General features: G+C 40.2%; 1 protein-coding gene across 4 annotated transcripts; it reads right to left on the bottom strand.

Moving 5' to 3' along the window:
• Window positions 1-8,339: 8,339 nt before the first annotated feature.
• Window positions 8,340-84,273, bottom strand: PAK3 (p21 (RAC1) activated kinase 3; the record flags this gene model as incomplete). 4 transcript variants are annotated; one of them, XM_084258317.1, is made up of 16 exons in its annotated part: window positions 8,340-8,429; window positions 11,252-11,389; window positions 27,076-27,272; window positions 27,747-27,846; window positions 29,182-29,299; window positions 30,954-31,066; window positions 31,387-31,435; window positions 45,881-45,944; window positions 53,019-53,184; window positions 54,311-54,442; window positions 58,401-58,438; window positions 60,119-60,272; window positions 61,426-61,470; window positions 63,020-63,082; window positions 65,754-65,854; window positions 84,099-84,273. In XM_084258317.1, 16 exons carry the CDS (start codon window positions 84,271-84,273, stop codon window positions 8,340-8,342), a joined length of 1,743 nt encoding a protein of 580 aa, XP_084114443.1. The 4 variants fall into 4 exon arrangements, with proteins under 4 accessions (XP_084114443.1, XP_084114444.1, XP_084114445.1 ...); XM_084258318.1 differs by lacking the exon at window positions 61,426-61,470; XM_084258319.1 differs by lacking the exon at window positions 63,020-63,082.
• Between the last annotated feature and the right edge of the window lie 39,890 nt (window positions 84,274-124,163).

The raw sequence follows: 124,163 nt of genomic DNA, 5'->3' as shown, positions 1-124,163 counted from the left end.
AAACAGGTTGAAAGGACGTGAGGCTAAGAATGGGAGAGGCAATAACGTTCATTTATTCACATGAGCAGAAAACTTGACTAAAGTCTAACAACTGGGATTCTCACTTGCTCATTCACATGTACAGAAAATGCCTCTTTTTCTTTCAACATAGATTGAGAGAAATAATGCTTACCTGTAAATACAGTGAACTAGTGAGCTAGTATTTGGTAAGATGTATAATCCATTCATAGAGAATACAGTACGACTGTGTATCCACTTACACAAAGGTAGCAAATTATATGCATATATTCTAGAAGGAGAGCCCAATATTGGTGGAGCAAATCTCCAGTTTTCTAAATTTCTGAGTCTTGAGGGCTCAATTTCTGTCAAACTCGACTGCAAAAGGTGCATCTATCAACTTTCAGTGAATTTTTCCTGTCAGTCTCATTTGGAGGTGGTTTTTAAGGAAAAAACAATTTTTATCAGAAATATCTGCAGTGCTGGCCTGACCTATAGCAAGAGCTCAATAAAAATTTCTTTGAATGGAAGATTGAATGAATTCACGTTCTCAGTAGTGTGGGTTTGCAATCTCTGAACTGTGTCCCTTGATACCAGATATGATAAAAACTAAACATTATGCAGATGCCTTAATTCATCCAGAATTTTCTAAGTGGAAAGATGAGCAAAACCAAATGATTATTGGGACAATTGTTGAAATTCAAACATCATGAATAGTAATTGTATTAATCTTCAATTTCCTGATTTGTTTGGTAACTGTACTATGGTTATGTGTAACATTCTTGTTCACAGGAATTACAGTGAAATTTTAACAAAGGGAATTAGTATAAACTTATTTTCATATGGTTTAGAAAAATGTGTATACTAATGTATATGTACCTATATATGTATATGCCTAGGTATATGTGTGTGCATACACACACACAAGAGGTGGGAGGGAGAAGGAAATGGAGGCCACTCAAATAAACAGTCCTTTTCTCATTGGTAAAGTTTTTAAAGGAGAAGAACACTATTGAGCTAAATGAGAGTATAGACATTATGGGGGTTTGGGGGGAAAAGCAAGATATCAATGCAGTAATTTTGTCTATCATTTTGGTGGATGTTTCTGGGGGTTGTAGAGTTCTGTTTGGGTCCTAGTGTGTCTTCTTCCTATTTGTTCTAGTAAATGAGGTTATTATTCAAATTGGAAGCCATTACAGAAAAATATTCAGATCATTTTAGAGCAACTTCTTTCCCCAAATCTTTGTGGATCGTTGGGGTGGGGGGACTACAAAGAATGAAGAGGGCTCTGTCATTGATATTTTATATTTTTTATCTCTATACCCACTTTCCTATCCTGGTTCATCGAGTTTTTTATTCTTACATATGTCATCTCAAAGTACCTTCATCAGAACAGCTTCATCTTTCCCTTTGATAGTTGTCTCCCCTTTCATATTAAATGCACCCACATAGTATTTCTCCTTTGTAGTATTCATTTTGTAATATCTTTCTTACTCTTCAAATAATAACTCAATCATCAGCTCCAGGAACACTGTCTGGCACTTTGTAATTATCATTCAATAAATATTTACTGAATGGATAGATGTATGAATTAAAATCAGAAATTATCAAAAATAATTTATTACATATGATTCATTTTGCCAGTTTTCTTTCATCTACCTGTTGGGTCTATCAGGCTTTTGCCATACGTTGCATCTATACGTACACCTCTCTGAACTAGTACATGTAAAACCAGATGGGGACTGTGAGTCTGAGTTAACTCGGACTCTACCACTAGTGGCAGAAACTTCAGGACATTTGCTATATTGCTCACAAGGCTGGGCTTCCCCTGCCTCAATACTAATGGATAGTGAAACACTCCAACCTATTTAGCAGGTAAAATGTCCTATACCAAGGGGTGGGAAAGTGACAGAAGAGAGAAGCACCGACTCATTGATGTTTGTCATTTTTATTTGCAATACTTTAGGTCCAAGTTTCAAACTGCAATATTTTTACACTCAAGACACAGTCATGCACAATCCATATTTCAATTTTCTATTGCTTCAACCACAATTTAAAATAACAATATTGGAAACAAAAGTTTTTAAATATCAGATGCTGAGGTCAGAAGGATGGAACCATACCATCAGCAGGTCTGCAAAAAAAAAATAACTTACTTAAAAATCAAACAAACAAAAAGACCATAAATACCTTTAATCCAAAGTTACAGAATTTCACTACACATGGGTTTACAGAGAACACATTTTAACAAAAGTAATGCACAGCCAAATGAGATACAGTTCTGAGAAACATGAAAATGTAGATACTCCTCAACCTGTTTTGTCTGGATATTATGAGTATGATCCCAGTAGACATCAGTACCCTGTGCTCTGCTCCTTTTGGCTGATGTACTGAGATTTTAAAATAACCCACTAATGGTTATCGGCTTCTGTGAAAGGTCTTATCATGACTAATGAATACAGTATATGCGGGTCCATAAAGCCTACCAACACAAGCACACACACTGAACTTGAATTTCACACTCAGGGCTGGTTGGCACTCTGCTGTAAGCAGGACAGTGGGACCATCCACTAACTTCTGGTTTACCCTCTTCCCAGAAGCATACTCATATACTGGCCAATCACTGTGGGAGTTGTCATCAGAAATGCTGTCTCAGCTTCCCAACAAGCAGATTTGCCAACACTCCTTAATGCTCATAGCATGCAATTACTTTTTCATTTCTCTCTCTGCAACCTCCAAGTGCTCAGGTTCACACTTAGTCATCCCAACCATTAAAATGCATGGGTTCTGCCATCTTGTGCCATTTACAAAGGAAATGCTATAAAGCCAGTGCTGCTTTATAGGAAAGGAGAGGCCCGAGTATAGCTCTATTTTAGCAAGTATAACAGTGCATTTCTGTCCTAGTAGCAAATACTGGCCACAGCTTAATGAAAACCAGACTTTACATACAGAGTATATGGAAAATGAAAACTGGGAACACTCAACAGAAAAAGGACATTAAAACAGAAACAAAACAACTGTGAAGGAATTGGAAGGCTGCCACAAGTCTGATGAACATTCCCAAGTATTATTAACTTCATTTGCTTGAGTTTTTTTCCCATCGTTTTACATAGTTCTATTATTTAACTGCAAAATAAAGAGACCCAGGCTTAACCATGTGATATTTGCCATCACTTTAACAGGTCGTCTCTGTAAGGCAACCTAGATTATCACAATGTTAGGGCTTTTGGAAAGATTTTGGAGATCTAGTCCAATACCCTTATTTTACAGCCAGGAAAAGGTTAAGTGACTTGCCCAAGGTCACACAGTGAGTTAGTAAGAGAGCCTGTATTCGAATTGCGGTCTCTGTACTCCTAGGCTAGTATTCCTTCCACTAGAACTGAGTGATTCTCTATAATTGCTGCTGATGTCCTCTTAAGTACTAAATTAGGTGAACATGGTAACTGCCTTACAGCTGACATTTTTGCATAGCACTCACCTGATGGCAGTTTCCAAAGGAGACTGATGGCACTAACCAGCTTCTATAATTTGATCTTGCAAGTTTGAGCATATTAAGTGGCAGTAAATGCTACATGTTATAGAATACTTGTATACAGAGGTGTGCACGTGGAGGGGATATCTCAGTTCCCGCATTTGCAGATTCGGTTAGATATTGTTTACTATTAAACTGACAGTCCCAGTGCATGAGGAGTTGGGGTATATTCATTTGGTCACTTAAAGGAGTGTGGGATCATAAAAGGAGCGAAAAGATTCTATCAGAAATAAATCTTGTATGAAAAACTTTCTAAGGAAAAAATATTTCCATTATTTCCAAGGTCCCATTTATTTCCTTCCCAATCCACATGCAAATATATGTTCAGAATTGTATGTTAAGTCCACTCAAAATCCCAGGCCTATTAATGTCAATTTACAAATGCTGAATTTCAGTCCTCTGGCTCAGAGACTGGGAGAAGCTTGCATCACTGGTCATGCCTTTGTTTAACTGAATATTAACTGCAAGTAGCTAAGAAAAAGACCATGAGATTCAACTGGGGATGTCAGGTTAAGGCTCCCAGAAGCATGTTGAGAATGGCCAATGAAAAGTGTTCTCTAGGTATAGGGTCTGCTTTTGTTGAAACTGAGTAACACCTGAGACTACTACCTCATTATAAAAGTCCTCACCTAAACTTACTTTGGTGAGTTAGAAGGAAATTCGTTTCATTTAGTAGTCTCCCTTTTCTTTTTAAAGATGACAACTACTGCATACAACCTATAATCAGGCCATACAAAAAGCACACAGAGGCCATCCCAAGCCAAAGCTGGCAGGACTGTGACTGAATGTCAACAGGTAAAGGCAGTTCTAGATATTTTTTCTAATGTTTTCATAGTCAACTTTTAATTGCAAGTCATAACTTCTACTGAAATCAATGGGGCTTGACTACTGGTTTTTAAAAAAAGAATCCTAGTTGAATGACGTAATATCCCATTGGACAAGGAAATGGTGGGAGCTGGGGATTTTATCCTTCTATTTTCCAATATTCAACCTGAACATCTGCTAAAATGATCCAGAAAGGTGATACTTGAGACAGTTATTATCAAGGGGGTTAGCCAAATGTCACCCCTTCAATGTAAAGCAACTGAAATAGAAACCTTGATGCCATATCAAATTGGAGGGCAGCCAGTTTTCAAGCAGAAGTATGTATTTGGCATTCTAACAGTGATATCTCCTTAGATTTAACTTGTAGATAACAGTCCCCTAAGAAAGCACGTGCCATACCCGAGCGTGTGCCAACCTCAGCACCCAGGCAAATATAAAGCCTATGGAATAATTGTAACTAGCAAATATCTGTGCCCTGCATGCTCTGGGCTCCAGCCAGAAGGCATCTGCTTCTGACATCTTTTCTATGTTTCTATAGTCCCCTCTCTGATGTGTATTTCTTATAAAGCAATATCAAAAATCAAAGGAAATTTTAAAGAGAAAAATTTGCATAATCCCACCACCCTAACACAACTGATTTCAATTATCTGTGTTCCCAGTCTTTGTCCATATGCACACTTATTTTTACATAATTTTAATCTCTGTTATTTAAGTGATTTTATAGAGTCTCTCTGAGAACTGGCAGCCTCATTAGAAAGAAACAACCCATTGAGCAAAGGGATATAATTATTTACACGATCTTTGAGCTGAAGAAATATCCTTTATAGACAAACATCTCAAACTATCAAAACAGTTATACAGACGACAGGAAGCAATTTCATATTTCTTTTTCTTTTAGCAATGGAATGTGCTTCACAGGGGAGGGGTAGATAGGGGGATAAGGTGGTTAAACTTAAACACCAGGGTGCAATTCACAAGCCCGAAAGAAATCTGAATAACACAATTAAAGAATAAATACTTGAGTTAAATCTTCTTACATGACTTGGCCATCCAGTAGCCAAAATGGGACATGGACACAGAAATATTTACAATGACACATAGACAAGATCAGCAAGAACGAAGTCATTACCCAACACGGTGAGTGACTTGAGGGGATTGTCATCCCAAAATCCTCATGGGATGATGACAACGCACCAGATTCTTGCTACAACATTAATGTTCTTTTCTTTCTTAAATAAATAATCTCTACTGTGCTTCTCACCCTTCCCTGACATTCCCACTGCCCTATTCCTCTCTCAGGACATTTTGGAATCAACATTCGATGATGTACCCTCATTATCTCAGGGCACACAAGCAACTTTAAAGATCTGGATAGACTCATCTATGTCAAGATGAGCTAAAATAAAATCCAGGGGAAAGTGAATATAGACCATTAACTACCTGGAGTCCAAGCTGTTCAAGTGTACCAAATGTGAATCCTTGAGCATCATTTTGGCAAGAGAAACAGCTTCTCTCTAATACTTATTAGAAATATAATAACTCTCCAACATGGGGAAGGGTCTTTAGAAGCTGCTCCCATTAAAACATTTACATAGACATAAATTCGGAAGGATATATCATAAATTCTTGGTACAAAAGCAGTGTGGTGAAGAAGTACCTGGCTCGTCTTATTAATATGCTGAACTGAAAAAAGAACAGCCATTTCTCTGCCTACAGTGATCCCAAGGATCACTGCTCCAGGTCTCCCCTCTTCAAAAAAAGGCATATAAGGGATGCTAATTGACAAGTAGGGTTTCCCAACCAGGTTTATGGGTTCTCTCTACTGGCAGGGCATAGTTATCGATGTATCGAGTTCTACTCGCATCCCAGGTATTTCATTGAATTCCCTGGCACTATGAGTGGGGGGGGGGGGAAACTTTAATGAAATAAAAATTAAGGCCTCTCTCTTTCTCACTAGAACAATGTGGCATTAAGTTTCAGGCCCAGCCACCTTTTTGCAAAGTATAGCATAGTATGCTCCAAATTAATATCACCGTTTGATTTTTCTTTTACCTTTGTTTTATCCACTGTGGATATTTTCGAGGGGGAGAGGCATGTCAACCCCCTCCAATATTTTGTAGTCAAAGAAAACAGTAAAATAGGAAATCCACCAGTGGTATAATCTAAACATAAATGTGTACTATATGGTTAGTAGGAACTCTAAAGAAAGTGTTTTCATCTTAAGAAATGGATGGATGGTTGGATGGATAGATGTACCTTGACAGAGAATGAGAGAGGCCCCATGTCTTTGATCTCTTTCCCCCTCTTGCTGAATGTAGATAGGTTCTATTCAGATTTTTGACATAGTACAAATCAAGAAGACTTCTACAGCAGAAACTACTAGCTTTTCAAAGGCTTAGAGAAACAACTTTGTAGGATTTCTAAGACTGACAATGCGCTCAAAAGAGAAGCATATCCTTTTCTACATAGACACCCTCCGGATATTTTTCTACTCTCAGAAGATTCAGGAAGTGCCAACTGTTGGATTTTTAGTAAATAGATAAATGGTGAAATAATAGGTTTTCTTATTTTTCCCAAGCCACAAAAGGAATTCAGTTGAACTGTTATTTCTTGGGATATGTGATTGCAAATTCAAATTTATTTTCACTGGAGAATTTCAATATCCTTATGAACATATTTTTGAAACTCAAAAGTCCAAGGGACGAAATATGAACACACCCTATCCTGAAACAGAATTTGGTTATACACACATGGAAAATGGGGACAAGCAATTATAGCCAAATGCTGATTGGGATGGAGTTTTCTTCTCTGCCCTTCGATTCTTTACAGTCTACTGTTTATAGTATCTCTGCTCTCCGGAACTTTGATTTTGATTTTTAAAATGTTATAAACAGTTAAATCATTTTATCATAATAGTGGCTAATGGGTTCATTTCCTCCTGATGTATGTATATATGGCCCGCAAGCACAAGAGAAGAGTAGAGTAGGTATTTTTACCTTTATTTACTGTCCAAGGATTGAAGTCTGGCACACTTGATTTTCCTTTTGACTCTCAGAGAAAGACCTATCTTTAAATATGGTTTCTCCTATTAGGATTTCCTAGGTTCAGGACCTGGACTCACCGAATAGGAGTATTACAGTTTTGGTGTGTCCTTCTATAGGTGTCGTGAAGTTGAACAAGTTGGTTTATATAAATGATAAATCAAGTACATCTTAAGCATCATCGTGAAAATGTGACAGGACTTCTCCATTTGAGCTTTATTTAGATATGCAATTTTTAAAAGCCCTTCCTGAACACACATATTCCTCTCTGCTTTTGGAAAATGTCTTAAAAGAAACGTTTTCCAATACAAATGCAGAAAAACAGGTACACAAACCAAGCCACCACTATAGAAGAAGAATAAAAAATTGCAACTCTATTAGGGCATGGACTTCCACATGTTCACACAGTACTTGCTCTGGGTTTTTTTGTTGGTTTTTGTTTTTTGTTGTTTTTTTTTTTTTTTTTGCTTTTTTTTTTAAAAAAAAAGTTTTGACATCTTTTTTTCTGGACATCTAATGACAATGCAAGTGAAAAACATCACATTGGGTAAGGAGTTTTGAAGGAGGTTCGAATGCAATAGGGACTACTCTAACTTAAAAACAAACACGACACTATGAAGAGGGAGTGTGCATCTTTGAGAAACCTTGTTCTTCAAAGTGTATGCACAGAATGAGGGGATTCACTACTGGCTCTTTCGCTTCACGGTGGAAGTGACCACTGTGTGGTCACTTCGACATTGCTGCCCTGTTTGGGCTGCGATTCAGGCTTACAAATAAATTACATAATCTGAGGGAGTAGGAAAAAGGCTTATAAGAAGTTTCTATTCATTTGAAAGTTAAAGAACCCCCCCACCCCATTTAACTGTCTCTTCTTCCATCTTTCCTGTAGCAGTTTTATTTCAGTCTTACTCAGGAGGGAGATGGCTGGGGTAAGGCGTGCAGTCCTAGCGGCTGCTGTTCTTAATTGCTTCCTTTGCGGCGATAATCAGAGGAGTCAGGCTGGAGAGAGGCTTAGCTAATTTTAAAAATGGATGCTGCAAAAGAAAAAAAAATAGTTACTAAAATTCTTTGCTCAAACAAGCATATTACTCTACATTATCATGCAGTCTTTTTTTCATTATTGTAGTTTCAGCATCCAATTAAACATCATTTTATTTAAAATGGTACCAGCTTTTGGCCCTCAGATGTTTTTGTCCTTCATTGTCATGGAATCCTCAGGAAGCTGACTAGCAGAGCTAGAAACTCAGAGTAGGGGTGTTATAAATTATCGCTGTGTTTGCAACAGCTTGACTTGCTGATTTTCTTAAACCAATGAATTGATGTGTTGTGGCCCTACCTGCTAAACCCAGTAGCTATGCCTCAACCAGTTTTCTTCTGGTCCCTCTGCAGTACTTAAACCCAATGAACATTCCTTCCCTTTTGGTAATGTTTTCCCCTTGTATGGCCTGGGACATTCTACTATCTCGGGTCTCTTCCCTGCGCATGCTCACTGACTACTTGCCCTCTATCTTCCCTCGTTTCACTTCCTCTTATGCTCTCCCACATATCAGAAGTCACTTCTTATCATCATTTTTTAATTTAATTCCTTTAAGAGCTCATATCCTTTCAAGGTTTCAACCTTTAATCAGTTATATGGGAATGACAACCAAATCTGTATTATGTGACTTGATTTCGTCCTTGAATTCTGAGCCCATTTCTTCGATCAATAGCCTGTTGGATAATTCCTCTAGAATGTTCTTTTGTCATCTTGAATTCCCCACTTGAAAGCATGTGTTGAAGTCTCCCAAAAGGTGACTTTTGAGTGATGTATGCCTCAGGGACTTTGGAGACAGAACACCTAGGTTCAATCCTGTCTTCTAAAATTACAGTGGTTAAATGAGGGAGAGGGCAGTTTCATGTAAGCTACATAGATAGCCATTGTGTTATCCTCTACCACTTTTGCTTTTACTATTACCGTTGGTTTACTGCTGTAAGGCACTTAGGTCTTCTTCTCTTATGTAATCAGCTACCAAGTTCATTCTTCTCATTTCCTCTTATAGCTAATTTCTTGCATCCCCTATTTCAACTCTAATACACTTAATCCTGAACTATAACAATAACTCCACCTTGATCGCAAAGTTTCTATTTTTGTCTGTTGCTAATTTGTAGTGCATACCACCAGCTTAATCTTCCTAAACAAAGCTTTTGTCACGTGTGACCCTCAGATATCTTTAGGGTTTCCCCACTGCCTACAGCTTCAGCTCCTTAGCATGGGACTCTAGGCACTCTAAGGTCTTAGCTCCTGTGGCTTCCTTACTTGAATTCTTGACTTCAGCTGCACTTCACATTTGCTGGTTACTTGAACTTTGTGTGCGTGCCTTTTGGACGTACTTTCTAACACTTCCATCTGAAATTCCTTCCCCCCCTTTCAGCTCAAACTATCTAAACCCATTCTGTCCTTCAAGGCACAGCAAAACTCGCTCCTGTTTGCAGAGATTTTCAGATCGCCATAGCCCATGGAAGTATTTCTCTAACCATGGCATTTATTGTTTGCACAGCCACTTGGTTTGGGTCTCTAAAAAGTCTTGCATTATTTTTTTAAAGATTTATTTATTTATGCATACAAGAACTGGGGTACAGGCCAGATGTGCAGAGGGTGAGAGGATTCACCAGAGATAGAGTGGGGAGCAGAACAGGCAGACGGACTGAAATACACTTGCTGAGGGGAGCAGTGGGAGAGACAGGAGAGGTCTGCTGCGCCATATGGGCTTCTCCCTGGCTGGCTGGGGCATTGAACTCGTGCTGCAGAGGCTGCGGACCGCTTCATAGTGCCGTGCTTAAACCCTTGCGCCACCAGTGAGGCCCAACCTTGCAGTATTTTTTGATATACCTAAGGAGATTGTGAAGTTCTGGAATTGTGAAGTTCTGGAAAGTAGAAATCATACCTTTAACATATCTGTATTACTCATGACACACCTTGCAAACAGAGGTTACTCAATAAATATCAATTGATGGATAGAAAATTGACTTAGGCCACACAGAAAGGTGTACAAATACCCAAGCTTTGCAGTAGTGTGAATGTCATGTATCTCCTTTCCAATGCAATGATAGGCTAGAATCCAGAATGGAGCTGTATGGACTTAATGTGATATGCAGGTTATCACTTATGTGTGTAAAATGAAAAGATGCAACAAACTATCCAGCTAAGCTCAAGCACAATTTGGCATCAGTGAACTGACTGGTTCAGATACAGGTATTGTTGGTGAAGGAATAAATTAGATAATTGATTCAGTGATCTGTTAACTGTGTAGCAACTATATAAAGAATTGGGTACATGGTAGGCACTAATTATGTTCATATATACTAAATCCTGAGAGCCATGAAAAGGACAAATAGTTACAGAGGCACTCACCACCGGATGGTACTCACCCAGGCAGACAGGTGCTTGCCAATTGGCATCACAAGCAAAGGGGCTTTGACCAGTAAAGCATTAAAGCAGCAAATGCAAAATTGCATAGTTATGTAGAGAACTACCTCCGGCCAAGAGCACCTGCATACAACATCCAGGGGCACAAGTAACGTTTAGACAAAACAGCAACACCAGAGGGTCACGTTGTTTCTTTTCCTTGCAAAATAAGACTCCAGGAAGAACAAAGGAGATTTATAGATTAAACTGCCAACTTCTCAGAAGAAAGGTAACATGCCAGTCAATCACGTATTGGATGAATGCCTACATTCATGTGCCTGTGGTCTAAAATAAAATGGTTTTAGCCTTGCTTGAACTAAACATCTCTTGACATAGCTCTTACTGTCACACATTGAGATGGAAAGGCTCTCTATAATGACTCTCTTTGTAATTGTCCTATTTTATTTTCACCTGCAAAAGCTCCTTGGCAGATCCTCGCCTATCCACGTCCATTTCAAGACAGCGATTTAAAAAGTCACGGAATACAGCTGACAGTCTCTCGGGATTCTGGAGCTCTGGGGTTCCATTAGTGGCTATCAAGTATAATGCCTATAGAAAAAAATTAGAAAAATATATTCAGCACATATATATTAGATCACAAATGGGCACAGAAGGAAATCAAAATCTTCTGGTTTATAATCTGGATCTTAAAATTCCATTTTAGAGAATGACACTGATATATATTTCAAAGCTTCTATAACATTTATAAATTATTACTCTTGGAAGCAATTGAGGTGCCAGTGAGGTGCCTCACCCCAAAAAAATCAGAAATAAGGTGGTTTTCTCTGAGACAGATCTATATGTAAAGTTTCATATGTAATAAATGTCTAAAAAACTAGAAAATTAAACCAAGGGACTGACTGCGAATCTGTGACTCTTAAGAGTCAGGAACACAAACATACAATCATGTTGGCTTGAGAATAACATACATAAGGTGCAATTGCAAAGGTGGCTGTAATTTACTAAGTGTTTGCCTTGTTTGAAGAATATTTGTGAGCAGACCTGGATGAATAGAGCACATCACAGAATTAGAGCAGTACAAAGACCCAGAACTTGCACGGCTTGGGTGACTGGCAACCTGGGGGCCCAAGGACTCGAGCACTTTTGTCCTATGGCAAATGTACCCCTGTAGATTTTAATCAACTTTTCCATCAGTATTGTCCTGGAACCTGACAATTACATATCCTACTGCAATATAATAAGTTGCCGATATACCTCTGAGATCTCTGTTGGATAAAGCTACAGCTGAGAGACATGAACTCATGGTGTGCTGACAGAATCAAGGGCCCTAGTTTTCAAAACAGACTCAGGGCCATGATTAACTCAAAAAGGTAAACCCGTCTTTCAGGAGCTGTTGACAGCCCCAAAACTGATCATTTCTCATGCCGCCCCGAAGCAAACAACTCTAGAGCATTAAGTATATATGAGGCATCCTAGCAGACATCAGAGACCCAAAGATGGATAAGACAATGTCCTGACTTCAAAGAACATACAATTTAGTGAAGTAGAATAATTTATAGATAACTACACTACAGAGAGACAAGAGCTATTAGAGGACTGAAAGAAAATACAAGGATGAAAAAAATTTACACCAGAGCACAGAGAATGTGTCACTGAGGAGTTTAGCATTTGTATATATTTTTTTAAAGATTTATTTATATAAGCATTGGGTACAGCCAGAAGCACGGGAGGGTGCGAGAATTCACCAGAATCAGAGCAGGGAACAGAATAGGCAGACTGGCGAAGTACACTGCTGAGGGGAGCAGCAGGAGAGGTCTGCGCGCCATGTGGGACCCTCGCCTGGCAGCCGGGGATCAAACTGGCACTGCAGAGGCTGCAGACAGCTTCACAACCCAGTGCTCAATCACTGCACCACCGGGGAGGCCCACATTTGTATATGGTTTTGAAGGATAAGTAGGAGTTTGCCTGCAGGTACTGTCACCAGGATTATACCTGACATGCAACCAACCCCCTAACATTATGAAGATATGTCCCCTGCTTGCTTGAGTTTTATAGCAAATTATCATCCCCTTTCTCCAGCAAGGCTCCTAATATAATTATTAAATGCATTTCTATCAAAGTCTTTTTCCAGGCTAGGGAGGACATCTTTCCACCCCCCCCCCCAGATATACTTTAGGACATGTTAGGAAGGACTATTTAACCCAGGGGTGGTCACCTATATATAACAAGCGCCATCATCACTAACAGCGCTTGTTAAAACCCAAATTGCTTGGTCATTCCCCTGTCCCCACTTCTGATTCAGCGAATTCTGGGGAAGAGTGTGAGAATTTGCATTCTAACAAGTTTCCTATTGATGCTAAAGCTGCAGGTTCCAGGACTAGATTTTAAGGATTGGTTTAATTGAGTCAATCAATTCAGCAATGGGCTAAACTAGAGGTTTCCAGACCTATCTGCATATTAGAATCACCTTGGGGAGATTTATAAGCTTCCCTACATCCAGCTCTTATGCCCAGACCAATTAAGTAAAAATCTCTGGGGGTGGAACCCAGTCATCAGTATTTTTTGAGTTCTCCAAGTGATGCTGATTTGAGCCAAGACCTTGGGCCCTCCCTGGACTTAGTAAATCTGAAAAATTCCATCGTAAGTACTCCAAATGTGAGAGCCACAGAATCCCTCTGAGGGGAATTTGTTTGCATAGAAACGGGTGAGAATTATAATGCCATATGTTCCTATAGACGCCAGTGAAACTCCCTCCTCCAGTGCATTAAAAAAATCCCACATGTCAATAAACCCCTCTCCAAACAAACACCCTCCTCTCCCCAACCCCTTATTCCTTTCCAGTTTTCAATTCCTTTATGGCTGAAGAGCAAATGCAGGTGGCTGCTCTCAGGACTTAAAAGCTAAAATACACTTTCCAACTCGACTGAAAGCAGATAGTATGGGAAAGGAAGGCACAAACTGTTCTTTGGAAATCATCCATGGAGCTGAAATCAAGCAGTGCACAATCATGCAGATATGTTCACCGAAGTTCACACTGTTTTCATTTGTCTAGTGATTAGTACTTGAAGCACCTTTCCTCACAAACCATCTTTGTTCCCTCATTAAAAGAAAACTGGTTACTGCAAATGACATTCGCTGTCTCCCCTTCCAACACTCATTTTCTAGTGGCCACAATTCTGCCAAACTGTTATTTTTTACTTCATTCATTTGTCCTGCAGCCAAGCCCAGTCCTACACAAACACATGTTTCCCTTGCTTCACTGTCCTGGGTCTGTGTGCGTGCTACACTGTTTCGTTTCCTGTCCCCATTCTTAGGTGAGTACATTCTACTGCACATAAAGAAATACATAGCTTCTCTACTCAAGCCATTCTTGCCTCCTTTTAATCCATGCCCAGTTACCTCAGCAAATGCAAGGCCCTCTTTCCATTCCATTTATGAACCCCCAAATGACCTTCATCATAGTTGTTAAGCCTGAATAGTGCTCGTGCAGCAAAGGAGAAGAAAACCCTGCAATTTGAGGGAAAATCAGAAGTAATAAGAAGGTAGCGTTTTGAGCACTTTAAAGAGTGCGTATGTCCAATGCCAAATTTTGACAGAAGTCCAGCTGTGGTTTCTGTATTGTGGTTTTGTTTGGGTGGGAAGGATGGTGGATATTTTTGTTGATAACCAAACATACAACTCCTGTCAGACTGATTTGTGCTGATCTAACACACATGCAACACTCTTTTACTCAACCCTATATCATAAATTTGTTTTGATGTTTTAAAAACATCTTCATAAATATCATTTTAAGGACTCCGTAATAGTTCATCATGAGGATGGTAGTACAGGTAATGTCACTGGATTGATTTAAAAACAAAACACCTGTTAAGAGAAAGGCTGAAAGGAAACATACCATCATGTCAACCACAGTTCCCTCTGGGTGGTAGGATTATTGGTGACTAAATTTTTGAAATGTATTTTCCAAATTTTCTACATTGCTTTTATTATTTTTTAAAAGCCCTCTAAAACATTTACTCATGCCATTTGCAGCAACATGGATGGAGCTGGAAGGGATCATGCTCAGTGAAATATGGCAGAAGGAAGAAGAAAAATATGGGATAGTTTCACTTATAGGGGGTATATAGGGAAACTGAACAAAGGGTTAGAGAAAAAAGATAAAGCTAGCAGCAAATTATAGATCTGAGGCATCTGGAAGTGGGGGGAGGGAGAAGGGTCAAAATAGGGGAGAGAAAAGCACAAGGACTCATGGTGATGGTTCATGGGTGAGGTGAGGTGGTGACGGTAGATTTAAGGGGATTGCACCTGTGCGGAGAAATCAAGTATTATACAAAAATGAACAATGATATAAGAAAATACAAAAAATATATACTATTTTTAAAAATTTTTAAATATTTTTATATAATTCTTACATCATTTTTCATTTTTGCACAATGTATGCATTTTCATTTTGGTTATATTCCCCATACAATTGTACCCCCCCTTATTTTGATCCTAATCCTTCCTCTCCCCACCTCCCCTATAGTGTAAACTATTAAAAATAAATTTAATTAGCTGTGGCATCTATTGATAATTTAGACAAAATCATCTATTTTTTTTGTATTCCTAGGATTAAACCTGCTTTTCATCAAATACTACCCCAACAGTATTATTTTCAACTAATTTCCATTGCAAAAATCCACACTTGCAGTTAAACTGTGGGCTGAACTGGCCTGGGAATCTATTCTCTATGCATAATGCCACTTCTAAGAGAAAAGCACTCTGAGTTCCAAATAATTAACTTAAAATGAACTTTTGGGGGCACATCCTATGTGTAAGCAGGGCACTATCTTTGTAAAAAGAAAATTGCTGTCCACTGCTCTGCTAATGAGAGACAAATGGAAGAAAATACAACAATCACAGCAAAGAGGGTTTTTACTAAAAAGCTAAGTCTCAGATATGAAGAAAGATTGAGGAAAATAAATCCAGGCATGGAGAATCATTTTGGTTTTATCTGATTTAGTGAACTCAAAGAAAATGAGCTATTAGAAATTAGACTAGATATTTCTTCTATAGTTGTTTCTTAAGAAACCATGAAATCATATTTGAGTTTTTCTCTGTCCTCATCCTGCAACCTTCCCCTCCCCCCACCCTGCTTTATCAGACTACTGGCCTCTGTTACTGCAACCTTTAGAAATGTCTTTCACACCCATTCACTTCTCTCCATCCCCACTGTCTCTTAGGGTTCCATTTCTCTTAGACTGTTAAAATTGCCTCCTAATTGGATCTCCTTACTCAAGTCTTTTCATTCTTCAGTAAATCCTCCTTACTTAACAGTCTCATGAGAGATCTCATTATGTTATCCACTTTTCTGCTTTGAAAATTATTCTTTGCTCCCAATGGCCCACACATGTGGTTTCAAACTGTATTGCCCAAACTCTCCCCAAGAGCAGCTAAGTGGGAAATGTGAGACTGATGTAGAGATTTGACCCTGCACCGCCCGCCCCCCAACTCTTTCAATCAGAAAGCTGATGTTCTCAATTTATTTATCCTTCTAAGCAATGTTTTCCTTAGAACCAAGGAATCATCGGAGTTCTTTGAAAACTACTGGTCCACAGGACATAGAAAGTATCATTAGCATGGCACAGGACATAGAAAATATCATTAGCGGGCCTCCCCTGGTGGCGCAGCGGTTGAGCACTGGGCTGTGAAGCTGCCTGCAGCCTCTACAGTGCTGGTTCGATCCCCGGTCGCCAGAGAGGGTCCCACATGGCACGATAGACCTCTCCTGCCGCCTGCTGCTCCCCTCAGCAGTGTATTTCGTCAGTCTGCCTGCTCTGTTCCCCGCTCTGGCTCTGGTGAATTCTCTCACCCTCCTGTGCTTCTGACTGTACCCAGTGCTTGTATAAATAAATAAATAAATAAATCTTAAAAAAGAAAAAATATCATTAGCATGGCACCTTTCCAATCCTCACCTGTTCCTCCTCACCCTAGAGCCCTTCCTTCCCCACCCCCCACATAGGTCCACACATTGGCCAAAGCTCACATACTATTCACGCCATTCCCACAATATGAAATGCTCATTCATATCTCCCTAAATGCTATGCTCCCTTCCTTTAAGTGCTTGGTGAACTTCTAGTTGCCTTTTAAGCTGTAGGTCAAATTGGACATCCTCTTTTTTTTCCATCTGTCCCAAATAGATATGATGATCAACCACCTTGATTTTCTTGGAACCATCTTGGGTCTTAGTAGGGAAGGTTCTGCAACCCTCAGTACCAAGAAAACTGGGATAGTGTGAGACCCTGCAGATAGAGTTAACTATATCCCTCTTTGGGTTAAGACAGCCCTATTCTTGTCTACTTTCCCTTGTGTTGTGAGTCATTGTTACTGGTTTATAGATCTGCCTTCTTGGACTGTAAAGGTTGAAACTGTCATGATAACCTCTGAATTTTATGGCGATTATGTCAAAATGGGTGCTTCACTGATGTTGCTGAAGGAACTGAGAGCCAAAATGTATAAATATATTTAACTGAGCTGGGACTATAACAGCCTTTGATATACAAAATATTAAAGCTCAGAACCTAAAGAGGACAACCGGGTAATGAAAACAAGCACCTTTTCTCAGTTGAACAGGTATGGCATGTGGTCACTTCTGACTCCGCACTCCTCAGTGCTGAGAAGGAAGAGCCTCCACGAGCAATCTGTGTAAGGGGATGCCACCACCGGGAGGGACGCCTGGAAACAGATGGCCACGGTATGGTAATCTGCTGCAGGCAACCCCAGAGGGCAAAGGCAGAGAACAAGTGCTCTCTGGAAGGTGAATCGTCATTCAGAAACTTAATCCTCTTTGGCTGATCTTGACTAGAGAAGGTGCTCTTTTTTTTTTAACTGAATATATGTAAATATTTGTTTTCTCACATTATGTTTATTGAGGTAAAGTAGGTTCCCATCTTTGTATCTGTTCCGGGGTTATAGGTTCAAACCTCTACAAATGTGTACTTTCACACCCTGTCCACCACCAGTGCCCCCTCAATCCCCCACTATGTTTTCTTGGGCCCCTTCCCTCCCCGACTCCCACCCCACCACCATCCCAGGCTGGTTGCAAAAGGATGAACTCCTGCCCGTTTGTGACAACATGGATGGAAATAGAGAGAATAATACTAGGTGGTGAAATGAGTCAAAAGGAGAAAGACAAATACCGAATGGTCTCATTTACATGTGAGCACAGAGAAACAAAACAGTCAGTCAAACCCAAACCAGTAATAAACTCTTAACATCTGACTGTGAAACAGAAGGTGCTGTTGATTAATCTTCTGCTAGCTACATCATTAAATAAGGTCTGTTTAAATTCCTAAAATGAGGCAATATAGGCCTTGTGACCTACTGACCTTACTGATGTTAGTAAGACAACCTTTGACAAAAAAATGGTAGCTTTCTTTGTGGTTATACACATTACCTGGAAGTTTCTGATGCTCTGGAGTTCTTAATAACTGTAAATCTCTTGGCAATAACACACAAACATTGTCGTCTTCACTAACCCTGAGGTGAAACTAAATTTACCTAAGTACTCAGAGAAAACTACTTTACCCAGTTGAAGGAATAATTCAATTTATTTTATTGGCAATTTCCTCAGTTAAAAAAGATCAAAGCAGTCATCTTAGAAGTTACCACATTTTTCCAAAGAGGTCCCAAAGCAATCCATATGTACCCAATAAATTTTCATTCAGGCAGTTTTGCAACAGGACTAACCATTTAATTAAAAAGTTTGAGTTTGTGACTTCAGTTCATTATAACAGTTTATAAAGTTTAGGTTAAGATGTTAGAAAACAAACCAGGGAACTGACATGGAAATGTGTTAGTTACCACAAGAGGCCTGGCACTTTACAAAGAGGAAAAGGCATGATACAAACTTATCTTTCTAAATTGAGCATCTGGGATTCAAAACACATTTTCTCAAGGAAATCATGTTGTATATGATGAGCAAGCCCCCAACAAACCCACAGAAATCTATTTAACATACACTGAACCTGAACTATATACGAGGGATATTCATCTATATCTCAATATTTAAATTAACATTATGTTCATGGGAAGTACTAAGTTAACATGCACTAAATGATGATGATGATTAGCTCACAATTGACAAATGAAGAAACTGAGGCCTGTGGGGTTGATACAGGAACTTATCCAGCATCCCATAAGTAGCAATGAGGCAGTCAATATTTAAATCCAGGTAGTGTGAGTCCAGAGTCCATGCACCTGGCCAGTGCCCAGCACCACCTTGCTGTCTTCCAGTCTCTGCTGTAGGAGAGCAGGGGCAGCAAGGGCTCTTGAGAAAATGAGGCAGATGGATCATGAGCAACTAACTCCACCTTTGCCTCCAGAGGAGATGGATGCTCTCCAGGTCAACCATTCCCCACTTGCTCAGAAATGGGGAACAATGGGCAGAAACCCAGTTAGAGAAGTTGCATGCTGTTATTCCGCAGTGTCCATATTGAATCTATGTTGAGCATTTATAAGCAAGTTGTACTCTATTGCATGCAACCTACTGCTGTCCTGGTTCCTTTCTCATTTTGGAATTTTCAACTAACTTTGAGTGTTTTATGAGAGATTTGGCAACAAGGGACTTGACACCTTATGACTTAGTTTACTCATGGCCTGGGGTTTCAGAGGTTAAAGGTCAGAGTGTATTGTTGCCTCTGATGTGTTTATGGAGTTCATTAAAGGCCCTGACATTTCTTTCTTTCTAAGAAGACAGTAAATGGAGCCAGACCTGCCCCCAAATTACTATAACTAACATTATGTTCCATATTTTGACTTACACAACCCAGCAGTCCAGTGTGATAACTGAATAAGCAATATGGTCTGATTTACTCCCTACTTGTGTTGCATAGTAGTTCTCTAACTTACGGGGGGTGGGGGGAACTTTGTTGCTGTTGTTTAATCCTTAAAAAGTCATTTAAAAGGAGCCTATTATAGATCTATCCCCTTCTAGGTTAATGGTAAAAGGTAATTAGGTACCACTGACTGATTAGGTGTTGGCCTAGCTTTACAGTGCTCCTTTCAAGCATAAATGACTGGCCACTGCCAGAAAATAAATACCAGATGACTCTGACAATGCATGCACTCATTCTAATCTCTCAGGATTAATAGTGCTTGTCAAGACACATGGAACAGGCAACATGTGCTCAGGAAGGAGCTCTGGGCAGCCCAAGCAGCACCCTAGGATTAGAACCACAGGGGATTTGGAAGTAGGTACAGGGTAGGAAAGAGACAGAAAAGAAAGGAAAGTAAAATGGAGCAGGAGGAAGTGGAGAAAAGCTATGAGAATCAGAGGGAACAGCAATACTCGGGGGAAAGACGGGCCAAAGGACAATGCAGAGAGAATGTGGCTGGTGGAATGAAGAGCAAGAAATATGAAGATAAAGTTTAGGAAACCAGGGATGCTAGGAGGACCTGGATTCTGTTCTGTCACTGCCCCATTTCTTTTGGTTCTTTTCACCCAAAATTTCTCAAACGTTGTCTATATTCAGTATAACCAACTCCATCACCTCCTATTTTGTTTGCACCCCACACCTAATTTCTAATTCTAATGTACCTTCAGCACACATTTGCCCACATCTCATTTCAGAATATTAGAGAAGGAAAGACTAACTCCCTGATTGTTTGAGACGTTTCCAAATGACCATTTTAGGATCAAACAGCTGAATTGTGATATGATCTGTGAAACAGGCATTAGCGCTCACATAAACTGGTTTCAATTTCTAGTTTATATGGAGTTCAGCTGAACAGCTCTATAGACAACATATAATTCTTCCTGTCACACCCCTAAGTGTAGACCACGTGTCCTTGCAGCTTTATCACCACAGTGTCCTTGCCTGGCTTCTCCCAGAGAGTCATGTCAGAGCGGGATCACCCAGTCCCACAGAATCTATTTCACACATGAAGGCTATTGCCTACCTGCAGCCTAAGAACACAGAATTGGAATAAGAGACCCTTGAGTTTCCCTTTTAAGTCAACTTAATCTCAGGTGCATGTCCAATGCAGATAAAGAATTAATGAGAAACTGTTGTGGTGGAATCAAGAGTCCTGTGACTTCCCCTCGAAGCCCAAGGAACTCTGGAATTCCAGGGTCTGGTGGTGTCCACTAGTAACAAATGATTTTGGCAAATTCCACTTATTTGAAGCAAAATGGAAAAAGAGATACAGAGAGGAGTAATTTGTCTTATACAAGGTGATGAAGTTACAGACTAGCAGATCAGGAAATAGAATTTACTTCTCAATTTACATAATACATACATTTGGAAGATACATCAGAAAGCAACTTGTATAGACACCCTAGAAAATTCCCCTCACATGCATTGGCCACTCTTAGATGAGAAGTGCTGATGAATTTTGCCTCTAAGCATGGGGAAGTTCTTTATCAGAAAAAAAAAAAAAAAGAAGAAAGGGAGGAAGGAGGGAGTGATGGAAGGAAGGAAGAAGTAGGCTACAACAAAAAAGGTTAGTCCTTCTCCAGAATGTTAAAATGTTGGCTCTTGCCAGCTCCTTTGGCTGTCTTCTGTGTTATAACTCACTAGTTCGAGCTAAAATTGCTTTAATCAAGTTATCTTTCTCTGCTTCGAGGCTTCTATCACACATCCAAGAGTATCATTTTATCAGAATACAAAGGGTCTTATAAGGTTGCAACCAGGTTGAAAAAGGTATATTTCAAAATGGTGAAAAAATGATGTGTACTTGTCAAGAAGATCCCAATTTTCTTGGTGGTCATTTTTCATTGGCAAAAACACATTCAAAAAGCCACAGAATAAAACACGTGAATGGCTATTTCAATGGGCAAATGTCCATCCCACTCTGTGATTTTCTATTTAGAAGGAACTTTGATTTCCAGGGACTTAAGTACCTAGGTCTGGTACCTATTAGGACAATAGACATGCATTCTTGGCTAATTCCCAGGCCATGCTTCAAGGACACTGAGGAATGACATGATAATGGTAGGATAAGGGAGAGTCTTGGCAGGTCCCTGGTTACCACATTTTAAATCTTTCTTTTTCCTCTTCTTCACCTGGTCAGAGGCTCTTAGATTTTAGTATGCTGTGGAATCAATTTCTTCTTTGGCTGTCTTCTGTGTTATAACTCACTAGTTCAAGCTGTCTGCTTCTGAATTACAATCTAAATGAGAATTGCAGCTTTCCTATGGCTAAGTCCCATTTTCCTATGCTAAATTCCTGACAACCAATGATTCTTAAGAACTGTCTATCTTTTGACAGGCAGTATTTTTTTCTTATTAAAAAGAAACCCTGTTACTTGTTCTATAATTATTTTAGTTACATTTATCCCAACTCAGCCCTGCTTTTAGGCATAGGTTTGCCCTCAGAGTAGCAGGAGTGTCAACAAACCATCAATAAGCCTTGTTGTTCCATCGTGGCTTATGGAAAAAAGAAGGGAAGGCTCCCAGCTCTTCCTAAAATACATTCAAAACAATATTGACTGAGTGCTAGCAAAGTATGCTTGCTTCTCTGGCGCTCAGGAAGTTTATGTCTGACTTTAATTCCAAATGAGCACGCGCCATCAAATCCAGACATTCCAATCCACAGCACAGGTTCCAGTGGTTGGAGAGAACTAGAAGCACTTTGGCCCCTGGATGGTTTTTTTTTTTTTTTGAAAGTTGCTAGAGATTCTCCTCTTCTGCCTAATTCCCTTCCACAGCTACATAAGCTCATCAGAATTTCCCTGGTTCTGTAATAAAAAAGTAAGAATAACTAACAATTGTGTAGTGCTTTAAGTGCAGAGAACGGGGAAGTAGGAAGCCTCCTACTATAGAGAACAGGTCTGATGGATATTTCTGCCCTCCCTTCTCCCAGGTCATACAGGTAATGTGCTCCTCATCATAAGTACTCACACTGATGGCTTTATTATCACCAATGTGTGCCAGGTACTCAGGACATATGATGAACTCGATTTCTAGAGGAAGCAAAACTGAAAAAGGAAATGGTGTCTCGTGGAAGTGGATGCAGAATTAATGTCATTTCTTGTTGTTGTTGATTTTTAACTGGACTGGTAAATCAGAGAACGCCATAGAGTGCATCAGGATTTCAACAGACCTGACAGTTATTCATGATATTTTAAAAGGTGGAATGGTGAAGTGTGGGCAGAATGATAGTGTTCTCTTTTCTGGTTGAACAACCATGCTGAAAGAGGACTGATGAAGAATTGTTTGCTGGTCTGGACTGGGTTCTGTAAAGGGTTTGTATTTGGTTAATCCTCAATGTGGGAACCTGGCATCATTGGTTCTTAAGCTCCATGGTGATTCCAGTGCACAAGAAGGAGAAACACTGGTAAAGAAACTGTGGTGCCCATAATATGACACTACATCCTTTTCATCACTTAGAAGTCTTTTGCTGATACTAACAGGCTTCCAAAGAGCCAATAGTTTCACAGATGCTTAAAGCAAGGGCAGAAAGAGTACACTTACAGTTCAATCCAACTGCTATAAAGGTTCAGGAAATCATACATAAGAAAGGGTTCTAGGGGCCTCCCCAGTGGCACAGTGGTTGAGTGCTGGGTTGCAAAGCTGCCCGCAGCCTCTGCAGCACCGGTTTGATCCCTGGCCACCCGGCGAGGTTCCCACATGGTGCGCAGACCTCTCCTGCCGCCCGCTGCTCCCCTCAGCAGTGTACTTCATCAGTCTGTCTGTTCTGCTCTCCACTCTGGCTCTGGTGAATTCTCTCACACTCCCGTGCTTCTGACTGTACCCAGTGCTTGTATAAATAAATAAATAAATCTTAAAAAAAAAAAAGGGTTCTATCCACAGGGTGCAGTGAGACCTCAACTGGATGTTGCTGAGACATTTCACAAATACCAAATTCCAGCAAGACTCATTGACAAGAAAAGCTCCATTATGTGTGAATGCAAAGTTAATAAAAAGCATCTCTGGATGCTGAGAAGAAATAAGCCAAAGATCTGTTTTATGGAAATGATTGTGCCTCCTTATTTAGAATCAGGTCATTATAATCACAGGTTTTAAAAAATATGTCTTCAATTAACAAAAACTGGTGAGATGAGCAGAGCACCAACATTTGATTTGCATATCCACAGGGAAAGTTCTATATTAACCCAAGTCACTTTGGCAAACAGAACAAGGCACTTTATTATTGGAGGCTTTGAAAAATATGTCCGTGGGTCACAGAACAACATGTTCAAGGCCAATTATGTTGAGTGTAAAGACTTCAGGCAGTGGGGGATGGTAAGAAGCTTGTCTCCTCTCTGTCTCTGGAAGGGTACCAACCTCATAACATCAGTACAGTTAATAGCTCTCTGACCTTCATGAGGCATTTTATGAGCAAGTTACGTTCATTAGTACTAAGCAATTTACATTTTAAAAATCCCAACCACTGTATAAGTAGAGAAAAAGTCGCTAATTCTTTGCACCAAGGATGTTAAAAAGGCAACATTCATAGACAGTTTGCTCAGTTGTAACCGACACAACAAAGACACAAAGCCACAGTTAAATGCAAACAACCTTCAAATGTATAGTCCCAGACTTTCACTTTTCCTGTTCATGGAAATGTATACTGAACTGTCAGAATGCTCCACTTCTTGCATGGACAGGATGTAGCCAAAATAAAGGGGAAATACTGGGGTAAAGTGGGGAGTGCCATCTCCCTCCCTAAAGGGGAAAAGGCACTCTAAGGATTCTTCTTTCCTTATCCCTTCTCACTTTCTATTCATATATAACCGCATGTGTGTGTTTGTGAATTTCCTACAATAAGCTAGACACTCCACTAGGTGATTTACATGCACTTTTTCGTTCATTTAGTTTTCACAATAACCCTATAAGATAGATATTATCCCCGTGGCATACAAAGAAAACAGACTTACAAATGTTTTGCATGACTTGCTGAAGGTTACAGAGCTTATATACAGGTTATGGAGCCAGGACGCACCTAGGTCAACATGGGCGGGATGTTGTCACATCACCATGCTATTCTCTAGCACTGTCTTCCTTCCACTTTCTTTCTTCCTCAAAGCCTAAAGTGGTGGACAGGTGGTAGTATTGGAAGGATTTTTAAAGAAGGGAGGGCTAACCTAGTTCTCTTTTATACCTTTCCTGAAGCTCAGTGATTTTCTATTTTCCCATACATGGTCCCGTCACCAGGGTCCAAGAAAACACAAGCTTTTTCTCTCCCAGTTCCCCATGGTGTCAGAGATTATATATTTCAAGCCCCAAATAAGGACATAAGAAACCTGAGATATGGTGCTTTCTTTAAGAAAACAAGAGAAACTAAAAAAGTACTCATGGCATCCAGCAACTCTGAGAGGCTGAGAAGAAAGCTGGCCTCGCTACAGACTTGTTGACTAATTCCTTGGAGGCTGGTCACACACAGAGAGTAATGAGCAAAGTTAGAGCAAATCTTATCAGTGGAATTCAACAGGGTGGTCTTTCCAATAAGTCTTTTTGTTATAGTCATAATGTAGGTTTCCTGAATTTGGTGGTTTGTTAATCTGCAAGTATTTGTTTAGATATATGGCTATGGGTTACAAGAGACAAGTTGTTAATTCTGAGTTCTAATCCCAGGCTAGAAGATGCCTATGAAGATTAAAACCTGTTTCCTTTTCTCCAACAACAGCCTAGCTAAAGAGCGATCAATTATAATTGGGAAACTGAAGAAGGTAATAAATGCATTACTGAGACCCGTTGCTTTACAGAGCCAGTTGTTTAATCCTTAAATTTTGCAGGTTGTAAATTACTCATTAGAAGGCAGAAAGCAAAATAGCCATAATCCATTTTGTGCCTCCAAACTCCGAAGACCTGCAGGAGGAAATCCATGGAAACAAGAGGCTTAATGTGTTTTTTCACTGTTATTTCTTAATGGGCAAAGGTGGTTAAATAATAAGGACAAGCCCATGTAATTACCCTGATGTGCTGGTCCACAGGTCAGGGGTAGGCTTGATTGAATTCGTGGAGGGCTGACCCACAAATGGTGGGAAAATGCCCCTTCTCTTCCACTCAGCCCTGTAAGCAGCTAATCAATGTACATATCTCACTTCCAGAGTGTTTCATGAGACCAGAGCAATAGCCCATAGCATTCATTAGGGCATTCATTCCTATCACTTGTTTTGTAATCAGTGCAGGGATTAAGACAAGAGGCCAAGAATCCGAGGGGAGTTAGGAGGGGGAGAGGATGACGCTGTCTTCTCCATGCACAGAGACTGCAGCTCCCAATTACAAAATGTTCAACTTCAAAAACAACAGACAATTAGCTTGGAGGCTCCTTTACATATATGTAGAAAACCACATATATTTGGTTTGAATATATACTTTATAAGCTTAACATGTAACTACTTTACCATGTATTAAGGACAATGTTTTTTGTATATCAAGGGTAAAATTCAATCTTAGATTTAGTGCTAATGATATGCAAGATATTTCTGGCACTGGCACTCTGCATGAGTTTTAAGAGTAGAATTTAAATTTCTACATGTTTTCTTTTTTCAAAAATGTGATGCCCTATATATACACAACAAGGCTCCTGGCTCACCCTTAAGCTACAGAAAGTGAAAGGACTGAGCTTGTATTTCTTTCACACTCCTTTGCCTCTCCCTCTCATGATCAACAGGCAATCTCTGAATAAAGATGGTGGCATTATGCCATGAAATGGAGCTCTTCTCTTTGTGGAGGTAACCAGATGGTATAAGGATCTAACTTGTGATTCTGCAGTAGCAAACTCAGTTACCAACACAAACTAGTTCCAATCATTTTCTGCTTGACAGTCTAATTAAGTTTGTGATTTCACCAGGCTGGCACTGTGTCTATCTTATGTTCCATTCAATAGCCACCAAAATGTTGTTGTTCAATAAATCATTACTGATAATGAAACAAAATCTAATTTACAAAAATTATAGCTGTTCTGGAAAGACATTTATTTACTTTGTTAAAGTTATTACAAATCAAGTGTTTCCTAGATAGATCATTTAACCATGGCATTTATAAAAATGCACGTTTCTCCCTGCAGCTTGTTGTTTTTTTTTTTAAGCTACATTTTTTTAAGCAGCAGAAAATTACACAACAGAATTTTAAAGTCACTTGCCATTAGAAATACTGATATCAGAGCACTTGAGAAAGCTTTTAAGACATATTAAGATAAACTGAATATAAGTCAAAGGAACTTTGAAAATTTTAACTGGGGAGTTTTGATGTCACTTGTACCAGGGAAGAGCCCATTCTGGCCATTCTTAGCAGAGGGCTTTTCTCTTTCCTGGGGATGAAGTACCTGAGTTTTCTTTTGACTTACCCTGAGTGGATTTTCATTAAGGTAAGGGGGTTCACCTTCCACCATTTCGATTGCCATAATTCCCAGTGACCAGATATCAACCTTCGGGCCGTAGGCTTTTCTCGTCACCACCTCAGGTGCCATCCAGTAAGGCGTCCCCACCATAGTGCTTCGTTTACTTTGCTCAGGGGTGATTTGGGCACAGAAGCCAAAATCAGCTACAGAGAAGAAAAGTGAGTTAAAATCCTCTTTTGTAAATTTTTCATTTACAAAAGCTCACATGCAGACACAGCTGTTTCGCCCTAACTGCCCATCTCATATGCTCTGGTTAACGGATGGCCCAGCTGGTCCTATTTTCGAAAGGCTCTGAAACAACTGATATGATGTCATTTTGACCGAACCTTCATCTGGTTCCCTCCTCATTATGGTCCCTGCCAACTTACAGGATTTTTCAGTTTCCTAATTAGGTGCATATCATCCAGCAGTCAGAGGTCACTAGAAATTCTGAAATATTAAATCCAAAAAATTTGGTCACGAACTACAGGATCACAGAGTTAGAAACATTCTTTACTTCAGACTGGGCTCTAAATACTTTCAAATCAATCACTTTCAATCATTATATTGTCAAGACAGTGGAAGAAGAGAATATCCCCAATACTCCCTCAAAACACCCTCTGAATCAAAATACGTACTCAATTTAACAGAGCCATCCATCCCAAGGAGAATATTGTCACTCTTTATGTCTCTATGGATCACTTGGTTTGAGTGCAAGAAATCCAAAGCTTGCAGGCACTATTTAAGCAGAAAAAAAGAAAGAAGTTCTAGTTATATCGCAAAGAATCTTAAAAAAATTTTGGTTTCTCTTCTAGATAAATTTTGGGCAAGTTATATCATCGCGTATTGGCAAGTGAAATAGATTACTAAATGTTGTAACACCATTTAGAAATCACATCATCATTTATGTCAATGATACTCCATTATACATATGAAGGCTCCCCAGTCAGATGAGGACATGAAAAGTTGCAAGTAGCACTGGATCTTTCACACAGGCTGACTAACCATTCGTATAATCATACTTTGTCCAAGTTAGCTGGAGGCTATGGATCAGTTTCTTCTTACGCAGATGTAGTAAGTTTCTGTGCGTATGGTATGATTTGATTTAGTAGGTCTGGAGTGGGATGCAGGAATATGCATTTAAAACAAGCTATTTCTGATGAACAGCCAGGTCTGGCAACCCCTTTCAGGCTATGAAGTAACAATAGGTATTTGTTTGGCAACGGCTTTGTATGGTGATGCTATAAAATGGATACCACAGACTTAGGCTCAAATATTCCCCTGAATATTATGTTTGATTTATTGTGTGAATATAAAATACTTGTGTTTGTGAAGATATGTGTGTTTGGGGAAGAGGAAATGGGAATGAGAGGATAGTTAAGGAAGGAGGAAATTTAAGTGAATAATTTAAGATGAAAAACAAGGAAAGATGATCTGGTGTTGTTTCCCTATCATTGGTTTTCAAGTGTCTGTGGGTCAGAGTTCCTGCTTCCTGTCTATAGAAAACCTCAACCACAATAAGCGGAGTAGGTGGTAATGCCCCAACCACAATAAGCGGAGACTCTAGTGAGCAATGCATTAATACTGCAAGTAATTAATATAATAAAATATCTTTAGTTTGGCTTGACACTGTTATTGGAAAAGAGGCAGAAACACAGACTCACTGCAGGGTTACAAAGGATGTCTGCATCGTTCTACTGAATAATGATGTGGCCTGTACTTCACATGGCTCACGTTGCACATGCAGGACAAAAGAACTCTCACATAAAACAAAGAAGTCCCACTGTTTTCCAGGTTTACAGAGACAACAGCATGCAGGCTTAAACATGGTCTCCTGTGAATAGCATGAGAGACTGGGAAAGACCCATGGAAAGGCAACAAAAATAAAGCACTGGGGAGGAAAGTTCAAGGGCATGCTATTAGCTTAGGATTTAAATTGGAGTTAGGGTCTCCAACGTTTTTTCAAAAGAAAAGATGAACTATTGTAACTGATATTAACATTCTGAATAATCAGAGCTTTTTAAAATCTGCCAAGTTTAGTGTTCAGATTCATTAGAAACACGAATTTCTTACCTCTCTGCAGACAGCTGCTATCTGTCCTTCATCCATACAGGTCTCTGTGACCACATCAGTCAAAGAACCACCAGCCAAGTATTCCATGACTACCCACAGTTCATCACCCACTAAGTAGCTAAACAAATAAAGAGAAAGATTTTGATTCAGGCCTAAGGAAGTGGGGAGTCCATTTATCCCGGTTACGAAGGCAAACTGCTATTAGTGTCTGCATTTGGCCATATCACATAAGAGGAAAATGTCAGTGATGGTTATAACAGGATATTTCCTTAGCATTAGTAGAGATATGAATGGAAAATCAAAGGATCATCATAGATGACTGTGTACCATGGAGGAAGGAAAACAGCATGAAGGCTTCTGTTGATTGACGACTGTCAGTCATTCCATTGTAAAGCTAGTTTCAATGAACAGGGTTATTGGAGAGCTTTTTTTTTTTTTTGACTAGCTCATGCCATCATCTTGACTTTGTGGACTGAACTGGTACACAGTGTCTGTATTTACAGGCTATTTATGAACATTTTGCATTACTTTCAATTCTACTGAATTAATTTCTAAAATATTTTCAAACAGTCACTGAATCAAAGAGACTCATGTTTACAATAGAATTAATGTGCTGAAATCTCAGTTCTGAGAGAAGTTAATTGTACCATGGCCATTATCTCCAAGTAGCTATTGAGGGACATAACCCAAGTGATCAAATTGGGGAGGACGGTCACCAGAGTCCTAAAATTCAGGCAAATTCAAATCACATAGGACAATTAGAAAGTAGTAGTATTATCAGGTCTTCCTTTCCCCCTGTTCAGCAAGAGACGGGGATTATAGCAAATGGAATGATCTCTGTGATTCCACCCTGCTCTAACACCCATAACAATGTGAAGCAAGACTTTTATGTCCAGTTGTGCTTAAACTGCAGTGTCTATAACTGGGACATTTATTTAAAATGAAAATCCACAGACTCCACCTTACTTGTAGTTACAGAGAGCAGCCTAGAAATCTTGTAATTACAAAATTATAAGAGCAGACAGATCCCAGTTCACTCCATTGCACTCCATTGTAGTTCACTCTATGGCACTTTATGAAACATTAAGTTCAATTGTAAAATCCAACCCTCCTTCCCTCAGCCCTTTCCCCCCACTTGTGCACTCCTGGCCTACCTGGAACAAAACACAGAAAGCAAGACCTTAAGTTGACTGAGGTTGTATACCTAGCCTTATTTCTTTTGTACCCCCCTCCCCAGTACACAGCATAGTGGTGCTAAACAAACACTTACGGCAATTGAATGAGACAGATGGTAACCACAGAGAAGAGTTAGTGCTGTCTTTAAATGCCTATTTATAACCCACAGCTAATACCAGTGATGAAAGAGACATTAATTACCTGGTCTAGGAAAAAGGTTTGAGATTAAAGTCTCAATTCCCTAGGCCTTACTGTCAGTTAATCACACAGCACCCATTAAAGCAGGGCCATTTTACCCAGCCTTAGACACCTAGAGACTGCGCTGGCTCCCAACACACATTGGAAACTTTTAAAACACTGCCACTGTCTCCTGCAGTCTTTGCTGCCAACACAGAGTCATGATCCTCAAAAGGAAACCACTGAAACTGCTCACGTTTAGAAGCAAGACCATAAAATATGTCTTCAAATGTCTGATGGATGGAAGAAGATAAGTGGGTATAAGTTTAGCAGTAGAACGGACATTAGATCCCAAATAACTTGCCAGGAAAACGGTTTCCCAAAATGAAAACAAGTACACAGTGAGAGAAAACACTTACCTATCTAAATAATTAACAATATTGGGGTTCTTATTTTCCCTCATGACCAGAATTTCATTAATAATTAATTCCTTTTTGGGCTGCTGTTGAAGGTTCATCTGCTTTATGGCCACCTGAATAGTGGGAAGGTGAGAATGAAATACAATCATTAGACTGAACACATACAAACATATTTCTTTGGCCAATACACCGAGGCTGACAAATTCTTTATCTTAGTAGCCTCTTTCTTCAAGCCACTAACCCACCAAACCACACCATTTCTTTGCTCAATCATGAGTAAACCAACCACTTCAGATACTTTGGACATCAATGAAGTAAATTCCTATGTCAACCCAGTGCTACCCATTTCTTTATGCACAGATGCCTTCAAAGAGGAAATCTGATCAATGTGAATAAAGGAAAATAAAAATCAGGATTAAATGTTAGTACTTACTTCTTGTCCTGTTGCAATGTCGAGTGCTGTATAAACGGTACCTGATGCCCTGCAAAGGGAAAAATCATCAAATATCTAAGTAATCAGTGTGATCAATAGATTTCATTATTTTCAGGGAAATATGCCAACCCAAGATTAAAGGATGAAGTAAAAAAGGAACAACCACTTTATATAGTAATTGCACCTGAAACAATCAAAAGGCATCTTTTTTTGGTGAGCTAAGAACTCTGTCAAATTTTCTGGTGGTCATGCATATGGCACAGCAAAATGGCCTGACTTCTTTTGGGAAGCTCCTGGAATATCTGGAATACTCCTTGGCATTGCAACAATCAATACTGATTATACTGAAGAAGAATATGTAAACTTTTGCTTAGACAACTACAAATTAATCTTCATTTTTAGCCTCCACGGTGGCTCTTTCACATATTTCCAATTCTTAAGAAAATCTTCATCTAACAAATCAGTCCTTTTAGTGCTGTTGGTCACACTTGTACTGTTGCCATAGGAAGCAGTAATAATGTGGCTTTACTCTTGAGTCATTTTTTTCCACTTTGCTAAATTTCTCAACAGTTTCTACTATCTTGGTGGTACTCATGCTAGCTTAAATTACAGGGTTCCCTTGCATTGCAAATACAAATTGTCTAGTCAAGCTGAATGCACAGTCACTTTCTGTGAAACACACATACATTCTGAACTACCTCTCCAGCCCCAGCCCCAAGAAAAAGGACATAGTCAATTTCACTGAAACATTTATGGTGAATAAGGGAATTAGGCTAGAGATCCGTTCTATGGTTCAGGCATTGCAATACTCCAACACTGCTATCTAAATGTTCTGATAATTGTCCTTTTTTCCCTTGTTCTCTATCCTTTGCTGTTTTGTTTTTGGAGTCCAGAATTTCTTTCCTTTGGCCAGTCATTTCCTCATAATTATTACTATTCTTCATCCTGGATGAGCCAAAATATTTCTCACAGGCCTAGAAGTTTACAGTTCCCACCCTAGAGAATAAAAAGGAATATCAGAGACTCCATAAACAGAGATATGAGTTCTAATATTTGCCCTAACATCAACAAACTCTTTGACCTTGGGTTTAGTGATTTCAATAATAGTAAACATATTCTGAGCATGCTGTGTATATCAGACACAGCTCTAGGAAGCTGTTACGAGTTAATCTTATGCAATTCTTGCCATATTTCTGTAAGGAAAGTGCTAGTATCCCTATGCTACAGGTGAGGAAACTGAGACTCAGAGAGGTTAAGTAAACTGCCTAAGGTTGTATAGTTTACACAAGTCCATTTGACTGTCTGACCTGTGAAACATAGGAAATGGGGAACTTTATTTCTAAGGTGCTTCAATTCCATGACCTAGAATCTACAAACTGTACTGTCCTTGTCATTCTGTGTAGGCATTTACATATCATCTGACACTAGACTGAAAAATCACCTGGTTTAGGTGTACCTAAGCCAAGATTTGGCCATTTCAGAAATTCCTTAGGTTTAAGGCTAATATCAAACAATTCAGTCTCTCAATTTTGTGTGCTTGAGATTCTGGGTTTAGTGCTCACCAAGTATTTGATGAATAAATAAACTTACAGAAGGTTTTGCAAGCAAACAGGTAATTGAAACAATACCTTTCCTTTCTGTGAAGAAAACATTTTTAAATCTATTTAAATCTATTTAATCTACATAAAACACATCCTTCTACATAAATCTCTATTTAAATCTACATAAAACACATCCTTCTGGGCATAAGCTCTCAAACATTCCTCATTTCAGGAGTCACTTTATATCTTGTCCTTCTGAACTCAGAATTGCCTGAGTTCAGAGGAACAGATATCTTTGACTTGGTGTGTATTTCAGCTGTGTGAGTCCTGAGCTGCTATGTCAATCTACTACCAGAATAAGATTCGATGGAAATATTTAGCCCTGTACCCAGATGAGAGTAAGGCCTAATGTGGCAACTGGTATTACACTTATTGTTGCTGCTGAGGCTGTTGGTGTCACAGCAAAAGATGACTGATTCACTCAGTTGTTTATTTGGTCTCTCTCAATCTCACAGCCCAAACATTCTTACAGCTTTCTGTACCTGTGTTTAAAGAGGCCAGGGTAACCTACTAGAACACTTTTTTAGAGGTACCACATCTATTTTTCCTTGGTGATGTAGTTTTTACCTTTTTCTTTTAGTTTTAGACCGCCTTTATCAAGTGAAACCATATATAGAAATCCTCAACACAAAATGGAAACTGCTCCAGTTAAAGCTAGGGTGAAGGAGTCCCCAAATTCCTGCCCAGGTGACCATCCCCTTATTTGACACCTCTGCCCCCACCTCCAAGCCCACTTCCACTGTCCTAGGGGCAAAACCTGTGATTGACTTGGCCAGCAAGGAGGATTAGTGTTTAACCTCTCCAGAGCTTTACCTTTCAAGTCCTTAGTTTTTCTTCCCCCAACCTCTCTCAGTATTTCATTGTCTTAAAATTGTTAGAGTCCTAACCTTGGAATCCCAATATCCTGGGTTTTATGGCATTCAGTGGTATAGAATTGCCACAAATCCCTAATCCACTGAGGTTTAAAGACCTTGAAACTCTAGAACATTGGTTATTAACTCAAAAATGAAATTTTCTCCTCACTTCCCCCACCTTAATGAATACATGCAATTGTTTAATAGGAGCCATTTTCCCTCCCTCCCCACCCCCCACCCCGGCAATGCTTGTTCCCACTCTGAAAAAAGTGATATTCTCCTAGACTCCACTTTCTGCCTCCTACCCCCACACTGAACATGTCAGACATTTGTAATTCAGTAAGTTAGTGGTGGTCCCAACTTCTTTTCTTTGTTGAATCCGCAGCTCAAATGTACAAACTCAGGTACTCATGTGCATATTAAAACTTATTCATCCTTTAAAACACTCTTTTCCCAAACAAGGGTTAAGAACAGTAGTCCTCACCCCCATCTATTCAAATCTCCCCAGGTTCAAATCCCAGCAGTTCAATAGTTGTGTGATCCTGGCTAAGTAATTTATTAATCTCTCTGTAGTCCAATATTAAAGAAGAATTAAATATAGCCCTCACATATAGTAATTGTGCAATAAATCTTAGCCAAAACAACAATAATTGTTAGTTTCATTGTCCCCAAATACATTCATTAAGTTCCCAAATTGAAGTCTGTGGATCACTAGGAATATTTTTAAGTATCAGAGTTTTCAAGAAAGTTTGATGTTTTGAATTCATAATAGAAGTTCATTATTTACCTAAGATGAAGCTAATTAAATATCACATATTTCCTTTCAGCTAGAATTACATCAACTTGTGATTACATTGTCTATCATGCTGATCAAAAGTTTGAAGCAGTAGTTATACATATTATCCTTAATAAAGGATGAGAAATAAACTTTGATTTAATAGTTTAATAGTTATTCGTAACCTATAGTGTTCACAAAGACAAGGAGTTGGAGGATCCTTGAAGTTGAAGTTGGGAAGCATTCTCCCTGTAATAAGTGAAGCACAGTACACACTAGTCTATATTCCAAAGAAACAATCTTTGTGCTAACAAGATGTCACACTGATTCCCGAAAGATGAGCTTTGCAAAAGCCTGGGGTATGTTACAGCATCTCAGCAAAAACAGTCAATTACTTTAATAGAAGAAAGTCATTAACATGTAGCACTTTAGGACATAAAGATGCCAGAAATCACAGCAACAAAGATGGAACCTAAAACCCCTACTTCCCTAGTATATTCGGGTTGATGTGCTAAAATGGTCAACATTGTCAATTTGATTTTTTATGCCAGTTAATTACAATGATCTCTATTATTTCTCTATTATTTGAGCTATATTGAAGCTGGATTGCTGTCCACAGAATACTTATTTACAACCCCTAAGATGGTACAAAGAAATCATGCATTATTAGGACTCAAGTGAAAATGGGAGATATCCCAGTTTAACCTTCATATTACAGATGACAAATCTCAAACCCAGAGATTAGGAGGAATCTGCCCAAGATGATAAAACTAGTAAGTAACAAAAGTGTCCTTTGAGCAAGATGTCTTTCAGTTAACTTATACCATTGTTCAAGAATATTAAAACAACAGATTGTTCAACCATTAGGCCTCATCATTAATTGCAGTGTGATGAGTACGGCAGGGTTCTTGACATCACATTAGATGCTTTATCAACAGTTTCTTCCTGACCTGCCCAACCACTTAATACTCAAATGGAAACACTGGCATATAGCCCAAAGGCTCTAGAAAGAAACAATTTGATATTTCTCCCTTTTACTCCCAAGACAAGTCAGTTTAATTATCAGCCATCTTCATCAGGTTCTGAAATTTCCTGTTAAGAATCCGTGTCAGGTCATGATCTAGAGTTGTTGCCAAAGCAGCAACTTATAATAAAGATAAATCATTCTGAATTCAGCAAAGAAATGGATTAGAAGAGGGAAAGAAGGGCAGGGTAGTGAGTCTAGGCAGACTGGGAGAGAAAGAAAATGGCAGGAGGTCTAGAGGTCTCAGTGGGAATCAAGGTGGGAATGATGAGGGAACCAGAAGGAAATATTCACGTTTTAGGTTTTATAAGTATAAATCTGGTGCTAATGAGGTCACAGTCAGAGATTTAGTCCTCTCTGAGGATGGCTATTTTTTATATCTCCTCCTACTACTTGTTCCGTTGCTGCTAGAAAAGGGTAGATCCTTTATCGAGCCTGTACTTTCTGCCTGCTCTCTGAAAATGAATGATTTCACTTAATACAACTCTCTAATGTTCACCCGATACACGATGAGGTAGGTTCTATTATCATTTTACAAATGAGGAAATTGGAACTAGGAAATGTTAAGCATGTAACTCGAAGGTCACATGCTTAGTCAGCAGCTGAGGGAAAAAAAAGGCATTTGATTCCACACTCCACACTGTTAAGCACCACTTCTTGCTCTATTATACAACTTTAAAATCTTTACAACAATGACAAGTGCAAGTATGGTACAGCCTAAAGTCCACATGTGTATCTACTATGCTGAACTACTGTCCCAATATATTCCTGTGTCTCCAATTTTCTGCTCACTTAGTCCATGTGCCCTTCATGAGCCATTTAGTTTATCCCAGAGACTTGGTGTGTTTGATTCCTTTGGCATAGATTTGCAGGATTATTGTTCTATTTTCAGACTCAGCTTCTGATCGATCATGTGGCTAAGAGCAGACTGGACCTAGGATGGATTCTTAGGACTGAACATTATCTTTTGTTGAGTATTTAAGATACAGGAAGTACTTGTAGCCCCCCCCCCCAAGAAATAGTCTCGCTACATTCATGTACTTAGACGTGAAAATACATAGATACTATATTATTCAACACTACCATGCTTGTGAAATCATATGTCCTTAAGGGCTCAGGAATGGTGATGACCAGTGTTAGCACTACACACAGTAACTCCTTCCAGAAAGGATTTCAGAGTGTTCTGGTAATTTGCCTCTCAAAAATGCATCACTGCATTTTAAAAAGTTATGTAAAAATCTTATCTCAATATATTTCTAAGTACAAAGAATGTGGCTGGGACCAGATGGTATAGTCTTTAATAACTAGAATTATGAACCAGAACAGGGAATTTTCTCTTTCTCAGGGCATGACTTCTCCCAGAGTATTCATGGTCATCTAATTTTAAATAGAGCTGTAACACATTATGGGTGTGGGGCCAGGGTACTCAGTGGGTTATATAGTCCAGTGATAATGAGGCCACATTTACAGGGCTTAATCCCTGGAAAGGCCAGATAACTCTCAGCCACTCACTCTAACATTAGTCTAAGCAGCTGTTTCCCAGTGTGTGCCATTGGTTTCAAGAGGGCCTAGACAGGAAGGGGGCTGGGTGGGTGGTGGTGGCTTAATACAAGCTCATTACTATGGCTGGAAAAAACAACTCAAAGTGCAAACTCTGTTAATGGTGGTTTGATTGAGTGGCATCATCTTTCTTTACAAGGGACAGAGCACAACACAGTGCATTTAACAGCATTAAGTAGAACAAAGCGCATCTTCCATTGCTCTATAAACACTGTTCTTCACAAATGCTAATGTATTTCCAATCTCTTTCACAAAGCCTTATTATAAAGCTCAGATTTCACCTATTTAGTGCCTCATAGCAGTGTTCTACCTTGTAAGGCCCAAAATAGATCTGATGAGGAAGCAAATACTTTCGGGGTGGGTGGTCAAACCCATAGAATCACTTCTGTAAGCACTCTAGACACTACTTCTGTTCTTGCCTGTAGTTTCTTGAGCAAAGAAAAACAAGTCAGAGGTTTTATTCTCAGTACTTATCCCTGATTTCTATGCTGTATATTGCTTTGTCAGGGTCTCTAAACAAGCTGTTATTCATCAGTCCTTTCAGAAATAAGTTTCAAAACTATTCATCTTCCATATGGGAATTTCATGTTAAAATAAAAAGAAGAGGGCCCCTCTTCATATTAGAGTAAGAAAAAGAATTGTGGAGCTAAAGCTGAAAAATACCTAACATGAGTATTTACTTTCTCAAGCCTTAAAACTAATTTAGGGGCACAGAGACAGAGGGTGTATAAAAAGAAAAAAGTTTGTTTGAGATTACTGATGAGCATTCTACATAATGATATGATTGGCAAAAATCAAGATGCTAAGCAAAATTCCTTTGGCCCAATGTATACCTTCATGCATATATATGAAAATGATTTCAAGCAACACTCCTATTGTCCCTTCCTGTCCAATTTAGCTGCAAGGCTGATACAGTCTATAAAGAGCTATGCCATGCAACAGATACTTTGGCACAGTACAGACATGATCGATGGAGTCTTCAGGATAGCCTTTTGTTTTACTACACTGCTACTGTTTAGAGTTCCTTTCTTATATAATTCTTATATAATTTTCACTTTTGAAAATCAGTGTGGGAATGGGTTATTATTATAGTACTTTAATCTCAAATACATGAATATAGCTGTGTTTGCAAAGATGTGGGCAAACAGGTACCTTCACACAGTGATTCCATTGGAATACATTCTAACAATGCCCAGAGGATGCCTGAAACCACACATAGTACCAAACACTATCTATACTACGTTTTTTTCCTAAACATACATATGGAAAAGTTTAACTTGTAAAATTAGGCACAGTAAGAGGTTAACAACAACTGATAATAAAAATAGGACAATTATAACAATAAATTGTAATAAAAGTTATAGAGATGTATCTTTCTGTCTAAATATCTTGTTACATGAAGAGTAACTTGACTATTAAAAATATACCTATCTTGGGCCTCCCCTGGTGGCGCAGCGGTTGAGCGCTGGGTTGCGAGGCTGCCCGCAACCTCTGCATCGCCGGTTCGTTCCCCGGCCACCGGCGAGGGTCCCACCAAAAAAATAAAGAAAAATATATATATATACACCCCTATCTTTTCATGTAATAACTCCACTCTTTTGGGAGCTTATGTTAATGATAAATCTGCATCTCCATGAGATAGCTTATCTGTAAGGGTCTTCAATGAAGCTTCATTTATAATAACAAAATACTGGAAACAAACCAAATGTCTATCAGTAGGAGCATGGTGAAATATATTATGGTCCATATTGACAATGAAACACTGCACATTGTTAAAAGGAATGAGGCAGTGACATGGAACCCTCTCTAAGACATTGACACAGAACAGAAATAGTTGCCACTTGTGTTAAAAACATACCCACAAAACACCCCCTTCCCCAAAGAATTGCACCATATAAGCCCAAACACAGGTGATATTGTTTTCTCACAATTTTTTTTCCTTGAGGGGAAAAAAAAGGAATTGCCTTATATTTAAATTCTTACAAAATCTCTCAATATAATATAATTCTCCGTACTCATTATTTTTATCCATAGTGTTCTATTAAAAGAAGAAACATTAGATTGAAATAGTCTCAATGCAAGTATTGCATGTTTATAGAGAGTATTTGTCAGAAATGGAAAGAAAGGGTATAAATTGTTTCTGAGGGTATCACCTCATAACTGCAATTGTTACCTGTCATAAACAGGTTTTTTTTAAGGTTGCTTTCAAAAAAATGTCGTGAAAAGGGGCCCCTATAAGCCAAAGATGGGACAGTTTGGCCATTAAAAAAATAAATAATCTTGCTTGAAGCAAACTACAAAATATAGAAACCGTGAATTTATGAAGATTTCTTTTAAATAAAAGAATATCTCCTTTCATTAAAAAAAAATAAAAATAAAACAGCCCTCATTGGATACTTTTGGAAGTAACTTAGGTACCAATTCCTTATACTGGAAATTTCAATAAAAAATTAATCTTTTGTCTTGATTGCCTTGTGTGATGGGTATTTCAGGGTAGTCAAAGACACAAAACTGAGGAAATAAAGTTCCTTTCAACAAAAATATTCTTCCAAGTTAATAAGTACAGAATGAATGAAAGATTTAGAAAATCACCATTTTATAATCCCTAATTAAATAATTAGTTTGGGCAATAATCATCAATAAATGAAGGCATTAGATTTAAAACTGATAGGGAGCTTTGCAATGGAGCAGAGACTCACCCACTGACTCTTGTGCTCAATCTGCTTATCACTAAAACTTGTACAACCAGACATTGTGCACCTCCTCACAGGATATTATATGAACCACCACATTACCACATAAGAAATCTTGCCAAATTTGAACCCAAATCTCTTTAAGCTCCTAGGGCTAACTTTCACTTCTAGAAAACGCAGAGGAACAAATTATATCCAATTAAACAGATAAATCTAGAAAGCAGTACATTCTATAGGACAATGGCTAGTTTCTTCAGTGCGTGCATGAAAGTGAAAGAAAGGGGATTGCTATAGGTAAAGAGTTTTAAGAGATACAACCAAATGTGTGAAGTTCTTCTTTGGATGCTGATTGGGGAAAAAAAAACTTTAAAAAATGCATTTTTGAGACACTTGGAGAAATTTGGCTATAGAATGGGCATTCGCTGACATCAAGCACTTGTTAAGTTTTTGCAGGTGTTATAATGGCATTATGATTATATTTAAAATTTTGATAAATGTTGGATTTGGGAGATAAGACTATGGGAGTTTCCATAATCCTCCCTCAACTTTCCTGTAAGTTGAAAAAATTTTAATGGAAAGTTTAAAAAGTGATGTACTAGAGTATGTTGTGAAGATTTAATTATACACCTACAGGACAGATTCAGAAAACAATCTTCTTTGTTTTATGAATGGTTAATTGCCGCTATGAATAAAATTACGTGGATTCAAATATATCTCCAAAATCTTGCATGGAAGTCAGCCGATAGAGTTGGATAGCTGCTGGGGAACTGTGATTACAAAAATAATGGTGTAAAGGTGCATAGCAAGATTTTGAATTATACTGCTCATGAAATGTGAGAGTAGAAAAATCTCTCCTGATTTACATACTATTTTATAGAATATGTGGCTTTAAATGTGTAAATAAGCGTGAATTAACAAGTTAAAGTATACATTTATTATTTATCTAATAGTTTATGTATTCAGGTGCGTCAAACAGTTTTAAAAATTATTTCACTTTGACACCTTATATTTGAACATACATGGCATGTGTATGTTGCATGTGTCTGTGTGCAGAGAATCTGTGAAAGTTTTACACAAGAAACCAGTAATAATTACTGGAGGTTGAAGGACTCTTAACTTTTCACTGTCTACCTTCTGAGTGTTATACCATGTCCAGGTATTACTGACTTTAAAAAAGTAAACTCAAACAAATAAAAATATAGTGTAACCTGTATCTCTCAATTTGTTTACATAATGTAGTCCCAACCAATCTTATTTACTGTTAATTTCCTGCATTATTTCCTTTTAACTCCCCTGCCACACTGGATTTTTGACTCTCCATAGAAGTGGTATTGCTGATTTAACTCTTTCGGTTTTCTCAACCTGCATCTTCTAATACTTGTCAAGTATTTATACCAGACACCACTGCAGGCCCCAGGGATACCAAAGTCAATGTGTCCTATAGTTTCAGTGTTCATTTGTTTTTCATTAAATAAAACTTCCCATAACCTCCACTATATCTTCTCAAGTCATTATGTAAATGCACCCTCCTCTAAGAATCCTTCATCATACCCCCTTCCTGGCTATAAATGATTTATCCCTCCTCTTTGTCCTCATAGCTCTTTGTAATTAATTATATTATGGTACTCACTGTATTCTGCTCTATATAACAGAATATGTGGCTGTCCTTCACGCCTAATAGCTAGCAGTTACTAAGCACTTTACTATGTGCCATGTACTGTGCTAAGCACTTTAATTGCCTTCTCTTTTACTTCTCACAGTCTGATGAGGTATGTGCATTCTTATTATGCATAACCAAGCTGATGTTTAAATACATTAAATCATTTGCCCATAGCCATCTGTGTTCTGAATCTGTACACTTTCTTCAAAATTTTCCAAAAACCTCTCTTTATTACTCCATGGTTTTCAAAGCTTCAAGCAATTTTACCTGTCTCAACAAGCTAAGATATAAGTCATGTATACATACCAGTGCAGATAAAAAACTGTAGGATTCAGAAGGACAGGCAACAGAAAAGATCAATTAGGGCTGAGGCAGCCAGAGAGGGATTTGTGGGGGCGATGACAGTGAAGATGAGTGTGGGGGAAAAATGTGGGTGGATATGCATTTGGGAGTTATTTCTTGACACAACTGTCCTTTTTCCACTGCTGGCTGGAGGAGAGAGGGAGCGAGAGAGAGCCAGCAGGAGAGTGAGAGTGCATCGGGTCACTGTGAATCCCAGGACCTGGCTCCTACCTACTATGTTGTGTTACATGCATTACGCATAGTAGGAACTCAGGAAAAGTTCACTGAACTAAAAAAAATTATTTGTTAAACTGGATCCAAACCATCCCTTATGAGTTCCTTCCTCACCAATTTTTTTTCTATTTTAATGAAGAAAAAATAATTATGAATCTTAAAGAGAAAAAGGTTCTGTTTTTCAATGCATCCTCATTTAAGTAAAGGCCTTAACATGAATTTCAAATATATTAGTGTGAAATTTGTACGATAGCTGCCAGCTTTAGTATATTCAGCCCTCTGTTACTAGTTACTGCTTATTTATGAATGATACAGACTTGCCAATGATAGCTGGTGATTGAAAATAAATGCTTGATTTTGTTGTTTCATCCTACTCATTCTCAAATAAGTACTTTTACACACTATCATAGAGAGCGAAGATTCTTTAGTCCCCACCAGATATGTTTCCAACAAATTTCATGTTGTTAATAATAATTTAGGGGGTACCAGGCCTTTTTCTTGCCTTTTTAAAAAAAACTTTACATCTGATCAAAATATCAGGATTTTGCGGTCAATTATAGAACATTTTCACAAAAAACCTAGGGAAATAATGTCATTTTCTTTGCCTTCAACTCCCTGCTTGGTCTCATATGATTAGGCATGCAATTCTGAACTTGATTTACAGAAGATGGAACCCAGTTCTCTGGCCCCAGGCCTGAATGCTGGGATGGCAGAAACCCATGCTGGAAAAATTTAGTTTTCCACATAGATGAGGGTGATTAATAGAGAGGTTCTTTTCAAATCCAACTCTCAAGCATAAGCTGTTATGTTCCCTAAGCTGAAAAATGGAATACTGGGACTGATTACTCCTAGACCAAATGATTACTGACACAAATTTGAAGGTCAACATCATAGTAGGTAAAGCAAAACAATGAAAAGAAACAGATTTAATGAAAAGAAAATAAAAACTCCATATATTGAGAGTACAGACTACTTTGTCTAACTTATGCCAATAACTCATGGAAAAATCCATTGAGAGCAATTTAAGCAAAAGGAAAATTAATTTAAGTGGCTTTTTTTTGGCCTAGAGAGAAATAAATCAATATTTTGCTCGTTTACTTCAAACATTAAGAACACAGCAAAAATCTACTAAAAACAAACAAAAAAACCTCCCACAAAATTAGTAAATTAAATAAAAGATAAAATTACAGTCAAAATTTTTATGTTGCTAGATTACATCTTAAATGCTCTTTAAAAACACAGCATGGTTTTATATTATGACCATTTTGGTTGGGTGGTATATGTGAAAATGGACAGAAGGTGAAGCCAATATGAAGTTTTAAGACAAATGTGCATTATACACAAATACCCAAGGGATAAAGAACTAGATGTAGTGAGGCAGAGCAAGTCATTAGGAGAAACAAAAAGACGAAAACACCCTGAGAAAAAAAGACTGAGATAGACAGAAAGAGCTAGAGAGACGAGTATGTATACACATATACAAAAGACAGCGCAGAGGGAAGGCAGAGCTAGAAAGATAAACATTTCCATGAGTTCAACAAATATTTATTGAGGTAAAAACAAATCCAGAGAGCTGGAGGAGGCAGACAGAGGAAGCTCTGTGGGTCTTCAAGTTTGACCAAATGGACTCTGGCTGTTGACTGAAATTAAACAAAGTTGTTTTCTAGGGGCCTACTAAGTGCAAAAGCACTGGGCTAGACATTAAAGAAGAAATGTGGAGGTAAAAGTTAAACAGACTCCCTCCTATATGCTGGTTTGCTGATTTTATCAGTTTTTAAAATGATGTACTGGCCGGGAGCTTAAAAATTGACCTTTCTGCAGTGGCAAGCAGCATTTCTGCTTTGATTGTTTTATTTGAGATTATAAAGGCATTACGAAGGTATGCAGAAATAGAGAACTTTCCATTTGCACCTCTGGAGATCAGAAGCAAAAAATAACAGGCAAGTGGGGAAATCTCTTTGGTATGCAAAGCTGCTAATCTTAGTTCTTGAAGAAATCAGTATTGCTTCATTACCTGGTATCTGGAGATATTTCCATCTCTTTCTTTTTAACTCCAGTGCTATTTTGGGCTCAAATGGTTCTTAGTGGAATGAACAATCACACAAAATTGTAGGATTTTTCACTCCCCAGTCCCCTAAAATCAGCTCTGAAATAAACTTTATGAATAAATAGCTCCCCTTTAAACCTACAGGTAGGGCAGTGTTGGTCATAAGAAATATGTGAACCATAGTTTAAATTTCCTGGGAGCTACATTTTAAAAGGCTTAAAAGGTGAAATTAGTCTTAATAATTATATTTAACAGAATATATATAGTAATCACCATTTGAACATGTAACCAATTTAAAATTAATGAGATATTTCACTCTTTTTTTCATACTAAGTTTTTAAAATCAGGTATATATTTTATGCTAGCAGCATATCTCAGTCTGGATTAGCCACCTCTCACATGCTCAATCGCCACATGTGGCCAGTGGTTGCTGTACTTGAAGTACTATATTTTCTTATCAGAAGACAGACTATTGAGTGAATGCTAGCATAATTTGGCAGAAGCATTGGCTATATCCCTTCCTTCCCAGTCCCTTGTCTTAACCAGTAGAACTTGGGGTATCATCTTGGTGCCTGGTATATGGGAGTCATGTTACCTATTCCCCATTAAAGGACACACTTTTTAAGAATACTTCAGGGCCTCCCTGATGGCTCAGCGGTTGAGCGCTGGGCTGTGAAGCTGCCCGCAGCCTCTGCAGCACCGGTTCGATTCCCGGCTGCCGGTGAGAGTCTCACATGGAGCGCAGACCTCTCCTGCCCCACCCACTGCTCCCCTCAGCAGTGTACTTCATCAGTCTGCCTGTTCTGTTCCCCGCTCTGGCTCTGGTGAATTCTCTCACCCTCCCGTGCTTCTGACTGTACCCAGTGCTTGTATAAATAAATTAATTAATTTTAAAAAAATACTTCATTTTTCTTTAAACAGAACAGTTCCCTGTTGCAAATACTGTTGCCTGCTCTGAACTCCCATTTAGTTTCACACCATGGCCTGAGAAACATGCCTAATTACAGCTGACTTGTGGAATTAGTGACTCCCTCTCATCTTCAGCTCTAGTGAATGATTTAGCCTCGTGGTTCCCATGTCTGGCTGATGATCAGATTTATTGCTGTTACTTTTTCAAAGTTTAGATTCCTATGCTTACTCCAGATTTCTGAACCCAATCTCTAGCAGTGGGAATCTTTATTCTTCACAAGTATACCATGTGAAAATGGTGTACTTCATTTCATTTAAGGATTACTGATCTGTTTTCTCCTTTTCTCCTGTTTTCTCAGTCACCTCTGTCCACTTATGGATCATTCAGTCAGGACTTTCTCTATACCCTATCGCTTTTCCACTTTGACAATGAAAATGGAGCTTAGGCATAATATCCATACATATGTAGGGGGACAGGAATAAAGTGAGGTTTTCATACAAGTTAAGGGTGTCTATAGTCCTAGCGTTTTTCTAGAGAAAATCAGATCTCACTGTATGGGGTCAACATGTCCCTAAAAATACTCTGTCAGGCACCAAATGGTGAAGATTCCAGCAGGAAGCACTTCCGCATTAATAACCCATCAGTCTGCCAGCCAGAAAGACCGGTAGAGAATGCAAAATATGTATATAATTCAGAAAATGAGAAGCATAATTTATCAGAATTCCAAGCTGTTACTGAATTTTAATGTGTGTCTCTGGTGCTCAAATTTGATATTAAAAAAAAAAATCACTTACCCTTGACCAATTTTTTCAAATCTTGTGTATTTTTTCTTTGGGTCACCAACACTCACAATGCTTCCTGCAGGGGAGGGAGAAGGGAGGGTGAGAGAAAGAGATTGAAGTTGACTGATTAGTTTCTCTTTAATACCAAATCTTATGATGTTAGAGTCGAAGATAAATAAAACATTAGAACAATATTCCCATGTGATTTCTGCAATTTATATGGATAATGTATATTTTATTAAAGTAACAATAGTAGTATATTAAAGTATTAGGAATCACCCACGCTGTTTATATTCAAAATTGATTATGCTCCAAACGCTGTGAGGTTTATAAGCCATGCCTGAAAACCATTTTATCATGTTTGGCTCTGAAAAACAATATTGGTTTTGCTATTTCAAAATATCAAACCCACACTCAGAGGATCAATAATTGCCCCCATTCAGAATAATCTAAAGTAAGTTGACATGGTTTATTCAATGCAGTGCTCGAATGTGTGCAGAAAAAATTCTGGGCCATAGCAGCCTCATGGGAATAAGGGTGCAGCTTCTCAAGTGGACACTTTGAAGGGCATTATATATGTGATGCTTCTGCCCACCTTTCTTTTTGAAGGCAAATACTAGCAGTATCTTACTAACATGGCCTCTGTTCTAGAGTGGGTTTGTAAGATTACACACATGAATTAATCAAGAGATTAGTTCTCTTATTCATCTCCTGTCACTCTTATTCATCCCATCCTCTCCATACCCATGACCACTGCCACTGTTCAGGCCCCAAATGCCTCTTGTCCAAACACTTGTGCTGGCCACCACCTACCTGTAAACTCTGCCTTCTGTAATTCCACTTCCACAATGCTTTTGGAACAGGGTGATCAAATTATTTATAAATGAAGACTGTCCTGGGTAAACAGTGGTTTTGCACCATTGTTCATAAAAACTCCTCAAAAGTCCCCCCTCCCTATGGGATCAAATTCAAATTTCTTAGTGTGGAATACTGGCGCTTTTACCTCCCAGTACCACATAGCTCCTAACTTAGCAGTCTAACCTCATAATATTCCTCTCTTCTTCATCCCTGCAACTTTTTTAAAAAAAGATTTATTTGTGCATATAAGAGCTGGGGTACAGGCCAGAGGTACAGGGGGTAAGAGGATTCACCAGAGACAGAGTGAGGAGCAGAACAGGCAGAATGACTGAAATACACTGCTGAGAGGAGCAGCGGGCGAGAAAGGAGAGGTCTGCTGCGCCATGTGGGTAGCTCCCAGGCTGGTGTGCTGCAGTGACTGTGGATAGCTTCAGAGGTTGCGTCTTAACCCCCTGCGCCACCAGGGAGGCCCATCCCTGCAGCTAACACTAGCTGAGGCTTAGGTCTTTGCAGATGTTCCCTCTTTTCCTTTCCTGTCTAACCCATGGATCCCTATTTACAGTTACATGTCATCTCAAGTTATCCTCCTTTGTAAATGTCTTTTCTGATCTGATCCTCCCAGGAAGATTTACATGCTTTTTCTTGAGGACAGGAAACTTGTCTTTTCAGGCCTGTAACTTCAGTGCCTCAGACAACAGTTGCCACTGAACAAATATTGGCCGCCAAAATGAGAGTAAGGAAATATGTATTCAAGTGCTAAACTGTGTGCTGCTGATAATAACTTGTGTTAATTTAGACAATGATCTATTTTCTGGACTAGGGAATAACTTACTTCAAACCTACTAGTAGATAGCATACCTTGGAAAAAAATGAAATGGATTGTTCCCCAGGTTGTTGGATCTTTCTTGTTTGTTTTTTTTGTAATGGAAGTTTGTGTGTCACTTAGGTTAAACAGAATTTAAGCAATATGTAACATGTGATCTTGTGATTCCTTTTCTCTGTTGATGGTACTGCCATGCACTTATGCAACAGCCCAAGTCAGAAATCTGGGAGTGATTTTTCACCCATCCCTTACTTTCACTACCTACCACTGCCGTTCTAGTTAGGTTTTCGTCTTTTATTGTCTGGATCATTCCAACAGCCTTCTGACTGGAACCTGGATTGCCAATCTCTGCCCACCCCAGTTTTACCTCCAGGAATTAAAGGCTGTTCATGATCGGGCTCCCGCTTCATTCTCCATTTCATCTTTCATCACTTCCTCATTAGAACCTTATGCATTAGCCATAACAAACTAATCATAGCCTATGATCAATTTGTACTTAACAGTTTAGCTATCCCTCCTACAACATCAATCCACCATCCACCACCATTTCTATATTCAAGTGACATCAAGTCAGAGGGCACATGCCTTCATGCCTTGTTTACATGCTGATCTCGGCCTGGAATATTCTTCTTTTGTTTTTCTCATAGGCATGTTTTGTTTTTCTCATACTCATGCTTCAAAATTCAGTTTTGATGTTGAGTTTTCTAGGAAGCATTCCCTGATTCTTTGAATACAGCTAAAAATCTCCATTTATTCTCTCTCTCTTCTCTTTCTCTCTCTGGTTAGTACATCAGTGTCTGTTCATACAATACTGGGTGTGGAAAATGCACGCATGGTGAAATATTCTGAAAATCTGGCATTTCTTTTGGTAGATGCCACATGTTTTAAGACGGGGTTCAAGAATGTATTTTACTTGCACTCTATAGAATGCCACCAATTTAACAATGTCTATGTTGCTATTTCAATTTTCAAGTTTTCAAAAACAGATTTCTTTATCACTGGGAACTATCATTCAAGCCAGCCATTAATGGATAAGGGCCTGGACTTTTTTTTAATGAAATGATTTTTAAAGTCAGTTAAAAGCATAATTTTATTAAACAGTTTATAGTTTTCTAAGAAAGTTACACTATTAAGTTGCTGAGCAAACTCTTTTCCATAGTCTGAACAAAAGCAAATATGCTTCAGCCCAAGCCACTTTCTGAATTATGACCCATTCCAATTGGCAGGGTTCAGCTAATGAGGTTTTATGGTAGTAAATTATTCAACCTTTATTTCCATGGTATGCAGGATAAAAAAAAACAACAACTGGAAATAAATCCTTTCATGAGGATTACCAAAAGACAACCATGTTGATGAGAACCTGCTTTTGAATTTAACGGCTGTTCAAATAAAATGGCGTCCCCACACCCAATACCCTTCACAGAAGAGTGTGTGCTGCCACCTACTGATGTGAGGCAAGTGCACAGGAGGCCTTGTTTACAATTCTCAGTCACAAAACAAGCTTTTCAAGTGACCTCTTTCATCAGAGCCATTATAATTTGCTGTTGTAAATTACAGTAAAGAAAAACATGGAGACACAGAAGGGGGTGAAAGTAACAAAAACCAGGAACTCAAAAGCAAAAGGAAAAAAAAATGATTAGTTATACCAGAATAATTTCATACCAGAGCAATTTCCTAAATTAGAAACAAACTACTCATTTTCAAGTACAAGGATTTAAGAAATCACTAAATACTAGTATTTGAAAATAGGGCTCACAAAGTGGTTTCCCTGGCAGAAAAGCCTATCAATATATTCTCCAACTTATTAAACTAAGTTGAACTCCAACCACTAAAAAGATTATCCCTTTAGCAAAATGAAGATTTTGATTTCTGAGAAAAAGCAAATTCCCTAAATTAATATCAGTTATGACAGTGAACTGGAGAAAGTTTTGAGTTGGGAATGCAGGGAGAGGGTAAGACAGGAGGAGGTGATTGTGGGGTCCAGAGGAGGGAGGTCAAAGACAAATTTCCTGAATTGCACAATTTTGCTGACAGTCAGCACCTTTTGAAAATTTTCACTAAAATGTAAGGGTTTCTTTATTTTCCAACAGATTCAGACAGACCATAATGAACAAGCCGGACACAGGCTATCTGTCTGTGTAAAACTGAAAGATGATCTGTTCATTTCAAGCATTTGTGGTCCCATGTCTGGCCCCCACAATGGGTATCTGCATGGAAGATGAATAGCTTGGTGACTCTGTGGTCTGGGCTGCCCACCTCATAGTAATCAGATCCCTGAGACCGAGGAAAGGCCACCCTCCCCTCTCCCCCATGCTCACAGTGGGGTCCACTCCAGTATGAGCTGGAGGCCTTATCTCTACCTCCTCTTGACTTTCAGCACAGGCCCTTCTGCTCCTTCCCCAAGATCCACTGGAACCCCTGGTAGCAAGACCTTCAATGACTTCTGCACAGGCATCAACCATCTGGGATTATTCCTGTTTTAGAATATTTTCCCCACTGGAAGATCTGTTGCCTTACTTTTTTATATTGAAAACTATGATCAATCTCATTTTGCAAAAATAGCATAGTAATTTAATGCTGTGATTTATTGTGTGAGATGCCTTAGCTGCTTTGCCTCCTTTAGGCCTCACAAAAACCCTGTTTCAGTGCCATTATTATCTCCATTTTTCAGAAAAGAAACAAATTCAGAGGAGTTAAGTGACTTGCCTAAGGACACACAGCTAGTCTGGGTTCTATGAGTCACACCCAGTTATCACTCATTTCAAAACCTCACTGTATTATAAGAATTTATACTCATGTAATAAAATAGTAACTACCATTTTTTGAGCACCTACTATGGACTCTGTACTGCTGCTTAGGTTTTTGCACACATTATTCTCCTTTGGTTGTCATAATGCTATTAGGTTAATATTACTATCCTTGTTTTTTAGGTAAGCTGAAAGAGGTTGAACATTTTTAAATAATGTGCCCAAAGTGATAAGCCTAGGAGCAATAGGCCTGCAATTTGAATATGGGTCTTTAGGATTCTAATACCTGTTCTCTAAGCCAGAAGTTGAGCTGCCTGAAATCCATTGTATAGACAGAGTCCTAAAATGTAGTTATGATTCTTACTCCAGATAAGAAACTGATGCTCAGCAGGGTTAAATGACTTGCTTAAGATTACATAGTAAGTAGCAGAGGGATGGCACAGAGAGGGTGCTGGCACAGAAGCGGGAGCAGGAACGAGGGACTGTGCAGACTAGCTCAGCCTGCATAAGGAGTACTACCCCCTTAATCTGCAGGTTCTCCTTTGCCAGAGTTTGTAAGCAAGAGGTGGTGTTGCCAGAGCAAAAATGGTTCTCTTCTAGGTCCGAGCATTTTCCAGTATAGGAAAACTATTAAAGATGTAATCAGTATAGCTTTCCCCTTCTCATCATGTTCAGTACAGGGCAAAACAAACAAATTATAAAGACCACAGCTCCAGTATCATTACAGTTTGCAAGGAAATCAAGTATTACCCCACAGATTACAGCGCTAGTTTCTCTGTCAGTGAGCTTAAAGCTATAAATCCATATTCATTTCACAATAAATCTAGTTATATTTGAAATAGATACCCAATCACAGTCATCTTTACTAAAATGAGACTGTTAGGTTTGTAAAATCTGATATAATCAGTTCAGTCAAATCTACATGTACAAAATAAAGGAAAAATTTGAGGCAGCTGTCTGAATAACATACTTAAATTGTTCAGGCAATCCATTTATTCTGTCCTTTTACACAAATAGACAGCTGGGACATGTAAAAGCAAAGTGGATAACAGGAGGAGTGTTAGCTTAGAACGTAAACAGATAAAACCTCCAACTCTGGCTCTGCTACTCATGAGCTTGGTCACTCAAGATTTTTGAAGCTTCCTTTATCTATAAAATGAAAATATTAAAATCTATCACAAGGGATGATTGTGAAAATGATAAACCTGATAATGTATGTGAAGTGGCCAGCACAGAAAGTACTCCATAAATGGGAATTGCGACTGTTGTTATTACAGCAAACAGCTGGCACTGGCGGCATATCGAATCGTGTGAAGTCATTTGGCTAAAATCCAGCGATACCAGTTCCGAGCATTCACAGACAACTGCAACCTGAACTTTTGCCTTGCAAGGCTCAGAATGTCTCAACCTCAGCACTGATGGAATTTTGGGCTAAATAATTGCTTCAATAGAAGGAGGCTTTCATCTGAACTGCAGAGTGCTTAGGAGCACCCTAGCCTGTATCCACTAGATGCCAGTAGCACTCCCTGGATCAAGGCATTGTATGTTGCTGAATGTCCCCTGAAGGTCAAGATAGTCCTAAAAGTACCTGAGTCTTCCTGTGGCCGAGAGCCCTACTGCTCTCTTCTTTTCTGAGGTCTTTTAGAGGTAAGTTGCACAAAACACCACGGCCACCTATTCTGTTATTGCATTCTAGTATTAAATCTTATCTTTGAAAACTGTAAGTTTCTTGATGGTAGGAAATTGTTTTCTATCATTCTCTTGTTTCCTTTAAAGATTCCTGTATAAAGCAGAAAAGTAATATGCATTTATTAAATGCCTTTTATGTAGAAGACACTTTAGTAGGAGCTGGACATACAGGGAAAGAAGAGTCTCTACCCTTGAGCTCACAGTCCAGAGAAGACTAGTACCTGTGATATTTGCTGCAATAAAGGCAGGAAAGAAGGGCTCTTACCCAGACTGGGAGTGGTAAGGACAGCAATCCTGAGAAGGCAACCTTGGAGTTGAGTTTTGAGGTATGAATAGGAGTTAGATTTAGACTGGGGTACTGATGGTGCATAACTAGCAATTTGTTAGGTGCTTTTGTACTATGATTTTAATGAACATGATTTACAGACCTTTAACTCTTCTCAGCAAGGAATGTAATTTTTTTTTATTTACTTGAATCAGAAGGCTAACTCAAGAGGAGTGTTTCGTAGTATAGAACAAGGAGTGTATGTACATACGAACACATAGACACTAATGATACAGCGGGAAGTAGGCAGCTCGCCCTGCCTCTCTCTCCACTTAGAAATGCTCGATTAAGCAAAAAGACTGTATTATTGGAGCCTGCTGATTTTGACTGACTGTGTCGCGCTTTGAGGTTGATTTACCTATCGTGATTGATTGGTTGGGGGCTCTTGGGGCATGATCATAAGATATTTCAACAGACAATTTTATCCCTTTGAGAGTGCAATCTTAAAACTTACAACTTAATTCATTTTGTCAAGTTTTCAACTTAATTGACTTTTTTCCAGGGAAAACATTTAGTTTCTGTCAAATTAGGAGTGTGAGTGTGGGCGTGATATGGAATACACAGCCAGTCCCAAACTTTTCATCTGGTGACTTCAGGGAATCTAGAATTCAGATAAGCAGGTTCAAACGTCTGAAGGATCAATTCACATTCAAAATGGTTAATGAGAAACCCTCTCATGAGGAAAGCAGTGATGGGGGGAAGACTCACTTAGCTTCTCTAAGATCTCCTCGTCTGTCATTTTGGATTTTTTCCTTTGCCGGTCTGTATTTCTGTACAAAGTACTGGAATTGGCATTGTCAGCAGAGGATGGTGTAACTTCTTTATTTGGTGCTGCTGGTGAAGCAATGGATTCAACCACAGAACGAGTATAGATCTAAAGGGCAAAAACAAGCAGTTCTACAATTAAAACAGCAAACCAAAGAAGGAGTATGGAATGAAGACACTGTCCTATCAAGGAGTTATTTTTGATTAAGCTTTAATTTTTAAAGCAGTTTGAGGTTCACTACAGAATGGACAGGAAGATAGAGATTTTCCAAATGTCCTCTGCCCCCACAGAGGCACAGCCTCCCCCATTATCAACATTCCCCACCAGTGTTACAATTCATATACCTACACAGACACAGCAAAATCCCTCCAAGTCCAGAGTTTATATATGGTTCACTCTTAGTGGTGTACATTCTATACATTTGGACAAACATATAATGAAATTTATCCATCATTAGGGTTCAGACAAGAGTAATTTTACTGCTCTAAAAGTCCTCTGTACTTGCGTACTTCATCTTCCCCCACTGTCTCCCCTAACCTTTAATGAGTTTTTTAAAAAAGATTTATTTATGCATACAATGCATACAAGAACTGGGGTACAGGCCAGAGGTGTGGGGGGTGAGAGGATTCACCAGAGACAGAGTGGGGAACAGAACAGGCAGATCTACTGAAATACACTACTGAGGGGAGCAGCAGGCAAGACAGGAGAGGTCTGCTGAGCCACGTGGGTAGCTCCCTGGCCAGCCGGGGATTGAATTTGTGCTGCAGAGGCTGGGGATAGCTTCACAGTGCTGTGCTTTAACCCCTTGGCCACCAGGGAGGCCCTTTAATGAGTTTTTAAAGGCAAATGATTTCCATTTAAACATAATTTTAAGTCATTTCAAGTACACTGCCTTTGGACACTCTCAGAAGCTAAGGTTTTGAGGTCCCCAAACATTCTGTGCTAATTCTGGTCTGCATGCCTCTGTTTATGTAAAGCTGGATTTCCTTCTGTATCTTCTACAGCAGTTTTATAAATGATACAGCACTTATTTGTATATTGTTTGGTATTATTCTCTCATTGTCATGTATCTTGTATCTTCAAATAGCAATCACAACCAAGATCATATCTTATACTGTAATTCTGGGAACATAGCAAATGTTCAATAGCTACTCATTGATAGCTAGATTCTAACTCTGTAAATGTTCCAAAGGACATCTTTTGAGCCATTTGGAAATAGTCACTTGTGACTTACTGATTTTGTATGTTCTGGTCTCGGTGCAATTACTGGTGGGGGCTCATTGTCATCTTCTTCTTCCTCCTCTTCTTCGTCTTCTTCTTCAGAAACAGGAGGAGCCAAAGGAGGCTCTGATGCTGTTTTTGTACTCTTATAACAAAAAAGGTTAAAGACCAAGCATGAACTCCTCACTGTTTTTCTTCAGAAAATGAAGCAAAGGAAATAAAATATTTCAGCAGGTAGTGATGGCAGGGGACTGCATCTTTCATACGTGAATAGAATCATCTATAATGTCATAGCCAGGACTTGCCCACATTCAGAGATAAATTAAGGTCATGATTTAAACACCATGAAATTAATAAATGTTTACAATTTTCTACTGAGCTCAAATGGTGAATAATTTATTTAACATTTTAAATTCAATGTTTTTAAAATCAGTGAATATATTAAAAGTCAAATTAATTGCTACTAGATTTGAGTTTGTGCTGGGTAAATTGTCAATGTGCTGATTGACTATCAGTCTGAAAAAGGCTATTTTTTGCCTAAATATCATGCATATGGATGTGGTATTAAAACAGCTCTGCAAATATTCACTAAGTGAAAACAAGCCATAAATGTTTCCTCCCTGTTCAGGCTCCTGGAAAGCAGTACTCATGACGCAAAGAGCTAAGGAATACTCATCTACATTAAAAAAAGATTCAATCTTAATTATAGGTAAAAGGTGATTTGTAATCTTAAAACTGCAGCAACATTGCCACCAAAAATAATGACAACAATCACAATATCTGTGGTCAGTTCTTCATCATGTATGTTAATACAGGGGTAAAATGGTTCCAAAGCTGTTTTTTAAAGGGTTATGGCTGTAATTCTCAAAGTCTGGTCTACAGATCAGCATCACCAGCATGATCAGGATCATTAAGGAACTTACCAGAAATGTAAATTCTTGGGCTCCATCTTAAGAATCAGAAACTCTAAGAGTGGACCCAGCCATCTTGGGAAAGATTAGCTTTTCAACATAGTTAGTGAGCACAAGGAGAAATTGCTTTTGGGTTATCAGTATTTGCTTTCCTATTTTGCTCCAGAAAGTTCTGCTTTATCTAATACCAGCTGAGATCAAGGAAGCAGCTGATGACTATTTCTTGGTCAAAGGGCAGAACCTACATTCAATCTTATTACATTTTATAGGGCCAAAGCACAATATGAGCCATACATAGAGATAATAAGCTTTACGTGGGCCTACACAAATGTTTGAGCTCAGAAAGAAATGATCAGCTCCAAATTGCCAAAACTTTACAATCTAAATTAGTCAATTTTCTAATTAAATATCTACTGATTAATTGTCAACATAATTAGTCATTTAAATTTAGTATTTATAAAAATTTCAGTATATTAGGAAACAAATGGGAGGTTAGATTGTCTTATTTAGCAACAATTCTTGAGTATTCACAATGATTGCCAAGAAATGATAGCCATGTTACTTGTAACCAAATAATTTCAAAATCAATTATTTTAAAAATTAGTTTGAAATTTATAGCAAAAATATATAGTCTGGTTGGTAGCCTTTTAATGTGCTTGATATAATGTGACATGTGGCCTCCATAAGTGAGAGCATAGAAAACAGCTGAAGAGGATCTAAAAATCATTCTGGTGGTAAATACAAGGGGTCAAGATCTAGGCTTCTTCATCTAAACCTGAAACTTGTATAAAGGTCACTATGGACCTACTAGCCAAGAGGGAACCTTCCACAGCTCAGCTGGTATTTAGAATAACTGACTTCTCCAAAAACAATTTTTTTTTTTTGGCTAGGATAATTAGCCAGAATTGCACAATACCAATATTAATTAAATCAAGAGAGATACGGTATTGACCATGGAGGTTGGCATTTTTGTCTTTCACATTTTCCCATGATCTCTCCATGTCCTGTTTTCAGTGGACCAGGAAGCTGCCATGGGGGAGGGAAAATGACCTGTGTGAATGGAAGGGTGACTTTCTTTTCTGTTTGGGGAAATTTGAGCAAGGCACAAAGTACATTGGCCTTTTACCAGCCTCACTGAGGAGAGAGGTTTCTTTCCTTCTTTTTAACTAAAAATAATAGTAGCAATAGCTTACACATGATAAACACATAGGTATACACATTATGAAATAGTAATAGATTACATTTAATAAACATGCAATATATGAAAGGTTAATGTGCTAAATATGTTATATGCATTTTCACTTTTAATATTCACACACATTTTAGGGGGTAGGTACTGTGATTATTCGCAATTAAAGCTGAAGAAAGAGATTGGGAGAAACTGAACCACTTCCCCAAAGTTGTAATCTTGTAAGTGGAGAAATAGGACTAAACAGAACCTTCACTTGCATTTTATTTTAATTGTGGCAATAAACATATAACATACAACTTAACCACTGTAATTGTACAGTTTAGTAGTGGTAAGTATATTCACTGTGTTGTGCAACCATTACTATCATCCTTTCCAGACCATCCAGAACTACTTGCAACATGGAAAACTAAAATTCTGTATCCATCATACAACTCCTCATTTCCCGCTCCCCCAGTGACTATTTTTGTCTCTATGATTGATTCTGACTACTCTATGTAACTCATATATGTATAATTGTACAGTATTTGTCTTCATGTGACTGGATTATTTAACTTATATTTTCCTTAAGGTTCATCCACCTGTAGCTTGTATCAGAATCACCTTCCTTATTAAGGCTGTATAATACTCCATTATATGGAAATAACCTATTTCATTTATCCACTCATCTATTGATGAATAGCAACTTGGGTTGGTCCCACTTTTGGTTATTGTGAATAATGCTGCTATGAACCTGGGTGTACAAATACCTGTTCAAAATCGTGCTTTTGATTACTTTGGCATTTATCCAGAAGTGGAATTTCTGGTTCATATGGTGATTCTATTTTTACCTTTTTACTAACTGCCATATTATTTCAGTCTTTCCTCTCGACTGCTAATGATTTACTGCTGCCATACTGACCACCAGGGTGGCCAAGCAGGCTAGCATTTGAGCTCTATAAAAGGAAGCACCAATGCTAAATATTTTATTCCTAAGGAAGCAAATGAATCAGGAAATAATTTCTATCAGGGTATCAAAATGAAAATCACACAGAGGGAAGCCATGTCTAACATATTTTGTCTAATATGTATGGGTGTTTTTCCAGATACAATAGCACTACCAAGGACTTTGAACTAGGTTACTTATTTTTAAGTCACAAAGATGTGACTTTGGACAAAGTTACCTCCTCCACTGCTCCTCAGTTTTTTGGAAAAGGTGACATTAAAAGGCATGGTTAATATGACTCTAGACAAATTTTTTCATCTCTCTGAACCTGTAAAATGGAGACAGTGGTAAGCCTTGTCTGTTTGGTCTGTAGGAAAGTTTAAGTGAATATAATGTATTATTTAGCCCAGTGCCTGGTACATTTGCAAGTATTCAGTAAAGGGAAGCTGCTATTATTATTATTATTTTCAAGATTCTACATATACAAGTAGAAACATTTTTTTACATGAAGAGTGGCACATGAATGTTCACAGTAGCAATATTTGTAATAGCCAAAACTGCAAATCGTGCAGAGATCCTTCAATGGGTCAATAGTTAAACAGTGGTATATCCACCATTTATCAATAAAAAGGAGCAAACTATTGATTGATACACAGATCTTGGAAGGAACTTAAGAGAATTATGCTGAGTGAGAAAAGCCAATCCCTGAAGGTTATATTCTGTATTATTTCATATACATGAAATATCTAGAAAGACAAATCTATGGAAACACATTAGTGATTGGCTGGGGCCAGCAGGGGATGGGTGGGGATTAACTGTAAACAGGCCTGAGGAATGTTACTGGAGGTGATGAAAGTGTTCTGAAACTGGATTTTGCTCATGGCAGCACAGGTATATAAATTCATTAAAATTTATCAAACTATATACTTTAAAATGTGTGACTTTCATGTACCTAAATTATACCTTTAAAATCCGTTTTTAAAAGAGTTATGTATCTAAAATCTAGATCTGAACAACTATATTCTGTTGTACTTCCACTAGCACTGATAGACAAAAACATTTTCAATTTTTCACTTACCGAAGGATGGGCTGCTATGTATCCGTGTGCACTTTTATCTGAAAAGTAAAGATAAAGATGTCACTTTTGTTTCATTTAAAGAGCAAATTAAAAAATAAAACTCCATGTGTCTGACCAGAAGAAAATTCTACAGTTCAATATTAAGTAGATATTCTGAAAAGTGACATAATTTTTCCTTAAAATAGCTCACACACTGACATCCTCACTGTGTTCTCCCCAAGTCATTTTATAGTCTGCAATGAAGGCCTCCAGGGATCTAATCTTTGTGCAGCAACCTTGAGATTAACTATTTGCCATTAGTATGATTCTAGACCTCAGTATTCCTAGATCCAGAATTTGTATTTGGCCTCCACCTTCCCTCCCCTGCCCTCCTGCTTTCCCTTCCTTCCTTCCTTTTCTCTGCTCTTCTCACCCCCTCCTGCTCCTACCCTATTAGTCAGTCTCAACGCTAGAGCATGTATAAAACATGGTGAGTTTCACTCAGCTCAGAATAGTACAATAACTCAGAAACTGTTGAGTTCTAACATTTTTCAGGATTTCATCTTTGTAAGTTGAGAAAACTCAACACATAAAAATAAAAGTATTAAAAAGCAGTGGCAACTTGGAGTAAAGAACAGATTCTGAGAATCTGGAAGTTGTTAGTGCTCATACGGAAATGATTTCTTGAATGCTTTTCAATTCTAGAGGTCTATGATTCTATAGTGAACCTGGAGGATAGCTTGAGTTTTCGTCACAGTAAGCTGTGTCACCAAGATCTCATAGACATTTTATTCCACACGGAAGACTAAATATTATAATAAAGCTCTCCTCAATGGCTTTTACTTTCTCTTAGGTTTTCACCATTGGATAACAGCATTTAAGAAATGTTCTCATTTTAGTAAGTCCCATGTAGCATGTGTATCGTCATGTGCCTAAAATTTTGGGTTTTGATGTTTGCTATGGCCAAATCAGATAGCCCTCCCCTTACAAGTATATCCTTGCACCATTCTTAAAGAGATTTCAAGCCTTCCCTGTACTGAATCCAATGTCAAGAGGTAGGGGCTTTTTATAGCTGGGCCATTAATGATGATATTTTCTTCTTTCTTTTGAAGTTAAATAAGTTGTTCTAAGAGTCAACACAGATAATATTTCTCAAAAGGTAAAAGTATTGTTTGGTATATGTTTTTCAGATGCTTATCATGCAAATTTGAGTATCAAAGCTTCAAACAATGGCCAGGCCTACACGCAATGCAGTCAGGACATGGTAGGAACAAGGCCATTTCAATCTCTGTAAATACCAAGACAGGGGTTCTCTTTTTTTAACTCTGATTATCTGTTCTGATCAAAATAACCTTGCAACCACAAAATACGCTCGGTGTCACTGTGCTATGAATCATTGAATCTAAGGGGTGAAATAAATTCTAAGAGACCATGGTTTGATCCATACCCCTCTTGTTTCATGAATATATCACAAGGTATGATGCCAAGTGACCAGGTGTCTTTGTGCCTGTGAGGACACAAGACAACAACTGATTGCTGATTCAAACTGACAAATACTGCTTCATGGAACAATTTCTTCATTTGAGTTCTAAAAATACCCAAGTTGTGTAAATCTCCTAACATCAATTTCAAAGGAAATAGAAGTGCCTTCAAATGCCCTGCAGGTATTGGGTACCAATCCTGAGGCTCTGAGATCAGAATTACATCTTCTCCTTTTGATACCCTAAGTGTACTCTTACCTCCTGATGTAAAGCTCATGTATTTCTGGTTGTTGACAGTTTCTTTGGAATCATAGAATTTGAGAACATCTAGTACAGCCTGCGGGTTCTTCTTCTGTTCCAGTTTTGTTATATTGGAGGTTTGAAGTAATCGTGCCCACTGCTCAGGAATTCCCTGTGGACAACCAAAGGGAAAGAGTGGCTGCTCAGTACATTCAGCGGCTGCAGTTTCATGTTCCAGTAAAGTTCTTCACCAAGAAGCCCATGCTACCTGTAGGATTACACTTGGGAAACTGAAGTTACACTCTAGATTTAAAGTTAGTAACTTAATAATGCAATCATTCTCTTCTCTAATTAAAACACATAGGTAAAACTAGGATCCAACTTAAAAAGGGTAGGTGGGAGTATGACTGTGATAGAAAAAAAAAGCGCATGAAAATCACCTCCATATTAACTCTGCTCATCCATGAAATGATGTTTACGGCTTAGCTTATTTTTTCTGGCGACTCAGGGCAGACATAGCAAGACTTCTCTAAATTTGTGCACAACGTAGTATAGTGCAGATCAATGGATCTTGTATGGCTGGAATTACATAAGTGGTTTCTGCGCATGTTATAATCAGAATCTCTTTTAGAATAAAAGGAAAGCCTCAAACCCTTGGTCAGTTTATGCTTTGTGATCGCAAAATGCACTTTTTGGGGGTCTAGAGTTTCAATATAAAGCGGGGATTGAGAGGAAAGAAAAATAGAAATTTGGAGGAGCAATAACCACTGAGATGTTGAATAGTAACATTAATGCTGCTTTGGGCATTTTCCCTGCAGCTTTCTCCTCTCCTCCCTTCCTCTCCTCCTCCCCACGTTGTTCATTGGCCACATAGTACCTGGGGACTGTGACAACCATGTCAAAGCCTTGGGAGAATTTACAATAATCTGAAGCTTTTAGAGCAGAGAGCACGGAGTATTTCGAGATGTAACCAAGGAGAATTGCAACAGAGAGGTTGGTTTTGTATTGAGCATTCAGCCTTCTTTCCTAGATCTTCAGCCTACAGGTGTCCCCATTTCGGAATTATCCAACCTCCAAGAGCAACTTGGAGCAAGAAACAGGCACACGATTCCATATGTGCATCTAGACACAATTTATGCGGTTTTATCCTATGAAGTCTCGGCAAAACAATGTGTGACGTGGGCCTCCAGAGTTTGGGAATGACAACAAAAAAGTGAGATAAGCCAAGCAACAACTCTACTGCACACACATGAACCTGCTGCTGCAGTGCTATGACATCTCAAAGAAGCACTTTGATGCAAGCTTCTTTTGGGCCTGTGACGCACCTCTGGGAGCTTCCCTGGGCACATCTGTGAGCCATAGAGATCTGGCTGTAATGGACGTAAATAAAGAAAGAAAAGAAAGTTAAAACAGAATGTGGGACAACTTAGAAGGTGGGAGGAGATGAAACCAATGGGTCTGGATGGGGTGGGGAATCCCTTTTAAAGTGGGGCATTTGTGAAAATAGGGAGGTATTAACTAAATTGGGGGCAGGACAGGCTACAGGACAACAGATTTAAGAAAACAGAGAAAACGACAATGTTCCAAAGTTTGGATGCATAATTCCACTTTTGGCCTGATGCTTCCTCCATAAATATGCAATAGTAAGAATTGCCATTGTATGACTGGAGAAATTACCAAAAGGCAGAAACATGAATTTGGAGGGAAGAAGGATGGCATCATGAAAAGCTTCAACAATAATTTGTAAGTCGTTTTTGTAATTCACTGATCACAAGTGGCCAATGGCCATGTGATGAACTTACAAATTTCAGTTCCCAATTCTGGTTAACCATTTTCAGTTGCACATTGTAAGTGTCGTATGGCTAAAATTCAAAGGATATCTATATGGTGATGCTGAGTTCAATACTTGGTAATTAAAATCATGGCTGGCTTAGAGAACACTAAATTAAGGATTTCTCACACAGCCAGACTCTGAGTTTCTTAGGTGTTTCGAGTAGGGAAAGGGAAACCATTTCATTTCAAACCATATATGAGTAATTTCTACTTTAATGCTGCAAATCTGAAGTCCCACGTCCCGCAAAATAAGATCAGATATAAGGTAACAGCTTTGTTTAAATAAAGATATTATCTCCAATGCTTCACAAACATGCTTTCACCCAACTGGTTTGATCTGGGATATGTATTTGATTCCTGGCATTTGGGGTTACTCGAAGCACAGTGAAACAACACTTTTACATGCATTCATCACGCAATTTGATGCTAAAGCCTTAAGCCAAAAATTTGAACTCAGGAGCCCATGCATGATCCCAGTTCTGATTCTAAGTGCAATTAATAGCATTTGGTTAATACTGTAATGGCCAAAGGAGTTATTAAGTGTTACAAAACCAGGTATGCATTGCACATAACCACTGGAGCAGACATCACTGGCATGATCACTACCATAGTCATTACAATTTTCGCAGTTATACATTCTCATGGCACTTCTAAACTTTTGTGATAGTCTTGCAATCTCTAGACAGCAGGGCATAAATGCTGTCATTTGCAGAAGGTCTTCCAGACAACTATACTTACCATATAACTACACTGCTAACATAATTTCTCTTTTAAGTTGAGATAAGCCAGTTAATAAAACCAGTTAATAAAACCTGACACTTAAATTTGAATGTATGCCACAAAGGCACATAATCAGAAAGCCATCCATTACTCCAAATTGAGATACAAATCCCCAAAGCTAGACAGCTAATGGAGACCTAGAAATGAGCATCAGAAGCAGGAGCACATATCAATGCCTGACCAGGTATACAGTTACAACTATAAGTACATCAACAGGGGATTGTCCAGTGTTGCCCAGGAAAATGGCAGCATGAAACAACAGGCCAAGCATTTGTCATAAGAAATGATAATTTATATCACTCATACCATTTTTCCCTCTGATTGACTTGAAGCGACCGTCACAGGTCTAGAGGTCTGGAAGGGGGAGTTCTGAAGTATTTGGGACAAAAATGGTAATATAAAGGGTAAGGACTTGTAATAGTTTGTAACCAAAAATATCACCTCCCAACCTAATTTTAATCTCAGGGTCCCAGTGTATGAACAGGTGTATAAAGTTATCTGGGGTCAATTAACCACAGGGCAATCATCAAGCCACACCAGATCAGTGTCAAAATATGCAAAATAACGGGTTCCTGTAACACGACTGGACGAGACAGTTCAGCAAATTGCTCAAAATGCAACCTCAACAACCGCAATCATCAAATTTAGCAATATGTCCCTCCCCCTCCACATATGCATAATGATTAGTGGCACTCTGGCCATTAGGACACAAATTCTAATTCCTACCAATAAAATGACTTTTAAAAGAGTATTATTTGGTATTTCTAAATTTAGTAAATATAAATCAGGTTATTTTTCAAAAGCTGAACTTGGCATCTTTAAAAATGTTCAGGTAATATTTTAAAAAACCATCAAGATGATACTAAAGTACATGAGATTTCCAAATTTAGCCTATGTTTTATCTATGTGTTCAGTGGATTTATAACAACTGTGTGCATCCAAACAGCTGCTTTATTTCAAATTGAGTTTTTGGGAGGTGGGGGCAAGTTTTTTGATTTGTTTGGTTCAGTTACATCAAACTGTTTTTCCTGATTGGTAAGACTGCCAGTTGCAAATCCTACCCCAGTCCTCTGTTAGTATTTGTGTTCTAATTGACAGCAATGTGAAATAGTTGGTCTACAGTCAGCAAGATGATGGTGATTCACTTTCCTTCATTTCCATCCAAAACCCATAAAGAACAAAGAAAGAGCTAAAGCAGAGAGATTGTATCATAAAATGTCTAGCAAGTTGGAGAGAGTAGAAAAATAAAAAATTGGAAAGGAACCAGTGTGTCACATGAAAATAGTGGAAGAGAAAACTTTCACATCAGAAAATAAAAAGGAAGAAAGAAAGACAAGAAAAATATGGAATAACAAAACATAAAAGAAATTTAAACAGAAATAAAACACAGAGATAAAAAGATCAAAGCTGAAAAGTTAAAGTTCTTGAAAGGGAAAGATTATTAGACATAATTTTTAAAGAGTTAGCCCTTTTACTGTTTCACATGTCTGATAGCCACCATCTATTTTTTTAATCTAAAATTGTTCAGATTATAAAATTATTTTGGTGATGGTAGTGATGGTGGTGGTAGTTTCGTATTTTCTAAGTGTAGCTAAGTGAATAGTCTCAAATATAGTAAAAACCAGTCTGGGCTCAAACATAAGGCTATGCGTGTAATGTCTCTGACGCCAATGATGAAATCAGTCAAATCCTAACAGTATCTCAATTTTATCAATGTCAGTACTACTTTGTGTTTCTCTTCTGCTTGCTACTGCAACCATAGAAAACCAGCTCACTTCACTTTACAAGGACAAGATGTTTATTCAATTTCTATTTCATTCTCATATTGCTTACTTCTGGAATTGAAAAAAAATAAGATAATTTGGCTGTCAATTCAGACATATGGTTTGTTTTTCCAAATCAAATTTATCTGTTCCTTTTTTTTTCATTTAATCATATCACATGGTTTACTCACTAACCATCTTATTATGAAACAAGATATTCAATTATTTATTTAATATCCAAAAGGGCAGGTTTATTACAAAAAGGGTAAGGAAAGGACGCTTGCACATACACAAGTGGGCAGAAAGAGCTGCTGATGTTCAATTATTTAATATCTAAATACCTCTCTGGCTTAAGAACCCAAGATTTGATGATGGTAGTTTTATCCAAGTTTTTTTTTCCTGTATATATTCAGAATTACTCATTATCTTGGACTACAAATTTTGACTAAGTTCCTTACTAGTATGGAAAAAGGCTGTTGATCTTCTTGCAGACATGTTTCTACACACAATTTTCCTTCATCCATCTAAAAAAAATACCAGATTTTTTTTTAAAGTATAAAATGTCATAGATGAGAGATCTTTTACTACTGAGCACTACAAATATCCAAACAAAGGCTGGGTCTGTATCTGTGGTCTTTCCAGAGAATGCATATTGGATTGTGTGTGTATGTGCATGGCACATATGTCAAGTTTATATGTAAAGTAAGCACACAGCCACTAAAGCATACATGATATATCCATTAATATTTCCTCCTGAGACATGACATTTATTTCTGAAAGTCTACAAAATAAACCTGTTAATGAGCTTTAAAATAAACTATGTTCTTGAAATCAAAGGGAAGAATACATATTTTTACAGAGATTTTGGATTATCATTGTTAGCTGATCTGGGTAATCCAGGTTCTGATATAAATGCTGAATTATTCAGATAGATTTTCTTCACTGGCCAAGTTGAGTAGATGATTCTCGGATTCACTTTAGATGATAACTAACAGGCTCAAGTAAGAATATCTACTAGAAGTACATCTCCTGTGCCTTGGTAAATTAGCATTTTCAACCTAATTAAAGACTAAATGTGATCAACATTTTTATTAGAATAGACAAAATACTCTTGCCACGCTCTAGTTCGATCTGTGATTGTTTAGGCAAAGTCCATCTTACTTGAAATTATCAAAAACATCAAGTCTGACATTTTGGGACATGGCAATTCTTGACTGAAACCTATTTTCACAAAGGACTTTTCATGGCTTGCAAAACAAAATCAGGGGCTTACTTACAGTGAATTCCCCGGTGACTGCATCAAACCCCACATGAATGGTATGCTCAAAGTCTGAAGGAAGAGAGATCTCTGGGCGTTCTTTCTCTTTCTTCTTATTGGCTAAAGGCAAAATGTTAACATGTATTTATTTGGGATATAATCATAGTACCCATATGTTGTACAATTAGATTTATCAAAAAACAATTACAAAACTGAAAGACAACCGGTTCCAGCACACTCTTAACAATATTTAACACCAGAAGCAATCATTTTGTTTGCAGAAGTGGCTGAGAGTTTGATAAAAAAAAAAAAAAAGTGATGTCCAAAGAATTTACAAATTTCTAAAATCCAATTCAAACAAAATTTGCAGTCAAACTGATTTATGTCCTTTACCAGTGTAATGATATAACCAACATGTATCTAAGTATATTGTGCTTAATTGGCTGTGTTGGATCAAGTCTACTTACTAAAGAAGAAATTCATTATACTCAAGTCAAGCTAAGACTTATTATTAGAAAGAATAGAAAGGGATTTAAGTTATGTATAACAGTGCTATGAACTGCTTCCATGTTAGCCAATAGCTAGAACTTCCTTAAGTTTACATTATGTAGCATATCTTAATACATTCCGTCTTCTTTCAATGAGATTTATAAATCAGTGTTACAAATTTTTATCATTAAAAATGTTTCAAATCATTTCCTACCCAGAATTTTGTGAATAAAAAAAATAAATTTCTGCTTTTACCGAATTGTAATTCTAGTTTATAGCTATTTTTCCATGTCCCTATCCTGTCATATTAGCTTTTCAAAATCATTGTCCTCAAGCAGATTTTTCATAGTAATACAAGTATGAATAAACATCTCTAATTGAGTAAAAATCCTTTAAAGATATAACCACTGAAAAAAATAAATCGGGAACTGTAATGAAACCGGTATATTCTGAAATAGACTCAGGAGGAAGATACTGCGGAAATATTGTAAAATGACATTTAGTAGCTTCTATAGTAGACATGTCAGCAGATCTAGCAGACTGAGAATGTATCTTTGATAAGGCTGCACTTCACAATCAAAAGATAAAAACCCTCCTGGTACTGGGCAAGTCAGCATGAACCAGGTTTACCCAGTTGAAACCAATCAACTTCAGAATTGCCAAGGTGGCCAATGTTAGTAAGCACATTGTGGCTCAGGTAGACGATATTCAATCAACCTTATGTAGCTTACTGGTTTTGTGGGTTACCCATGATACATTTTAAATCCTAAAACTTTCAGGTTAAAATATCATCCTTATGGTTTCTTTTCTCTCAGTGCTCCGTATTTCCAGCCAGAAGACAGAGATATGTTGCAGACATACAGAAATTCAAGTAGTAAGAGGATGAGGGCAAAGGATTGAGAAAGTTTGCAAGTGGCAGGGACAGGGGTCACTTAAACTCTTTGCCTAGCCATGGAACACATGCAAATTCATTTAAAAAAGTACACATATGCCATCTAACGTAACTTCAACATAATTCCATTTTCACAGCGAGCCTGCTTTACTGATATTAATCCTAACTGAATGGTGAAGTTTAAGGTTTTCGGTTGTTTCTCATACTTCTAAGTGTATTTCTGGACACTTATTCAAGTACCATTTTCCTTGTTCAGAAAGCCTGAACAATCAGCTTTCTGTTCTTGCCTTCACTGAAGGTATCCTACCTACCCCTGTAAACTTTTTCTCACTTTCCCTTTTTCTTGATCTCCTATCCATGTAGAACATGGCTGTGTCACCTCTTTTTACTTCCCTGACAATGTGATTCTCCTCCTACCTCAGTGGCCTTTTCTTCTGTGATTACCATCGCTGCTTCCTTTTCTGCACTTGATACTGCAGCCTTTGACCCCCTGCAATCCTTTCTTGACCTCCTACAATCCTTTCTCATTCCTAGTGGAGGGCATCCACTTAGTTGCTAACTCACGTTGGGTAATTCTCTAATCTGTGGTTGGCAGAGGTGGCTCCAGATTTGTGGCACTGAATACATTATGGAGTTTGAAAAAAAGGCTCTAAATATCAATAAGAAATTGTCAGGACCCCTCACAGGGTCTTAGAAGAATCTAGGCAAGTGAGGAACTCTGAAGAGCAGCTTTATTTACCCCTCATAGTAAATTAAGTCCTGGTGGTTGGTGACCTTCTTAGGGTTAAAGACTATTCCTCAGAAAAATCTGAAAAAAGCTGCAGAACTGTGCTCATAAAACATATGGTACACATATATAATTTTGCATATAATTTCAGAGGTTCCAAAATTCCCCGAGACTCCAGGTTAAAAGAACCCCTATTTTAATTTCTCTCTTCAATCACTGTATCAGCTTGCATTCATGATCTCTCTTGCCAGAAAATGGACTTCCCCTACTTCTCCATTAGTATTGACTGTTCATTTGAAGCAGATCAACTTAAACATAAACACTTCACTGGGGCTAAGAAGGCCATTTGAAGGCCATTTGATTGCTACTGCCATTACCAGTCTACTCATGTCATTCCCTTCACTCAGGGCTAAGCATAGCTAAGCCAGGAAGTCCCAACTTGCTCTTTCTCCAGTGTCCACATTCTCAGTGCAATAACACTATCTGTCCAGATCAGATTGAGGGTTGAGGCCTTAGACTTCAACTTGAGCAGACTCTAAGCAATGAAAAGGTTATAACCACGTCCAATATGTAATTCAAATATAAACAATACTAAAGCAAAGGCAAGGATAATCAAACAGGTCTGATGATTAATATGTCTTTTGAAAAGCTATATTCACAATAAAAATGGCTCCACATTTTGGGTGGCCCTGATTTGCTGGAGTTTAATTTAAGCACATGCTTTCCCTGGTTATTGGGTAATCCAACACCTGCTCAACTACTCAATCCATAGATTTAGAACTCACTTTTGACTCCCACTTTAATTCTACATTAATTGGTCTCTAAGTTCTTGTTCTTCTATCTCCCAAACTTACCTTGAAGTCTCTATCCACTATAATCTTCGTCCAAGGCACCAGCATTTCTCAGCTATCTTCACTGAATCCAATTTGTGCCTTGCCATTCATTTCTCTACTCTGAGCACTCTTTTGAACTATACAAAATTGGCCACATTCCTGCCTTTGTTTAATATCCTTAATCTCGGGAAAACAAAGCTTTGAGTGCCAGGGGAACACTTTAATATGCCTCTCCTGCTTTCATTTGCCTTTCATATTTCTGAGCCTTCAAAGAGAAAGCTTCTTAGCATTATGTCACAAAAGAAATTAATGGGTTCTTTTCCCTTTTTGATTCAATGAATGTATATTCTCATAAATTTCTTTGCCTTCTTTACTGAAACCCCCTCAACTTGTAATAAAAATTTCTGTACCCTTGGGAGAAAAATGGCTGTATTACCCGTATGTTAGAAGTTCATACTCCTTACCATGTTGTCCAAGGCCTGCATCATCTGCCTCCAGCTCACCTCTCCATTGTCTATTGTTGCCATGGCCCCCACAGTCCCACACACATTTCATGTTCCCTAAATTGCCAAGTTTTCTCTTACTGCCAAGTGTTTACACACTCGATCTCGACCTCAAAAGTCTTGCCAGCCCCCACACTCCCTGGCAGTATGTGTATATATCCTTATTCTTGAAGAGTCACTCCTCTTGGACTTCTTCAACTCTGACACGTCTGTCCCTGTCTTCCTTCTGCAGACAAAGTTAACTGCCCTCTTCAGGCTCCCACAGAGCTCACCACTGTATACTCTGAGCTTGGTACTTACCAACACTGGATTATGATTTCTTCTTTACACACCTATCTCCCTAACTGAAATGTGAGATGACTGACAGCACTGTTATCTTGTTCATTCTGCCTTTCCCTAGTACCTGGCTCAGGTCTACATGCTCAGTGAATATCATTGATGGAGCATCTGCCATCAGCTTCTAGCTTTGTCTCATTTACTCTCCAGCACAACTGTCTAAGGCAGGCATTATTGTTACTGTATTCTTGTTTGAGGATAAAAGTGTGACTCAGTGAGGTAAACCTCACACCCATGGCTATAGAGCTGGCACATGTCAGTCAGCATGAGCCTAGGTCCAACTGTCTACATACTAGCTACACTATTTACCATTCAGTAGCATTAACAACAGATTTGAGCCCTAGCACTCAGTAAATATTTATTGATTAGATGGAACCTACATGAGAATTTTTTTCTTACAAACACTAAAATGTCTGCTTCTCCCCCAAAAAATTCTGTCAGCATTGGTCATTTATATTCAGATCCCACCTACTGTGAATGTTGAGGTGTTAAGACTCAGTCTGACCAACTCAGAGCTGATACTGGCACACAGCAGAAAACCAGACAACTGCCACTTCGAAGCCCACTGCCCAGGTTCTATGGGAACCAGGAGCAGAGGTCACAACTGGTCACTAGGCAACAAACTGTAAACAGGGCTTGGCCTTGAAACCCTGTGTATGTGTTCAAGTGCTAAGTCCAGGAGCCAGCTAGTCTCTTCAGAGTCTCTCATTCTTACATCTTTCCCCATCTCACTGTATTTCTAAGAAAGAAAAATTCCTATAGTCATCTGTCTCCTCTTAGTTTCCACATCCAAGTGTTCTCCATTTCCTCTAGTGGCTAGAGTCCCTGCACCTCAAACCTGTCTACACCTTCAGCCTCTTCATTACATGATATGTTCACTTCTTGCCTTTGGTTCTTGAACTTCACTGTGCTTCCCTCCCATCTGGAAAATTTAGAGGGCTCTATCAGAGCTCCACCCCCAGAGACTCAAATCAAGTTACTCTGAGGTAGACTCGGGCTAGGGTTCCTGAGTTTGAGAAAAACAACTTTAAACTCTACTGTCATCTAAAAAGAATAGCACTTCACCTGATAATCCTGCTGGAAGCTGCTCATTCTTCCCTATCCCAACTCCAAAAGCCTGAGGGAAATGAGGGCAGAGTTTTGCCCTTTTATTCCAAATAGCTTGAGATCAGTAATTCTGCACTTGCCTCCAAAACCCCTTTGAGGGTTTGGGGTGACATTGAGTTCTCCTGTCCAAGTCCCCTTATCCACCAAAGGGCATTGGTGCCCTGTTTTCCTTACTATCCTCAGTGAAATGTAATATATAAATGGACACCTCTTTCATAGCCTTTCCTTTTAAATCCTTGACCTCTTTCAACTTCATCTCCTTTTCTCTTGTGTAATCTACTGTCTTGGTCACTTTTTAAACCAGTAGTTCTCAACCAGGGATGCACCAGAATTATCTATAGAATTCCATTAAAGGCCAATGTCGAGGGTCCACTCAGAACCTACTATGTCAAGATTTTGGGGGGTGGGACTTGGGTCAATAATTTTTTTTTTTTATAACTCGTTCAATGATGTGCAGGCAGAGTGGAGAGAGAGACCCAGCCCAGACCTTTTCATTATCCAGAACGCTGCTTTCTCTGAAATATGCAACCCTGCCAGCTCATTCTCTGGGTCTAGCCTCCCATCCTGCTAGCTTTCTCCCTCTTTCAAGCCCTTATTCCTATTTTACTTGTTCTTTGATCCCAACAACCTCCAGTCCCCAGATGCCTCCATTTTTTTGCCAAGTTTTTAGTTTCCTTCTAGCCTAAATTCTATGGTCCTTTATCTGAATTGTTCTTAGGCCCCTGCCCTGAAAACTCTTGCCCTTTGACCTGAAAAATCCTACTTGGACATTATCTGACCACAAAACTCCTCCACTTCTCTACTTAGACTGCTGAGAATTGTGGGTGGGGGGAATCATACAGCCATGCTGATTGGTGCTTTCTAGAAAGGTCACAGATCAAAATTGGGCCATTGATGGTGCTTGTGATATTCTTCTTGCCCCTTGCCAACTTCTTTTCTCATTTCCATTGAATATTCCAGAATTACACCACTTCACTACAACTTCTCCTCCTTACTTTTAGCATATGAACAGCCCTCTATTTCAGAGAAAAATGGAGGTCATCAGTTTGGAACTCCTTTGACTTAACATCTTTGTTCACTCCTACACATTTTTCTTCATTAACAGCAACTGGGTCTCTTCATATCTCAATGGAAGCTAAGCCCCCTCATTCCACCCAAGGTTTATCCCTCCACTGGTACTCCATATATTAGTTCCTTTCACTTTTCCAGGACCCCACACCATCAAATATCTGCTATTTCTTAGATCTCTCTCTACTGGTATTCCTATTTGGCTTAAGTCATGCTGAGATAACTCTTTGCCACCTGATACACTTATCACTCTTTGCCACCTGACACACTTGTCTACCTGCCATGGTCTCTCAGGCTTTTCTTATTTAGCTTAAACTTCTTGAAAAGACAATCTAGACTTCTTTTCACACAATAATTTCTTTGACACAATACTTTCCTCAAGTATATTCCTGCACTTCTGGGTCTTCTCCTGATTAAATAGTATTCCTCAGAGTGATCCTAGTCCTCACCTCTACACCGACCCACCTATCCCTTGGGCCGCCTTCTTTACATTCATGGATTCAGTTATCATCTATACTAATGACACCACATATGTAGCTCTGGCCCTGATCTTCCTGCTGTACCCCAGCTTCATGGAGTTAACTACCTATTGAATACCTGCATTTGGATGCCTTACAGGCCCTGCTAAGTATTTTCAAAGATAAACTAAATCTCCACTGATCTTCCCCACCTAAAACAAGAACCTATAACTCTTCTTGCATGCCCTACATTACCCTCTAGTTTCTTCCACCATCTGATTGCTCAATTCTATTAATTATTTCTTCTATATATTCCATCTGCATTGTCCTCTCCTGATGTTCTTATACTCAGGCCATTGTCATTTTTCACTTGCTCAACTCCAACAGCCTTCCATCCCATCTTTCCAAATCCATTCTTCTCTGAGGGATATTTTCAAAGACAAATCTGATGTCATCCTCATTTCAATGTTTCCCAATTATCTTCAAAATCAAATTCAAAGTCCTTAGCATGGTACTCATAATTCCTCCAGGATCAGATCTCCAATTACTTCCACAGCTTCATCTCCACCCTTTCCCACTTGCATTCTGTGCACTAGCTATTCCAAGCCACCTGGAGCTTTATTCACAGAACTAATAGTGTGTCATGTCTACTGCCATCATAATGCTGCTCCTTCTATCTGAAATGCCACCCATCTCTTACAGGACTAGCTGTGCTCCTCCTGTAACACTCACCTCCGTTATGTGGTCACCTTCTCCAGGAAGCCTTTTCTAACCATCTTTCCCCTCAGTCATGAATAGATGTCCCTCCTCAGTCCTCACATCTATATTCTACTTATCATGGTAAACTCTAATCACTGACTAACTCACTTGGATCTCTCACTAGGGCATAAGTTCCTTAAAGGTAGGTACTGGAGGTTATTCACCTGTCCCCCATTTATCTACCACAGTACCTGACTCAATAAATATTGAATGAGTATGCAAATGAGCAAATGAATGGATGAATAAATGACCTTCCTTCTATGAAATGAGACCCAATTGGTAGAGACAGGTCATGCCTATCTGCTATTAGGTGTTCATGGATGGGAAGACGATGATCTAGGTCCCCCAAAAAGGCCAGGAGTGATAAAGGTGTGTCTTAAGAGTAGGTGTTGAAGTTGGCGGTGGTGATGGTGGTGTGGGGAAGACTCTGTATTCATTCAGCATACCTCTTGCCATGTACCACTTTGGGGCCAAAAGCATATATTGGCGACAGTTGGGTACAGTTCAAAATACATCAAAGTAATCAAATATTTCCAGATGAAATCCCTAAATGGTGCTATGCTTGCCTCCTGAGAACATTTTAGAAAACTGTCACCTGAATCTTCTTTGTTGTAGGAGGTCCACTTGTCATCTTCCCCTAAAATTCCTGGAAGTTTTGTTGGGCCTTCTCATGGGATGTCATATGTCACGTCCAGAATTAGTTTTTATAACCCTTTCTAGCTCCTTGCAAATGGAGCACGAAGGAAAAGAAAAGGAATGACAGAGGATAGATGTAGAGAGATGCTTTCCTATATAAATTGGCCTACAGCACAGAACTACAATCATTTTCTAAAAAGCAACGGAAAGCGGGCAAATTTAGGTTCATATGGCATAAAAAGTGACAATTAAATCTACATTAATACAGAAAGTTAAAAGCAAAATATTATATAAATCATTATTTTTCAGCTGCAGAGATAATTTTTCCAAAGGGGGAACAAAAAAAGTTTTAAGTAGCAAGCATTTCACAAGCCGGGTTCTAAGAACAACTCCCTTCTGTTACTGTCCCAGTTTCCTTTCCTTTGAATCAATCAGTGGGGCAGTTAACAAGTAGAAGTGGAAATGTGGATCAGTGTAGTGACAGATGCTTGCAAACTCATTAGGAATTTAATAATCAAAACACGTGGTCTAGCGGGGGAAATAATCTTAGTAAACAAGAAACTGCCACTGATATTACCAAATAAAATTAGATGCTGAGTTGGGAAGAACAGAAAATGAAGGCTGTAACATGTCAAAAGAAAAGATCATAGAAATCTATGGTGGACAGTGAGGGCTAAGCTTACTGAAGGAGGCAGGATTTGAGAAATGGGTCTTAGAGAATGGACAGGTAGGAAAGGGGGAGGCGGCAGTGGCAAGGTTTGGAAGGAGGAATGTGTATTGCATACTGACATTGATGAGGAGGTAAGAAACAGAAAAGTGCATAGGGTAAATATAGCCATGGAAACCAGGACGGTGGGCAGTCCAAATTGGAAATCATAGTAAAGGATGTGCTAGGAAAGTTTTTTGAACACATGGCTATAATAGATATGTGTAGACGTCAAGTCAGGTAGTGCTGTGCTGCTAGATTCACCTGGCCTGGTGGGGACAGGTTTTAAAATGGTTGCTGTTTCACACAGAGAGAAGCCCTAGCTGCCCTTGCCTCCTCCTCTGTTACTCTAAGATCACCTATTGGGCATTTCCTGTAAAGAGAGAGAGAGAGAGAGAGAGAGAGAGAGAGAGAGAGAGAGAGAGAGAGAGAGAGCAAGACTGGGGGGCGGTAACCATCACAACTGATTCAGTGCAGACCTAGGTACATAAAAAGCAGGCACAAATCTTTTGAGTGAGGTATGTAAGTGGTTACAAGTATGCTCCAGGTAAGCTTATTATTAACATCGAATTTTATTATGTCTGATTTTTAAGCTGAGGTTGCTAATAAACTAGATCAGTGCTCAGAGTCAGCATGCAGCTCAGTTATGCATGGCCTGGCTGCACGTAAGTCTCTACCGTGATCTTCCTCGAAGTCCTATGAGAGCAAAGGGATCTAATAAAATACTTTTTAGAAAGCTTACACTGGATCTGCTGGGTGTGGAGCTCTGCGGGGAGGTACCATATCCCATAATATCTAGCTTGACCCTAGAAGGCCTTCTCACTCCCCATTCCCTTTGTCCCATGCTCCCTGTCTATAGCAGCTATACTCAGCATCACGTGTTCCCTCAGTCAAACAACTGGAGCAGACCAGGGGCCATTTCTGGCAGAGGCCGTTGGAGTGCCATTATATGAAAATGTCTGTTTTTTCTCTCAATATTCCTCTAGGAAAGCACTTTGGAAGGTTATGGAAATATTTTTAAAGGGCCATTAACCTGCTATGAGAGACAACCTTCACTTTACCTAACACAATCCTTAGTGACTTGGTCATCCTTAGTGAACTGGGTGACAGGTGCTTTCAGTGGCTTATTAATTTCTCTAGCCACTAGTCAATGTCTCACAAAGACTATTTCCAAATGTTACCCTTGTAGCCTTTAATAATTCAAATGTCTTAGTGTCTAAACTACCAGGTAAATGGATTTAAGTACTGGAGCTGTTGCTTTTACATTTAAAAAAAATGTCACCCTGTCCATCCTGATTTGCCGGTGACAGAGCAGACTGTGCCACAGCCCTCCAGAGGGTAGCCTCCTGAAGCCTCTTCTGAAGTATCCCCAAAACTCATCCTATGGCAACAGCAGCCCTGCAGGTGGTGTCAAAGAGGCAGGTGCTTATCACGAGAGCCACAGTCCCGGAGGGGCTGATTTCTGCAAAAAAAAGTTATAATCTCCAGCACTCCTGGTCTGCAAACAAATACTCTGTTTGGGAGCATATTATGAGGTTACCCATGGGAATTTCTTACCTCCTGGATTCATGATAAGTCCATTTTCCCTTCCACAGGGGTGAGATTCATTCTCTAGTTTTCATCTAAGTGTTTTCTGGTAGGAAAAATGTCATTGTGTCTTCATGTTTATTTTCCCTTTGGAAATACTTGAAAGTAATATGTAGTAACTACAATGGAAAGTTAAACATAAAAATGTATTCTTTTCTTGCCTCTAAGAATTTAAAGAAAGTGATAGTACAAAGTAGGTAAAAGACTAAAAAAGAGGTTTGATGTATAGATAGATATATCTGACCTAACTTAGAATTTTGGGAAAACTATAACTGATTCTAAGCAGAAAAGGAAATAGGAATTTATTAAATGAGGAAAATCAAATCTCCTTTGATTATTAGGTTATGACTGAATCTAAAGGGAATAATGACAGGTAAGTTTTGTGATCTATTTTAATATAGCTTTGATATTTAAATTTTTAAAGGTGCTAAGTGTTAAGGCCCCCAAATCACACTGGTCATTAACAATACTGTATGGTATATTTGCAAGTTGCTATAAGAAGTCTATCTTAAAAGTTCTCATCACAAGGAAAAAAATTGTAACTGCGTGGTGATGGAAATTACTGAACAGTTTCAGTTTATACTTAAGCAGGTTCAACAGTCACTGGCCTAGGAATCACAGGATCCAAATTCTATGTCTGCCTTGCTTTGTGATTAGTTGTGTGCCAGCTCTTTGGAAATCATTTACCTTCTCTAAACTTCTGCCTTCCTCTGTAAAGTGGGTATTATCCCTGTCCTACCTAGATCATAGGTCTGAAGGAGGTAAATGATGCAAATGCACTTTGAACACTGCCAATACCCCTACAACTGCCATCCCAAATATATTACCTCATTAACACTATACTTAGCAATGGGGTGACTGTGTTTGTGAGAGAACTAAGTAATCTCTACTTTTTAAACCCAGCACGTCCATCCCATGTGTGACGTCCTTGGAAATACAACTACCAATAAAGAGGATTACAGTGGGCTGTTTTGAATATTCACTGCTCAAATTTTCTTTATTATATTAGCAAATCCCAGAAGCAGATAGATGGGGAGGCCCATGGTGATTCATTCTCCTACCTTCAGGTAGAACTTCCTAAAGACATGAGAGCCCCAAGAGAGGACCCATGAAATTTCACTCCTGGTAATTCATAATATCCAATCAGCATATTGGGAATTCTTTATGTCTAGTACCAGTCCCTGTGGTGGAGTAGTAAATTATTTTCTTCCTACTAGGTCTTTGGTGGCTATGGAAAACAATCAATGCCATCCAGAAACAAGCATAAATTGCCACTCAAAGTGGCACCTGATTCTGCAAGAGCAGCTACAAGTCCAATTCATAGCTTGGGTGTTCCATGAGGATGATGGGGAAAGGGAATGATGGTCCCATGTGTGCCCTTCTAGCGCCCCCCACTCACACATGCAGACAGTCATCACCTAAGTGTATCTTCAAAAATATTTAGCAACAGTGATCATTTGGGCAAATATGAGGAAGTTGACTCTTACCCATCTCCTTCCAGGCAACACACACCAGGTCCCACTCTCGTTTATACCCAATTCACAAGTGCAACAATTTCAATGGAAAATGTTTGAAAATAAAAAGGAAAGATGAGGCAATGTCCTAAAGCAGACATTTCTGATTATGTGGATAATTCTGTAGGATACAGGTTTGACAGGAATAACAAGGCCTTATTTGCTTTCAGGAGGAAAGCAACTTCACTGACAGTTGGCCAGTGTCAACTTTCCTCTCTGCAACATTTCATTTTGCTTGACACAGCTCTTCTGTGTTCCTGTTTTCCCATATCCCCTGTATCTTCCCCATCTCCTAAAATTCTCTCTCAAACATTATTTCCCTCAATTTCTTCCTGTTACTTCTTTCCTTCAGTGTACACACCTCCCAATCCTGCATTCCATACTTCTCTTGAATTTGACCGTCAGCTGGTTTTATTGGGCCACCATATTTGTCCCCAATTGCCCTGTTTACCAGCCATGAAGTGGAAGCACAGGCCCTAGTAGATTGAGTGCATCAATATCCCAGCTTCTTCCCATTTCAACCACAGAAGACTTCTAGGAGTAAAAATAGTACAGGAGGCTCTTCTCCCAGCACACAGCACTGACCCTGGAGGATAAGCAAGAAAGCATACCCTTCAGGTTTCCCAAAGCACAGGGCAGTGACCTCCAAAGAGCACTCTTGGCTGAGCTGCATGGACTACATTTGGAGAACCAAGAGGAACAGAAACACCATTCAGGATGTAGCAGCCTCTGATATCTGGCTTTCTGATAACAGAACCGTCAGTTAATTGAGACTCCCACTCATTGTTGGTGCAATAACATGCTTGAGCTGCTGCAACATCCCACAGTCTTCAGCATCACTGAAGAAAGATTGCATACTGTTCAGTCTAGTTATCACACTAAGAATTTTTTATTGTGCATTAATTAGACGAAAGTTAGTAATATGCATTGACCAAAACATTTGATTAACAAGACCATAAACTGAGTTTTTTTTAATATAATGGGTACACAGCAATGCTTCCTGCTGTGTAGCATATATAGAAGATAACATACTCTAGGTATTAGAACAATATTTATGCAATACAATAACAAAACTATATGGCACTTTAAGAACTTTTCACATATATGAACACACTCATTTAGAACCTCAACTTTCTAAAGTAAGCAACATGTAAGCCTATAAAGTACACACACCAAGTGATAATCTAACCCACAAAACACCCAAATCAAATGTTAGCACATGTCTATTGTCAATAATATTTTCTCACCATCATTTCTTAAAAAAAAAAAACATGAAAGTTTTCTTTCCTTCTTAGAGGTGATAAGAGAGTCCCCTTTTCTGAAATTCAAATACGTTCCAAAGCACACTGCCATCTTCTTAAGGAAAAGTGAAAGCCACTGCTGGCTTTTGGATGCTAGGGATGTAGATCACCACATATTCCCTTTGTCCTGCTGCAGACAGTGTGATAGGGTAGAACAAGCATGGGGTTTGGAGTCAGAGAGACCTGGGAGGTTTCTGGCTTCAGTCAGTTGCTCTGTGACACTTAGCCGTTTATTTTAAGCCTTTGAACACAAATTGCCTCCTCTGTAAAAAGGGGTTAATACAGAGTGGCCGAGCTTTTAAAATTCGTAATATTTGTAAAGTGCCTGGCACACAGCCTGGCACCCAGTAATTAACTAGTAAGTGGCAGATCACTTCCCATTTGTCTTGATTTGCTTTATATTCAACTTCCCCCTCCTAGTCCTCCAAGAAAAGGGGCCTTCATTTCCAGGCTCACCAGCTCCCAAATCTCTCTGGATTACCCACAAACAAAATACACACGAACCGTGATCTCTAAAGACACAGCCTTTCACAAAGCATTGCATGTCCTCTGAAACACACCTAATGCTCAAGTGCAGCACAAGACACACAACACATAAGTACGCTTTGAAAGACACAGATGTCACACAGAACATGGCCCCTCCAAATGCAGCCTCACCTGCTTCTTTCCCACATGTTCTTCCAAGTTTCAAGTCCTTAATATTGATTAGCTTTAGAGGCACTGTGCCAATTCAGAGTCCTGGCTGATTCATTTGCCTCATTGCCTTTGCCTTATCTGTTTATTTACTCATGTATTTATTCATGTATTTATTCATTCATTTATTTATTCCCCACCTTGTTCCAAAATGGCTTATCAGATGGCTTACAAGAATACACAAAATACAATAGGAGAGCATAAATTCAAAGTAGATAAGAAACTAAAACGTTAAAAAAAAAAGATAAAAACATAATATGAAGCCTGGAAGAAAGCGAATACGAAGTACATACATACCATCAAGTCCCCTTACCAGGCTATGCATGGGCCACACATTGGCTCCAAGCTTTCTAGTAGCCAACAAAAGATCAGCCCCATACTTCATAGGGTCCATAACATAACATCAAACCTGTTCAGGGTGTCCTTTTTCCTGGTCTAAATTCTAGAAGGTTTTCTATAGTGAAGTACCATACAATGGTGGCAAATTGTCTCTCCTAACACAGATCAGCTCCTGGAATAATCTCCAACAAAGGATCCTCCATCTTGAAATTACATCTACTCCTTATTTTTCTTCTACCTGTCTCTTGAAGTTCCATTTTGTCAATGAAATGTAGATCTTAAAGAGACTTCTTAAAACAAAACAAAACAAAAAAACCTCTGCTGTCACCAAAGCAAGTATTTTCATTTAACTAAAGAAATAGACATGATTTATGACAAAAATTTGGGAAAGACCCCAAATATCCAACAAAAGAAAATGGATAGACATGATGCCACTATATGATGAAATATTATACACCATCAAGAGTAATATTTATTCTGAAAACCTTTGTTAAACGTAGCAAAATATTCACGATGAAAATGGTGAGTGAAAAAGTGAGATATCAAGCTATATCTATTGTGATCCTAATTACATAAAAAGTGTGTACGTGTGTGTGTGTGTGTCTATAGCCGTAAACATGTCTAGAAAGAAAACTGCCAAAATGTTAACATTGTTTCTGGGATTTGGGAATACATAGGATGTTAACTTTTTATATGCTTTTTTTTTTTTTTCAAATTTTTGGTATTGATGAACAATTTCTACATCACGATGAAAAAGGACTAGAAGGGAAAAATACCAATTCAGTTACTTATCTTTGGCTTGTGAAGTTATGGGCAATTTAAATCCTTAAAAAATTTCTATAATTGACATAAATTCTAGTTAGGGACAAAGTAACTATAAAAAAAAAAGATTCAAAGATCTAATATCTTGGTTGTTTGTAAGGTTCAGAATGATACAAATGTAATGATACCTCACAATTACTTAGCACTTTTTATGTTAACTTTTAATAGCACTCTGATATTTAGAACTACATTTTATTATCAAAAGTATCTTGTGAGGTAGATCAGGTGTTACTATCTTCATTTAACAGGTGATGAAACCCAGACTCAGAGAGACTATGTGACAAGCCCAAAGTCACGATAATCAGCGGCACAGCGGGACTCAAACCCAAGTCTTTAGAACCTGAGTCTCTTCCCGAAAGTTCAAAAATGATTGTGGTGTCAACCAGGCAGTCACTGAGACACAGAAACATAGTAACAGTGACCCCTTCTTACCTATGAGGGTCAGGTTCCTGAACAGCCCTCCAGGGTAGGAGAGTTCAGTTGAGGAAATTATGATTTTAGGTAAAAAAGAAAAATGGTAGGGGAAGTGACTTCTTGAAAGCTCTCATAACTTTTGTATGTGCAGTAAAACAAAACAACAGTACATCACATAATATGAATGAGCGTTTACATAGCTTAATGTAGTCAAAATAATAGGTTCTACACAATTTCCATTCAAATCCTGAGATGATCTCCAGAGGTGATGAGGATGTATATCATGACACTGGAAAATGGGGGTGACAATGAATAAATGAATAGAGACAGACTGTTAGTTCAGACCATGGATCTCCATTCTCTCGGAGTCATCTAAATCCAATCCTGAAATTCTAACTTGCTTGTGACATTAGCCCTTCAAGCAAGTGAATTTAAGTGGTCCAACTTAATGACTTTGGCTCTTCTGAAGATGTTTTCTATCTTCTCAAATCTTTTTCTGAAGATACCTTAGTACTTCTACATAGAGCTCAATTTAAATTATTCAAAATTTGTTTGAAGGCAGCTTATCAGCTGTCCAGCAAAGCTATTTAAATTGTACTACTTGATGAATTTGGTTCTTCTGAGGTTGCTTTCTTCCCAATATAGTGTTGCAGAAAGACTCTTAGCACCTCTATATGGAGTTCAATTATATCATTTGAGCTTTATCTGAAGGCAGCTATTCTGCCGCCCAGCAACAGTAATAATGACACTATTTGATGATTTACATGCTGCTGAAGATGCTTTCTGTCCGATGTGGTTTTTTGGAAGGCATCATAACACCTCTTTATAGCATTAGACTAAATCATTCAAGCTTGGAATAGGTAAGCGTTGACATGTTAAGGCTATCACATTTCACTAATACCTTGGGGAGTTTTTAATCTTGTTTTTAAGAAATTGTTCCTGTTACTTATAATTATTTGTCTTTGATCCCATAGTTTCCTAAATATCTTCATCATCAGTTATGATAACCACCTCTGGGGTAGTGGCAGCTTCTGGAGAGTCATCCTCAGGTGGTATCATATCACTTGAATGAGTGTCAACAGGTTCAGATCCAACTTCAGCCAATGATTGCTCCTGTAGCAAATGTTCATCTTCATCCATTGGTTCTTCTTGATCCAAAGATTCTTTGTCATCAGAAGGGATTGCTGAAAGATATTTCACCATCTCTAGCCAAATCTTCTCCCAGGTCACATTAATGATTGGCTCTGTTAAGCTATTTAATGCCTCTTTTATTAAGAATACAGCATTAGTGATGGTGTAGGAATCCCATGCACTAGGATCTTCAGACAGAGGTACCTTTGCGAGATTCTGAACCACAAAGTTATACATTAGTTTGGCATAAATCTTCTTGAATGGCCGGATCAAACACTGATCTAAGGGCTCAAGGATATGAGACACGTGACTAGTTATAAAGACAACCTTAACATTAGGATGCGCGTTGGCAAATGCATCTGAGGTGCCAAAAGGACTGTGAAGAATCAGCAGGACTTTGAATTCAAGATTTTTTTCTTTCAAGTAGTCTTGAACTTCCACAAGAAAGCACTGTTCAAACCATTCCTTAAGGAGAGAAGGAGTCATCCAGGCTTTTCTGTTTGCACGCCAATACACCGGAAACTTGGCTCGGTTTTTTCCCCTGAGGAGGTTTGGGCATAGTTTCTTGTAGAGCAGCAATGGTTTCACTATGAGGTGACCCGAAGTATTGGCACAAAACAGAAATGTCAGCCTCTCTGTTTTTGCTGATCTCATGTCAGCATCAGTTGGCTCTTGCTCCTCAAAAGGGCAAGTTGGCTTATTCAAGGGTTTCCAAAGCATGGCGGTCTCAACAGCACCAAAGATTTGTGCGGGCAGATAATCTCCTTCTAGAATCACTTTCTGCAGTTGTGGCGGATACAAAACAGGAGCAGCAGGATCCGGTGTTTCCTTCTTTGGCACCACTGTTACATAGGACTTGGTTTCCAGGTCATGGTGCACCACAAATTTCTCAAACCATCCCTTTCTCCCAGTGAAATTCTTTTCCGGACGCACATCAGTATCTGAAAACATGTCTTCAAAAATTCCTCTCGCACGGTCACAGATCCCTTGCATAGAAAGTGCTTCATTATTCTTTTGCTGGTCTTCAATCCAGAAATTTAACATCATTTCCATCTTTTGCATCTTTGGGTCACGAGGAACAAAGGATCTTTTAAGTGATGTAGGTGCACAAGAGGCAAAACTGGCTCTAATAAGAGTTTCAGCTTTTCTTATGGATCGAATTGTGGATTTATTAATACCATACAAGCGACCTACACAGCTACTTGTTTTACCTTGAAGAAGCAGATCAAGAATGTCCCTTTTCTCTTTTAAAGACATCTGCCTTCTTGCCCTCCTGGCAGTTTTTGGTGTAACCAGTGCCCTTGTATTTGATGCACTCTCTTCTGCCTCAAGAGTCGCATTTACAGAAGCCATAGTTAAGTTTTTATGCTAATTAATGCAACCTGACAATTATTAACTAGAGAGTTTATATCCCCCAGTGTTACAAGGAATCAGCAAATGATATTTAAGCACCAAATGGTATTGTGAACAACACAAGGATAAACACTATTATATTGGCGTGACACTCAGTGTAAATAGAGCTGACTGTGTAGGGGGCAACGGGCAGAAAAATCAGAGAGGAAACCAATGACCGAGAAGTTTCTTCCCAACTAGTGTTATAGTCAGAATGACAATATGTGGCAACTTGGACTGACTCCCATATACTCAGTTCAAAAATGTCACAGTTGTCGAAAAGTATACAGAAGTAAATCCACCTATCCTCAAATTTCCAATAAGGACAACTCACAGTTAAGAAGGGATTGCTATAAATTCTCCCCCAAGTTATCAGAAAAAAGTTTTTAGAGTCAAGACAATACTGTTGCTATGATTTCCCTTGGCTGAAAACTATGAGTTCAATTTTATGTGAAAGGTAAAGACAGCATAAGTGTATTTTCTGTAAAACCCGCCGTAAGTCAAACAAACATCCTCTGACAAATTCAAACTCCGAAGATGTAGATGTAAAGGTCAGGCAGGCTCTGAACAACCAATGCTCAAGAAATGACTACCCAAGAAAGAGACAATGAAAGAATAAACTGGCCCCTTTTCAATGCCCGGCCACTGATACTTTACTTTTATCCCCTCCTCCTGGGAAGATAGAGCGAAGCCTGGCTTTCTTATTCTTCTCTTCAGGGGCCATGGGAAGAGGTTTGGAGCTGTGGTTGAGTGCTGAAGAATCCCGGTTGTTACTATTCATCCTCAGTGGGGGAGCTGGGGGTTTCTCTTCATTATCCAGACTGTCAGACATTTTCAGTTAGAACTGACTGCACAGCTCCTAAAGAAAAGGAAAGAAGAGCAGTTAAGAAAGGGGAGTTCTAAAGAAATTTGAATTTGAACATCTTAGGAACAAAAGCATTGGTCTCACGGAGGCTCAGGTGTTGTGTTGACCAACACTGAGGAGTATTAGAGGGAAAGGAGCTGCCTCGCTAAAGACCAACAATGCAACTTCCCAAAGAGGAAAGTGAAGGCAATAATTAGTGGATTTTTAATATGTACATTCAAACACATAAGGTCCTTCCCCTTTCTCACAATGAAACTCTACTTTCTGTTGTCCAGGCTGTTAATGAACAATTTACCATCTTTCTCTAAAAAATTCTATTCTCAATGAATGTAAAAATTCCAAACATGATTTTAATTTAGACGCTGAGAAAAATCTGCCACCAGAGACAAAGCACACAGGGATCTTTGTTTTTTCTTTGTTGTTTTACTTTGCTGACTTCATCCTTGTCAGGTAGCATAAGCAACCAATTTGGAGTCTGGCACTGCCAGAGGTCTGGCTGTTGCTTTGTAATGGCACCACAACAATGATCTGTTAGCTGCTCTAACACCGGGATGCCATAGGCATGACTCTTAACTGTGTTTACCTGATGTACAAAACACTCTCTACTGTTTTGTGGGAACGCACCGAGAAACAATCTAGTAGACCTGGCAGCTTTGGCAGAGTTTCCAATAGCATTAACAATGTCTGATCTTCAGGTAGCAGGTAGACAATAAATCTAGGTCAACTGTCCCGGGAGCAGGGAAGAGCTCCAAAGAGAAAACCACTTCCTAAGGAGACATTATAACATTCTTTCACATCATATTTTATGTCCTGGAATAGGGGATTGAGTGGAGTAACAGGGTTTTAAGGAGGAGTCTGGATGTCAGCAAACTTCTTTGCTCTGAATTTTGTTATTCTTTGTTATGTGCATAGGACCGAGTATATTTTGGTTTCATCCTACTGGGAGGGCGAAAGGCATGGGCTCCCCAAGGCGTGTCTCTGTTTCCAGATGTTTTCCTATTCTATCTAGTCCAAGCCCTTTCATCAGGCCCTGACACTTGTCATTGGGAATCGAGTATGAAGCATACCTTCTAAGTGAATCTCCAGTTTGAATACAAGGAAAATCAAATCTCTCTGTAACAGAATCTCTGTAAATTCATCAAGTATTAACTAGTACTACTTTAGGAGCATAAGAGCTCTCCAAACACAACTTAGCATGTCACTTTACTCCAATAACATTTACTGTAAACAAACCTAAGTACAACAACAAAAACAGAGGGCTCCTTGTCACCTGTTGTATGAGAAATAATCCTAATTCCTTTTAACTCTTTAATGGTTACAATGTGCTTGCTATTTTCAGTAAGGAGCTCTAAATTACTTTCTGTTACATGGAAAATTTTTAATGTTGGCATATTCTAGGAAATCAAAACCCAAAGGAATCCTAGAAATCTGACTGTAGAATTGAAGATACCAGAGGGGGAAGTTGAGGGAGGGGCCTTATACGTAAGCGGGGAGGATTACATGTGTTTTGGTGGTGGGTGTGGTGTTGAAACATACATCTGAAGAGGTGCAAACCTATATCCCCAAATCATATACATTGTTGTAAACCACTGTTACTTCAGTAATTTTTTTTTTTAAATTGCTATGTTCTAAATGCTCTCAAATACAGCTATACAGCCTGTCAGTATTCAAGAATAGGCTAATATCAATTAGTGGCTTCTCCATCTGGACAGGTCACTGCCAACTAACAATGACTGGCTTCATCTTGATTTAGACAAGAGATGTCTTCTTTTCCTCTGGTCAGGCTTCATGTCTTGCATTATCTTAATGAATTCTGTAGCACACATTTTTCAATAATCATGATAGTCCCAAAATTTTTGTCACTAATGACAAGAATTTACCAAGTCTCATGTTTGCTTATATAAGTGAAATTACAGCATAAGGTCAAATGAGAAAGTAACCGATGTTGATGATGAATTTCATTCAAACATAAGTACTGGTGCTTACTAGTAAGCATTTTAACTAAAATATGAAACCAATGCTAAAGGGTCTTTTTTGCACTTTGATTCTGATCCTTCTAAATACTGTTTCTCCAGAAGAAAGGTGAGTTTAAAGATGGACTTAACCAATGACATTACTTAACCAATGACAATACTCTGGGTTGGACAGGTCTGTGATTCTAATTTAATCACTGAGAAGAATTTACCACCAGAAACAAAGCATTAATTTTTAATTTTTAAGCTGTTAATTCTCTTTTTCTTGGTTCAAGAATACCCAGTATGAGGCGATTATTAAAGTCAGATAAACCAAATCTAGCATAGCAAAAATAATGGAATTTGTAAAGTTACTGTAGAAGAATTGAGGATTTAATAGAAATATATAGATGACAGGATCCTGAAAAATGTGCCTCACAAGGAGAGAGGAGAAACCACATTCTGGATGATACATATTTTCTGATGACATATTACTAGATTTGATGGAAGTCAACAAAGCTGGTCTTACAGAATAAGGCCAGGAAATCTGTGCCAGTCAGGGTTCCTGTACAGCCACAGAGTTTAAAATACTAGGCTCCTTTGTTCTTAATATGTAGGTGTGGTTTTTGTTCCTAATTGCTCTCTTTGGCCAGAGACTCAAACAGGTAGGTACCCTGCTTCTTTCAGGGTGCCTGCTTATCCTGACCTTATTTGACCAGGCATATTTTAGGTTGGGGAAAAAGGGCTACTTGGGATATACAACTCAAATTACACTCTCCTGTGTTACACTGGAAATTCCTGTCCAAAACTTCAGCACCACAGACTGGTTGAGACCCATATCACAAGCATCCTGCAAAGGACCCAGTTTATAAAGACACACCTTTCTACTGTATAGGAAACTAGAATTGTTTTTAATTCCATTCAACTCCTCCAGGGATTAGAAGAGTCAGAATACACCTTTTACAGAGATGGACATGAAACTGAAGAATTTTTGTCCAGCCACACATTGGGGAGGTGAATCACAAAGCAAATCATCACTCCATTTACCTAGATATTTCCAATTTGGTTTTGCATGAATTACCCTGGTATTTCTTCAGTTCCTTATTGCTCTTACAGTGAATGCACAACCAATCTTCTTCTTCTTCTAATGATTCCAGATAATTCTGATTTGGTGACAAAAGACTAGTGCAAGAGGCTCTTCTTAACTTTGACTCACCTTCAAAGCAAATCCTTCAAAGCATATTTTTAGAAACCGAGGGAGAAGGGGTAAAGACCTGTAAGGAAGCTTTGCTGTTAAGGTATTTGTCTTCCAGGTGGGAGGTGTCTCTGACTATCCCACAGAGGTTGGGGTGAAAGGGGGGATTCTATTATGTTATGTTTGTAAACAATGACAATTTACTTAGTCAGGTCCTTCCCCTGAGACAATTTTCTACAAAGGATACTATTAACAGATTGCTGGCTCAATCTGCCTATGATGTCATTATTTCCAAGATCTTGAAAGAGACTATTTTGTTTGGGGACGCTGTAGGCTCTATTTCAAGAACTGTACAAAAGCATGATTATTCTCCAGGAACCCAACCAAAGAACTGTTTATCTTTAAAGTTTGACTGCTATCATTCACTTCTGCAACAGAACAAAAACTTGCAAGTGAGTGGCACATTGGATCTAGCCACCAGTCATTTATTTCCCTTTTAAAACTTGGCCCTTAGAAACAGCTAACTTTAATGGAAAATCAGCAACAGTTTATATCTGTTCACAAATTAATTTCATTCTTGGCTACTAGGTTTTTAAGAGAGAATTCAAATGGCTTTCTGTGGATGGTATATTTTTTTTCATCCAGCCCTAGGGACTTTATGTGGTTTACCAATGCTCTGTTAATTACAAATGAAATTCATCAGCAATAAGAAATAAGCCTCTTGTTTCAAGATACCAAGAAGCCTGAACACCCCTTTTTCAAAGTCCTAAGAAAGATCATTGCTCTTTCCCTCCGTCCTTACATTTTCACTCTCCCCCCACCCAACCCCTCATGTACTAGGGCATGTACACACACACACACACACACACACACACACAGAGAGAGAGAGAGAGAGAGCGAGAGAGAGAGAGAGAGAGAACGAGAGAGCGAGAGCCCTTCACTGACTTGCCTTCTGACAGAGATGTACCACAAAGCATTTTAGAGACACAGTTTTATCAAGATGCATGGCAACTTTAGAGGAGATGATTAGACATATAAACAATTGTCATTATTCCTTCATTCCTCCAAAATGCATTCTGTAATTAGGGCAGGCGACAAACTAGATACTCAGGGAATGCTCAGGAAGTTCAAAATGAAAGCCAATTGATGATCAATTATACCTTAGTCAATGTGGCCAAAATTCCATTATGACATACATGTTGAGTTGAATTCAACCAAAAACTCCAATTTTGCCCCTCTGCCACTGGTCTTCTACCTATGTGTGGGAAGGGTAAGTGAGGATCCAGAAATACTGTTGCAACAACTTGCAAGTCTCTCTATGCAGCCATAAGCAACTGAAATAAATTATTCTCATCAGATCTGGTACAATCAGAGACTACACACATGTCTGTTATTCTGTCTGCTTTCAAAAATCTAAATAACTTTATCTGCATATTTTCCCAATGACATACAAACCAATACTGGCTTCCTTTCAATCAGAAAAGCCCAGGTCAGCAGATGCACAACCATGGTCTAATAAACCCCAGGGGAAGCTCCAAAACCTCCAGCAACATAAGGCTATCACCACAAATCAGTGTGTACCAATGTTGCTTAATATCCTTTTAATAGCAAACTAGAGGACCTAACACAGGAAGGAGATGTAACCTTTGGGCAATTTCTGGGACAGCCTTCCTGCTATTTCTGAGATGGCTATGTAAAGAACAGCTAAACTGCCACAAGTACATATGAATGAAGACAGATTTTAGGAAATCAAAAGGTAGTAGGCAATTCAAAGAACTTTTACTAAGATTGAAACATGTAACAAATAAAACATGAGAGTTTTTCAAATTTTTTAAAATTTGGGACATCTTCATAACAAGAATTTGCTCTATAGATCAAGATGAATCAAACTTTTAATGACCACTTCCACACTCTGAGGTATTAAGTAAACACAGACTTAAAGTCATCCAATGTCTCCTTTGACAGTGATAACAACAGTGGACACTTTTTTGTATTTGAGCACGGGGTTGCTGCTTTTACAATCACAATGACGTGTACACTGAGTTGTAGTTAGGTAGTAGGAAAAAAAGATCTGAGAGTTACCTGCTAGCTCTTTCCTGGGCTCCCTTGTAAACAACAGCAAACACTTTCAAACTGCCTAGCTGAGCTTCTGGGTATAGACCATGACTGGGAAACAAACGACATTTTGCTACCCAGCTAGCCTGTACTGACACTCAACCCACTTTATCTTGGATGTGTTACTTGCAACTGAACCAACCGGCTCACTTTTGACAGACAATATAGGATGATGTAGTGGGCTGTTTTTAATTGCCAAAACTAGAAAAGGAAAAAAAATCATCCAGCCTTCCACAAAGGGGACAGTGTACTATACTTTGAAAGAAACATCATACGTTGCACTTTGCATTTGTACAACAATTTGCATCTGAATATTTTCAGTGACTTTTTAGACATTAATTGCATAATATGCTAAGATGCCACAGAGGAGAGAGCAAGCATTCATCTCATTTTATACGGAGAACAAGCCATGTCTGTCTCCCAGCAACTTTAAACCCATACTCCCACCCCCACATTCCCAGGACGAGGGGCAGCCCAACCACTAACCTAACTCAGTCAGATGGACCTGACTTAGTATTTTCATTATCCTGTCAAAATTGCATAGTCCTTTTACATGTCATTTCCCTCACTGGATCATAAGCTCCTTGAAGGTAAGGACCTTTCAATCATAACACCTTCCTACCAAAGACTGCATTATTCCCAGTCGGCATTAAATAGATATGCGAGGTAATGAAGGGGAAGCTCTCTATGTTCCATGAGGTTTTTTTTTGCAGTTAGAAGTTTTTCATGATGCTGTGTAAGTCTATATGGCTACGCGAACCAGGTCTAAGCCAAGAATGTTTGGAAACATCGGTGCTAGCCTAACTGCGAACCAGTTGGCCATTATGTAGAAGCCAACTACCTATTGCCTCATTTTTAAATATATGACTTTATAATGTCCAAAGAGCTTCCATGTCTTGCTCTTATTTGAGTTGGACACCAGCATCTGAAGAAGGTAGTACCACCCTCATTTTCCACATGAGAAACCTAGAGACCACAGAGGTTAAGTGACTTGCCCAGGGTGACAAATGAAAGAACTGAGTATGCATAAAAATCTTAAACTCCTCTCCATTTCTTTTCTACTATACCAATACAATGTGTATCCAAATCTCTCCCCCCCCCATATGTACATTTTTATTCTTCCCAAATATCCATAAGACAGTCCTAGCGTTTTCATTTCAACCCACGTTAGCCTGGTACTTACTGATTTCAACTGTTTTTCTTATCCACAGACCCAAGGCTAGGTGATTTACTGACAGACCTCCAACAGGTTTCGTTGGCCGGTAGTATCAATTCTTAGATGGCCTTGTTTTGGAGTTCGTCTGTTCTGGGGCACTCACCAAGGGAACTCTGCTATCAGAGACAGGGGTGTGCTGTTTCAGAGAGCCTCGCCTGGGAGATACCATTACAGTGTGTAATGGAGGGAAGCCATTTCTAAGATCATTTGATCAGGAGGAGCTGAGCTACTTGTTAGGCAGATTTGCAAAAAGCAGCCAGACAAGCAAGGGAGGCACTAGCTCTTTTTACAGCCACCCAGTTTCGATCCTAGATCCTACAAAAGATAGCTCACTACTGACATACATCCAAGCACATTTACACAGAACACATTCATGTTCTCTCTCTCACACACAAGCAAATGAGGTCAGTTCTGCTCTAGTCCTGATACTGCTAACATCTTTATGAGTGACTTCCATTGTTTTCACCAGGAACTTGACATCAATTGAATGGAGTAAGCCAGCATATTATAGTTGCAAATTCAATGTCAGGTTGCAAATAAGAAAATCGATAGGTTATTACGAGCATCCGGACCTCTATACTGCATAAATTATACGGGGAAACAGTCCTTTTTCCAAATGACTTCTTAAGCTTCTAAATGTATGCAACACCAGATTTTATTATTCATTGTGTATGCCACATGGCTAAGTGCCAGGAAAACGCCAATGATCATCTGACGTGTATTTATATTTGCAATCTGATACATCATTACAGGTTTCAGCTTCTCATTTCCAATACTGATGCTTCTAAGAAGAGAAAATAAGATGCATAAGAAACAGAGGTAGAAATATTTTTTAAGCTTAAAAAAAAAAACAGAAGTGATTATCTTAAAGGATGCATCCCCAAAAATGTGTGGGAAAAAGAACAGGGAAGCAAAACCGAACAACTGAGAACAGTTCCTAGTTCTCGAAACAGAACGTAGTATCCTTGGAAGCATTCTGATGGAAAAAATTAGATGCAGACTAATAGCCCAGTGAACAGGATATGGTAAACCAGCATCTTGAGTCTCTGGGGTTCTAGCTTCTCTGTTACTATGCATGGATGATAGTTATACCCTTCCCTGAGCCACACCAATGAAAGAGCTCAGTGTGTATCTCAGCATCTTCATCATGAGCTATGTTTAAAAGGAGAAGGGACATGGCAAGACCTACTTTCCATCTACCCCGCTTGATCAAAGATAGGGGAGGTAGGGGATAAAGGCTTACCTAGCCACAGACTTAGGGGTAAGAATTTCCCACTTCCTGTTCCTACCAAGGACAAAACTTTTGACTTAAAGAAAACCAGACATGGGCATAAGAATAGGTCATCATCAATGCAAAGGAAATCCTCAGAAACCGAAAGTCTGAAGGATGACCTCATAGCAGAGCCCGCTGGCCTTGCCTTGGCCTCCCCATACCCAGCCAACACAAGTTCTTCAGTTGCAACCTATTGGATCCACCAAGCAGTCTGCTCCCTATCACTCTGCTACTGGGTCATAGCTGCCGCTCTCCACTTCCATAACTTGTGGCTCATCTCGGGTCCATGCTGCACAAGATACCGCACCAGCACATAATCAGCTCTGCTTCCCCAGAGCTCTGCCCACACAAAAAGAAGACTGCCTAAGTCTTTCTGTGGCCCTGGAAAGTCCCTTGGCTGAGCTCATAGGGCCCAACCCTTGCCTCAGCAGAAGATAAGGTATTCTGGTAGGAAAATTACAGATAAAGCAGGGTTGAGTAGAATAAGTGTGAGTCCACAGATGTAAAGAGCATCAGTCAGATCACAAAATACTCCTGAGAGTCTGGACTAAAACACATCCTGACAAAAACTGGGGGGAGGGAAGCCAGGCGTTTATTATATATATATGTATATATTACTCTGGCTCAAACAATGTCAATCCCAGTGTGCTGCTCCTTTGAGATTACTAGTGGGTCATCTCATATGTCCTGTCCTCTTCTGTCTAGCTTACTAATGAAGGTTTACAGGTTATACCGCTGTATAAAGAAGAGAAAAGAAAAGCTCTTATGCCAATCTAATGTTGCTTTTTACCAGAAAGCAAACCAATGATAGGCTTTCATCTTGTAGATTTCTGGTTGACTTTCATTTCAAAGAATCCTAAGACCAAAACAGGACTTATAGCCCACTGAGGGGTCAGAGAGGTAGCTCCAAGGATGTGTCTCTTAATAACTCATCTGTAAGCATTCATTTACTTGAATGATGTTTACTGACGCTTCCGTGTCAGGCACCAAGCTAGGCACTGGAAATAGAGAGCTTAATGCCCAGCCCTGAGTAAGATCATAGGTTTAAGCAGTGGGTTACATTTCGACCCACACAGATAAAATTATTACTACAAAACAAGTAAGGGCATGTATATTGCAAAATGAAGCATAGAAAAACAAGAGGAACTGCAGCAGTTCAGAAGAAGGCAAAACTCTGACTGCTTTCCCACTGTAAGAGAAATCAGTGACAATAACTATAATTCATACATAACAGAAGTATTTGATAATTGTGCTTAAGAACACCGTTGTCTTGTCTTTCATCCCCATTCCACCAGGCATTGTGTTAGAGACATAGGATATATGAAGAGACATGAATAAAAACCAATTCCTGTCTTCACAAAGCGCCAAGGTTAGAGAGATGGCAGACATGCATATATACAATGGGAATACAATGTGATGTGACCCAGGTAAACAGGGGATGCTTTGGAGGGACAGAGCAGAAGGGTAACTAATGTTTCCAAAGGGGTCAGAAGATATAGCACTTGAATAGGGTATTAAAGGATGAGTTCTCAGAATTTGAAAAGTAAAAACACTAGATTGGTGTAAGACGTATTCAACGGTGTACACCAACCAGCCAATACTCCATGTTTGCTAGGCTAGTTTTCTTAGTCCTGTGCCAGTACTGTGGGAGAACAGATGTCAAGCCTCTAAAAAATAATATGGACAAGATTTTAAAATGTAGTGCATTAGAGGACCTACTAGTAACTTGGTTTGACTATAGCAAAGAGGGAGGGAGGGAATAAGATCAAGAGAGACCAAATAAGAAGGCTTAGCTGGCCTTAGCTGGTTGCATCCTTTTATGAAGTTTCTACTTTCCCATGATGAGGAGGTTTCAGTTGGATGGCATGATGACCTTTGAATTTCAGAACTATTACTTGGTTGGCATTGTAGCAGATGTCGAAGGTTAAAGCCAAGGGGAATTTTTCCCTTGGAGGGGGATGTTCTAGGTAGCAAGATGGAGATACTCTGAAGAACAACACTGAGAAAATGAGTCAGGGAAGAGGGCCAAGGATGGGAACAGAGACTGAAGGAAGCACAGGCAGTATGGGAACGGAAAGTTAGGAGAAAAATTTCAAGAAGGGATTCTATTTTGGACACTGGTCAAAGATGGTAGAGATGTCAGGCCTGGTGGGATTAACAGGCAACAGGATCCTGAGTGGAATTTTGGGTAGAGATATATATCTTTCCCAAGAGGCTCAGAGAACTATGGGGGGTCTCACAGGTTTTTTAGCTGTGAGGGCTTTTTTCCGGCTTTATTGAGGTGTAATTGACAAATGAAATGGTATATATTTAAGGTATACAGTGTCATGGTCATGTATATATTGTGAAGTGATTACAAGTTAATTTACACATCCATCACTTCACAGTTCCCTTTCTCTTAGCAGTTTGAAGTATACAATACAGTATTAACTATAGTCATCGAGCTGTACTGTACAACCCTGGGGTAGCCTTGAGTTTTGTTTGGAATTCCAAAGTGTGCCTTGATGTATGTTTCTCTCTCTCCCCCCCCCCCCCGCCTCGCTCCCTCCCTCATGAGTAAACAACTAACTTAGAATAGCAATAAAAAAACAACTAACGATGTTGGTATGCTGATAACAAATATAATTGTTAAAGTTCCCTGTAGTAGCAGCCATGTGACCACTAGCAATAATTATATTCCCAAAAGTAATACATTATGCTAGTGTTCTGCACCAATAGGACAGGACTTAATGATTTTAGAGAAAACTCAACTCAATTTTATATAGACCAACAAACATCATAATTCTACGTAGACTAAGTAGCTGCAAATGGATCTCAAATATGTAACTTTTGTATAAGTCATATAACAAGAAAAGAGAATATGCTGAGTCAAGACACTGGATATTTCAGTAAAAACTAAAGTAGGAATATCTAGTGGGAAGCAAAACAAGTATCCAAGCATCTAGTCATTGAGAAGTATGAACCCTATGGCATGTAGTGGGAAAAGTCTATCTCTAGCGCTCTATCCCTCTCAACAGAGACAGTAAGGGTAAGACACAGCAGCGGTGCTAACATGCTTAGTTGGCATTATGAAATGGCTGAATGGAGAGCTGGACACGTTGCCTGAAGTTATTCATTTGAAGACCATCAGCATAAGGGTAACTGGGGTTGCCCAACAAAAGTATGGAAAAGGGAAGAATAAAACCTTTCTGGAACACTAACATTTAGGAGCTGGAAGAAGAAAAAGAAACCCACTGTAAGAGAAATATGGTTAAAGTTGTAGAGGAACTGGCTGTCTGATATGGAAATTAAGGAGATGCTTTGGGATGAACGTGGCTACAAGATGTCACAGAGAGGTCAAAAGGGCTCCTACCTTTTTGTCCTCCCATCCTTTCCCTAGAGTATACTAAGGTTGATGTCCTGCAATTTCCATGTCAGAAGGGAAATAGTCAAGTGGCACCAGTGGTCTGTTGATGTTTTTCAGTACATTTAAATAATTCCCAGACTCTGGACATGTGGTGTTCCCTAAGCCGCTGGAATAGAATCACATGGCCAGCCTTGAGAAAGAATTCCCTTCTGAGGGTGAATGGCACCATCATGGCCATGTATCACCTGGCACTGCTGCCAAGGGTACTCTGGGAATATCACCTTTGTTGCACTCTTGCCAGGGTATCACACAGGATGCAGGGACGTGGATATGTGGTTTGCTAGCAGATAAACTGCAGTTAGTGTTCTGACATTGTTCCACAAGGATTATGTTCAATTCAAACAGCTCTTATTTGTTAACTGTAGCTCCACAAGTCTTTGCCAAGCAGAGATGCAAATATTCAATCCGGATGGATACTTTCTCAGTCTAGCACTGTTGCTAATGAGCTTCATGACCTTGGATACATCCCTTGTCTCTCTGCATTTATTTCCATATATAGAAAAAGTGACCCCTCTCACCAAAAGGTGGGGAAAATCAAATGACCCCCTTTGGGAAATACTTTGAAGTAATTTAAGATATTTTGCCAATAGATGTTTACAATTACTGCCACAGATTTCACAAGCCATAAACGACATCACCATCATTCACAGAGATCGTATTATGTCCCAGACACTTTACTGAAGGTTACTTATTGTCAAGTTCACATAACTTGCAGTACTACGTGAGGTACTATTACACTTCCATTTTATATATGAAACTGCTCTTCAGAAGTCTCAGCTCACCTGTGAAGGTCGCAGAGCCAGTAGGTAGAAGAGTAAGACCATGCTATCCCATGTCCACATGACTCCCAAGCCCGAGCTTTTATTATGCTTCCTCAACACACTTCAGTTTGCTATAGGATACATTCTCAGTCACTCACAGATTTTGCATGGACACAAACATTCATAGTAGGTAAATGGTACCTCTGCTGTGATGTCTGGAACCAAAGCCCAGAATTGAGCTGACCATCTGCCCACAAAGCAGACATTTCAACATGAGGAACAAGGGCAGAGGAAAGCCTGTGGCTAAAGAGCGGAATGCTGGCTCTCCCAGCATCAGGAGTGCTGGGAGAGTTAAGTTTCTGCACCAGCAACTGAAGGCTTTGTGATTTCAAGGAGGAAGTTGTAGGACTAGAGGAGACACGAACAAGAAACATTTGCAGCACTGGCCTGGCCAAACATGTCCTAGAAACACAGGAATTGAGGGAACTCCCCATGCAGTACTTCTATTTTTCACTCATCTTTAGGCTACAAAGAACTTACACTGTTATCCCGGGGTTCTGTCTCTTTGACTGCACTACCGCTACCTCAAAGGACTATGTGAGGATGATAAGGTCTTTCCTTTGTTGAGCATTTACTATAGTCCAGACATCATGCTAAATGCTTCCATGTATTATCTCATTACATCTTCACAATAATTCAGTGAGGTAGATGGCATTAGTGTCACTACCATTTCACAGATGAGAAAACTGAAGCTTAAGGAAGAGAAATAATCAACTCAAGCATCTCGGTAGGAAGTGGCTAAACTGGGATACAAATGTTGGTGTAGCTGACTCCAAAGTTTTTGCTCCTAATGGATGGGTGGTTAACTATTTTGAATAGAATAAAATACATAAATGCAGGAGGTGTGGTGGGTATTCTTATCTAGCACTTCTCACAGTATTCAAGCAAACTCAGGCAGGTGTATTTTTACCTTACTAAAATTCAGCCAGCCCTGCAAATTGTGTAGGTTGCATTTAGTGAGTCTTGGTGAGATAAAATTATCCAGTATAAATCTGTCAGGCTACTTCTCTAAAGCCATATCTTAGAAAAGGTGGTCTAAGCTCCCTTTTCTACCTCTGCCGTAGGCCCAGGAACAAAGTACTCTGTTACACAATCTACCAGCAAGATGGCACAGCGCCGTAGTGAACAATGTCTATGAGGAGATTTGCTTTGGGCAGTAGTTCCCCTAAATCCTGGCTGCTGCTCCCAACCACACATGGGTTCTCAAGGCCACAAAAGCCTGAACACCACAGGATAACATGAGTCCTCTGATCCCAACCTTCCAGACTGTTGCCTTATAGTACTATTTCGTGGGTACTTTGTCTTTCCCACTAAAATGGAAGTATCTCAAGCACAGAATGTGGGCCTTTCACCCATTGAATCTCCCTTGGGCCTAGCACTCTTGAGAGCCCATAGAAGATCCTCAATCTAAGTCAGTCATGCCATTGGAATTCTGGAAGTGTGGAAGATGGGCACAGGATCTGTCCTGACAACTCACTGCTTTCCATGTCTTTTTTTTTTTTTTTTGGTGGGACCCTCACCAGTGGCCGGGGAACAAACCGTTGCTGCAGAGGCTGCAGGCAGCCTCACAGCCCAGCACTCAACCGCTGCGCCACCAGGGAAGGCCCTGTTTTCCATGTCTTAATTGAGTTTAACAAGCAGCCGTTCTGGGCACTGCATTAGGCACTGGGAATCCAAAGCAGGTTAGAGGATGTGATCCTTGTTAGCAAAGAAATTCTCCAACTAATTGCAGGTGGGAGGGGGTTGGCTGGTCATCCAGAATATAGGCTTGTCCCCATAAGACCTTTATCAGATGGCAGCTTGGACCTATTTTGCATTCGTTTTTACTGCAGGGAGAACCCAGTAGGGAAGTGATGGTCTACAGAGGCTCCAACAAAGTTCTTTCATGTCCCCACGTATCTGGGGGGGAACTGAGGTAGCCCATGGCTCTGGCATCAGGTTCCTGACTCACTCGGGCTACTAGCTCACTCCTGAGATTTGTGTTTATTAACCCTCTTGCAAGGAAATCTACAATTTAGGGTGCAGGGAACGTTCTTCAGCTTGTCTTTACCCACACCAACTGAGAAATTTCCTCTGTTGACTTGTTAGTAACAGCTGTTGAAATTCCAGAGAGGTCTATGTATGCAAATGCACACTCACAATAGAAATTTACTTTATCATCCAGCAAGCTCATTAACCTTTTATTTCTCTTTCTCAAATACCATGTGTCAGGGCTGACAGGGTGTTAAGTAGATCTGGCTAGATTAGAGGTGCCTGCTAGAAGTAGACTTGCCCTTTCCGTGTGTCATATCAGCAGGCAATTCCAGGTTATAAACATAAAATTGGAGGCATGTACTTATGCATAGGAAACCATTAGGAGTCACAGAGAAACACATTCTTCTACTTCCCCTCCCGCAGGAGAAAAATGAAACGGCAAGTAAAAGCATAAACTTCGAGAAAATAAGCACACCATCTAAACCCTGACCTCTTCTGGAAGAACTCGCTGAAGTTCTTTCAGAGGTGATGTCTGTAAAAAAGAAACTATGGAAAAAGGGTATAAAACATGATTTGTGGGTTTGCACTGTTGCTTTTTAATCCTAGACATAAATTTCACTCCTTTCTGCCCTGAGAATATCAAGTCCCACTGACACTCTGGCTGAGAACGACTCTCTTCCTTTGCCCACTGATTGCTAGGAAGCCTGTGAGCCGGCACTAGGAAAACAACATTGGTGACTGTGATGATGGGCTCTGGGTGTGACTGTGTGTGTGTGTCAGTGAGAAGGTGTGTGACTGTGGCAACGCTCATGTGTGGGCATGCATAAGAGTTTGGAAAATTATACATGGGTGTGCGCACGAGAGTGTAGTCACCAGGAGCGTGTGTCAATCAGTGTGAGAAGATGTGAGTCAATGGGGCTACCTCAGTGAAGGGGTGTAAGTCAGTGCCAGAGGTGAGTATGTGGCAGGGGCAACGTGCCCATCTAAGAATCCAGGTGAGGGTCCACGGCAGTTCCGGAGCACATGCTGACCGTCAGGGTATTTATGAACACAGGGTATTATGGCCCCTGGCGCAGAGCGAGCACATGTACAGTGTGAAGGTGGGTGTGGCAGTGTGGCAGCCTGAGTGTGAGTCTGTGCGGCCTATGCAGGATCAGTAGTGTTGCCTGTATATGAGTACAATGTATGTATTTACGTAGACTGACAGTGACCGTGTGAATTATGTGGGTCAGTGTGATGTCAGGTAAGAGAGGTCAGTGAATGTGCCAACTGTGCCACTCCATGTGTTTTTGTGTAAGTGTGTGTAGCCATGTGATTGAGGGAATGTCAGCATGAGTGGGAATGTATAAGAACATGAATTTGGGAAGTGTGATCGTGCCACTGTGAATACTTGTAATAAGCGAGCAGGAGCTGGAGCCTGAGGGGGTACACGTGTGAATGTACATGTGTGAAGGAGTGCCCCTGTCCATGGGATCGTGTGGGGGTATGCATGGCTGAGAATGTAAGAGGATGTGAAACTACAAGTGTACAAGCACAGAAGCTTGGGCACCAGAAGTGTGACTGTGCATTAATGTCAACCCTTGTGAGCTCTGAGTGTGAGTGAGCTGGTGTATGTATCAGACTGTGTCAGTGTAACTGTGCCGGTGTGTGGCTGTGCCTGAGCATGAGAGCAGGGTTCCATGCACCAGTCTAAAGGCCAAGCTGATGAAAAAAAAAAGGCTATGAGGATGCATGCCTGACTGGTGTAGAGCAAAACTATGTCTCACTGTGAAGGTGAGGATATGCATGTGAATGTGTATCAAAATGAGTGTTTCCATGTGTCTGTGAGATTATGTGAATATGACAGGTAGAGACATTATGCCAGTGCAGTCTAGGGGTGCAAAAGCTTCCAATTCTGAATGCACATATGCAAGAAAGTACAGAGCAGAAATTAGTGATAGTGTTCATGATGTGAATGTGTATAAATGTGAACATATGAACATGTGTGCACATGTGCATTTCTGTGATAAGTTAAGACGTGGAACTGTGTGACTCTGTGGAGGATGATCAGTGCAAACATGCTGCAGTGTACGAAATCAACTGCACATCTGACTGTATGAGTATCTGGCAGGGGAGAGCCAACCCCAACCTTGTGTGTGACTGTGGAAGAATCTGAGAGTTGACAGCCATTATGTTATTCATATGGATGTGAGTGTATGAGAATGCAGGAAGAACAAAGTGCCAGTGGGTGAGATCTGAATGAGAGGGTGGGGTGAATGGCAAGTGTGCATCATTGTGGAAATGTGACAATCTGAATGTGATCACATCATTCGGTGCCTGTATGTGGTGTGTTTGTAGAGAAGATTGTGTGTGAAGGAGGAAGAGAGACTGTCACTATGAGTGTGTCCAGGGTGAAAAGCTAGTCAGAAGGTAAACAGGAATGTATGACTGTGTGAGGGTGAGCAAGTGTGCTTGTGAGTGTGTGGAATGCTGAGAAAGTCTCCAGGAAGCGCCCTTCCTCCCAGGGCCATAGCCATGTGTCCATTTACAGGCAAATTGCTTTGCCTCTCTCAACTTCTGTCTCCTCGTGGTGAAAGCAGTGATATTACCTACCCTGAGCTAGTATCACTTTTATAATCAGAAACAAACCCAGCAACTATGACAATACCTACCTTGCAGAGTTACCGGAGGATCAAATGAACTCGTGCACATAAAATACCTAGCACAGTAGATGCTGACACCAGTTGACAATAAATACAATTATTATGATCACCATCAAAGGATACCTAGGAGAGATCCAGGGGATCGCTTCTTATTTTAGTTGGTTCTAGTTACCTTCTGTCAGTCAAGGTCTCTAGAGGATCCCCTACCAGAGCATCTCTAGAAAGCTGAATGCATCAGTATCTGCAAGGCTGTAATTTCATACCTTCAATTTCACAGCTGAAGCTCTGGAGTTTGCCCTCCATGAGAAGACATCCAGAAACACCTGCCACTGAGCTGTGTCCTCTAGGTTCAGGACAGACTCAGTGGGGAAGGGAACTGTACTGCACAGTCCTTGTTTGGATTCTGTTTAGTCTGCTTGTTTTTCTTGTTGGGTGTTTTTAATTTGGGTGGGTTGTTAGAAGTTTCTGACTTTGGCATATGAGAAATGCCTACATAAATGGCAGACACACACAGAAGAGCAGACAGAGAGACAGAGGGAGGGTAAGGTACAAACAAGTAGCTGAATAGCAGTGTACAGCAACAGACGGCCCGGTGGCAAGCTGACAGATGAAGCTACAATGGCTGCCTAAGAGGCAGGGAGATGGGATGTGATTAGAGAAGCCGACCAAGAAACCGAAATGAAGTGGCAAGGAAGAGGGGTAGGTTCGAGTCGAAAAGCTGACTGGGAACTGTGAGGTCCTTGCAAGGGAGATGAGAGACCTGTGACATCTAGTCGCTACCCCTAAAAAGCTCACAGTCCAGCTAGCCTGCCAAGATGAATATGCCAGGATCCAGGGGGGAACTCTTTAAATCAGCAGGGCAAGGGATATAGCATGTGGTACATACTTGAGTTGGAAAGCTTGGGGAGGGGGTGTTGCTCCCTAGATGGGTGGGCAGGCAGGAAGATTCTGGAAAATTCTGGAAGGGTTAAAGTAAGCCTGCCAAGTCCAGAAGCTAGGATGGATGGGGTAAGACTAGATTTTGAATAGGAAGGTAAAATTAAGGTTATGGGGAATAGAAATTGCAGGAACCATTTTGGAAAATTTGTGGCAGGTGGCTGAAATACTTTGACATGGGGAAAGCAGGAGAAAGGAACCACAGGTTGGTGGGAAGCATGTTATACTGATGCTTTTAAGATGGAACTTGACATTTGCCAAGGACTTGGCAATGGCTGTTAGATTGCATCTCCTACTCACCCCAGGATGTAGGTTAAGGCTATCATTTCCATATGAACGATGGGGAAATTGGGAGACCAAGGGCAATGAGATCAAGGGCAACCATTTGGGGCAGAATCCCCTGAAAATTAGGGGCCATGCCTGAGGCCTGGCTGGTGAGGCCTAGGCAGAATCTTAGATTTGGGGGGGTTCTGTTGGGAAGGTGGCATTTACCTGGATTTGGAGATCCCTAACTCCCTGCCCTGGAATCCATTACTCACCTCACACCGCCACCGCTGCAGGACCTCAGCACAGGTGGGTATTGCCCATGAGAAGGGGCCGGGCTGCCTTCAGCTCCGATGGACTGGGTGCTGGGCACACCAGCTGCCACAAGATGTAGGGACTCAGCTGCTCTTTCTTGGGGGGACCTGCCGAGAGAAGCATTGTGGGGGAGCAGGAACCTCTTTCCCCACCTGCTACTATTCCCTCATCCAAACTCCCAAACATCACACACACTGCAGTGAATTTCAGAAAATCCCCTAAGGAGACAGGGAATCAGAGAGGTGAGAAGTGTAAACAAGCATTGTTACGTAGGAGTCTAGAAAGGGCACTGAACTGGGAGCTTCAAATTGAGAACTGCTGCCACTTCACTATCCTGGAGCTCCTGGCAATCAAGTGGAAAAGGCCTGCCACCCTGGTCACCTTGGACAAGTGTTGGGAGGACTCAATCCAGTCTGACAGATGTGGAACCTGCATATTTGTGGAAGGTGGTATATAGTCCAATGTGGAAGTGAAATGATGGCAAATCTTCCCCAGGACCTGGCACCACTGTTCAGTTTATTTTCTCCCCCAACTCCTGGTCTCCATCTCCATGTCTCTTCTCAACAAGCTCCACCAAGTGCCTCTCCTTTGCTGTCTCACAACTGCTGATGACCTCAACCTCTGATCCTAACTGAAACTTCCCTCTCACCTTCCCCCAATCACTTGTGGGATGTCTTTACAGTCTTCCTCAGATTTCCTTGGGCAAATATGTACTTTTTTAAGGGGATTGCAATTTGCTTTATCTTCCTCATGAGGGTTTCCATGAGCAATCATGAAAGAAATAGGAGACTGGATGTCCTTTGATAGGCCCCCAAACTCTGTAATCCCTCATTCCCTGCTAACCCTTTTCTCCATGGTGTTTATCCTCAAAGAAAAGCAGCTCCTCTATGTAACTTCCAAACAGACCAGATTCAAGCTAACAAGCATTCCATGAGAGGATTCTAGATTGTACAGAGTCCGAATCCGAAGACATGGATGGATGGATGGATGGATGGATGGATGGACAGACAGATGCATGAACTGCTATCTAAAGGTGGAGTTAGCAAAATTTTCATAGAGCTAAGGAAAGCCCTGTGATTCTACTTCTCAAATAAAAATACCAAACCATACATACCCCAGGCCTGCCACTTGCTTGTGTGAGGCTCCAGAGCATGTCTGTCCTCCAGCGCTGCTGGCATTCCCTATGTGCTTCCCCCACACACACTCTAAGCAGCCTTTCCAAACCCCACCCACCGCACCTCTGAGTGGTGTGCCCTCCTCCTACCCCCCCACCCCCAGCATGAGCTCATTCTGCAAAGGGTGGAGCGTGGGCAGGAGAATGTGGGCTGCCAAAGCTCCAGAGAGGCAGGGCCCAAGAATGGCCACAAAAAGCCCCTGTCCATCTCCAGGGCTAAGGGCTGGTCTCAGGCATGCAGCCTGCACCCAGGGGGGTGGGGACTAGTCCTAGAAGAGGTGAGGTGCAAGGGAGATGCACCAGCCTGTGCTAACCATGTACCTCCAGGTTTCTGATCAAGAGCCTTCCTTAGGCCTACCTCCACTTGCCCTCAGTGGCTCATTAACTTTGTGGCAGCTTGCCTCAAATCCACTAGGTGCACAGATACAGCCAATGCAGATGCAACTGGCAGGACACAGGGCTCTGGCTGGTGGCCACACGCCTCACTCATGTCAGGGGTAGGCTGTGCTGGGGATGTATCCTTCATATGAGCATATTTGGGGTCAAACACCAGTCCCTGCACCACCCTGCAGCTGTGTGCCCCAGTACTGTGTGTGTATGTGTGTTCTGTCCTAGCTATACGATGTTATGTGTCTCAAGCCTGTATCATGTTGAGTTTGCACACAGTCGTGTGTCGTGTTCACGTTGTGTTCTGTGTAAGCTGTGACAGTGCTGTAACGTGTATACACCAAGGGTGTGCACTGGGCTGCAGGTGTGTTGTATCTACACTGTGCTGTGTACGTGCCATGTGTCTAATCCATATTGTGTGTCATCTGTCTACACCACTCTGTACTGTGTTGTGTGTCTATAATGCCTTGTAGAGTCCGCACCTGTGGCTTAGCCTCCTGCTGGAGGCTGTGGGCAGGACCAATGCAACACCTTGTGTCCATCAGCTCTGTGGTCTTGCTTCTTGCCAGCAGCTGTCTAGGGACAAGAGCTGCCACGTTGCTGTGGGGCAGGGGGCATTCTTCACCACAGCATGTTTCCGTGACAGGTGCCTAGCCCAGCACTAAAGATAGCTGGGAAAGGAGTTCCAGAACCTTTCATGGGCCCAAAGAAGGAAACTGGACACTGGGAAAAGGCTCGCTCTCTCCACCCCCTCCCACATGTAAGAAGAGCCTGCAGAAAGCTGCAGCTGTTGGAGTTTCGCTTTATGCCAATCAAAGGCCTGCAGTGCTCCTCCGCAGGGAGTAACAGTACCAGGGGTTAGCACTGCCTCTTCAGCATGGCACGCATGGGGAGCACAGCCCCAAGTGTGCCTGTTGCGGTCACTAGAGGGCGCGATTGTGCTGATTGTTAGGGGTAGTGTCTCTTCAGGGAGCAAAATTACAAAAAAATAAATGCCCACCTGGCTCAGAGGGAGATGGGGGAGAAAGATAAAAGAATCCATACCCCCAAGCCAGACCCTTCCTTCAGTCTCACCCCTATCCCTTCAGGGACACTAGTGAGTATCTGCACCGCATAGATGTTATTTCACACCCCCCCCCCCCAGAGCTTATCAGGGGCTTGGTTTTATAGGTCCCTAGTAGAGTTTCCATTGGGCCTTCTTTATTCCCTCCTGCTCCCTGTGTCACACTGAAATAAAGGTAGAAGCCCACTGCTGAAAGATGGCATGCGCATAGGGTATGTACGTTTGTTTTGTATTATTCCCCAAATTGGAAGGCACACCAAAAAGAATGTGATTTAGAAGAGTAAATTGGGAGGGGGAGATGAAGTCCCTTAGTGGACCTGTCTTCATTACCAAAAACAAATGGATCCATGTCCCAAAATGTCATGACCATCTCAGAAACCATCTCGCTAACCTCATCATTTGAAATACAAGGAAACTAAGACTCAGAGAGAGGCAGAAACATTCAGCCCAGAATGGCTGACTTCTGACTGCCCATTGCCCAGGGTTCATCCCACAACTGGTCCTAGTCCTCTAGCCCCTAAAGAACTTCCTTCTCCCAATTCAAGCCCCTCCCACCTCACCCAAAATCTGGATGTCCCCCTCCAAAAAAATCCTATTCCATCTCAGTGTTCAAGTTGCCCAGGACACTCGGTGACCACACTTTTGGAAGACTTCCTCTCCCCATCAGTAAAGTGTTGCTCTCTTTCCAGTCTTCAAGGCCCAGCTCCCCCGTTTAGCTTCCAACTCCCAGACCCAACTCCCAGCAGTAGCTAAGCCATTTTGCTCCTCATCAGATCCCCCGGGTGCAGGGCAGATTACCCCAAACTGCAGATAATTGACCTGCTGTGCAAGTCAGGCACGGATCCATTGCATTGATTCACACTTCCTATTAAATTCTGGTTAGGCTGCATAAATGACTCCAGTAATCAGGGCATATTTAAATGCAAGGTCAAGAAGCACAGTAAGAAATGACACATTTCTGGGCATAAATGGAAACAACTTGGCAGACCGGGGGTTCATTTGGGTCTCTGGTATCCCTAAATAGGTCTTAAATGTATGGCTGGGACTTGATCTGAGGCTGGGGCTTCACACCTGAAATGGAGGACACAGGCCTGGCACACTGCTACACGCCCTTTCCTGCCCCCTGCTGGAGAAGCCTCAGAAAGCACAGTTGGCTGGGGAGCGCATACCAGGCCCTGCAGAGGGAAACCCCTCCCCTCTGGCAGGTGGAGAGGGTGAGGGACCACAGGGCACGTGAGATTTAAAATGCACCCCAGAAGCCAGCTGCACTTACCTTCTAGGGCAGTGGTTTTTCCTCTCCCTCACCTGCACCGGGTCCCCATGGTCCCCGGGGAACAAACGAGGGCTTTTTTTTTTTTTTTTTTTTTTTTTTTAAGAGCATAGGTTCAATAACCCTGTGCCTGGGGCAGGAGTCCAGCCCAGCTGGGCCCTGGCCCACCCCATGTAAAAGCAACCAATCTACCTGTCTTGGCCAGATTCAAAGCTCCCTCCACTCCCCTTTAGGGCCCTGACCCCCCCCCCCACTCCCTTCTCCTTACCCAGGAGGAAAGAGCCGGTTGTTGAGGCTGTTGTACTTCGAGTCTCTTCTGGCCTTGACCAAAGCTACTGGCTCCTGAAGGTGGGTTACACAAGTGGGGATGCTATGGATTCCCGAAAGATCAAGAAATGGTGCCTCTAACTCTGGGCTGAGCCACAGGTGCTTCAACCACCACCATTTCCCCAGGGCAATCAGGACTTTCCGGTTCCTGGTAAGACTGACTTTTTTTCTTTTTGTGCCTACTGCTTTGTCCGACCTAATCCATCTGGTCTTAGCTGCCTACTGTATCTGAATTCTAGATCTGATCTTTTATTTTTGCCTTGGCCATCCCCTCTGACCTCGTAGTAGGGAAGCCTCTGCCCTCATAGTAGCCGTGTCTCTGATGGGGTCAGCACCTCCTCATCCCCAAGTATCCCTCATTCCCCTCACCTGTCATACCCACGCCCTTCACTGGCTCTCCAGGTCATCAGTGAGCTCGTTTACTCTATACACCAATTCCACCTCCAGCCAGAAAATCTGCAACCTGTAGGAATGGCCAGCTAGTGGGGATGTCTCTAGGGTTTTTGTGGCCGCTTGCCTGAACCTGTCACAGGTGAACGTCATTTTCTGTTGGGGCTCTCCTATGAGGCCCACTCGCCTGCTTGGAGGGTCGGCTCCTTGACACTCCAAGGTCCTTCTAGTCTGGAGATTCTCAGCTGTTAGCTGCTGGTACCCGGCATGCACCCCAGTCTCTTCCCATTTTGCTTCTTTCATGGGAGAGAGGAGTATGACATTCCTATCGAGAAACAGGCTTACCAGGCTCTCTTGACAAGCCCAGGCCTATGAGTCATCCACTACCATGTTAAACCCCTTGGCCCAAAGGTGCCCCTGATTAGGGGCCTCAAGGACCAAATTAGACCTGCCCAGTGATAGTTCTGCAAATGGTCCAGTGAAAACCGCACTGACCTTTATACCTCGGTCATCCCAGAACAGGGCCACAGTGTTGTCACCAACAGGAATGGACCTCCTTCTGTTCCAACACCTCAGATAGCCATACAGCTGGCCTGGATTTGACTCTGCAAAACCATGGGGGAAGCAAGACTAACATGGCTAAAGGCTTCCCTGCCGAAAGCCATTTTTGAAAAATAACACTGCATCCACCCCCTTCATGCACCCCAAAGCCAAGCCACTCACCCTTCTCTCCTTTGCTCCTACAGACCACAGCCCAGAACCCTCAGTTCAGAGTCTGGCACTGGATTCTGGAAGGTGGGACCAAAACAAACAAACAAACAAACAAAAAAACCCAAAAAACAAGTGGGGCCACTGGCTCCCTCGGTGCAGGCAGGCGCCGCCCTCCCGCCGCTCCCCCACTCCACCCCTCAACCTAGGAAAGGCAAACCCGGTAGAGCAAGACTCAAAATGTTCAACCCTCCCTTGCAGTCATCTTGTTAGAGCCAGTTCACAAACAGGGCAATACTCCATGTCAACTGAGGGGGCAGGGAATGGGGGGCAGTGGGCCCAGTGACCCTACTCCCCAGACAAAGACAAAGGCCAGCTGAGGGACCCCGGGCTTTCTAGGGACATTATTGCATGGTTTCAATCCCCACTGGAGAAGAAAAGACTCCCCCTCTCATTACCCAGCCCCCACCAAATAAAAAAGGGGTGGGGGATAAAAGCAAATAAAAACAAAACAGGGAAAGGCTCCGGTTTCGGAAAATCGTTACTTTTTTTTTTTTTTTGCTCAAGTCGGGCTATCCCCCCAGAGCTGTGACCTGCTGGGGCGCGGCCACACCCCCTGCCCTTCTCGGGAAGGGGGGCGCTGCCGTCGCCGCCACAGTGTCTGGGGGAGCGGGGCGGGAAGACCGTCTGCGACCTACAGGCTGACGTAGCTTCGGGGGCGGATTTTGCCTCCAGCAGCCCAGGACCCGTCCGCGAGAGCGAGTCGGAGACCCGACCCAGCGAAGGGCCCCAGCCCTCCCCGCGGGGCCCCGACACACCCACTTGTCCGCGCTAGCGAACCGGGAAGCGGCCGACTGACTGCGCGCCTGGTCTCGGGGCTCCAGGGGAGCCACGTAAGGGGCTGGAGGCTGGGGCGCCGCCAGAACGGGCGGGGGGCCCGGGCGGGCAGCATAGCTGCCCGGCAGCCTAGCAGCGGCGCCCCAGCCGCCTCCCACCCCGTCCCCGAGCCGGCTGGGCGCCGCAAGTCGCGCGATTTACCTGCCACGGGTCCAGCCACCCAGTCCAGACCTTTCCTCTACCTCCGAGCGCTCGGGCTGGCGGGGCTGGGGAGCCGCCGCCCCGCGGCCGCAGCCGCAGCCCCGGGCCCGGCCCGCTCCCCACCCCGGCTCGCCGCCTGGCCCCCGCACGCTCGCCGGAGGCCGGGAAAAGCTGCAGCCCCCCGCGCGAGACCCCAGACGGTCCGCTGCCCACCGCTGCCCGCCGCGGACGAGCCCAGCTAGCAACCGCTCCCAAGCCCTGCTCTGCTATGACGTCACCGGCTCTGCACCGCTCGCCGGCCAATCAGAGGGGGAGCAGAAAACTAAAATCGCCCTGAGTGGGCTACTGGGGACCAATCTTTTGTTTCCAGGCAGGAAGCGCTGGGGGGAGTGGGGGGGGCGGCGAGGGGGGGACTGAAGGGGAGGGTACAGGGAGAGGGAAAAGAAAAGGCGATGGAAACTTCTACACCATCAGGGTTGTCTAGACAGAGATTCCTCCCCGCCCCCACCCGCTCCCTTCCCCCCCTCCCCGCAAGAAAGAGGTGCACCTGACTTTAGGGGGTGAGAAAGGGTTTCTTGTATCCTCCTGAACTGCCTCCCTCAGGAAGCCTGAGATTTGAGATACATTTCCAGGGCGGAGCAGATTGGTCTGGGGACAAGGACAATCTCTAGTGGGGGGTGGGGGGGTGGGCAAATGGCTTGGATTTGGGACACCACCTGTCAGGCAAACGGGTTACTCTGATGGCATCCCTGGAATACACAGGGAAGTCAGAGAGGCAGATAGGGCAACTGAATGGGATGTCAATATAGAATGGGAAATACATTTTAAAACACAGCATTATACCCCTCCCAGAAGAGAATAATCCACTTCAAATTCATGTATATTTAAATATGTATAATTTCATGAAAATATGGCTCTTCCTGTGCATCCTCTCCTTAAAATTCCATGACTTCTTTTGTCATTAAGAAAAAGTTCACAATTTTGCAGGTGTCAAAGACTTGGAAACTCTAACTCCAAAAATCATTTCTTGCTACTTCAAAATCCCTATGCCCCAGGATTTGGCTAGATAATATAAATTACAATCAATCACAGTAAGGAGATGGGAAACTGTCATCAAAAATGGCAAAGAATACAGCAAAATAAGTACATTCATATTATGATGTAAAATATGCCTGCATAAGAGATCAGAAGCGAACATAACATGTTAATAGGTGGGTTAAAGTACTAGGATTACTGGTGATTCTTTCTCTTCTCTTGCAAACTTTATAAATATATCCTCACATACTTAACTGGTCAAAGTGGGTCATGACCCTCCCCTGTGCACTTTTATCCAGTTCTCTCAACACGGCCTAATATCCAACAATCATTTCCACATAATGCCAACAAAATTAGTTTCAAGACTGAGAGTAAACTAGTATGTCTGGCATGAACCTTTTCGGAAAATCACACCCCGGGACTTTAGGTTCACCAGAGACAACTTCTCAACAAGTTGGAAAATGAGATATTTTGCTGGGCAAATTCATTTTAAGTTGCACTGACACTGGGAAATGAAAAAAGAACAAAAGGATGCTGCCGATCTATGACACAGAAGGAAAAAAGGAACGCAAGACTAAGTAAACCACTTATTCCAGATTAGTTTTGACAGGTCACTGTGCGTTTTAGTTTTTATTTTCCTTAATTAAAAATATCAATTTCTGCATCCACAAGTATAACATGAACATTATGGGAACAGATGGGATTTGGATCTATATCTGAGGACAAAGCCCAGGCTTTTTGTAACATGATACAGTGTACTCCTACTAAGAATTAAATGTGCTATTACTGGCTTTGTTACAATAGGTGTTTGCATTGGGAAAAAAAAGACTATTACACTTTTTTTTTTTTAAACTCAGACATTTTTAAACAGCTTTGTGTGTGGTGGTGGTAGTGGTGACTTGTCTTCTAATGCAAAACACCCATCACCCTCCCCCTCAAATCTCTGATTAGTAAGTTGCAATCAGGATGGTTCTGCATTTTAATAAACTTTGGGTTAAAAGAAAAGTAACCCATCACATTGATTTTTGGTTTTGCCTCATGGTAATAGTAATCTAAAAAAATCACTATTCTAAATGAATGTCATTTACTTAATGTTCTATCTTTGATATGTAAAATGTACTTATTTGGGTTATTTTAAACAATAAGGACACTTTCTTTTTTAAAGAAATGGAAAGATATCTCTGAATTTTCCTAGCTAATGATTTAACTTGGGTCTTCTAGGCTATTGATTTAAATTGTAATTAAAAGGTATTTGATTTCACTCTAATCCTCCCATATAACTCAACTATAACTCAGAGTTATTTATGCAGTCACAGCACACGGTTATTTAAACGTTCCATGTGTGCATTTCTTCTCTCCCTGGTGATTACAGAAACTAGCACAGGGCCAGAATCCTATTAGGTTCCTGATGAATTAAAGCATGGTGGTTTCTATACAAAGAGGACTGGACTTAGGAGTCAGGTCCATCATCACAAAAGTTACCATCTTCCAATGAAAGGGTCATAACCTATATTATTCTTGATATCATAAAGCAACATTTACTACCCACATGGTCTTTCTCCAAGAATATAGGACAACTGCGTGAACTTTCAGGCACACTAAGATGTCTTAAAGATTTCATCGGTGTCATTTTCCCTACTCAACTCCCACTGTCCTCTGTTCCCTTCCCCAGGTTCATTGATTTAAGTACATGATAACAACATGAGTATAATAACCACTTCGCATGTGTATCCTGCTTCTCAGGTTACAAACCACTTTTGCATCTCCCCATTTGATCCTAACAACAACCACAAGAGTGTACTGTGGCAATTATTATAATCTGCATTTTATAGATGAGTGAATGGAGGCCCAGGAGGTTAATGTTGCCTGTGCATTGCCTCAGAGATTTTCCTAGAAACCAGGTGTCCTGCTCTCACGTGTGTGTTCTTTCCATTAGCCACGTGACAACTTTCACTCTATTTTTCCTTTGACTCCCACCTGGACTTACCTGAGAAGTGAGAGCTCTGGGATGAGTCTTGTAGCAATGGAAACAAACTAAAAGGACTATCTTAGACCTGCTCCACTCGAATCCTGAATAAAGGCAACATGGCTCACTCTCATAGGCCACTGACTAGAAGTATAAAATGCCACAGCATTTTTCGGGGTGTAAATTGGTATATTTATGAGATCTCAAAATGCATGTGCCACTTGACCAAGCAATTTCAACTCAAAGAGTTTGCCTATGGATATATTCCAGAACATGCCAGCCATACTCATGGCTGAATCACTTAAGAGTGAAAAATCTTACATAAAGGACAACCTAAATGTCTCTCATAGAAAATTGCTAATTATTTTGTATACATATTTTGGAATATTATGCGCCAGCCAAAAAAATCAAATAGATTCCTATACATTGAAATAGAAGCACAGCATTGTACCATTATTTTATTGTCATTTAAATGACACACACACAATTTTTGTGTGTGTACATCTAAACTGCAATAATACATACCTAACTACTAATAGGGTGAGTTTGGGAGTAAAAAAAGTGGAAGGGAAGACATGTGGGAATGTGTGTGTGGTGGACAGCATTGTTTTACTTATATACTTCTGCACTGTCTATACATTTTTTACAATAAGCATATATGGTATTTTGTAAAAGAGGAAATACAGCCTTCTTTGTATGACAGCAAAAACCAACCTTGCTATCCAGAAAGAGGACTAAAAGCCAAGTCAGGGGATCAGGTGTGTAGACCGAGGCCATGGTGAGCCGGTTGAGCTGAGCCATACCTGGGCGGGCACTAGATGCAAGGAGGAAATGTACATCCCTCTGGACAAAAGAAGCTTGAATACCCTGGACCCCTTCCCATCCCTCCCTCAAGTCCCAGAACCAGGAATTTTTCCCAGTGGTGGAATTCTGGGTCTCCATGGCTCACAGCCTTCAACTTTTGCTATAGCAGCAGTACTTAAGAAAAAAAAAAAATCCCCCCTCCTGTACTGAATACAAAAGTAGTAGCCTTGGCAAGCTCATGCACAAGGCATTGGCTGGAAGCACAGTGCCCACTCCCCTTTATGGGGGCCTGCTCACCGCACTGGGCCCCTTCCTTCCCACCCATGCCTCCTGCCAGCTCTCCTACAGGAGGTAACATGCTAGGCAAACACCAAGGAGCTTCAGAGACGCCAAGTATTCTCACCCTAGGTCCCTTGAAAACCATAGGCTGGGGGCAGAGGGAAGACCATGGCTAGGAAATCATCATCTCCTTGGGTGTTTAGAGTTCTGGGTAGGGGAGTCAAGAGACCCAGATTCCATACTCCTTTGGCTGGGAAACCTTGAGCAAGACTCAGATTTCCCTGAGCTTTAGTTTTTGCTTCTGTGAAACCTGCCATGAACTCTTGTGTATGGCTAGTGGCACGTGAGTGGATTTAACAGATTTCAGAAACACACATCTCTGTAATTGACTCTTTGAGTACCAGTTTACATATGCTCCCTGGATGGAGGGAACTTGGGGGGACGTGGGGGGGTCTCTCTTCCTCCACCATAATTAGTGCCCGTTAGAGACCTGCACTGCGGAACCTAAGAGCTTTCAGAGGCCTACAGCCTCTGCCCTCCTGCCCCCCACCAGGGAGTTAGCAAGAAAAAGCAGAAGACAATTAAATGCAGGTGGCTCTGGATGAATTAATATGAGAATTAGGAAGTTCCTTTCCTCTGACTTGGGCTTTAATTAGCCCCATTCCACCATGGTCCTACATATCAAACCACATTATGTAATTGGGCTGATGCTCAGTTTGATTTTGCTCCTAAACAAGTCACATTACACATTCCTTCCCCACACACGCCAATCATTACACTGACCAAGCCGAAGTCAAACTGCAGAGTAAATTGAATTTGGAAAGTTGGTTTCCTTGTGCTCCCCATTTTACTAGGATAAAAAGGAAAGAGTGGGGGGCTATATCTAGGGGACAAAGAAGCAAGGAGAGAAACAGAAAATCAAATCTTAATTTATTTTGGACCGGCTGGACTATGATGTCATGCTTTCTCAGCTCACCTGTGATTGGCCGCTCAGTTCAGCATCTGCTGAGAGCTAAAGGCTGATTATTTGCCAGAGATACAGACCTTTCAGGGAAGCTTTGAATCATTGCTGGTTGTCGTGACAACCTGGTAGTGTCTGCTCCTGATAACCACATAATGAGGTTGTCGGGAACAGAAGTGCCCCCATCACCACACTCAACCAGCTGAAGCAGTGAGCAATGGAACATTTCTTTCAGGAAACGCAGGGGGAAACATCACCAACAAACATGTTAGAGATCCCCTCAGATAATGCACGTCAGCCAAGTCCACGAGAAAATCCCATTCTTGAGGAGTTCCTTACCTACCAGCTCCAGGTCCTGTCTGAACCTGTAATTCAGAGACCTGAGGAACAGGTAGTGGGGGTGGGGGGAGGGGAGGTAATGAGCTCTCCCTGCAGCCCTCCAGCAAAGCTAAACACAGAAATGGGAATGAAATGCTCCATCTATCAGGGCAAGGCACGTTACCTTTCTTCCCCAAAAGACGCCATCAGGACATGGTGCAAGAGCAATGAGGGGCGTGTGTCAAAGATGGCAGGGCATGCCCATATCCTGTCACTGAAGCCAGACGCAAAGAGAGCTGGTGGGTAGGCTGTGTCTTTCCGGCCTCCTGCTTTCACTTCCCTGGGGGGTAGACTCCTCACTCTCTGTTATCTGGGGGCTTTTGATAGGGAATGCCAGAAAGGCAATGCTCACTACATATCTGTAATCTGTTATTCATTCCTAAGCCAATTTTATTGGTGCCTACTAAGTGCAAACACACAGCTGAGTGCTACAGACGCTACACAGATGACCAAACCTGAACCTTCTCCTCAAGGAACTCAAGGAGTGTCGTTGGGGAGAAAAGATACAAGGCAGTTGTAGTAAGTACTGCAGGGGAAATGTCAAGTTCTTTATTCCATAAAGGATAATCACACGCAGACTGTCACCCTCTAGCTCGAGACTCACCAGGTTGCTCTCCCACCAGGCCTCCCTTACATACCAAGAGTCAGCACCATCTTACTTTTTTGATTTCCTGATTTCCCGTGACTTTCATATCTCTGGGCCTTTCCTCTTGTCCGTCCCTTTGTCTAGCAGAGCTTCCTCCCTCTTTCCCTACCTGCTGATATTTCACACATACACCCAGACACTAATTGCATGGTATCTTGCTGATGTACAAACTGGTCCCATACTTATAATCCTGCAGGGATCTCTACCTGGGAGACAGGGATGTTGGCTGGCATCACTATTGAGTATGCTTTCAAGTCTAGAAGATTGAAATCCAGCAACATCTAAGAGAACATCTGTACTATCAATTTCAGATGATTTGGGGAAAGAGCATAAGTAAAGTCCAACTACTTTTTAAACAGGTAATTATTTAGATAATTGCCACAAACCTGTTCTCCCACTAAACCTCTTCTGTAACTGCTTAATAGTTTTGAAATAGTCTAAGACTCATAAGAAGTTGCAGAAATAGTAGAGTTACCACATATCCTTCAACTTTTCTCCAATCACTTGTTATAGTGCATTCATTTTATTTTACACAGCCATGGTTAAAAAAAACAAAAAACAAAAAAACCCAAAAACTGGAAATTGACATGGGTAGAATACTACTATTAATTGAAATACAGGCCTTATTCAGATTTCATCACTTTCATATGTACTCTTCCATTAAATAATTTACCAAGTTGGCTAAAATTATAGCAAAATTATGATTAATAGTAGATAGGACTGTCGAAGTTTTCTCCCTAGCCTTCTGAAAAATGCTAGAAACTGAAAGAGTCCAGAACCTTGCTAGGGACTAAAAGAGAGAAAATCAGCCTGGACTATGGAAACACAGCCCTGCTATTAATTAGAATACCTGGGAGAACAGACAGGTAAAGGCAGCTGCAAAGTTAACAGAAAACACTTTCTCCCACGGTCATGCAGCCATTGTAAAATGCCATAATGACCTACTCCTTCTTTGAAGGACTACTGCTTTCTTACCAGTGATGTTCAAGCCCTTAATTACTGTTTTCATTTATCACTGAGGGGTACCCAATTGTCAAGCCACCCTGGCTCCTAACAGTACCCAATTCCTAGTCAATACCTGTTTATGATTCTGCCCTCAGAAACTGAAGCAATTCAGAACTTCTCTGTTTCCTTACACCTTCCTCACACCCTCTCCTTCCGTGGGAACCCAAACATTAGAAATGACATTCCCCTCTGCCTCTTTTCAAGAGCAGTACCCTATGGCTCCTCTGGATGTACTCCCTGGAGACATCGTTCCAATACATTTGACTGTATCGGACTGTGGTCTAGTCTCTGGCTGATTCAGCTTTAATCTAACAAGTGATAACTAACCCATGGCTATCAGGAAGGCCACTTAAATGATTAGGAGTAAGTTAATATTTCCTTGCATCTATCTAGACTGATATACTGTGTCGGAAATCATGGGGTTTACATAGTAGGCACCTGATAAGTATTCACTGAATTCACACTGGATTGTCCTAGATCAGATGTGTCAGAAGAACGATACTGGAGATGGAGCAAAAGCCCAGAGGGACAGCACTGCATGGGTGTTCCACATGCAGACTCTGAAATTAAACTGCTGGTATTTGAATCCTAGATTCACAATTCAACAGCCTTGAACTTGGGCAACTTAATTAGCCTTTCTTAACCTGTTTCTTCATCTGTGAAATGGGGATCTAATAGCACCTCTTTCAGATAATTGGAAAGATTAAATATAAGTTAAATGCACATAAAGTGAGAAAATCATAGGGCAGTGCTTCCCAACTTTGCTGTACCTGTAATCACCTGCCCATCTTTATAAAATATCACTATCTTGTACCCACACCCCAGACACTTTGATTTAATTGTATGGCATGAGTCTGGACGTCATGAGATGTTTTTTCCTAAATCTCAGGGTCTAATCTAGTGTGCAGCTATATATGGGAACCACTGCATTAGGGATTTCATTACTTAAGAATTAGCTTTCTTCCTTAGGTTTGTGGATAACGTCTCACCATCTCCCTCACAGTTTATGAATCTCCTAGGGCCAGGAAATAGAATTGGGAAATTTTCCCAAGAGGCAGGCATTTAAGTTGAATCCTCTCTGAGGCTTCAACCTGCTTTTTCCTGCAATCTCCTCCCCATCTGCCAGACGGTTGTTCAACTTGGAAAGGAACATAGCCCTTTTGTCCACATGTGTAACAAAATGATGAAGACGTTGAATATTGTATTCCCCCCTCTCCTTTTTCCGCCCTTCCAAACACAACTCAGTCACATTTCAAATTAAGTGGTCTCAAGTGTGAATTTAAAAACAACGTTAATATATGTAAGCAGGACCGCCTGACCATCACAGACGTGTTTAATAGATGCGGATCTCAATATGCTGTTGTTCCATATAATTAAGCACCTGTTGAGCCTCATTATAACCAATTCTTTTTTTTTTTCTTTTGGTTATAATCCAGAAATTCATTCCATTCAATCTTTTCTGGTGTTCACTTGATAAGGTCAATTAATGGGGGAGAAGCATTCAAAACAGCTTTTCCCTCCTCTGCTTTTTTTAATCATCCAAGGGAAAACATTCCCTACTCAGTAAATAATAAATATGAATTAAGCAATGACTTTTAAAGGTCAGTTAAATAGAAGTTTAAAATATGTTCATGTTGATTTTTAAAAGGGGTTTACCTTCCCTCCCACCCCCAACACACACACATTCCTTTTTCATTTGCACTGCTAAAATGGAAAATTTAACGAATTCTTACATGCTAGGCTAAAGTTTACTGCCAAAAAGGAAGGAGGGCAGGTTGCTAGGCAAATTAATACTATAAACATAGGAAAGTGACAGCCTGCTAGGGGAGTATGCTAACACAAGGTTTTTAAGCCACTCTAACTGCACTTTGCATTCAAATGACCAATATGCTAATTACAGTCCTTATCTGTTTGTTCAAGGCCTTAAGAGTCTCTGTAGCTCAGAGCACAGACCCCAGCCAGCAGTTTGACTGCAGGTTTTTGGAAATAATAACATGGCATTTCTCTCAACATATTTTCAAATTCAAGCTTCCTACAAATCAAGATTGGCCTTTCCCCCATTCAGGGAATTAGTGAGGCTTAACTGTGTTCACTCTGTGCGGGGGGGGGGCCCCCACAAACCCTGCTAACAAAGGCCCTGCCTCCTACTTGAGTGCTGCCTGTTGGGGCAGATTTCCATGGTAATTTGCCAGTTCTCTTTTGAAAAACGTGGGGCGTCTTTGTAAGTGGGAGAGGGGTGCACTTTCCCACTAATCTTGGGTTGGTATTTGACCCTTTTTAATTTTCACCACCCATGTAAGGCCAAAATGAACTCTTAATCTGGCTTTTTTGCAATTTAAAGCAAACACCCCCTAATTCTGTTCTTGAGTCGGAGGTACAGGGAGAGAGCATCATTCTCCCTACACTCCAGCTGAAATTATCAGACATTTATCAGCGTTATATTGCAGGCGGAGAGCTGAGGATTTACCACTCTTCTGCCCAAGGTTTATTAAGATTTGTCTAGTAGAACCTCTACTAGTGGTTCTATTCTAGTTACACCACACAACAGCGCATTCCTTAGTTTTAGGAAAATCTAAGTGTGTAGAATTCCCCAAACAGCAGCCTGTGACCATATTGTAAAATGTTTTGGGAACCCCTCCCCATCCCTGGTCTAGCAAAAGAGAGAAAAGCCATCTGCATAGACCTGAAGTCTATGAAGCAGCTATGGAAAAACCTACTGCCTGCTGGTAAACCACCCTCTTCAACCCCCACTAATGGCTAAGGGACCTGATAAAGAAGATTTAAATAATGGGTACCAAGCGTTTGTACCTCCACAGCACATTTTTTCAGAATGAAAGAGATTAAACCCCGCACTTGCCTTCTACACATAGACAGCATCAACCTATCCTTAGGTCACCATAACTTAGGACCAGAACCCTCAAGATAATTATATTCGTGTCAATAACTCACTTGTTTCTACCTATATAAACTAAACTCAAACTGGTGATTGCTGGATCAATTCTCACAGAGTAAACATCTGACAGATTGCTTCCCAGGTCTAAATCCTCACGATGATTATCTTATAAACTCTTTGTCAATCATTAAGACTTTTATTCCAGTTAACAGTTTTGGAGACCATACAGGACCCAGCAAAATCACCTCAGACTATCAAGAGCCCGTGGTGCTTAGGTACCAGCGGGGCTGATTGAGCCCATTTGACTCCATAGCTCCAGTCATGATGATGGTGTGTCCTTCCAGGATCTCAGCCCCACCTGGCTGATGACTGACGGATCTTGAGTTTTTACATACTTGTTTTAGGTTGTCCTGGGTGGGACAGAGGGGGACTGGAATTTCAGACTAAGGTGCTCAGGTTTCCTAGTTCTAAAACCAGTGGACTGTAGGGAGTAAGTTTGTGGCTCAAACTGGTGTTTTTACATCTGGTGACCAGCTGCCTACTAGCACTCTGGCAGGCACACACTTGCAAGTGGTTCTCTAAATGGGAGTATATTACTAAAAGGGAGCTCATTCCAAGATGTTTGCGATTAGAAAATTTCAGATTAAAAAAAATCAGCCAAAATGAATGTGTGATACATATTTTGAATGGTCCTATAGGAACTTAATAAAAACACTACAGGAGACTGTCTCAGAACTAAACAGACTCTTTTGAATTTCCAAACTGTGTGTGCCAAGTTCAAAACCTCAGATTTAAAGAGAAAAATAAGCTTGGCCTTAGGAAGCTGGAGTCTATCCCTGTGATTTAAATTTTCTACCCCCACCTTTTCAGAACAAGAGCTAGTCTTACGAGTGTGAGTTTAAGGAACAGTTTCTTATCTAAAGAAGAGTAGAGAGAACAGACCATTTAAAAACTGAATCAATGAACATTCTTGTGTCTTCACAAATATTGGGAGTCTATTTCTTAAAACTAAATATCTCTCTCTCTCATGTTTGACTTTGCCTCTGGGTGGCAATATTAGCATTAATTCATATATAATTAGCTTAAAGAATGTAGTTATTTATATTATTCCTAAATGAAAATATAATAGAATCTAGTTTAAAATGTAATGTTTTAATTTGAAACAAGCATGTTTTTACAATCATAATATTGGCTGTAAATACTTTTATTATATCTGTGTTTATTAATCAGAATTAGCTCATGTTATTTAACAAGAAAAATGACTTACTGGCCTCATGAGGTTTTGTGACTAGTATCAAGAAATAATGGGCCCAGGATTGGAGTCATTTATGTTAAACTCAAGTTACCCAGAAATGTATTATTGTTTCCAGGTCAGGCAGACCTGCTTCAGAAAATACATGGATATAAATGGAAAAATCATTCAGCAGAAAAGTTTTTAGAAAAAGAATGGAACAGGACTATCCAAGAAAAGATTATTTCAGGCAAAATGACCTTACTGGATTAATTCCGGGTTAATTAGATTGGGTAACTTAATTTTGAACCTCTTCCTTTAACAATACCTAAGTAATTTCCCAAAATCCTTTTTGGAAAATTAAGGTTTACTATGTTAAATAATGGGAATTCATTGACTATTTGAATCATTCTGCCAAAATGTTAATTACTGGATTTCAGGCTTACTTTCGGCTTCTTGTTTCAGACTAATAGAATTTTCTGTCTGTGTAAAATGTGGCTTGTGTCACCTAGAAAAACTGAATCACATGTTCTAGAAATTATAAAAGCTATTTGTAAGTCTTCCAATCTAAAAGAGATAATGATGTGACTGCTTTTACACGTACTTACAGTTTAGAATATAGGAAACTAAGGTTTTAAGTTTTAAGAGTTTTAATTAAAATATGAAATTAAAGTCAATGAAAATAATAAGATAAACAACTCTGTATGTAAAGAACGGTGTTTGTTAAAGAAAGGATGGTGTAACAAATCATAGGTGTTTTGTTGAGGGAAAAGAAAAATTTAATGTCAAGATGCAACTGGTTATTTTTTAAAAGGATGTTATAAGAAAACAGGAACAAGAAAATATAAAAGGCTTATGACAGAGGAATCTTAGGGAAAACATCCATCTACTAAAAGGGATAAAAGTATTCTTAAACTGTTGTCAGCTTTAATAGCAGATTGCAAACTATGTAATCTAAAGATCTGGTACTTTTACCCTTGGGCTTGATTAACTAAAAAAGAAAGAAAAGAAAAAGAAAATGGGCAGTGTGTTGAATTGGTCTTAAACATCTTTGTTACGGGCCTCCCCGGTGGTGCAGCGGTTGAGCGCTGGGTTGCGAAGCTGCCCGCAGCCTCTGCGACGGGGGTTCGATCCCCGGCTGCTGCCCGGCCACCGGAGGTGGGTCCCGCATGGTGCGCAGACCTCTCCTGCCGCCCGCTGCTCCCCTCAGCAGTGTACTTCGGTCCTTCTGCCTGCTCTGCTCCCCGCTCTGGCTCTGGTGAATTCTCTCGCCCTCCCGCGCTTCTGACTGTACCCAGTGCTTGTATAAATAAATAAATGAATCTTAAAAAAAAAAAAATCTTTGTTACTCTAGATAATTAAGTATTGTTTTACAGAAATCTATGTAAGTGTTTTAAGTCACTGAATACTTATGACAAAAATTTCCAGAAATCAAAGTTCTAAAATATAAAGTCCTATCTAGATGCCCAACAGGCACATGAAAAAATGTTCGTCATCGCTTATCATCAGGAAAATGCAAATCAAAATCACAACGAGATACCACCTCACAGCTGTGAAAATGGCCCACATCAAAAAGATAAAAAACAACAAGTGCTGGTGAGCATACTGAGAAAGAGGAGCCCTCTTACACAGCTGGTGGGAATGTAGACTGGTCCAATCCCCATGAAAAGCAGCATGGAGTTTCCTTAAAAGATTGAAAATGGATCTCACATACAACCCAGCAATTCCACCACGAGGTACCACCCGAAGATCACTCATTCAAAGGAAAACTTACACTTGCACTACCATGTTCATTGCAGCACTATTTACAATAGTCAAACTATAGAAACAACCCAAGTGCCCCAAAATGGACGAATGGGCCAAGAAGATATATATATACACAATGGACTACTACTCAGCACTCAAATTTGTGGCAATGTGGATAAAACTGGAAGGGATTATGCTAAGTGAAGTAAGTCAGAAGGAGAAAGACAAAAATACTGGCTGGTGTCACATATAGAATATGGAGAAACTAAACAAAGGGTCGGATAAAGCCATACCCAAAAACTAGCCCTTGAAAGCAGACTATAGAACTGAGACATACAGAGGGGGAGAGAGAGGGGAAAGAGAATAGACAATCGTAAATTGGGGAGGGAGCATGATGGACTATAGTGGTGAACTACAGGTACTTTTGGGGTGCAATGGTAACAGCACTGGAAAGGGGAAGAGAGCCTATACTTCCAAAATACAAAAAACAATATTAACTAATGTTACCTTGATAGAAAAAATTTAAAAATAAAAAATAAAATAAAATAAAAGGGCTTCCCCTGGTGGCACAGTGGTTGAGTGCTGGGCTGCGAAGCTGCCCGCAGCCTCTACAGTGCCGGTTCGATCCCCGGCCACCAGCAAGGGTCCCACATGGCGCGACAGACCTCTCCTGCCGCCCATTGCTCCCCTCAGCAGTGTATTTCATCAGTCTGCCTGTTCTGTTCCCTGCCCTGGCTCTGGTGAATTCGCTCACCCTCCCGCACTTCTGACTGTACCCAGTGCTTGTATAAATAAATAAATATGCTTGTATAAAAAAATAAAGAAATCTTAAAAAAATAAAGATAAATAAAATAAAATATGAACTCTTTAATTGATTAAAAGAAAAAGAAATATGGGAGGTCTTGGAAGGACTGCATATACGCCCCATAGGAACTGTTCTCTTCAGTGGGAAGAGAAGTATTAAATAAGTTAGGCCTATTTGGGTGTATTGAAATCTCATGCGAAGCATTGTCACACAAGGAAAAATGTTTAACCTTCTTGCTATGCATGCAGATATTAATGTAGGCTTTCTACAAATTATGTGAAACTTCTTAAAATTTTATATATCCTGGTATAATATTATTACTGGCCAATTCTGATCATTACTCTATAATATTACATGCCACAAAATTGAGCCAATTTCCTTGCATTATAATCAGATCTTAATTCTGGTCATGTTAAAATATTTTTTCCATTTATAAAGTTACCTATTCTAATGCTTTGTATTCAGAGAAATTCACAGGAAAAGGATTTTGACAAATAATCCAGAAATATAGGATTATCACAGAACTGGGGTAAAAATATTACAGAGCATTTATGGAAAAAACTGGACTCAGAAACTTGCGAACAAGAAACCATGGTTCCTGCATGGGACTGTATAAACCATAGAAGACTAATTTAATTTTTTTTAAAAGATTTATTTATTTATTTATACAAGCACTAGATACAGAAGCGCGGGAGGGTGAGAGAATTCACCAGAGCCAGAGCAGGGAGCAGAACAGGGAGACTGATGAAGTACACTGCTGAGGGGAGCAGCAGGCGTGGCAGGAGAGGTCTGTGCGCCATGTGGGACCCTCAACGGCGGCCAGAGATCGAACCGGTGCTGCAGAGGCTGTGGGCAGCTTCGCAGCCCAGTGCTCAACCGCTGCGCCACTGGGTAGGCCTGAAGACTAATATAATTTTAATGACTTTTGTTTGAAATATTACTGGTTCATTCATGTTTTGTTTTTTCCAGATTTCAGAAAACTTTTTTACTTCTTCTAACCTGTGGACTAGACTGAATCCTGAATGTTTTTGAGTATGACTTTCCAAACTAATGTTTCCAGATTAGTTTTTCTTCCTATCTTTTGTCTTAGGTTGATTAAAAACAAACAAAAAACCCCTCACTGTCCTTTTCTGAGCAACCCAATGGATATGCATGGATATGTAATGTTGTTTTCTAAATCCCTGATGACATCTAGAAACTTTCTCAACTGGCTATCCTCAGGACTCCCAATTGAACTTGTGATCTACTTTTTAATCTTTGTTTTTTCCCTTGTTTCCATAAAAGCCTCTCTTAATATTGTTTACACCCACCTACAGGACAGCCTCTAGGAAGGGCACAACTGTTTATTTGGATTCTGAACTATCTAACAGGCACAATTGATAAAAACCTCTATAGCTACTGGGAGATTGAATTAAAACCTCCAAATGCAATTATTTCCATGGAGACCCACTGGCCCTAGGAGAAACTACACCTTTTTGGACAAAGAACTGACTGATGTTCTCCATGGCTCAATAGACACTTACCACAGGGTTCAAATATCAGTTGAAAAAAGAGGAAAGAGTGAAGGAATAAGATAATGTTTACATCAGATTTTTTGGTTGGATTGTTTGACTTTTTAACTCTCTACCTTCCTTCCTCTCAT

The sequence above is a fragment of the Talpa europaea genome, assembly GCF_964194135.1.
Source record: "Talpa europaea genome assembly, chromosome: X".
Classification (NCBI taxonomy): domain Eukaryota; kingdom Metazoa; phylum Chordata; class Mammalia; order Eulipotyphla; family Talpidae; genus Talpa; species Talpa europaea.
This window is presented reverse-complemented; position numbering and strand designations above follow the sequence as displayed.